Genomic DNA, 144,179 nt, shown 5'->3' on the forward strand with positions numbered 1-144,179 from the left:
TGTTAATTTTAATGTGTGACACTTTGAGTCAGTTACAGTAAGATCACACTTATAGTTTAGCCTGGCCATAAGATTTCCTTAGATGTAAGCTTCCAGCACAATTAGTCATTGACCATTTAAATAAATCAATTTCCATGGCAAGCAGCATACCGATGAGTTCTTCCTGAGTCCCCATGACCTCCTGTAGAATTATTGGCAAGTAGGGTGCTCTATCACTTTTGTAATATATTTACATACTCCATTTACACATACTTTATCATCTTCTATGCCAATTTCTAAGTGTGGTCAGTATTCTAGAAGAATAAACGCTCACTTCAATGTCCCAGAATAGGTTATTATTATTTTTTTATTATCTGAAGTGAGGCTTCAGGAAAACCAACTGTTCCGTGGGTCCAAAGTGCCATTTTGCACTCTGAAGTGGTTAAAATGGCATCTATTCAGCTTATATCAAATGCTGTTGCCACCAATACCTTTGGTTTGGGTGCAATTCAAGAAAATTGTAAACACATCCAAAAGTGTCTGTCCTCTGCTTATTTTAAGTTCAACATATTGAACTACTAAATACAGTTCATGAATATGACACAAGGCTTCCAATATACATATTTCTAGGTGTGAATCATAAGTGATATTAGCCCATTGTATCATGTCAATATTCACCTTCTTGGATTCTGATTACACATATTTCTGTATGCATGGTATTCTACCCACTTTTAAGTTTGGTGTAGTCACAACAGCAAAGTAGACTCTGACATACCGATGTGTCTCCTTTCATCCCAGGGGTGATCTTAGTACACAGCATCAGAACGATTCAGGCATTCATTGCTAACTACCAGTCACATACATACAAATTACCTAAGTAGAGTCCTCGTATAAATTTTAAAGTTTGTTCTTTCAGCATGATCCATAACTCAGAATCACAATAGTGAGAAAGAGCTAAAGGTTTCATTCTCTTACTGTGAGATAATGTCTTTTTTGGCATCTTTACTCATTTACTTGTTTTTTTTTTTTTTTTTTTTGGCTCCGTTGAATCATTGTTGCTGTGCACAGACTTTCTCTAGTTGCATCAAGCTGAGGTTACTCTTCGTTGTGGTATGCAGCCTTCTCATTGTGGTGGCTTCCCTTGTTGAGGAGCAGGGGCTCTAGTTATGTGGGGTTCAGTAGTTGTGGCACGTGGGCTCAGTAGTTGTGGCTCTCAGGCTCTAGAGTGCAGACTCAGTAGCTGTGGTGCACGGGCTTAGTTGCTCCACGACATGTGGGATCTTCCTGGACCAGGGCTCGAATCCATGTTCCATGCATTGGCAGGTGGATTCTTAACCACTGTGCCACCAGGGAAGTCCCTACTCATTTGCTTTAATCATTGTTTTAACATGGACATTAACAAAGAAATACATGGGCACATTGATAGACATTTGTTGCATTAATGAACAACTTGAAGATTGAATAATATAGAAAATTTAATTTCCCAGTCTGATGTTTAAATCAAGAATGTTTTTGCTATAAACGCTAAGTAAATTTTGAGAGTTTATACACTCACACACAAATGTAATTTTAAGTAGATAAGTGAATTTTTTTGGAAGTTTTATAGATATTCTTATTTTATAAACTGTACTACATCTAAATTACTGTGCCAAAGACCTGTAGACGTTTATTTTTTATTGAATATTCAGTTCATATATTTCATTTATATTTTATTGAATATTCAGTTGTTCAGTCTAAATGTGCGTGTGTATGTGTGTGTGTGTGTGCATATGCACTGTCTCAATAAAAATGAATATGGAGTCTTTATTGAGTTGGCTGACTCAGTAAAAGGCAATTACCTATCACACTTGGTAATGGCAAACACAAAACCTTTAGTAATGAATTCTATTACTATTTTAAAGCATATTTTTGAGAACAGTTAATTTTAAAAGTTAATCATCATGACTTTGAGAAAAGATTACACTGTTTTGTCTAACTCTAAATAAATCATACTAAAAACAATCCATACAAATTTTATGCTCTAGCCATCTTCTCCTTAACTGAACAATAGTTTTTAAAATTTAATTTATTTAGATCTATATCTGATATTTTAACTATAATCATATGATAAAATGAATATATATATCAATTTTTAAAAATATAAATGCCAGGCTTTTTATATTCCTTAGGAAGTATTAACCTAAAATTTTATTATAACTAGTAAGTGTATTAATATTAGAAAACATTTTTGAAAATGTATTTAGCAACTAAAAAACTAAATAATTTATTGCAAATCAATGCATGTATTTTAAATGTTCAACAGAACACTGATCCAACCTTTAGAAGTACAGGAATTCAAAACTGTTAATTATACTAGTTTCATACATTTGTAAATACTCATTTTATCTTTATTTAGCTAATAAATATAACCTGTATTTGACATGTTCCTGACATAGCAATAAGATCCATATAAAACACTATTCTGATTCTTTTCTGTCAGTAAGAAGTTAGTATTTATTTTATAATAATTTATGAATAACTCATGCTAACATTTATTATAATATACCTGCATTTTCTCACATTTATTCCCAGATCTCTTCCTTTAATCATGTCAATGACTAACAGCAGTAATAAAGAGAATGCATTTAAACATATTAGGGGGAATGGATTTCTTATAGAAATATTTATATGACCTTACAACCATTTTATAGTTAAGGCTATATAACATTAGAGAAAAATATTCAAAATATCTTAGAATAAAATACATTTTTAAAACTACAAATAAATCATGAACAAGATAAATAAGGTTTTAATATGTGCAAGACATTTAAAGTAAGAACAGTAAATTTAATGTAAATTTATATGATATTATACCCTGGCCTTTTCATCATTTATAATATACTTTAAATTGACATACACTTTAGTTAATATAAAATGCAAAGTTGAATCAGAAAACAAGATACCCAACACATACACAGGATAAAAGTTAAACAGTTGTTAGGCTGTAGAAATTAAAATTGATTCTTATGTCCAATTAGCCCACAACTTGATGAATTCACATCTTGAGGAAATATTCAGCATATTAATTTGTTCTCATTTCCTTTTATTAATGAAACAGTTTCTAGATATAAAACAAATATCTGGAACTGATTAAAGTACTGATTAAATAAGAACATGGTACAGTTTTGTTTTGTTGTAGGTTTCAGGTGGAATGCAATGAACAAAATGATGAAATCAAGTAATCTAATTTATTTTAGTATTTAACTGGGACAAAATAAATATTGTCTACCTTTAGTCATTTTATAGATTTGATCATGTTTAATTTTACTTACAAGGATAATAGTTAAATGCATTGATAGAAACTTTAAAATTAGAATACAATTTAAACATCAGGGAATATAAAAGAGAATAAACTGTTTTTTAAAGATGTTAATAACTAAAATAAATTTCATAGCATATTTTGACATATTAAATTTTAATATTTGAAATTCAAAGAGGAAAATTATCTTGCAGGTCTGAACTCATGAATTACTCATGGAGCACATTAGAATATGTAGTCATATATTCTATACAACATATTACAAATATTTTGAGGAAAAAAATTTCCATTCAAATCAAAATATCCCTAGACTCTTCATTTTAATGTAAATTTTTTTAGAGTGGAATTTTAAAGAAAAAATATTAAAAAAAAAATTCCTATTAATCTTTATGTTTTGAAGTCCAAAGACAGTTTAGAATAATAATTAATATATAAATATTGGTACTTAAAACCTGATTTATGACTCTTTACAAAATATTTTTATTTGATATTGCTAAATATTGTTTAATTTTTATACTCACAATAGACTGGAAAAAACTCTACTATGTTTAACCGCACAAAAGATGTAAATTCTAAGAAATAATGACAAGTATATAATTTATTAAATGTTCGTTAGTGTGAATAAAACTTTGTAAAATTACTGGAAAATTTCTCATTTTTGGTGTTTTCAATAGATTTATAATAAAGAGAGAATAGGCCTATCTACTGGGATCATAATGAGTTGAACTAATATTGCAATTTTTTTATTACAACATTCATCCCAAATTTCCTCCAAATTCCTTTCTCTTGGTCTATTTTTCTTCTTAACTCCCTATGTTATCTTTCATATTATGTCATAAAGTTGAGGTTTTCTTGTAATTTGGAGTCTACAGAGAAGTTGTTTTCTAAAAGTATCCTGTGAACTCTGTAATAAATCATGTTCAGAAATGTGTTCCTACGATGATTCAAGTTCTTGCCAATATTGCCGTATTTTGCATATGTTATAGGTATTCTGCTGTTTGTTTTCTCTCCTAATTATTTTTTTGAATGGGTAACAGTCTTCCCAGGGCAGGTCTTTACCCAGAGAATTAATGGTGCCATAACCACCACAAGAGAGTTGTATGTTGGCTAAGGTTTGAGTTCTGATTCCTAAAAATTAACTTGGAGTAAGTCCAATTAAATAAGTAAGTTTCTTCTGTTTTCACTGCTTATGACTCTGATAATTTTTCAAGAATCAGGTTTATTATGTAACTCTTCTTTGCCAAAAGATTGTTTACATCAGGTCAGGGCTTTCTTTAGTATCATGCATGGAATGTGAAGCTTTTGGATCAGTTATTTCCCAAGTGTCATTATACAGGTAAATAAAATGAGAATCCACACATTTTAAAATGGCTCTTGAGACTTTATTGATAATGCATTATGTCACAGAGTTAAGCCAGTGTTCTTTGATACCACAAGCCCCCAATTTTTATATAATATCTTCTTCTTGACTTAGTATTTTTCTCTCTCAACATCCCATACTATTTTACTGTGACTTTTGAAATTACCTCTCCATATACAATAAAATGCCTCATCCCAGTCTCTTTAAGTATTCTCCTCCTATATATCATAACTAAACAAGGGCACCACTTACTCTGAATCTATTGTAATAAGTGTTTGCTTTATCACAGTCCCTGTGAATTAAAAAAAAAATTACCTAACTACCTACTTATCTATCTATCTTATTTATCTATCTACTTACCTATCTATAAAGATTGACATATAGATAGAAAAATATACAGATGGTATATATATATATATGATATAGATATGTATATAGATATGTAATTATTTTTTCTAGAATCTCATACCAATTTATCAGTGAAAAATACAGAATACTACTTCTTGGTTATCTTTCTTCTTTAAATATAAAAACTGTCCTTTTTGCTAGCTAATATATATGTCTGGACCCCATTTCCACACATCTCAAGTGCATTCAACATCTCTTTGGCAACTGCATCTTCCCACTTATTTGTAAAGATACAGAAATCTCAATTAAAATTATATAGACCCATCCAAATACAATAAATATTTTTCTTCTTCTAAATATCCACATTTGGGACTTCCCTGGTGGCCCAGTTGTTAAGAATCCATCTTCCAATGCAGGGGACGTGGGTTAACTCTCTGGTCAGGGAACTAAGATCCCACATGCCACAGGGCAACTAAGCCTGTGCACTGCAACTACTGAGCCCTCATGCTGTAGAGCCCACATGCCACAGCTAGAGAGAAGCCTGTGTGCCGCAATGAAAGATCTCGTGTGCCACAACTAAGACATGATGCAGCCAAATAAATACATAAATAAAGCAGAACCAAAATATCTGCTATAAAAATAAATATCCACATTATCAAAATATTTTATTTAATAATCATCTCCTTTCCTTACTCCCTACTAACTCCTATATCACTTATCTGAAGCTACTGTAGTTTCACCTCATGTCAATACTATTATAGAGATTTTTAGTTTCTATGATACTTAACTTCTCAGTAGATTTTAGACTTGTAAACTACTCTGTCCTTTTGGTAACACTCTCTGCCTTAGTTTCTATGACCCAGTTTTCTCTTGGTTTTCCTTTTCTGACCTTTTTGCTGTCTAATCTGGATATTAAAATTTGGAAATCCTCAAGGCTCATTACAAGCTATCTACTCTCCAAAAATTATAAACTTTCCCTAGAGAATCTTATGTACACATACAGGACTATATTTTCCAATTACACAAATGAATCACAAATGTATTTCTGAGTTACCTCTCTGCCCATCGAAACCTTATATCTAACCAGCTGTTGAGCCACCTATTTTCTTGAGATTTTTAAAGTTGTCTCAAGCAAATTCAACATGCCCAACTGGAAATTAATGAACTTCTTCATATAAATCAGTCTGCTCTCTGTCCCATTGAATAGCATGCCTTTCCATATAGCTTCTACATGCCAGAAATATTATAGTACATCGTCATCCCTAACATCATACCTTCATTTGTCTATTTCACTCTGATCACGATGTCCTGTGAATTGTACCTGCTAAGTATCTCTGATTTTTAACCTTCTCTGCCTGCCCATTTTAGTCTAAATTGTCATTCTGTCTCTTGCCTGAATACTTCTATAACATCTAACTAGCCAAATGACATCTAAAATAGTTTTTGTCCAACATGTTCTTCATATTGTGGCCAGGGTTCAAGCTGACCCTCGGCATAAATCCTTTCAATGTATTCCTATCTCACTTAAGATATCCCTAAATTTGGCCAGAAAAGTTCTATATTGTCTGGTAGCCTTCCTGCTTCTCTCCCTAAATAGCATAGCATTACCCACACACTCCTGCCCTAAGGATCTCCTTAATTTCTCACTAGCAAGATATCTCCACTCACCAGGGCCTTTGACATTTCCTTTCTTCCATTTTCCCTAATTAATACCCATACATTTTTCATATCTCAATTCAAATTTTACTTTTTCCAAAGAAACAATTTTCTGATTTTTCTGACTACATTAAATATCTCTATTAATAACTCATTATTTGTAACACTTTTTGCTATTTAAATGTTAACTTTCTTTAATTGATTATGTGAGTCATAATTGTCACCATGACTATACCATAAGCAAAATAAAGGCCAAGGGTCCTGTCTGCTGTGTTTCATCATAATTTCCTAATCCCCTGCTCAGTGTCTCACACATTAGTGGAACTTGATAAACAATATTCCGATTAGTGACTGACTGACTGAATGAATGAATCATTGAACTGAAAGTACTTTTTAAGATTATCACTGTTTTACTTAACATATCCACAAGTTTTCCTGACATCCCTTAATATTCTTGGAAAAAGTACACCTCAACAAGTCTTTCACTTTTCTCTGGCCATGTGACACCTTGAAGATGGATTTCCTCAATGTATGTAAATAGAAGCTGCTGGAGTGCATAGTTTGCTGTTAGACATACAAGTATGAGGATGCACTAAATTTTTAGTCTATTCCTTTGTGTCCTGATGTTAGAGGGAATCAGTCTTAGACGCTTAACTGAGCTTCTTGAAGTCATCTTTATATTCTGATTTAAATTCCTTGTAAATATCTATTGAAATAAATAGGATCCTCATGTTATTGATTCAACACATAGTGAGTCTATGGGGATTATGTTTTTGTCACTCTTCTAGGCCCTGTGAAAAGATTTGTTTAAACTATTAATTAAAAAAGACCACTGATTTCGTGGAGGTACTGTCTTATTGGAGAGGAAGAAAATAAACACATAAGTGAAATGGTGAAAAGTGCTACTAAAATTTTTTAAAGTATTAATAATTGCAAGAAAAAAGTGTCATAGGAAAAGATGTAGTTTAAAAGATTATCTAGAATGTCTTTTCTAAAAAGAAGACACTGGAGAAGAGCACCCCAAGAAGGGATATAATAAGCCTATGGATTCTCATGGAAAACTGGTTATAGAAGGACAATGGGTCTGGGGTAGAGTGGACAGTAGAGTGAGTGGTAACAGATAAGGTCAGAGTAGTTGCCAAAACCAAGATTATTTAGACATGTGTAAGCCATGAGAAGAACTTTCAATTTTCTTCTGAGTAAAATGGAAAAAAACTGGAGAATTTTGGAAAATCAGTTATGTATGAGTTCTATTTTAAAAAGATAATTTTGACTCTTGCATGGAATGGAAATTAAGAATTAAGTGGGGAAATTGAGGGAGTCCATTTTGGAGCTATTTTAAGAGTCAAAGAAAGAGCTTGGAATAGGATGGTAGTTATGAGTTAATGACAAGTGGTTGAATACAGGGAATATCTTGAGGATAGAGACAATAGGATTCACTGATGAGTTGGATTATGGGTATGAAAATGAGAGTACAAAAATGACTTCACAAATTTTTAAAAATTCCATATATCCTTTTATATTATTTTTCTCTATATGATGTTTTTGCTTATTTCATCATACTTGGATTTTTTTCTTTTCTCAAATGATCAAATCTTACATCTATTGATTTAATCTACTGCTGTTATCTGATTATCACATTATTATTATTTTTTTCAAGATACTATTTTGATTCTGATACTGTTGTTATTCCTTTCCAAATTTCTGGTTATTTTAAATAAAATATTTTATCTGTCTTGATTAGCCATATGCCAAAACATTAATAATGAGTAGAATATCTTAGCTTGAATATAGCATCATTAAATATAGTCTGCAACCAAAAAAGTATTTGTTGTCTAGTTTCACCATTTCAAATAGAAGGCAATTCTGAATATTACCTAAGTATCATCACAGCTGTCTATAAATTGATGGACTCCTCACACTGGAAGCCAGGCCGGAAATGGTTGGACAGTTAGCGATGAATTGATGTTCAGTTCCTTGATTTACCATATTTGAGACTAAGTAAATCCCTATTTTAAACCAGTCTCTCCATGATGATACTGCCTGCCATTTCAGTACACCCATTTCTACTATTATTACCTCAGTGGAATAACTGTCTTTACCTGCAGTGGTATTTTCCTAAATACTCCTAAAATGTATAGGTGCTGGGTTTTGGTAGCATGTACTGAAAATTAAGTATAATTCTAGTTCTGACTTAGAATATATCGTGTAGCAAAGTCATGAGAAAGATCACATGGAAAACTGGAACCAAAACACATTAAATATGGTCATAAATAGGAATAGCCAATTATGGCTTTGCAAAAACCATTGCAAAGTGGAAAAGATTGTTGGTATAAAAAGCTAATCTGTTTCTATTACTGACTAAGGTATATGATAATTATATTTATGTTATCAAGGGTGAGCAGGCAATGGATATAAAAGAGGTAAGAACAGATGAACCAACCTCAGTGTTATCTAATATATATCTGCCTTCCACAGAAGGGCATTAAGAGAAAGAGCAATGTTGTTATTCTACTGTGAAAAGGAAATTATGAAATTTTAAAGTTGTGCCAATAGAAGCAAGAAAAGTGGAGAGATGGGTGAAACTGATCACTCTAAGCAGCTGGTTTCAGTAATTCATCCTGCTCAAAATAAATGTTTATGATAGAAAGTCAGTAGCACATGCAAGGTGCTAATTTATGAATGTGGGAATGAAATCCTCCAAAATTCTTTATCGGATTTTTTTTTGAGCTGGTATACTATGGAAGAAATGCCTGCATTTTCTAGATGAATGATTACTAACAATAGGTCAGATGTAGTTCTCACTAGGCTTATGTAAGCATAAAATATAGAGGGAATAACATAGTTAATATAAAACGATGCATTATGGGAAAGCACAATTTGACAATAATAAATGATTTTATTCCCATATTAGAAATGGAAAGCTAATTTGTTACATTTTACATTTATAAAAGGTTTAATACAAAGGTATGTGTTTTAATAACCACTGTTTTTTTTTAATGGTTGTATAAAACCATATTTGAATTCCCAACTATTTTCACTACTAAACAAAGCATCATGACTGGCTATAGCTATAAGAATGATGGAGAAATCAATATCCATTACTATAAGTGTGAAGAAAATGTAGTTTTACCCTTTAAAATTGTACATTTACTATTAAAAATTTCAAAAACAGTAATAGTGTAGTGTGCTGTAAAAATGCAGCATCATAATATCATAATATGTTAAAATCTTGGACAATGTTAAAAAGCTTCTAAACCATCTCCTTAAGAATTTAATTAACATGTCATGCAATTGAAATTCAGTTCTAGAAGTGTACTGTCCAATATGGTAGCCAGTAGTAGTAGTACTAGTAGTGTAGTACTTCTACTAGCATAGTGTAGTACATATTGAAGAGCGTAGATGTTGAACATTTTTGTCATCACAAAAGTTCTATAGGACAGTGCTATTCTAGAAAGTTTTAAATACTAAAAACATCTTCATGACTTATTCATATTATTTTATTCTCTTTGTTCTTTATTAAACATGTGAACTATATGGAAATGTAAAATTAGCTCATAATTTGCTGTTAAAACATAAAGTCCATAGCTATTTTGAGTGCAAAGTCTCATAGCAATGACATTTCTTTTCTTTAGCTCTTTTCTAAGTCAATTCAGAAAAAAAAGGTAAAAATTAAATCACTATTGATTAAACATCTCCTAGCAATATGACTCTCATTTCACCTTGTCTCTCATCTACATTAAAACTCAGGCCAGCTGATCTTTGTTCAATGACAAAGAGAATATAATATAAAGCTAAGGAAGAGGAGGACTTGAACATTTCAGGGTGCAATTTTTATAGGGAAATATACCCTTTTTTAACTTTAGTAGAACTCTGAAATGATTATACATGGCAAGGTTTTCTGAAATGAAGAGCTTCTATATATCTACGAATATATACATAGACTTCATTTTCAAACTACTACTTCTAATGTCAAAATTATTTCAATTAGATGTAAGCAGCCATTGTTACATGATTTAATTTTTTAATAATTATATGTTATTTCTTGAATTATGAACTGTCAATACCTGCATTCATCCAGGTTTTTCTGACCCAATGTGATAACTACTGTTTAAAATATAATGGCAAAATGTCTGGTCAGTATGCAAATATATTCTGTGTTCCAAAATAAGTGGTCAGGAGTTTAATCTTTGCTCTGAGACTATTTATTTCTTAAATATTAAAATATTTAGGGTATTTAAAAAATGTATTGTGAGTAGATGGCATTAGACATTCTCTAACATTGTTTCAGAGACTATAATTCAGTTTTAACCTCCTTGAGGTTAGGTTTCTTGTTTGTCCGCTTATCAACTATATTATATTTACCTTGTAGGACACCAATATACACAGCAGATGCACAATAAGTATGTGTTCAACTAAATTAATAAATAGTCTTCTACATTTGTCACAGGGCTGGTTTCTAATTGTTGGTCAATAAATATTCGTTGAGTGAACTAAAATATACCTAAAGAGCCTAGAAGAAGAATGGCATACTCACATATGGTCACTCACAGCATAAAGTGTAATTTTCTCGATTGAATCCATTTATGTTAATCAAAACAGTAAATTTCCCCAGAATTCTGTTTTTTATCTATTACTACTATAAAGACTTACACAAAAAACTGTTGAGTTGGCAAATACCAACTCAATATTGGTATTTATATTTGAGTTCTTTATATCAATATTTGAGTTCTTTCCATTTCTTTCTTGATTAGTGCACAAAATGGTAGCCTGGGAGATAGAAATTGTCCATTTGGGCATCAAATTGTTTTATTGCAAAGAACAGTTGGGTAAGTATTTAGATTTCACCTTCAACTTATATTTTTCCTATATATTAAACTACAAAAAGTGGAGCAATAGAAATGAATGTTTTATGACATTAAAGAAAAAGTCAAACTGTCCAGACATCAGTTTAATCAGCTGAAAATAATCAATATTTAATCAGCTGAAAATAATCAATATCTGTCTTCTGAATCCAACACTTTTTATAAGTATTAATTTATAAGTATAATTTTTAGAAGTATTAAATCAGTGTTGTGGACATTCTTTGAAAGTGAGAACTTAAGCATCATATTTTATACACATGACTGTATATAAAATAGATAAGCAACAAGGATCTACTGTATAGCACAAAAAACTCTACTCAATATTCTGTAATAACTTATATGGGAAAAGAATCTTAAAAATAATGGGTATATGTATATGTATAATGGAATCACTTTTCTGTACACCTGAAACTAACACAACATTGAAAATAAACTATATTCCAATATAAAATAAAAATTAAATTAAATTGAAAAAAAAGTACTCAGTAAGTGCATCTGATAACATTATTAGTCATTGATTAAGAACTTAATTTAGAAATTATTTAGACAAAAAAGATCCATTTTTTAAGCCATAGATCAACTTTATCACTTGATGCTTTTCCAAATATTGTTTATTGAGCAATACTAAATGAATGATGGTTCACAGCTGAATTGTGACCAGCAGTGGATACAGTATTTTGGATAATAGATATTTATGTTTATCATGACCACTGGATATCAGTGTATATGTTAGGGATCTGACTGGTATATACGATCCTTCATTTTATCCACAGTTTAATTTAATTTTGTATTAATATCATTTTTAAAATGTTACCTGTATATCAGTTTCTAAATTAGTTACTATGAAAAAACTGTCAGTAACTTCACAGGCCTTTTTTTCCTTGATAATTAAAAAGATTTTTTGAAGTATAATTGACATATAACATTATATTAGTTTCAGGTATATAATTTAATGATTCAATATTTGTATATATTGTGAAATAATCACCATAATTAATCTAGTTTATATCCATCACTAAAAGTTATAATTTTTTTTTATTGTGATAAGAGCTTTTAAGGTCTCTCTCTTAGCAACTTTTAAATATGCAATATGGTATTGTTAACTGTAGTCACCACACTATACATTACATCTTCATGAATTATTTTATAACTGGAAATTTGTATCAATACCTTTTGACACCCTTCACCCATTTTGCTTACCTTCCACCCCCCCCACTTCTGCCAACCACCAATCTGTTCTATCTATGCCCTTGTTTTTGTTTTTAGATGTCACATATAAATGAGATTATTAGGTATTTGTCTTTCTCTGACTTATTTCACTTAGCATAATGCCCTCAAAATCTGTCCATGTTGTCTCAAATGGAAAAATTTCATTCTTTTATTATGTCTGAATAATATACCATTGTGTGTGTGTGCATGTGTGTATCACATTTTTTTAATCCATCTATTCATCAGTGGACACAATTTATTATGTCTTAGTCAATTGTAAATAATGCTACAATGAACATGAGAGTGCATATATATTTTCAAATTAGTGTTTTCGTATTCTTCAGATAAATACCCAGAAGTAGAATTGCTGTATCCAAATGGTAATTCTATTTCTAACTTTTTGAGGAGTCTTCAAACTGCTTTCCATAGAGGTTGCACCAATTTCCACCAACAGTGTATAAGGTTTCCCTTTTCTCCACATCCTTGGCAACACTTTGCATTTCTTGTCTTTTTGATAATACACAGGACTTGATTGATTGATTTATTGAATAACTTGTTCAATTAATAAGTATAGGAAATTAGAAAATTTGGCTCTAAAATAATGAGTATGTTAGCTAACATCTAAGGCATATAGAGTTTACCCTTGAACAACACGAGGGTTAGGGGTGCCAACCCTTGCACAGTCAAAAATCTATTTATAACTTTGACTCCCTGAAAACTTAGTAGCAAATAGCCTACTTTTGACCAGAAGCCTTGCCAATAATATAAACAGTCAGTTAACATTTTGTATCTTATATGTATTATATACTCTATTTCTACATTAAAGTAAGCTAGAGAAAAGAAAATGTTATTAAGAAAATCATAAGGAAAAGAAAATACATTTACAATACGGTACTGTATTTATCATTACCATAAGTTTACATCTGTTTTCAAGATGAATCGTCTGTCAGGACCTGCATCAATGTTGTCTTATATGATACAAAACACTGTATATATTATACTTATTACTAACACTAAACTTCAAAAATAAAAAGATAATGTGAAAAAAATTAATATTTATCGGTGTAATGATTCATGCTTTGATAATGAAGCAACAGGAATATGATTGCCTTATGGTAGCCTAGCCTATATACTAATAAATAATTCATTGTAAAATCTTTATGGCATACGCTATTACAGCCATATACATAATACAGTATTGGAAACATTGTTACTTTAAAAAACACGTGATAATAGGCTGATACTCAGTTTCTCCAATTATAAGAAAGAGAGGTGTACTGTAAGGTAATGTAACTTCGGGAGCAAAGTTATAAAACAGTAAGAAAACTAACACATTGTTAATTTTATATTAAATATCACTCACCTTATGCCTAAGAATAGGCTAGTATCTACATATTTTATATATTCATGATATATCTTTTTCTTAATATTTTCAATATTTCTAATCTACATGCTTCACCTGTGAGTTTTCACAAATTCCCATAAGTCTCTAAAATCATTTCAGTATATTTATTTGAAAAAAGTCTGCATGTAAGTGGACCTGCACCATTGAAACCTATGCTGTTCAAGGGTCAGCTGTTACTTTTCTAGTGATAATGATTTTAGAATTAAAATTTTTAATTCTTTAAAAAGTTTTAAAAGAATTACAGCTTTTTCAAGTACTAAATTACTCTTTGGTAGTCTCAAACTGCATAGTAAAAACTTCCAAGCTGTTCCTTTTGAACTGATATAGTTCATGCAAGTTACCAAGTTTGACTTAGGATCAGACCATCATTTTCATTGGTTATATGGATAATAACTGAAGTTTCAGTGTATCTTATATTTATAAGTGCTGTGTTGCAGGAAATTTGATTACTTTTCCTGCATTTCATCTTACAGGCAAGAGCCACATTTTAAAATCCAATGCTCTCATCATATTCAACCACTAGAACAGTGTTTTGTCAGTTTTTCCTCCAGGACATGGATTGATGCTTTAATCCTTCATGAAAGCCAGCATGATCACTCAGCAAGGATTATACCTTATTTTGTATAAATAGAATATGATATTAATATTGGAGCTCTTGGAAATTATTTAAAACGTGTCATGTTTTCTGCCTTCATTTAGTGATGATTGATGAGGCAATATTTGCAATGTGTAATATGTTACATGAGTGAAAGCTGTTGAATAACGAATAGAGTACAAGCTCTTCTTATTAAATAATAATTAATTTGAGATTTCCCCATTTTCTCTTCTTCCTAAGATACTTGGAAAACCAAGTAATAAATTATTTGACATTTAAGAAACCAAATTAAGAATATTTCTTTGTTTCATCACAGAACACTTGATAGCTCTTGGTTTCTAGGTTGGTAGATTTCTCCTCAGGCAAGTACAAGATCTTAACTTAAAAACAGTAGCAAAAGCAAGAGCAGCCAGCAACAACAGGAAAAACAACAAAAGCAAATTTATTTGAATGGCAAAAGTAGTTTTTTGTTCTTTTTACTCTCACTTCTTTAAAAAATAGTAACTGTTGATTATGTTATTTTTTCACATAATCTTACCAAGTAGTTTCTGTTTTCTATTGTTCTATGCAATCCCTTTTCCAGTAGAATATACAGTATTAAAAGGTGATTTATATTTAAATATATTTTAATTATATTAAGTATATTAATTAAATAAGGCCAGATTGAATGTGTTCAGCTAAACCAAGTTTTGTACAAATAACGTGTGATTACTGTTTTTAAAGATAAATGCTAGAATTTTCACTGAGATCATCAAACCATGTTCAGTCACTCACAAAGTTTGAGAATGGATTTCAAAAATTAATTAAAATTAAATATCAGGCCAACATTAGTTAAAACAAATACTATATAATAGTATGAAATGCTAATTGTACTTTTATTTATTTTTATAACTAATATTAAGTTATAGCTAGTGTTGCTATCATGATTACCATATTTACTATTAAGTAGAACTGTCTTTTCAATGCAGAATTATTAGTTATTTTGAACATATTGTAAAAAATCCATTGTCATGCTAAAAATAACCTTATCAATGGATGTTTTAATTAAATATATTTTTTAATGCATGTGGCTGTCATTTTGAAATCAAAAGTAGATAACTCTCCAATTAATTTAATTTTTGATTATAAGTTTAATATTGAAATACACAATTTTCATAATAATTATATTGTAATAATTACATTGTAATACATTGTAACATAATTACATTGTAATTACATTGTAACATAATAATTACATGTAACATACATTACATTGTAACATACTTATTGTAACATACATTGTAACATACTTTGTAACATACTTTCATAATAATTACATTGTAACATACATTGTAACATAATATTAAAATACACAATTTTCATAATAATTACATTATAACATACTTAACATAATAATTACATTGTAACATACTTATAATTACATTGTAACATGTTACAATAATTACATTGTAACATACATACTTATGTAACATAGTTATGTAACATAACTCTCCAATTAATTTAATTTTTGAATATAAGTTTAATATTAAAATACACAATTTTCATAATAATTACATTGTAACATACAATAATTACATTGTAACATACAATGTAATAATTACATTGTAACATGTAATTACAATGTAACATACATTGTAACATACTTAAATACATTGTAACATACATTGTAATTCAAATCAATTCAAAATAGTTCAAATCATTCCCAAGTACATTAGACATTCAATCAACTTAAAAAATTATCACTGTAAATATTTGCCTAATAATTGTTAAGATGAGGAAGGATTTTTATATTTAAACAAATTTTAAATGCTTTTTTTAAAATCAGAGTTTCCATATAGGTATGTATTTTCTCTATGAGAGAATTTGTTGTAATCTAGAGATAGATAAATTGGAGAACTGCTAATCAGATTCTAAATTTAGAAGTAAAATAGAATTTTACTAGCTTAGAATATGTGCTAAATAATGTAATGAAAGTGTTAATTTTAAAATTATTATTTAAACCCTATCAATCCTGAGATCACTTGTTAAGACTGATAAATAATTCTTATATCATAAAGGATAACAATAGATAAAAAGATTTCCAATGCTTTTATCCCTTAATTAATTAATATTTTAAAGGAATTGTTAAGGCTACATAGTAGTATTTTCTTTACCCTATTAGGCTTCTTTCATAGAATGCATTCTCCTCCCGGCAGCACTGGAATACAGTGATGCTCACTAATACTCAGTGTCGGTGGTGGTGGTGTGGGTTGTTTTTAAAATTGACTCATTTTAAAAAAATCACTTCTGAAATCACCCTATTTTTTTCCCTGAAGTCTGTATTTGGGAGCTGTTTTCTTGCCACTTTTTTTTTCCCTTGTATAATAATCTTAAATTAAAACTAACTTATAAAAAGAGGGTATATTCTTTCTCCAAACCCTAATAAAAGTATGGATGTTTAACCTCTTGAGAAAATGAAAAGAAATATTTTCGATTGTAGGAACACCTGTCCCCCGAGAATCAGGGTACCCCCCCACCCCCACAAAAAGTAGTTGTATTGAGCAAACATCTACCCGCTTCTACCACATTGACTCTCACATCCATGGTACCCAGGCTACACCATTAGGCAGGACTTTGTAAGATTCCACTCTGGGAAGTATGACCTGTTGAAGAAAAGGAACTAAAGATAATGGCTGTGGGCCTATTGTGCTTCTTTTTTTTTTTTTTTTCTCCTTAATTTAAGCAATCAGCATTCTTTTTCAGCCCTGTATCTCCTTTCCCCTTATACATCCCGGCTGGAAGCTACTTAACACAGTTCTAAGCATCCCTTGTCTTTAGAGTTCTGAAGCTGACTTTTCTAACCAGCCATGCCTTTCCTCCAGATTTGGAATATGGAGGGGAAGCAGGAGGCATATTCTTCCTCCTCCAGCAGTGGGTACCTAACTGAATGGTGAGCTTCAGGAAGAAGCTGTAGAAACCTCTGTGTTCTCTTGGCATCCAATCACATCCAGGCTGCAGAAAACTATAAACTCGTTATCCTGCTTCTATGTGGCAGCACTTGTATTCTGACTGAACCACTGCTGCGTCTTAATCTTTTATTTGAATTACGTTAGTTATAGAAATATAACTTACAATAATATCTGGTAAAAAGTGTCTAGAAGATAATTTTGCCTGATATAGGCATTCAAAAGACATTTTGAAAACAATCTCAGCAATTAAGGAAGAGAGGGTTAGATGATCTTAACATGTCACTAGTCACAGAAATACTATGTAAATGACAGGAAGAAAAAGGGACAAAAGCTAGACTTGTGCAGCAAAATCTTGATATGATCAGAACGTCTCTATTTAAAATCCATGTAAATTGTCTCCCAAGAATACAAATAACAGTATGTTGTGCAGTTTATAACTTCCATAAATCTTTTAAAGCACTGAAATTACAAGAAATATTATTTTCTTGGTCATATAACACGTTCTATAGGAAATAAAAACTGATCATTTACCTATAAATTATTTCACACAACTTGTATTAATTAATCTAGATACATATACAATATAATGTGTGAATTCCTTGCTCATAATTCATTTTGAATGCATATTTTCATGAATGATGATGATGATCGAAATCATGATAATAATCATTGCATCTAAACATATCCAAATATAAAGTTTTATTTCCTCCAAAATTCATACCTGGGAAACAAGAAAACTAGAAGCAAGAGCTTATACCACCTCCTTGATATTGTTATTTTTTAAAGTCACTAATCTCTAGCATGGAGGTCAATAAATGAATTTAAGCTTTGAATAAATTTAAGATTACCCCAAATCCCATCAGAATGTGTGTATGCTTCCTAATTCTGATACACAACAGAGGAATAACTAGCAGGCTTTGTACCCAAGCCTTTAGTTTGAGCAAACTAGATAAGAAAATTGTAAATATAAGTGAACAAACATAAAATAGAAATGAAAGGGGAGGGATATGTTCAGCTTCATTGAAAAGAATGAAAGCAATCAGTGTCATTCAATTTCAAAAGAAGGAAGTTGGTAAAGAAGAAAATTCTATTTACAGGCATCAAGGATGACAGTATAAGCAAAAATAATTAAAAATGAAAATTAAAGTTATAGAGTGCTTGTTATTGTTCCTCAAATATACACTTGTTAATGATATTAGATCAGTGAGGAATTCTTGTGATGTATTTTAATTTAATTTTCTTCACACATTTCAGACAAATCACAGATTCAAAATGGGTATAAAAGTTTAAAACCTCCAGAGCAGTCATAAAGCAATTAAATTTTCATAAAATAGCATGAAGTACCAGGTGAGTGGTAAACAAATAAATGTTCTATGTCAAAATACTGTGTATTAATGCACCAAATTACCTAATTGTCTGCAAGTACTTAAAATAAGAAATATATCAAATATCCTTGAATTGGAACCAGATAGTCTTAGGTTGACTTTAAAAAACATTAATTCAACAGTTAAATGTATTATTTTCTTGAGTATAGTTTAAAATTTGTACATCAAATTGAATTGTCATACAGTGATCTCACTCTGACAGACACACAGTACTTGTAATAGATAACTTGGAAACTATTCCTGATAGTTTATAATCTTACTTTTAAGAAGCTTCATGAATAATAGTAAAGACGGTGTCTTGAGTTTGGCACTGGCAAAGAATTAGATTTATGGCGTTCAAATGTAAATAAAGAACTGAATCACTTGGAGCATAGGAAGATTAATAACATGAGTCCACAAAGTTTACATAGAAATCTTCAAATACTGTGCTTGATTATTTGTGTTTATGTTAGCAAACAATAAAAAGTGCTTTCAGAGAATTCCAGCATAGTCAGCTGTTATAATAATCTATTCCTATGTTAATATGCAATAATATTTTTCAGGAATAGAACATATTTTAACTGGATAAATATTCAAAATATTTTAACTACATTTTCTATGGGTCAAGTATAGATTTTTAGAGGAAAGCATACACAAATACATTTAATAAAACCTACTATATTTTGCTTGATGAATTGACATCTTTATTAACTGAAAGATGATTTAGTAATTATCTATTTCTTCCACTTGGGGGAGTCTGCCTCAAAGCTGCTCCCTGAAATTTGAAAAGAAAGCATGTGTTTTATACACATCCTGGCAAGGAAACTTCTATTTTGTTAACCTATTTTGTACTTAGCAATTTTGATATAGAGGTGCTCAAATTTAGGTTCCTCACTTGATTTTTAATCGTCACAGGAGTTAATTTTCTTATTCAACAGATATCTGGGCACATTTTTTGGGAAGAGTGTGTGTATGTCACAAAGGGGGATACATTAGGAGGTAAAGCAACCTCTGCCTCAAAGGGGTTAGGGAGACTTACTTAAATTTCAATTTCAGTACATTATGGTGATGTTAGAAGATACAAACATGTAAAATACATGTATTTTAATATTTTTAAAAGTATAATTATATAGGCTATTAGTTATTCAGTGATTACTACAGGTTCAAGCCCCATGTTAAGCACTTTGCATTGACTGTCCTCATTGACATTGCATTGACATGGTCCTCATAAACCTTTTGTGAGTTTATTACAACCCCCATTTTGAAGATGACGAAGGTAAAGTTTAAAAAGATTGTGTAATTTGCCCAGGATCTTGCCAGTTTTAAGTTCATAGCCAGAATTTAATCGAAGCAGTCTGACCACTGACCCTACAACATCTTGTACTATCATACATTTTGTTTATCAGAAAAGTCCTATTGAAAAATCATTTTTTCTTACTCTTTTAATCACCTTCTATCGGTTAAGAGAATCAGTTGATAATAAATATCAAAAAGAAGTATTTTAAAAGAAAAAATTTGAGAAAGAATATGATACCATTATTTCCAGATTTTTTAGACATATATGAAAATATTTATTACAAGGAATTGGCTTACATGATTGTGAGGGCTGGAAAGGCAAGTCTGAAGTCCAAAGGGCAGGTCATCATTTTAGATGGATTTATTCAGTCATTCACAGTGTCACCAACATAAAGTCTGTAGACATAATATTAATCAAAATTAAACTGAATTCTTGATCTCATAATATATTGTTAGAGATAGAACATATCTCTAAAAGTAACAACATAATATGTTTTTTATATTGGACATTTAAAAAATCTGATGTGTACAACTTCATATGGAAGAGATGCTAGGAAAGGAGACACATGATTCTTGAAGAGATGGAGATTGAGGAAAATATCCTGAGAAATGTTACTGAGATGAAATTGGAAGGATGGCTCAAAAGTAAAAATGATAAAAATGGAAAAAAAAAAAAAAAAAGGAAAGCACTTCAGGCACTAAGATCCCATAGGGTAAAAAGCTTGGCACATATAAGAACCTGATGTTGGCACATATGACAACCTCATATATTCTTTTCAATGTGCCTGAATAGGGAGATTAGAGACAGTGTTCAATACTAAGAGACCACATGGACCACGGTGACAACTTATACCTCTTGCTAAAGAGCAGTGAGAATCAAGTATCAACGAATTTTAGTCAAAGCACAGAGACAGTGGTGGTGGTCAAAGAACACTTATTTGAATGGTGAATTTAAATTTTTAATGTCACTTTGGAATATTCGAGGTTTATATCATCAAAGATATATTGAATTAGAAGGTATTCTGCTTTGCTATTTATGAAATCCCAGATGGAAGAACTGGCACTACTGAATGAAAGAAGTCAGATGGTTCATTTTTCAGATAGAGAAGACATAGCTCATATTTTTTAAACATACTCAAACAGACATTGGATGAACTGTGCCTATTAAAGTTTTCAAAAGATGCTTTCATGAGTTGGTAGCATATGAAAGGGGTGATGGTTGTGTTTTAGTATTTAACTACAAAACTCTCCTCCAGTATTTCAAATTGAAATTCTTATAACCTGCTAGTGTGTTTTATCTACAAGTAATTCAAACTAATAACCTTACACTTATTTTATTCTCTTTTGTTATGATTCCAACTGAGATGTTGAGGTAGTTATTTGATTTTCTGTTAGACTGGAGGCTATCCTGTAAATTGAGAACACTTTGGAGTCAGATGACCAAGGATAGGATCTCACCGCTACAGTTTGCAACTCTAATGAGTATTCCATTAAGTATTCCTCATAAAGGATTAGTACAGTGACTGTTATCATTGCTCAGTAAATGTTAGTTGTGATTCATATAATTATTAGACAATTTCCCATTTAGCTAGAGAGGGTAGTGACTTTGTCCTTCGAAATGAATATTAGATCAGTGGATCTCAACCTAGGAACTTCAGATCAGGAGCATCACCTGGAAACTTGTTAAAAACACAAATTCCTGGGTCCCACTAAATAAGAACTTCTGGAGCAATTTGGGTTTTAACAAGTTCTACAGGTGATTCTGATGCATGTAAATATTTGAGAGCCACTGAATCAGAAAGTTGGTATATAATATTTCCAACCTGCACAATTAAAATATTTTGAATTTGATTATGTTTACAATCCTTGAAGTGTACCAATTATGGCATTTTTCAAATAGGTGTATTAATTGCACACACAATATTCTTAGCATTCTGAAATTTACATGTGGTTTTCTAAATCTTCTCGTCATTTAAATAAGAACCATATTATAAAAATAACAGTAATATAATCATTCAAATACCATAGGTATATATATAATAGATAGATCAGATAGATAGACAGATAGATAAATAGATAAGGGAAGTAGAGATGTTACATGATTTTTAACCTCAATAATCACATAGTTTTTGTCATAGGTGACAAAACATTAACATGTGAAAAACATTGTAATACTGTATACCAAGATAAGAATATTAAATAGTTTAAAATACTTAAATTGAGCATTTATAATGTATGGCTTTCCCAAAAGTAATGACTTCAGCTTGAAATATGTTTAACTTAACTTCAGCAACTATATATGTACTTGGATACTTTATCTCAATCAATGAGGAAAAAAAATAGGTGAGTCCTAGGAACATATAAGGCAGTATAAAATTATCAGGCAAGTGTTCTTCCATAAATATTTGATTACTTGAAAAAAATGTGTGCCTTATATCTCTGTAGGTTTATGTGTGTAAACACCCATACATAAATACCAACAGATCTATTCTCCAAAGAGTATAATACTGTTTGGTTAGAAACTGTGTTTCTTTAAACACAATGTTATTTCATGTCTTTCTCAAAGAAACAGCATCCAAATATATTGTTTGCAGATTGTTTCTATTTTTCCTGCATAAATAATTGGATATTTAAATTTTTGTCTAACAAGTGGAAAACATTATAATTTTGACCAGAAAATTATAAAATTCTAAACCTGGTTCCAAACTTAAAAAGTGTTAAATATTGTAACATTTACTCAGTAACTTGCAAATATACCATTATCACAAGACTACACTCCATTATTCTACATTTTGGGTAACAGATCTATGCAATAATATTATCTCTAGAAAAATATTATTTGGACATACTACTTCAAACATAGTTAATGAATGTCAAAGAAAATTTCTAAATTAACATCCCAGGTTATAAAATATGAAACAGTCAAGATGATGGTTCTCCAACAGAAACACATTAGGTATCATAGGAGTATTACTGAGGTAATGTAGAGAGAATGACAAAAATCCCTGTCACAGTCACTAAGGATGCACTAGGCTATTCATAAGATATGCTGTTGGTACATGTCATGATTAATTTTATATTTCAACTTGACTGGGTCACAGGATGCTCAGATATTTGGCTAAACGTTATTTCCAGATATGTCTATGAGAGTTTTTCTGGATAAGATTAGAATTTGAATTGGTGGACCAGTAAATTGCCCTCCCCAGTGTGGGTGGGCCTTATCCAATCCTTAGAGAGGCTGAACAGGGAAATTTGTTTCTCCTCTGCCTGACTGCTGAGCTGGGACTGTGGTGTTCTGCAGTCAGACTGGAACTTACCCCAAAGTTTTCTCTGGTTTTCAGTCCTTCAGACTCAGGCTGACTCTGACTAAACTACACCATCAGCTGTCCTGGTCTTCAGCTTGTAGATAGAGAGAGGGGAAGGGAGAGTGAGGGGGGGGAGAGAGAGAGAGAGAGAAATATATATATGCCAATATATACCAGTAGGGTATATATTTGTTCTATTTCTCTGGAGAACCCTGACTAATATAGTGCATTTTATTGGTTCTACTTAAAATAAATTCTGTGTTCTTGAAAGAGCCTCATACTGACAGTCTTAGGGACTATTTCACTAATCATGTAATTTAGCAACTTGGCCAAAGATAGTTCATTCTTTCCTGACCTTCCCTACACAGTATATAAAACTTAACCTGTAGGGAACAGCTTTGAAGTCAGAAGGCAGTTATATATCTGTCTGTGTCTGATCCTCAGTTTCTCTATTGGGATTGCAGACACTCACTTGATATATAACGTAATATATTCTTTTATATATACTCATGAGCAGTAGAAATGACATATTGCCAAAGTCATTTGTCAGTTATAGTACTTCTTTCTTTTAAAAGAAACATTGATTGTTTTACTTCCATGAGTTGTGCAATATTTTATGATATTTTACTAAGGACAAAGAAGCACATATTGACATGCTGTACCATGCATGTTTTCATAGAGGTGATTTGTTAGTTCCTTTAAGTATGCACAAAAATGATAGTATAGCTACTGTTTGTTCAGTTGGAATCACAAAAAAATATGTTAAATTATATCTCTATATTCAAAAGGTCAAAATAAACTTGTTCATTTTTTTAAATCTTGTGCCATGTTATGGATTAGGTTAGCCTCTGTATTGTAAATGTACATAAGAGTGTTCTTTTTTTTGTCTTCTTACTTCCTTATAGTTAATTAAATTATATTTATATGAAATTATTTTTTACTTGTCAACTAATATGAACATTTAAAATATCTAATAAGTCAGTAATTTATAGATGGAAATATATCTAAAATTTTTTGTTCATAGATGTAAAAGAATATTAGAAAATCACATATAATATGTGTAGTAAGTAAATGAAAAAGGAAGAAAAATTAGAATGAAAATTCTGTATTCTCCACTATAAGTGCCTATATGATATAAAATTTAAGTAAAGATGTTTTCTATTTACGTATCTTATTATTTTCCTCAGTAAATTTTTAATCACTATGAATAAATCAAGATGCAGTCATAATAAATTGTAATGAGTTACATGTTTAATTTATTCACTGCACTAACGATGAAAAAAATTTTTGCACTGTCTAAAATAGGGTCTTCAGGAGAAACCATATTGTAAAATTACTATTATAAAATTCCAAGAGCACAGTACTAGAACTGCAATTCCTGAATTACTTAATACAAATCAAGGTATCTGACTCAAAGTAAAAGTGCTTGTTTGACAATCTGTTCACCTGAGCATTATCAGCAAATTTTATCTAGTTTGCAAGAAGACTGACAGGGATCTTTTTTTGGTATGGGACTGCCAAGATGACCTTTTAGTTCTCTCCTTAATTCTGAAGAAGGAAAAAAAAGAAAAGAAGATGGACATGTTTGATCAATTCTGATAATCAAGGGGCCATTTGACATTTTCAGTAAAAGAAACAGAATTTCTAATGAGAATGTTTGGATAATACCCACTAAAAGTGAGCTTGGTGGTATGAAAGTTATCAAAACCTGTTAAGAGCTACAAAGATGAGTCAAAATAAACTTAGAAGGAAACAGTGGATAGATAATGAGAAGATAGTAAAGAAAATTGGAACCGAGAAAGTAGAGTGGTAAATAGACTCCAAAATGACTAAATTTTCAAAGTCTAAATTCTTAAACCTTGATTGAATTAAATTCAGGTGATAACAGTTAACTCAGCAAGAAAAGATGTTTAAATAGTCATAGAGCAACTTAATACTATTTTAGTGGGAAACAAAATCATAACTATAAAACAGCAGCTTTCTAACGTTAAACTGGTGGATATCCTAATGATGACTTTTTAAAAAACTTTTATGAAGGAAAATGAAGCTTCTAAAACTGACACAAACAATAGTGCTGGCTAAATGGAACTAGCCTCATCCAATTTGAGAAAAAGGAGCTAGAAACTGTATTGCCATTGGCTTTCAAAGTTGGAACCATAATTATTGCTGCTTTGTCTATAGCATACTGAACAGGAGACTGAGGAAATCTACTTGAAATAGTTTTATCATTATCCTAATAAATTGATATACATTAAAAAATGACTTTTAAAACAGTAATTCATGGGCTTCCCTGGTGGCACAGTGGTTGAGAGTCTGCCTGCCGATGCAGGGGACACAGTTTCGTGCCCCGGTTCGGGAGGATCCCACGTGCCATGGAGCGGCTGGGCCCGTGAGCCATGGCTGCTGAGCCTGCACGTCCGGCGCCTGTGCTCCGCAGCAGGAGAGGCCACAGCAGTGAGAGGCCTGCGTATCGCAAAAAAATAAAGTCATTCATGTACTGCCCTCTCATGCCCACGCACTCCCTATTTGAGACACATGAGAATAATCTATTGTAGAGTGAACGTTAGTGAGGAAATGCCCATAGAAGCTTTATGATGCTATGTAGTAAAATTAACTTGGCTGCAGAGCAGGATCTTCAAGATGGCGGATGAGTAAGACCTGGAGATCACCTTCCTCCCCACAGGTACATCAGAAATACATCTACATGTGGAACAACTCCTACAGAACACCTACTGAACGCTGGCAGAAGACCTCAGACCTCTCAAAAGACAGAAACTCCCCATGTACCTGGGTAGGGCAAAAGAAAAAAGGAAAAGCAGAGACAAAAGAATAGGGACAGGACCTGCACCAGTGGGAGGGAGCTGTGAAGGAGGAAAGGTTTCCACACACCAGGTAGGCCCATCTTGGGTGGAGACTGTGGGTGGCGGAGGGGGGAAGCTTCGGAGCCACGGAGGAGAGTGCAGCCACAGGGGTGCAGAGGGCAAAGCAGAGAGATTCCCTCACAGAGAATCGGTGCCTACTGGCATTCACCAGCCCGAGACGCTTGTCTGCTCACCCACTGGAGTGGGCAGGGCTGGGAGCTGAGGCTCCCGCTTCGGTCGGAGCGCAGGGAGAGGACTGGGGTTGGCTGCATGAACACAGCCTGCAGGGGGTTAGTGCACCACGGCTAGCCGGGAGAGAGTCCGGGGAAAAGTCTGGACCTGTCTAAGAAGCAAGAGACCATTGTTTCGGGATGCACAAGGAGAGGAGAGTCAGAGCACCACCTAAACGAGCTCCAGAAACAGGAGCGAGCTGCAGCTATCAGCGTGGACACCAGAGACAGGCATGAGACTCTAAGGCTGCTGCTGCAGCCACCAAGAAGCCTGTGTGCAAGCACAGGTCACTATCCACACCTCCATTCCAGGGAGCCTGTGCAGCCCGCCACTGCCAGGGTCCCATGATCCAGGGACAAATTCCTCGGAAGAACACACAGCGCGTCTCAGGCTGGTGCAACGTCGCGCTGGCCTCTACCGCCTGCAGGCTTGCCCTGCACTCCGTACCCCTCCCTCCCCACGGCCTGAGTGAGCCAGAGCCCCCGAATCAGCTGCTCCTCCTGTCTAGGCGAAGAATAGACACCAGAGGGTGACCTACATGCAGAGGCAGGGCCAAATCCAAAGCTGAACCCTGGGAGCTGTGTGAACAAAGAAGAGAAAGGGAAATCTCTCCCAGCAGCCTCAAGAGCAGCGGATTAAATCTCCACAATCAACTTGATGTACCCTGCATCTGTGGAATACCTGAATAGACAATGAATCATCCCAAAATTGAGGTGGTGGACTTCGGGAGCAACTGTAGATTTGGGGTTTGCTGTATGCAACTGACAGTTTTCTGATTTTTATGTTTATCTTAGTATAGTTTTTAGGGCTTGTTATCATTGGTGGATTTTTTTATTGGTTTGGTTGCTCTCTTCTTTTTTTTATTACTTAAACTTTTTTTTATTATAATAATTTGGTTTATTTTAATACATTTATCTTATTTTATTTATTTATTTTCTTTCTTTCTTTTTCTCCATTTTCTTCTGAGCCGTGTGGCTGACAGGGTCTTGGTGCTCCGACCAGAGGTCAGGCCTGTGCCTCTGAGGTGGAAAAGCCGAGTTCAGGACATTGGTCCACCAGAGTTCTCCAGGTCCCACATAATATCAAACTGCAAAAGCTCTCCCAGAGATCCCCATCTCAATGCTAAGACTCAGATCTACTCAACGACCAGCAAACTCCAGCGCTGGGCACCCTATGCCAAACAACTAGCAAGACAGGAACACAGCCCCACCCATTAGCAGAGAGGCTACCTAAAATCATAATAAGTTCACAGACACCCCAAAACACACCACCGGACGTGGTCCTGCCCACCAGAAAGAAAGATCCAGCCTCATCCACCAGAACACAGAAACCAGTCCCCTCCACCAGGAAGCCAGCCCGACCCACTGAACCAATCTCAGCCACTGGGGGCAGACACCAAAAAAAAAAAAAAAAACGGGAACTACGAACCTGCAGCCTGCGAAAAGGAGACTTCAAGCACAGTAAGTTAAGCAAAATGAGAGGACAGAGAAATACACAGCAGATGAAGTAGCAAGGTAAAAACCCACCAGACCAAATGAATGAAGAGGAAATAGACAGTCTACCTGAAAAAGAATTCAGAGTACAGGAGTCTGAGAACTGGGGCAGTTGGTCCAAGGACACCTAAGCTGGAGTAAATGGAGTCTCAGTCTCTGGCTCTGCACCAGGCAGGGATGGGGTGAAAGGGAAGGGGCTCCCGCCGTCCACAACCCTCAGCCTACAAGTCCAGTCTCAGAGCCTCAGGGAGACCTACACAGGACTCGGGGCTCCCCAGGCTGAGGTTGAACCATCACGGTTGATGGCAAGGCCAGTGTAGGCCAGGCTTGCTCTCTTCCTGCTGGAAACAACCCAAAGCAGGGTGGTGAGAGGGGCATCCCCACCACCCAGACACCCCTGGGCTGTGTCCCAGGCCACCTCCAGGCTCCCACTACCCCCCAGCCCTGCCAGCTCTCACCAGGTGACAGAAAGAGTGACCTCCTGCCCTGAGCCAATGGGGACCCAACTCTGCAGGTAGTGGAGCTGGCCCAGGTACTTCCGGAGGACACTGCAGCCCTCAAAGTCCCATGGGATATGGACAGCATTCTGGGGGACAGATTGGAGAAGCAGGCTTACTGTCATTTGGAGGAGAAGACAGGCAGATCTGTCCAACCACAAATACCCCAGAAATAATCAGAGCTGGGGGACTGCACAGTCCAAGGGACCCAAAGAAAGCCCCCAGCTACCTGTAGGCATTCAACAACCATCCTACAAGCCAGGACCATTGGACTGAATCAGTCCCACTTTTACAGGAGGCAGTTTAAAACATGCAATAAAAATTTAAATATACTTAATGTTTGACCCACAGTTCTGTATCTAAAAATATACAGTATGAGATCCGGAAAAGCAAATGCTTGGGTGAGCATGCAAGGATATTTATCACAACATTAACAGGGCCAAATACTGGATGGCAGTAAAACTTCCATTAAAGAGGATTATACAAATTATGTCAAGGCTACCCACAAAAGAGAATACTCTGCAGCCATGAAAACTGAAGACAAGGGTCTCTACTGATATGTTGAGAGGTCCATAACACATTTATTGGTAGGGGGAGGGGAAGTATGTAACAGATGAGCTACATAATTTCATTTTTATAATATCATATGGAAATTGAGATAAACTAAGTATGTAAACAGAGAGAAAAAAATCTAGACAGTTAAGTGGTTATCCCTGGATAGTAGGGTTTAAGTATTTTATCTTATTCTATACATACATATGGAGACATATTTGATTCTTTATATTGCTTATGTATTCTTTTTTTTGGCATCTTTTTTGGAGTGTGATTACTTTACAATGGTGTGTTAGTTCCCGCTTTATAACAAAGTAAATCAGCTATACATATACATATATCCCATATCTCCTCCCCTTATGTATTCTTTTATACAAAAAATTATCAATTTTTACACTAAGCAATAAAGCTAGTCCCATTTGGGGAAAAAATGATAAAAACAACAAAAACAAACTCAGAGTAATGATAGTAAAATTATCAAAAATCTTGGAAATAGAATGGAGAAAATACAAGAAACGTTTAACAAGGACCTAGAAGAACTAAAGGGCAAACAAACAATGATGAACAACAAAATAATGAAATAAAAAATTCTCTATAAGGAATCAATAGCAGAATAACTGAGGCAGAAGAACAGATAAGTGACCTGGAAGATAAAATAGTGAAAATAACTACCGCAGAGCACAATAAAGAAAAAAGAATGAAAAGAATTGAGGACAGTCTCAGAGACCTCTAGAACAACATTAAACACACCAACGTTCGAATTATAGGGGTCCCAGAAGAAGGAGAGAAAAATAAACGGACTGAGACAATGTTTGAAGAGATTATAGTTGAAAACTTCCCTAATATGGGAAAGAAAATAGCTAATTAAGTCCAGGAAGCACAGAGAGTCCCATACAGGATAAATCCAAGGAGAAACATGCCAAGACACATATTAACCAAACTATCAAAAATTAAATACAAAGAAAAAGTATTAAAAGCAGCAAGGGAAAAGCAACAAATAACATACAAGGGAATCCCCATAACGTTAACAGCTGATCTTTCAGCAGAAACTGCAAGCCAGAAGGGAGTGGCAGGACATATTTAAAGTGATGAAAGGGAAAAACCTACAACCAAGATTACTCTACCCAGGAAGGATCTCATTCAGATTTGACGGAGAAATTAAATCCTTTACAGATAAGCAAGAGCAAAGAGAATTCAGCATCACCAAACCAGCTTTACAACAAATGCTAAAGAAACTTCTCTAGGCAGGAGAACAAGAGAAGGAAAACACGTACAATAACAAACCCAAAACACTTAAGAAAATGGTAATAGGAGCATACATATTGATAATTACCTTAAATGTAAATGGATTAAATGCTCCAATCAAAAGACATAGATTGGCTGAATGGATACAAAAATAAGACCCGTACATATGTTGTCTACAAGAAACCCACTTCAGACCTAGGGACACAAACAGACTGAAAGTGAGAGGGTGGAAAATGATATTCCATCCAAATGGAAATGAAAACAAAGCTGGGATAGCAATTCTCATATTAGACAAAATAGACTTTAAAACAAAGACTATTACAAGAGACAAAGAAGGACACTCCATAATGATCAAGGGATCAATCCAAGAAGAGATATAACAATTGTAAATATTTAAGCACCCAATATAGGAGCACCTCAATACATAAGGAAGTTGCTAAAGCCATGAAAGGGGAAATTGACAGTGACACAATAATAGTAGGGGACTTTAACATGCCCCATTCACCAATGCACAGATCATCCAAAATGAAAATAAATAAGGAAACACAAGCTTTAAATGACACAGTAAATAGCATGGGCTTAATTGATATTTATAGGGCATTCCATCCAAAAACAATAGAATACACTTGTTCTCAAGTACTTATGGAACATTCTCCAGGATAGATCATATCTTGGGTCACAAATCAAGCCTCAGTAAATTTAAGAAAATTGAAATCATGTCAAGTATATTTTCTGACCACAATACTATGAGACCAGATATCAATTACAGGAAAAAAAAATCTGTAAAACATACAAACACATGGAATCTAAACAATACACTACTAAATAACCAAGAGATCACTGAAGAAATAAAGAGGGAATCAAAATATACTCAGAAACAACTGACAGTGAAAACACGATGACACAAAACCTATGGGATGCAGCAAAAGCAGTTCTAAGAGGGAAGTTTATAGCAATACAATCCTACCTCAAGAAACAAGAAACATCTCAAATAAAAAACCTAACCTTACACCTAAAGCAATTAGAGAGGGAAGAACAAAATCCCAAGGTTAGCAGAATGAAAGAAATCATAAAGATCAGATCAGAAATAAATGAAAAAGAAATGAAGGAAATAATAGCAAAGATCAATAAACCTAAAAGCTGGTTCTTTGAGAAGATAAACAAAATTGATAAACCATTAGCTGGACTCATCAAGAAAAAAGGGAGAAGACTCAAATCAATAGAATTAGAAATGAAGCAGGAGAAGTAACAACTGACACTTCAGAAACACAAAGGATCATGACAGATTACTACAAGCAACCATATACCAATAAAATGGACAACGTGAAAGAAATGGACAAATTCTTAGAAAAGCACAACCTTCTGAGACTGATCCAGGAAGAAATAGAAAATATAAACAGACCAATCATAAGCACTGAAATTGAAACTGTGATTAAAAGTCTTCCAACAAACAGAAGTCCAGAACCAGATGGCTTCACAGGCAAATTCTATCAACCATTTAGAGAAGAGCTAACACCTATCCTTCTCAAACTCTTCCAAAATAAGCAGAGGGAGGAACACTCCCAAAATCATTCTATGAGGCCACTATCACCCTGATACCAAAACCAGACAAATGTGTCACAAAAAAAGAAAATTACAGGCCAATATCACTGCTGAACATAGTTGCAAAAATCCTCAACAAAATACTAGCGAACAGAATACAGCAACACATTAAAAGGATCATACACCATGATCAAGTGAGGTGTATCCCAAGAATGCAAGGATTCTTCAGTATACGCAAATCAATCAGTGTGATACACCATATTAACAAATTGAAGGATAAAAACGATATGATTATCTCAACAGATGCAGAAAAAACTTTCAACAAAATTCAACACCCATTTATGATAAAACTCTCCAGAAAGTAGGCATAGAGGGAACTTACCTCAACGTAATAAAGGACATATATGACAAACCCACAGCCAACATTGTTCTCAGTGGTGAAAAACTGAAACCATTTCCACTAAGATCAGGAAGAAGTCAAGGTTGCCCACTCTCACCACTATTATTCTACATAGTTTTGGAAGTTTTAACCACAGCAATCAGAGAAGAATAAGAATTAAAAGAATCCAAATTGGAAAAGAAGAAGTAAAACTGTCACTGTTTGCAGATGACATTATACTATACACAGAGAATCCTAAAAATGCTACCAGAAAATTATTAGAGTTAATCGATGAATTTGGCCAAGTAGCAGAATCCAAAATTAATCCACAGAAATCTCTTTCATTCCTATTCACTAATGATGATAAATCAGAAAGAGAAATTAATGAAACTCTCCCATTTACCATTGCAACAAAAAGAATAAAATACCTAAGAATAAATCTACCTAAGGAGACAAAAGATCTCTATGCAGAAAACTCTAAGACAGTGATGAAAAAATTAAAGGTGATACAAACAGATGGAGAGATATACCATGCTTTTGGACTGGTAGAATCAACATTGTGAAAATTGACTATACTGCCCAAAGGAATCTAGAGATTCAATGCAATCCCTATCAAGCTACCAATGGCATATTTCACGGAACTAGCACAAAAAATTTCACAATTTGTATGGAAACACAAAAGACTGAATAGCCAAAGCGATCTTGAGAAAGAAAAATGGAGCTGGAGGAATCAGGCTCCCTGACTTTGGACTATACTACAAAGCTACAGTAATCAAGACTGTATGGCACTGCACAAAACAGAAATATAGATCTGTGGAACAGGATAGAAAGCCCAGAGATAAACCCATGCATATATGGTCACCTTATCTTTGATAAAGGAGGTAAGAATATACGATGGATAAAAGACAGCCTCTTCAATAAGTGGTGCTGGGAAAACTGCACAGCTACATGAAAAAGGATCAAATTAGAACACTCTCTACACAATACACAAAAATAAACTCAAAATGGATTAAAGGCCTAAATGTAAGGCCAGACACTATAAAACTCTTTGAGCAAAAGATAGGCAGAACACTCCATGACATAAATCACAGCAAGTTCATTTTTGACCCACCTCCTAGAGAAATGGAAATAAAAACAAAAATAAACAAACATGACCTAATTACAAAAGCTTTTGCACAGCAAAGGAAAACATAAACAAGACAAAAAGACAACACTCAGAATGGGAGAAAATATTTGCAAACGAAGCAATTGACAAAGGATTAATCTCCAAAATATACAAGCATCTCATGCAACTCAATATCAAAAAAACAAACAACCCAATCCAAAAATGGACAGAAGACCTAAATAGACATTTCTCCAAAGAAGACATACAGATTGCCAACAAACACATGAAAGAATGTTCAACATCTCTAATCATGAGAGAAATGCAAATCAAAACTATAATGAGGTATCAACTCACACCTGTCAGAATGGCCATCATCAAAAAATCTAGAAACAGTAAATGCTGGAGAGTGTGTGGAGAAAAGGGAACTCTCTTGCACTGCTGGTGGGAATGTGAATTGGTACAGCCACTATGGAGAACAGTATGGAGGTTCCTTACAAAACTAAAAATACAACCACCATATGACCCAGTATTCCCACTACCGGGCATATACCCTGAGAAAACCATAATTTAAAAAGAGTCATGTGCCACAATGTTCATTGCAGCACTTTTTCAATAGCCAGGACATGGAAGCAACCTAAGTGTCCAAGGACAGATGAATGGATAAAGAAGATGTGACACATATATACAATGGAATATTACTCAGCCATAAAAAGAAACGAAATTGAGTCATTTGTAGTGAGGTGGATGGAACTATAGTCTGTCATACAGTAAGACAGAAGTAAGTCAGAAAGAGAAAAACAAATACCATATGCTAGTACATATATATGGAATCTGAAAGAAAAAAAAACAGTTCTGAAGAACCTAGGGGCGGGACAGGAATAAAGATACAGACGTAGAGAATGGACTTGAGGACACGGGACTTGGGAAGGGTCAGCTGGGATGAAGTGAGAGAGTGGCATGGACATGTATACACTACCAAATAAAATAGATAGCTAGTGGGAAGCAGCCACATAGCACAGGGATATCAGCTGGGTGCTTTGTGCCCACCTAGAAGGGTGGGATAGGGAGGGTGGGAGGGAGACGCAAGAGGGAGGAGATACGGGGATATATGTATATGTATAGCTGATTCACTTTGTTATAAAGCAGAAAGTGATACACCATTGTAAATCTATTATACTCCAACAGAGATGTTAAAAAAAATAATAAAGATAAAACTTCAGTGTTATTGCAAGCAAGTGTATTCTCCTAAGGAAAGAAATTGAAAGATTTATCTCTGGTGAACCAATCTAGCCAAAGGCATAAAACTTACACCTACTATAGTTGTAGTTCCCTTCTAATGGTTGACAATGCCCAGCCTAATTAAGCTCCCCTGAGACTAATTACCCGGCGAATTTCTTGCATGTGGAAGAAGATTACAGTGTAGTGTTGGCTCATTCAAAAATATGATTAGACACTCAGAATTCACTATACATTTGAAGAAAGGCCCAAATTTGAAAGGCAGTAAAATTTTTTCAATAGAATAAAAGAAATTTAAAATTTTCTTGTCCCTGAATTCTTAAAGTATTCTCCTTTTTAAAGTCTAGGGAGATAATTTCATCCATGAAACAAAGATAAAAAAGAATATTTAGAGGATAAAGAGAACCATGGAAATTAAAATAAGAATTCAATAAAGAAAAATTCAATAGGATCAGAATATCAAGGATTTTTCTAATAAAGAAATCATCTGTAAAAGATGGAGAATTTGATACACAATATAGAACAACTAAAAAGTCAATGATTCAGTTCACAAAGTCCACTACCCTATAATAGTTTAATCTTGAACTCCTTTGGTGAAAATGAGTGGAGGAATATTGTCAAACAATTCAGGAGAATTTCTGAAAGATACACCAAGGTATGTCTTTATGAAAGCTCAGAATAGAGTGGGTAAAGGAAGACCTCATACCTTTACAGAGAGAATCCAAAACAGTGGAGGATTAGTAAATATGATAACAATGAGCTTCTCAATGGGGAGTCTAAAGTTTCAAGATGATAAAACAATTTCCTCCAAATTCTGAGGAAAATCACTTCCAAGGGGAAGAAAAAAGGAAATTAAACTGACATTCAGTGTGATCTTAAACTGTAGGATTGTCTTACAGAATCTGGAGATGGATTCATAAAACATACATAGAAAAAGAAAAAATTAAGTGAGGAATTTGTTTACTCCAGGAAAATAACAGAAATTGTGTAGGAAAAGACATATATATTACCATAGCATTGCTGTAGAAAAACAAAACCAAAACTTCCATTCTCATGAAAGTGTACCCATAATGATGTAAACCTTGAACAATAATTGCTTGGACTGAAGCAGTAACAGAGCCATACTGTAGTATTGACAGAGAAAGAGAAGTGTTTATGAAGGTGAGGGGTTTGTCGGATATAAGGAATGTCAATGTTTGTTTTAGGAAACAGATAATATGAAAAGCTGAAAAATTAAGGAAGCAAATTATAAGTATGACATTGCCAAATATAAAGGTAAACTGGGGAAAAAAGGATGGAGGGAAGCTTAAGTTTAAATTGATTGCTTCTTGGAACTGTGAATTAAGGATTTTTCTACTGCAGTTACCTAGGGACTGCTTTTTTGTTGTAAGCCTTTAGGAACGATTAGATTACTTATTATGTAGTGTAAAACTTTGAAAAATAATGGGAACATTTTATAATCAATTTTACTCTTTATCTTTTGTTGAAAAACAATGTTTATTGCCTCTTATTTTAAGGACTTTCACTTTACAGGATTCTTTCCTTCTCTAACTCTACTGCTCAGTTTCTGCCATAGACTCTTGAGGTTTAATGTAATATCATTACTGTTGTTTTGTCATTTGTTTTCTGAGAGGCACAGTGTTCTCACTCCACAGCTGTACCACTTGTAAAAGCCTATGATCCAATCCTTAAATGCCAGGTAAACTAAAAGTGTTGAAAGACAGTCGATCCACAAAAATATTTTAATTATTTCCTCTCTCTGGTGACTGAGGTGCTTGACTAAGCCTTTTAGATCATTCTTAATAACCACATTTATTATTCATATAGTGACTCAGTATGATACTGAGAAACCTAGCAATAAAAAGAAGGGGAATTGGACATAGAAAGAATTTTTTATGGAGTTTGTGTACAACCGAACTTTGACATATATAACACAGATGGAAACGTCCTGCTGCTTACAGTATAGGGTATATTTTGAAGATATATAGGCAGGAAGAATGTCCATTTGACTGATTAGAACAAGACTGACAAAAGCAAGAATGGTATCTCTTCATACAAAACATGATAAATTACATTGTATCAAAGACCCCAGTTCTTCACCCCTTCCTGTAACTAAGCCCTTTGCTTTGTTTCTTTGTAGTGCCCTTCCCTTCTGACTCAAGGTTTGGTTATATACTTGGTTGGTCAATGCAATAAGGAAGAAACGGCAGCATGTCTCTTCCAAACCTAGACCTAAAGAGACCTTGAGTTCTTATGTTTGCTCTTATGCTTCTGTGATTGCCCTGAAAACATGATACGGGAAACCTATTGGAGGACGTGGGACATGTGGAATCCCAGACAAGGCTAGCCTAAATCATGGCAAACCAGTTGACCCCCAGACATGTCTGTGCATGTGAATCCAGACAAGATAGAGATCGCTAACAATCTCAGATGACTCCATATGCATAAGAAACACATACTGATTATAGCATGCCACTAAGTTTGCATGTTTGTTTTGTATGTAGGTTTATGTGGCAATAGATAATACACTAATACATGCACTAAAATATTTAAATTTATTTTAAAATATTGCAAGAACAATTCTTTGACATAGACCCTTGAATTATACAGCTCATCATTCCAAAATTAAAATAAATTGTTACAATGAAACATGTTATAGAACTGTGGTTTATTATTTGATTTTTAAAATTGAATGTTTTCCACAAATATCTTTAATCAAAATTTTATCAGTTAATTTCATCTTTCCCACAAAGCAGTATAATAGACAGCATAAAATATTGCTCTGATAAATTACATGAAGAAAATTCTCAGTTATATTTAAAAATAACCCGAAATTAAGACTTTATTTTTTCCTATCATAAACATATGTATCAATTTCCTAGGTCTGCCATAACAACATACCAAAAAATGGCTGGTGTTAAACAACAGAAATTTATTCTCTTACAGTTCTGGAGTACAGGAGTCTGAAATCAAGGTGTCAGCAGAGTTGATTACTTCTAGAGACTGAGAGAGAATCTGCTCCCTGCCTCTCTCATAGCTTCTGCCGGTGCTGTGGGCAATGGCTCTGACATTCCTTGGCTTATAGACTCATCCTTCCAATCTCTGCCTTGATCTTCACAGGACCTTCACCTCTGTGTCTCCCCAGTATAAACACACCAGTTACTGGAGGTAGGTCCATCCCAAATCCAGTGTGACGTCTTCTTGATATCCTTAACTTGATTATATCTGCAAAGACATTATTTTCGAAAAAATAGGTCACATTCACAGGTAATGGAATTAGGACTTGGACTTTTTTTTTTTTTTTTTTTTTTTTGGCAAAGAGGCACAATTCAAACAACTACAGTGCATAAACTAATTAAAAAATCAAATTTATATCAAGGACTTTGGGAACTTTTATCCTCTACTGTTAATTTGACCTTTGTTAAGCCTCATAGTCATTCCAATTTACGTTAAATGGGGACCTGAGGGCTTCCCCGCTGGCACAGTGGTTGAGAGTCCGCCTGCCGATGCAGGGGACACAGGTTTGTGACCCGGTCCGGGAAGATCCCACATGCCACGGAGCGGCTGGGCCCGTGAGCCATGGCCGCTGAGCCTGTGTGTCCGGAGCCTGTGCTCCGCAACGGGAGAGGCCCGTACCGCAAAAAAAAAAAAAAAAAAAAAAAAGAAAAGAAAAGAAAAAAAAGGGAACCTGAGAAAGTATCTACTGTAACCTCTTTTATATGTGAGGAAATAGAGAACATAATTTTGTTTGGAAGTCAGAAATAATAATGTGTAGGTGCCTAACATTTCAGTAAAGGCAACCAAAACTTCAATCTCATTGTCACATATGACCTGCTTGCTGCAGAGGGTGATACTTAAGTTTTCTGAGTACCAATTTTGTCATCTTGAAATTGTGTCTCATAACTCTTATGGTGTTATTAAAATAATAAAATATCTCCTATAATGTTCATCTGGGATATTATAGATATTTTGAATAAGAAGATTATCAGAGTCAGACATAGATAACGGCAGAACTTCTTGATGCCTCATTCTTGGTCCTGTTACCCCTTTTATGTTAAATGATTGAACCCTGGGTTGTTATTTGTGTTCTAGAAACCAGTATTCCCATAGAGCCTTATTAGTTTGACACTTCATAGAAATCTCGATGTGAATGTTGTGAAAGTTTACAAAACAAAATGAACATGCATACACAAAGGGAAAAGAATGAAAAGATACAGTAAGAATTGGAAAATTACCAATTTCTCTGAAAGAAGTAAACATAATATTTGGTTATTTATATACTTATTCATTCATTGGTTATTTTCAATAAGTGTATAATAGGCTTCTAATTTGTGCCTGGAATCATGCTAGATTAAAAAAATAATAATTTGTTTTCTTTTATCACCACGTGAACTCTAGAGTCTTTTTTCTCCTTGCTCTTGAGCTCACTTATCATATTGTTTCATTTAGTTTTCATAGAATTTCCTTTTTCTCAGTTTCAATTTTACTACTCATATTTTCCAAATGTTCAATCATTGTGACTAGTTCAATCATTGTGGCTAGATTTTGCTTCAGACCTTGAATATATTTATAATTGCTGCTTTAAATTTCTTCTGATAATTTCACCTTTTATGTCTTCTTGGGAATCAATTCTGTTGACTGCTTTGTTTGAGTATGTCATACTTTGCTGATTCTTCACGTGTCTAGTAAGTTTTTATTGCATGTTGGGCAATAAAAGTAACTTGTAGGGTTCTGATTCTACTTATGTTCCTCTGAAGGACTGATATTTGTTCAAGCTGAGTTTAAAATGGTCAAATTCAAACTCTAAAATCTATTTCCTTCAGGAGAGGCAGCAACTGAATATCTGCATCCTTCCAACTTCTAGTGACTTTATTTGCCAGTCTCTTTAGTATCTCATAAATGCTTGACTAGATCAGTGTTTAATCATGAATTTTACATAATTTTTATATATAGAATTTGGCTCTCATTCCATATTCAACTCCTTCCTTCCCAGGATTTTCACCTTAATTTCCCAACCAATATGTCAGCCTCAAATCTGCATGCTAATCTCATGCCCCCTGCACCATAGAGATCAGGGAGTACCCTTCAGCAAAATCCTGAAAGCATGTAAGTCTCACCTTGTGTACTTCCTATCTTTCAGGGGTTATCCTTCTCAAGATTGTTTCTGTTTGAGGTCAATATTTAAAAAATGTTCTATACAGATTTTATAGATATTACCTACAGGAATGTTTGTCTATACACATTTTTCTGTTATTGCTGAAATGTGGAACCTCAAATTTATTCCATTTGAAGATATTTTTTAAATTAAAAATTATACCATCACAAAAGGACAGCTCTGGTTGAATAAAGAAATGGGAACAGAATCCTACCCTTTCTCCATACAAGCACATACAACATAAAATTATTCAGGTAGCACTCAATCCAATTTCTAGGTTTCCATAGAAAGTTTGAAAATAACTCACCCATACCAAATAGTGAATATATCTGAGAGGAAGCATATACCATTAAAGATGTGTTCACATATGTGGCCAGAAAATTGACCACCAAGTTTCATTACAATCTTCAACAAAACTTCAAAGGATATCTTTTAAAATGCACGACATTTTATATACATTTGCGGGTGCTTTCAAACATATAATTTGCTATTCACAACACTCCTGTAAGTACAGCACACACACTTCTTGTCATTTTAGTATTGCTCTTACTTTATAATTCTATGAAACACCATGAAAGCATATAATTTAGTCATGATGTATGCCAGACACGATGTTCAAAGTTTTGCAAATATCTTACTTCATTTTCACCAAGGGTTTTAACCCACTTATATAAGTGTGAAAACTGAGCTATCAAGGGATCTTAAGCCTTACTCAGAGAGGAATGTAGTAAAAATGTGATCCACAAATCAAACCCTAGTTTATATGCCTGTGAAAGCACTTTCAAATATTGTATCATCCTGCATTTCCCAGAGAATTGAAATGTCTTTCAAATGAACTAAATATTTTGACAAGGTATACAGTTATTCTACTAGAGAAACTAGAGTCAAATCAGTTCTTGTAAAAGTTGGACTCGGCTCTTTTTGTACTATTCCTTATTGTTTGAAAGAAAGGGAGGAGAGAGACAATATTAGAATATATAGGACATTTAGTTCAACCCTGAACTTTCAATGGCTTAACTAAATTTCTCCAAAGGTTGTCATTCTGTAGTGACAATTCAAAAAATAACTATATAAGACCTTGAGAATTAAATGGTCCGCTTTTTTCTAGAATTATTTTACTTCAGTAAGGAAAGTCATAATGATACAAACACCTATAGATTAAGTAAATTAGGAAGAGGAAGTTGTTGATATTTATTCTGAAACTGAATAACGTTACATAATTAGTAGATTAAGACTATAATCCAGATATTTGATATGTTTGGAACATCTTAAATATATTATAGTAACAATGTTGAATTAATGTTGCAAAAAAATAATCCCTAATACTACATCTGTTTTGTTAAAGTAAATGCACTTTAGATAGTCATTTTAAAAGCAATTTCCGTGGGTAAACCTTAGTAAAAGAAACAGGTAACAAACTGCTGCAAAATATATTATAGATATGGATGCATTAGATTTCAATTCACATCAACTTGAACAGCTTTCAAAAGCTGATATATATTTCTCTAAATATATATCAGTACAAATAAATTAAAATTTATTATAGTATGTTGCATATTTTTTCTAAGCCAGCGTTTATAAAAAGGTAACAGTTTCAGTGAATTTTTTTCTTAAAATCTATTTATTACTACATGGTACCCATTTTTTTTAAGTCTGTATTGCTCCTGAAACTGGTAGATATTAAAGTTTATGCGAGAAAAGATAGAAATATTTTCTTCTTCTCAACCTGCTTATCCAGAAATACATCTAGGTTTTCTTTTGCAGATGAATAAACTAATCCCCTAACAATTCATTCTGTTGTATTTTTAAAATATACTTCTCTGTGTTGCCTCCTTGAGAAAGTATATGTTGCTGAGCAAAATATATCTCACACTTCCCAGGGCAGCTGTATACAAAGATTCAGGTATCGTTGAATCCCTAAAGATTTTCGTGGAGTAGGCCAGCATATAGAATATTAGGAAAGATGGGAAAAAAACTCTCTATTCTTAAGGTTCATATTTACTTTTTCCTAAGCTACTATGTCTGAGAATGTGCCTGACTCAAAACATGATGCCTGTCTTTCTTTTGATCCATCCTTTCATAATCATTCTCTACTTAGAAAAGAAATTCATACTTATCTCTTACCCATTCTGATACTTGACTTTACTTCACTCTGAGATAAAAAACCTCATGGGTGTCAAGTGTATTAGGGTTCTCCAGAGTATCAGAACCAATGGAATGAACTCTGTGTGTGTGTGTGTGTGTGTATGTAAAGGAGACATTATGAGGAATTGGCTTATATGATTGTGGAGACTAAAAATGCCCACAATGTACAGTCTGTCCTTTACAAGGTAGAGACCCAGGAAAACCAGAGGTGTAGTTCATGTCAAGTCCAAAGACCTGAGAACCAGGGTAGCAAATGCATAAGTCCCAGTCCAAGGGCAGGAGAAGATGAGATGAGCTTTTCCAGCTCAAATAGTGATGCAGGAAAAAAGGGGGCAAATTCCTCCTCCTTCCACCTTTTGTTGTATTCAGGCTCTCAAGGGATTGGATCATACCCACCTACATTGGGGAGGGCAATCTACTTTACTGAGTCCACCAATTCAAATGCAAATCTATTCCAGAGACACCCTCACAGACACAACCAGAAAAAATGTTTGTCTGGGCACCCCATCGCCAGTCAAGTTGACACAAAAAATTAACCATCACATCAAGCAAAGGGGATATTCAAAATATTATTTGTAAACACTCCTTTATTTAAGACATCAAAACTCCATATAGGACTTTAGGCATTACCCTGCGCCACCCCCCACACATTCTATTAAGGTGAAAAGGTGGCATTAGATAAAGGGTATTCTAGCCTATTCCACAATGCCTGAATTAAAAGTGTATTCTAGAATAAATCTGTGAGAATGATGTCAATTTCTCTTAATGACTTTGCCTCTTTCATCTCTAACTATTGTCAATCAGTGCATTTCACTGTTCCCGTGAAAGAGAATCAAGACTTGGATGGGGGCGGAGGGGGGCAATCAGACCATTCATAAGAACTATTGAAGGGAGTGACATTTTATTCAGTAAGCTTTCATGGTAAAGTAGTTTTATTAGTCTATAGAAACTTTAGAAGATACACAATTTGTAAAATGATTCTGGTAAACACTAAGCTAATACAAACCTGACCCCTCTGACTCTGCATTTTCATTATTATTGCTCAGAAGGAGGAACCTGGCCAAATTTCTTGTTAACAGGTCTCACAGGTAGACAGCCTTCCATAGGTTGCCTGATTTCAAGAAAGATATAGATAGATTTGTGCTCTTATTTTCTTGGATATTTATTTAGAAACACAAGAGAATCATCTGGTGTCCCCACCTTCACTACTACCATTTTATTTTGGCTGAGCCACCATCATCTCTCAGATGGAATATTGCAGTTGTCTCCTGAACATGTTCTAAAGTTGTCTATTTGAAAGTTATAGCATCCAGAATGATCCCTATGAAACATAAAATTCAGTATGCCACTCCTCTGTTCTAAGAATCCACAGTTAAACCTAAGTCCTTACTATAACCAAAGTTGATATACCTTCCTTACCTCTTTGACAAGTGCTCTTACACTCCACCACCTACTCACTCTTCTCAAGCCACATCAGCTTCCTTGCTGTCCTCAAACATGCTTCAATATTTTCACTTCAAGATGTTTGCAAGGTGTTACTTAAACCCTTTTGTAATAGATGCTAGGGTAAAAAATTTTAATCAAGCATTTCAAGTTCTTGTATTTTTTTAAAAGAAATGTATTAGTAATGGTTTAAAACAGAGTTATGAACCAAACGTGGAATAGGGCAGAAATATCATTTAGGTGATTATTGCAGTTATTTTTAAAAAGTGATAAGAATATGAACTAAGGCAAAAATAATAGTAATAGAAAAAAATCAACTTTGACATTTTTAGTATCTGGCTAGTTCTATGAGGGAAATTTAAAAAATCAGATGATTCAGAGGTTTGTTTGATTCAGGCAACTGAGGGAATGATCATGACATTAAATGAAATTGAGGATAAATAAGAAAGAGCTTAGAAAGGTACAACTGCTCTTTATGTACATATCTGCTCTCCCTTAGGCTGTCTGGCTTGAGAAAGTACAGGTAGTTCATGGAGCTGAGGACGGACAAATCTGGAATACCTGGAGGCTCATTTCTATGCCTTTATATTAGCTTAGCCGCTGCCTCAGAAAATCCAAGTTAGCTCAATTAAAAAAACACAAAAAGCAAAAAACCCCAAAAATCTGAAGCCTGCTTAGATGAAGCTGCATAGATGTTTCCAATCCTCCTGACTCTAAAAACATTTTGAGCATTATGGGGATGAAGCCATGTTCTAACAAAAGATTAGCCATGATGAACTCAGACCAGCCATGCCCAGTCCAAGATAATGTGGTTCTTGGGGGTTGCCATCACTCTGTAATTCCCTTATTTAAGGCTCTCTCTCCAATAAACCTTCATCCTTTCTGTGTCTTTTCCACTTTTATGCACATTTTTAGCTTTACTTTATATATGGCTAATTTTACCATCTTTTTTTGCACCAAGCTTTCCAGTTTGTATATAGTATTCTGACTCCCTGATTTTGATTGCAGGCATTAAAAACAAATCTTGAGTTTTGGACAACCTGACTCCACATTTTCAAGTAGGGAAACTGAATAGTCATTGAGATTTGCTGAGGAGAATTTCAAGTAAGAATATACAGTACATAAAAACCCTAGCTCAGAACACTAGGCTGTTCTGTGAATTATCATGCTTCTCTAGAGAGATATTCTGAAGAGACTAAGGCTCTCCAATTATACATCCCAGCTCTATAGATTACCAACCTGCAACAAGGAAAGAATCTTACCTGAAAACTGAATATATTGGTGGCATCTCCTTAAAGGGCTACTTTAAGAGCTAATTAAAATAATTTATGCAATATGTCTATGTATTTTCTAGCATTCAAAAATCTCAGCTTACGTTGTTTTTATTACTCTAGACTGAGCTTTTTGAAGCCCGGGAGTTTAATCATAGCTATATGTCCCATGCCTAATACAAAGATTGGGTTTTCAATATATATATTTTCTAAGGAATTAACCATTTATCTATATCACTTGATTTCATTGTTTTTTCACTTTAAAAGACCAGAGAAAACTGACATTGAAAATTTCAATTAAATTTGAATCAATACAATCCTGAATATACAGTAATATTTAACAAAGAATGAAGAAAATAGTGCCATGTTTGAATATTTACACCTTTTAATCTTACCAAATCTAAGTCAAATCTACTCTATTTGTGCTCATTCAATCATTTTTTTCCTTAAATTATCCCCTGCATCTGACTTCAAAATTATGAAAATTATCTTTTAGCATATGATGAATATTAAAAGCCTCGTTTTATTTTTTGTGTCCTCACTAAATATCATGAAAACTACCATGTATACAAAGCTAAATAGAAATATACAGTTCTGAAAGACATTTATCTTTCTCTTCATGACAGAAATAATTTTAAGATAAGTATTTTCACCTAATAGAGTATACCTTTACTATTAACCAATTATATTGAAATTCTTCAATAAGAATTTTATTTTGTGTGTATAACATTTATGTTAGAAATATTGACTTCTATTAGCCGTAAGTCAAGTTTTACATTTTATCATGTCTTTAATTTTATTTAATATGTCCTCATTCCTGGCCCCCCAAATTATAGGAATCATATTTATAGTAAAACAAGATGGTAAAACCAGAATATTCAATTTTAAAATTTACAAATATTTAAAGCACATTAATTATAGACTGCCATATGGTTGTGACCAGCATAACATTCCTCTTATTTCAGGCTGATCATTCACTCATCTCATTGTCCTTGTTAGAGCTCTTGATGTGAAAAGAGTAGGTTGTAGTTTGCATCTGGGGTATTTCTTTTTCTTTTTCTTTTTTTTTTGCGGTACGCGGACCTCTCACTGTTGTGGCCTCTCCCGTTGCGGAGCACAGGCTCCGGATGCGCAGGCTCAGCGGCCATGGCTCACTGGCCCAGCCGCTCCGCGGCATGTGGGATCCTCCCAGACCGGGGCACGAACCCGCATCCCCTGCATCGACAGGCGGACTCTCAACCACTGCGCCACCAGGGAAGACCTGGGGTATTTCTTAGATACAAAAGTGTCCTAAATTTTTGCTGCTTCAGATGAAATCTAAAGCTAAATAATGGAAAGATAGAGTTCTAATTCTTACTGTCTAATTCTATCGCAGTTATAAGAGTAAACGTGAATACAAGTAAAACTCATTTAAAAATGTGCAGAAAATACAGAGGATTAGAAAATTAAAAATAGTTACAATGCCCTCCTGTTCCAGCCCTCTAAATTTTAATTGGATGCTCAAATTATTGCCATTTTATTGTGTTCACACATTTTTTTTTTAATTCCAAAACGGTTCATTTTATAAATCAGAATATTTTCTTTATTTTGGACTGGAGACTACATAATACAATTGATTTTAAACGTTAGGGGGGCGAAAGGAAAGAAGTATATAGAATATGCATATTGCTTTGATTTCATGTGAATTCTAGGAGGAATAATCTATAAAAACAATCCAAATTGTTAGCTAAATTAGAAGCCATTCAAATTAACCAGGCATTTCCCTCTACCTCCAAAAAGAATAAAAGAAGTTCAAATACTGCCATAAAAATTGATCCGGTCACACACATGGTTTTATCAGAACATATTCTCTTTTTAAAGTGAAAATAACCTCCTTCTGAGAATAAAAATCTGAACAGAAATCCCATTCTTGTTTATCTGCAAAAGCTACAAAAGCACTATGGGCCATTCAACCATCAGTTGGCAGAGTTATAAGGAAGTCCATTCCTGAAATGTATCTTTATTTCCTGATGTGCTTATTGCCAACGTTATTTTAACTGTTAGAGTTTCTTAAAGACATAAAAGTATTTGGCTAGATGTTCTAAAGATGACGGCAGTAGCCTGCAGCTTACATAAACACTGTAGGTCCATGGACATAGTTGAAATAAAGCAGAACATCAAACACACAGCTTATATAAAACTTAATACACTCAGCCTGGAAGATACTTTTAAACATTTGCTAAAATTACTTTACAAGCAGGCATGTTCACTATAAAATCATCGTAATGGAGAAATGAAGCACGGGTACAGCATAAAAAGAAAATTCTCCAAAACAATTCAGTTTAAGCACCTAACTAACAACTAGAGTTATCTTGATGCAACTTACAAAGTTTCCTCATATGAAGATCTCATTTTTAGCTGTCTGGTGTAGATAATTATCTTATTAAATTTAATGTTGTTCCTGAAAGCTGTCATGTTTTTAATAATCTCTAAAAGAGTCCCTGACCTATTTACCTTCCAGATATATGTGCTCGTGCTTTTAAGTAAGATTAGTTCATATGCTATACTTAAAAGCATATGTGCATATATATATTTGTTAGCATAGGATACAATGCTTATTAATGACTGTGCATTACTTTTTACTGGAAGGAGAATCAGCAGTATTAGAAGAAGAAAAGTTGTCAAAGTTAATAAGCAGAAATTTGTGATTGGTGAATTCAGGTAAGATACCACATCCAAATTTTCCTGGATATTCTTTTATTGAATTTCTGCTTTCTCATCACCTTCTATAAAAGAAGGAAAACTGAGGGGGAACAATATCCCGGAAGAACGTGAATCCACATTCCATACCCAGTAGAGCACCTTAGCCAGTGAAAAATTTCTGGGGGACAATGGGAAGATGAAGTCCCAATAAAGTCTTTTGCTGAATCTGTTCTTTGCAAACTCTCACTTTCCTCAACGCAGCCTATTTCCTGTTGTGTTTAGCATAAAATTGTGGAACTGACCTTGAACTTGATACTTGACAGGTGCTAACCATGAAGGGGACAATCTTGTCCTCTAAGATGAAAATATAAAAATGAATATATATACACATTTAATTTAAAGAATGTTTTACTATCCTTTGGAAGTAAAGTGGTAGCTATAAAAGGAGGAAGGGGATAGCTATAAAAGGACAACGCTAGGGTATTAGAATTATTCTGCATCTCAACTGCATCAACGTCATTATATTATTGTAGAGTTTTGTAAAATGGTACTATTGGGGGAAATTGGGTAAAAGGTCGAGAAATCTATTTCTTATCACTGTATATGAATCTATAATCTCATATTTGCTTACACATCAACTTTCTAAGACTGAACATTTTAAAATAATGGCTGTCCCATCTCAAAATTTTCTAGAGTTTATTACATATTCAGAATTTGTTTTCAAAATTTTAGGGTGCTTATTCCCCAAATCATGCGTTCCTTCTAAATGACTATAGTTGTGATAACATTGTGTAATCCTTCAATATATAGATTTTGTTGCTCATACCACATAGTTTAATATGGTAAGTATAGGTCAGATTGACTTCATTAAGTTATCCTTATTAGATGTGTTACAATCTCATATATATTTCAATATTACTATCAAATTAAATGCAATATTGTGGAAAGAGATATTGCATCTTCATATTTATTTAGCATATCCTTGATCTAAATTCTCATTTAAATGAAACAAGTTAGCAAGTGATCAGCCTTTCAAAATGTATGTTTGTGTGAGCTAAAACTGTGAGCCTTCTGGCCCCAAATTTAATTTTTTTTACTATTATTATTTTTACATCTTTATTGGAGTATAATTGCCTTACAATCGTGTGTTAGTTTCTGCTTTATAACAAAGTGAATCAGTTATACATATACATATGTTCCCATATCTCTTCCCTCTTGTGTTTCCCTCCCTCCCACCCTCCCTATCCCAACCCTCTAGATGGTCACAAAGTACCAAGCTGATCTCCCTGTGCTATGTGTCTGCTTCCCACTAGCTGTCTATTTTACATTTGGTAGTGTATATATGTCCATTGCCACTCTCTCGCTTTGTCACAGCTTACCCTTCCCCCTCCCTATATCCTCAAGTCCATTCTCTAGTAGGTCTGTGTCTTTATTCCTGTCTTACCCCTAGGTTCTTCATGACATTTTTTTTCTTAAATTCCATATATATGTGTTAGCATACGGTATTTGTCTTTCTCTTTCTGACTTACTTCACTCTGTATGACAGACTCTAGATCTATCCACCTCATTACAAATAGCTCAATTTCGTTTCTTTTTATGGCTGAGTAATATTCCATTGTATATATGTGCCACATCTTCTTTATCCATTCATCCGATGATGGGCACTTAGGTTGTTTCCATCTCTGGGCTATTGTAAATAGAGCTGCAATGAACATTTTGGTACATGACTCTTTGAATTATGGTTTTCTCAGGGTATATGCCCAGTAGTGGGATTGCTGGGTCATATGGTAGTTCTATTTGTAGTTTTTTAAGGAGCTTCCATACTGTTCTCCATAGTGGCTGTACCAATTCACATTCCCACCAACAGTGCAAGAGGACTCCCTTTTCTCCACACCCTCTCCAGCATTTATTGTTTCTAGATTTTTTGATGATGGCCATTCTGACTGGTGTGAGATGATATCTATTTGTAGTTTTGATTTGCATTTCTCTAATGATTAATGATGTTGAACATTCTTTCAAGTGTTTGTTGGCAGTCTGTATATCTTCTCTGGAGAAATGTCTATTTAGGTCTCCTGCCCATTTTTGGATTGTGTTGATTTGTTTTTTTGTTATTGAGCTGCATGAGCTGCCTATAAATCCTCTGTCAGTTGCTTCATTTGCAAATATTTTCTCCCAATCTGAGGGTTGTCTTTTGGTCTTGTTTATGGTTTCCTTTGCTGTGCAAAAGCTTTGAAGTTTCATTAGGTCCCATTTGTTTATTTTTGTTTTTATTTCCATTTCTCTAGGAGGTGGGTCGAAAAGGATCTTGCTGTGGTTTATGTCATAGGGTGTTCTACCTATGTTTTCCTCTAAGAGTTTGATAGTGTCTGGCCTTACATTTAGGTCTTTATTCTATTTTGAGCTTATTTTTGTGTATGGTATTAGGGAGTGATCTAAACTCATACTTTTACATGCACCACTTATTGAAGAGGCTGTACTTTCTCCACTGTACATTCCTACCTCCTTTATCAAAGATAAGGTGACCATATGTGCGTGGGTATATCTCTGGGCTTTCTATCCTGTCCATTGATCTATATTTCTGTTTTTGTGCCAGTAGCATACTGTCTTGAATACTTGAATAGTATGGTCTGAAGTCAGGGAACCTGATTCCTCTAGCTCCATTTTTCATTCTCAAGATGGCTTGGCTATTCGGAGTCTTTTGTGTTTCCATACAAATTGCGAAATTTTTTGTTCTAGTTCTGTGAAAAATGTCAATGTTAGTTGGATTGGGATTGCATTGAATCTGTAGATTGCTTTGGGTTGTAGAGTCATTTTCACAATGTTGATTCTTCCAATCTAAGAACATGGTATATCTCTCCATCTATTTGTATCATCTTTAATTTCTTTCATCAGTGTCTTATAATTTTCTGCATACAAGACTTTTATCTCCTTAGGTAGGTTTATTCCTAGATATTTTATTCTTTGTGTTGCAATGGTAAATGGGAGTGTTTTCTTGATTTCACTTTCAGATTTTTCATCATTAGTGTATAGGAATGCCAGAGATTTCTGTGCATTACTTTTGTATCCTGCTACTTTACCAAATTCATTGATTAGCTCTAGTAGTTTTCTGGTAGCATCTTTAGGATTTTCTATGTATAATATCATGTCATCTGCAAACAGTGACAGCTTTACTTCTTCTTTTCCAATTTGGATTCCTTTTATTTCCTTTTCTTCTCTGATTGCTGTGGCTAAAACTTCCAAAACTATGTTGAATAAGAGTGGTGAGAGTGGGCAACCTTGTCTTGTTCCTGGTCTTAGTGGAAATGCTTTCAGTTTTTCACCATTAAGGACGATGTTGGCTGTGGGTTTGTCTTATATGGCCTTTATGATGTTGAGGAAAGTACCCTCTATGCCTACTTTCTGCAGGGTTTTTATCATAAATGGTGTTGAATTTTGTTGAAAGCTTTCTCTGCATCTATTGAGATGATCATATGGTTTTTCTCCTTCAATTTGTTAATATGGTGTATCACGTTGATTGATTTGCGCATATTGAAGAATCCTTGCATTCCTGGAATAAACCCCACTTGATCATGGTGTATGATCCTTTTAATGTGCTGTTGGATTCTGTTTACTAGTATTTTGTTGAGGATTTTTGCATCTATGTTCATCAGTGATATTGGCCTGTAGTTTTCTTTCTTTGTGACATCCTTGTCCGATTTTGGTATCAAGGTGATGGTGGCCTCGTAGAATGAGTTTGGGAGTGTTACTCCCTCTGCTATACTTTTCAGGAGTTTGAGAAGGATAGGTGTTAGCTCTTCTCTATATGTTTGATAGAATTTGCCTGTGAAGCCATCTGGTCCTGGGCTTTTGTTTGTTGGAAGATTTTTAATCACAGTTTCAATTTCAGTGCTTGTGATTGGTCTGCTCATATTTTCTATTTCTTCCTGATTCAGTCTTGGCAGGTTGTGCATTTCTAAGAATTTGTCCGTTTATTCCAGGTTGTCCATTTTATTGGCATAGAGTTGCTTGTAGTAATCTCTCATGATCTTTTGTATTTCTGCAGTGTCAGTTTTTACTTCTCCTTTTTCATTTCTAATTCTATTGATTTGAGTCTTCTCCCTTTTTTTCTTGATGAGTCCAGCTAATGGTTTATCAATTTTATTTATCTTCTCAAGGAACCAGCTTTTAGTTTTATTGATCTTTGCTATCATTTCCTTCATTTCTTTTTCATTTATTTCTGATCTGATTTTTATGATTTCTTTCCTTCTGCTAACTTTGGGTTTTTTTTTTGTTGTTGTTCTTCTTTCTCTAATTGCTTGAGGTGCAAGGTTAGGTTGTTTATTCGAGATATTTCCTGTTTCTTAAGGTAGGATTGTATTGCTATAAACTTCCCTCTTACAACTGCTTTTGCTGCATCCCATAGGTTTTGGGTCATCATGTCTCCACTGTCATTTGTTTCTAGGTATTTTTTTGATTTCCTCTTTGATTTCTTCAGTATCACTTCGTTATTAAGTAGTGTATTATTTAGCCTCCATGTGTTTTTATTTTTTACAGATCTTTTCCTATAATTGATATCTAGTCTCATAGCATTGTGGTCGGAAAAGATACTTGATGCAATTTCAATTTTCTTAAATTTACCCAGGCTTGATTTGTGACCCAAGATATGATCTATCCTGGAGAATGTTCAATGAGCACTTGAGAAAAGTGTGTATTCTGTTGTTTTTGGATGGAATATCCTATAAATATCAATTAAATCCATCTTGTTTAATGTATCATTTAAAGCTTCTGTTTCCTTATTTATTTTCATTTTGGTTGATCTGTCCAGTGGTGAAAGTGGGGTGTTAAAGTCCCCTATTATGAATGTGTTACCATTGATTTCCCCTATTATCGCTGTTAGTATTTGCCTTATGTATTGAGGTGCTCCTATGTTGGGTGCATAAATATTTACAATTGTTATATGTTGTTCTTGGATCAATCCCTTGATCATTATGTAGTGTCCTTCTTTGCCTCTTCTAATAGTCTTTATTTTAAAGTCTATTTTGTCTGATATGAGAATTACTACTCCAGCTTTCTTTTGGTTTCCATTTGCATGGAATATCTTTTTCCATCCCGCCACTTTCAGTCTGTATGTGTCTCTAGGTCTGAAGTGGGTCTCTTGTAGACAGCATATATAAGGGTCTTGTTTTTGTATCCATTCAGCCAATCTGTGTCTTTTGGTGGGAGCATTTAGTCCCTTTACAGTTAAGGTAATTATCGATATGTATGTTCCTATTCCCATTTTCTAAATTGCTTTGGGTTCGTTATTGTAAGTATATTACTTCTCTTGTGTTTCTTGCCTAGAGAAGTTCCTTTAGCCTTTGTTGTAAACCTGGTATGGTGTTGCTGAACTCTCTCAGCTTTTGCTTGTCTGTAAAGGTTTTAATTTCTCCATCAAATCTGAATGAGATCCTTGCTGGGTAGAATAATCTTGGTTGCAGGTTTTTCTCCTTCATCACTTTAAATATGTCCTGCCAGTCCCTTCTAGCTTGCAGAGTTTCTGCTGATAGATCAGCTGTTAACCTTATGGGGATTCCCTTGTGTGTTATTTGTTGTTTTCCCCTTGCTGATTTTAATGTTTTCTTTGTGTTTAATTTTTGACAGTTTGATTAATATGCATCTTGGCATATTTCTCCTTGGATTTATCCTGTATGGGACTCTCTGTGCTTCCTGGACTTGATTAACTATTTCCTTTCCCATATTAGGGATGTTTTCAACTATAATCTCTTCAAATATTTTCTCAGTCCCTTTCTTTTTCTCTTCTTCTTCTGGAACCCCTATAATTTGAATGTTGGTGTGTTTAATGTTGTCCCAGAGGTCTCTGAGACTGTCCTCAGTTCTTTTCATTCTTTCTTCCTTATTCTGCTCTGCGGTAGTTATTTCCACTATTTTATCTTTCAGGTCACTTATCCGTTCTTCTGCCTCAGTTATTCTGCTATTGATCCCATCTAGAATACTTTTAATTTCATTTATTGTGTTGTTCATCATTGCTTGTTTCATCTTTATTTCTTCTAGGTCCTTGTTAAATGTTTCTTGCATTTTCTATATTCTATTTCCAAGATTTTGGATCATCTTTACTATCATTATTCTGAAATCTTTTTCAGGTAGACTGCCTATTTCCTCTTCAATTGTTAGGTCTGGTGGGTTTTTACCTTGCTCCTTCATCTGCTGTGTGTTTTTCTGTCTTCTCATTTTGCTTATCTTACTGTGTTTGGCGTCTCCTTTTTGCAGGCTGCAGGTTCGTAGTTCCCGTTGTTTTTGGTGTCTGTCCCCAGTGGCTAAAGTTGTTTCAGTGGGTTGTGTAGGTTTCCTGGTGGAGGGGACTAGTGCCTGTGTTCTGGTGGATGAGTCTGGATCTTGTCTTTCTGGTGGGCAGGTCCACGTCTGGTGGTGTGTTTTGGGGTGTCTCTGGACTTTTTATGATTTTAGGCAGCCTCTCTGCTAATGGGTGGGGTTGTGTTCCTGTCTTGCTAGTTGTTTGGCATAGGGTGTCCAGCACTGTAGCTTGCTGGTCATTGAGTGAAGCTGGGGGCTGGTGTTGAGATGGAGATCTCTGGGAGATTTTCACCATTTGATATTATGTGGAGCTGGGAGGTCTCTTGTTGACCAGTGTCCTGAAGTTGGCTCTCCGACCTCAGAGGCACAGCACTGACTCCTGGATGCAGCACCAAGAGCGTTTCATCCACACAGCTCAGAATAAAAGGGAGCAAAAGTAGAAAGAAAGAAAGAAAGGAAGGAAGGAAGAAAGAAAAGAAAGAAAGAAAGAAAGAAAGAAAGAAAGGAGGGAGGGAGGGAGGGAGGGAGGAAGGAAGGAGGGAAGGAAGGAAGGAAAGAAAGAAGATAAAATAAAATAAAGTAAGAGAAAATAAAGTTATTAAAATAAAAAATAATTATTAAGAAAAAAATTTTTTTTAAAAAAGAAAGAAAAAAAAAAAAAAAAACGGATGGATAGAACCCTAGGACAAATGGTGGAAGCAAAGCTATACAGACAAAATCTCACACAGAAGCATACACATACACACTCACAAAAAGAGGAAAAGGGGAAAAAATAATAAATCTTGCTTTCAAAGTCCATCTCCTCAATTTGGGATGATTCGTTGTCTATTCATGTATTCCACAGATGGAGGGTACATGAAGTTGATTGTGAAGCTTTATTCTGCTGCTTCTGAGGCTGCTGGGAGTGAGCTGTTCTCACAGCTCCTAGATTTGGCCCCGCCTCTGCGTGTAGGTTGCTGGAGGGCGTCTGTTCTTCGCTCAGACAGGACGGGGTTAAAGGAGCAGCTGCTTCGGGGACTCTGGCTCACCCAGGCCGTGGGGAGGGAGGGGTATGGAGTGCGGGGCGAGTCTGCGGGCGCGGCAGAGGCCAATGTGACATTGCAGCAGCCTGAGGCACACCGTGTGTTCTCCCGGGGAAGTTGTCGCTGGATCCTGGGACCCTGGCATTGGCAGGCTGCACAGGCTCCCCGGAAGCGGGGTGTGGATAGTGACCTGTGCTTGCACACAGGCTTCTTGGTGGCGGCAGCCGCAGCCTTCATGTCTCAGGCCCGTCTCTGGGCTCCACGCTTTTAGCCGCGGCTCCCACCCGTCTCTGGAGCTCCTTTAAGCAGCGCTCTTAATCCCCTCTCCTCGCGCACCAGGAAACAAAGAGGGAAGAAAAAGTCTCTTGCCTCTTCGGCAGGTCCAGACTTTTCCCCGGACTCCCTCCCGGCTAGCCGTGGTGCACTAACCCCCTGTAGGCTGTGTTCACGCCGCCAACCCCAGTCCTCTCCCTGCGCTCCGACCAAAGCCCGAGCCTCAGCTCCCAGCCCCGCCCTCCCCGGGGGGTGAGCTGACAAGCATCTCGGGTTGGTGAGTTCTGGTCGGCACTGATCCTCTGTGCGGGAATCTCTCCGCTTTGCCCTCTGCACCCCTGTTGCTGTGCTCTCCTCCGCGGCTCCGAAGCTTCCCCCCTCCGCCACCTGCAGTCTCCTCCAGCGAAGGGGCTTCCTAGTGTACTTGCCTTTTGGGAGGTCTGAGGTCTTCTGCCAGCGTTCAGTAGGTGTTCTGTAGGAGCTGTTCCACGTGTAGATGTATTTCTGGTGTATCTGTGAGGAGGAAGGTGATCTCCGCGTCATACTCTTCCGCCATCTTCCCCTCGTCTTTCTGCCCCCAAATTTTAGAAATTTAAATATATGTCTTACCTTTGACCAAGAAGAATGTATTTGCTCACATTAAGAGTCTTCCAGTGTCTACTGGTATGAATATTAAATAGGTGCCTTCAGCTACTGGAAACACAGAAACACTATTGAAATGGAGCAAAATAAACAGTTTCGTTAAATAAGTTTGTGTAAACAAATTAGTTATTCAGAACTGTATGTATTTCTTGTTCACACCATCAAATATGAAACAGTAAGTGGGATCATTTTTCTTTGGTGATGTAACCTACAATGTGTCCCTTGAAGTTACTTTCGAGATTTTTTTTCAGATCTACATCATTAGAACGTGTGTGTGTCCTAGAGATTCATTAAATTATAAAAATATTTGTTTAGTGACAATAGTCAGTGTCAGTTACTTTAACAGTGTATAAATATACATATATACACAACACAGCCATATATATATACACACATATATACATGTTTACTGAAAATGTAAATTAGTCAAACTATTCTGAAAATAACTGATAATACTTTAGAGAATTTCTCCTTAGGTCTGGTCCAAAGCAGTCACCTACATGTGCTTGAAGCTTACTTGAAATGGATATGGTATGGAAAATGAAGAAGCTTTCCAGACTTTTCCCCAGTCTCATAAACTACTATTCTGCAATGCCAACTTTGTTGAAAAAGAAAAGGGTTGATACTAGGTCTTTTTCAAGTGCCCACTGAATGGGAAAACAAAGAGAAAATTCTAAGAAATACTTATTTTACTTTTATGAATATCCTTCCCCAATTTAGCACCATTAACAGTGCTGTTTGAAGAAGAGGATCCTAGGACCCCATTATGTTTCTGCTTTTAAATGCTGTGTAATTTTGGTAGGTTACTTAAAAGCTATAAAATGATGATAATGGTCATGTCTCATAGCAGTTACAGTGATTGAAAGGCAAACTGTGGTAAATTACCTACCACAGTTTGTGGGAACAGAGGCTGTGAGTAAATAGACATGTTGGTCTCTTACTTTTCATCATTTTTCCCATAAATATTCAGAAGTATTTGAGGAAATAAAGTTCTTTGCTCTACATAAATATTATATTGAAAAAAATTTAATATACATTTTAGTCAGATATGCTACTGAAATTCTGCTTAACTATTTAACATGTAAAGGATATAATATATGCACTATTTATAGGATATGAGAGAATTTTAAGTTTCTCTCCTTTGGGAAAATAAGTGTGAGTAGAAGTAAAGTGTATAACTTGTGGGAAGAAACTTTATCTAGTATCCAGTTTAGCACTTTCCACTTCTACTACCACAGAGACTGATATATTCCAAATAGTGGGGCTCTGGTAGCCTGTATTCCTGAATAAGGCTGACGGGAAACAGCCACCAGCTAAAATGTGAATGAAAATTTAGCATGAAAATAAAAATAACCTTTGCTGTGTAATCCACTGAGATTTAAAGGTTGTTTGCTACTGCAACATTTTCTAGGTTAGCTTGGGGGATTCTACTTAATGTTCCATGTTGAGCTATAAAAGGGAAATTAAGGAAGATTATGACATTGGCCCTATTTTCCTTTGGGGCTATACTTCTCTCTTGGGGCAAAATACTAACTAATCTCATTTTACATTTATAAAATAATGTTTATACCTATTTCTTTAAACATTTATAGATTTTAACTACCTGTACTGAGAAGTTGGACACATTCTTTGGAAACGAAGAAGATAATTCTAATAAAAAAAATTCTATTCTACATGAGCCTATACTTTTGCAAGTAACACACACACACACACACACACACACACACACACACGCACGCACCCACATTCATCCCATCACTAATTAATTCCAAAGAGTAAGAGGAATAAAAAAACACTGATAGTTGTAAGAAGTCCATCTAAGCCCTATATGTCTCTGAACCTTCACGTACTAACTAGTATCTTGCAAAGGAAATAGCCTCACAGGTCCCGTCTTTGTTAGAAACAATTACACGTGACCCTTTGGACTGAGTATTACCACAATTATCGCTGGAGACTTGCCCACTACTTAGCCATGGAAGTTAAAAGGTAAATCTTTGAAGCTGAGACTTTCAATTTCAGTTCCAACATGTAAAGAGATTGGCAGGGCTCACTCTCATTCTTACAACAAGAAAAAGCTGGACAAACTGAAAACCAACAACTCTTCTTACATCCATGTGTCTCAGGTTGTAGGGCAAAGTATTTCTCCAAAATCTAGAGAGATAGGTAACCATGGTCTGCTCATTGGAGCAAAAGCTGCTGGAGGCATGAACCAGGAGAAGCCCTTAAATGGCAGTTTTGATGAATTGCTGGAGGCTGAGTGCGAAACACCTCATGCCCCCTAACTTCCATGAGCTTTCCTCCAAGAACCCAGCCAGATTCTCATAGAGAGGATTCTAGATCTCTGTGGTAGCAGGGGAAGGGAAGAGTAATTATTGTGAAACATGCCCAGAGCCTTAGCTCTTGCCAGGGAAAATGATTTTACCAGAGCACAATTCTAAAACTTTGTCCCAGTTGAATTTCTCTCTTAGAGGTAATTTTATTCCAGGGGTGCTCCTTCCTGCAAGGTCTTTGTCAGGATCATGAGGTTCCATCTTAGGCAGCCTCCATAAATTTGAGCCTCAGTCAGCAGGCATCTTTGTCCATTCCCTCACAGAAGCCTCCTGGCTCCTGCTGAGCAAGGAGGAAGCTTTACTTAGCAACCTTCTCCCTCACCACTACCATCGCCTATACACAAAGTGCACAGACACAGACACGCTGGCCGAAGTACCTGTTATTGACTTATTTTAGGGCTGGGTCATATAAAGAAGAGCATTTTACATGACCAGGACAGGACAAGGCTGTTCCTACAGGTAAATGTCATGTAAACTTTTAAAGAAAAATTAGGAGCTTATTTTGGATTTCTGAGAAAAAAACTATGCCTCATCAAGCCACTCATGAAAATTGGCTGAATTTGTTTAGGCTTAATGATTGGTGCTAAATTAACTTTTTAATATTCTGCATTTATGACCAAGTGGTTTGGCCCTGTATTTTATAGAATCTAAGACAATAAAATAATTGTTTCTCAAAGATCATTTATGTGTGGAACAATAGAGATTTAGGGGAATTGTACAGGTAATGAAAATAGTGATAGTACCTAAGAGAAGTATGTTTAAAAAAAATCAGTTAAAAAAAAATCAGTGGTTCAGTGTTGAAAATGGAGGACATTATTGCTTAAAAGATACACATAAGAAAAGGAATCCATAATGGAGACAAACAATGACCTATGGAGAATTATGAGACCAATGGAGGGGTATGGATATTTTGATAAATTTAGTGAAGGGGGAGTCATTGGAGTTATGGGGATAGAATGTTGATTGTGATGGACTGCTGAGGAAATAGCACATGAAAAATTTCAAAAATGTTGATAAACTGTGATTTTGAGAAGATTGAACTTAAAGCAAGAGAAATTAAATAATGTCCTATAACAACACTGAGAAAGAAGAAAAAAACAGTAGGTTTGATCTAAGTTTAGTAATTTATAAGATAGTTGTATTTGAAGGGCAAAGTTGCAGAGGGCAAAACACAGATTTAGTCAGAGGGGGTGAAGAATTTCTTTCAGTGGCACTTGAAAATCTAGAGATGCATAAATGGAGGATATGGAAAAAAGTAATAGATTTGAGCTTGCAATTTGGGAATAGTTCTTGGCTGAGGCTGTTAATAGTTACCCACAAATTTCCATTTATCTTTCTCTTTCTCAAACTCTCTCTGGCCACATGGTTTTTAGCCTGACATTCCATTCCTTAGTCATCCTTGTTATTTGTGGCCACGTAAGCAAGTTTTGGGCAAAGATACGTGGATAGTACGACAATGTGCCATTTTGGTCCATGATCTTAAAAGCACTACATGCCTACTCTCTCAGCCTTTTCTCCCTTCCTATCTCTGGGAGATGTTGAAACTTTTGCAACTTTCTTGGACCTTGAGGGGGAAGGTGCTCTCTCAACTCTGAATCATGTCTGACACAACAACAGTAAACATGTTTCTTGTTTAAGCCACTGTTATGGCGGCTACTTTGTTACAATTGTACAACTCCTACCTTTTGATAAGGTTCCCATAATAGCAGGCCATTTAGATAATTCCATTAAGGTATTATTAAAATATACAGAAATATAACATCTAGACTAGATTAAAATGATCAAATATACAGTTATATTATCAACACTAACACTCACAATCCAACGCTGTTCTCTAATATACATCAAAATACCCATAGCTAACCTTGAGTTGCAAAGGACACAGAGGTTTTAAATTAAAAAATAAAATTGCCATCAACTCTGGGTCAGTGAATATTCCATGAAATGCTAAAGTAAAATTATTGTTTGAACTGCTTTGGTTGAGTGTCATTTAACTTCAGCGACCACCTGAACAAAGAAATTTAAGTAATCCCCAATTCCTTTTGGTTTATGTATGTCCCCAATTATCCAAAGGAATTACTAATTTTGACTAGGTTCTTCTGAGTTGATTTGCCTCCTACCCCCAAAACCAAACCAAACAAAACACTATCACTCAGTTCTTAGCTCTTTTATATAAAATAAAAGGAATTACATATTTTCAGAAAACAAAAGTTTTGACTGTCACTGATGTTGTTACTTTTTTTTATTATATTTCAGGACTTACAAAAGCTTTCATTATAAAAATCTTTTTCAAGATAGACTTGTCTCTAGCTGTGACAGTAATAATAAGGAGAGGCTTGAGTTTTTAAAATAGTCAGTGGACTAAATGGATTGCAGCCTTTATGTAACAGCATTTGTACGAGTCAAGACTTTGTTAAGCATTTCTCAGTTTATTCTCCAGAGTGTACTGACCAGACTTTATAATCTCATGGAAAGGTAAATATAACTCAAGTGTTTGGAGAGGCGATGGGAAATCAGTGCCCAGAAAGAGAACTTAGCTATGTTTTTAACTGTAAATGTCAAAGAGCAGGGCCATAAGTGTTTCTCTCTGTTTCTTGCAAGTGTTCTGAATATGAACACCTTTCTTTGTGTTTTTTCTTAGGCTGTGGAATGAGAAGGGATGGGTAGTGAACTGACCTTCCAGCCAGGATTTATTGTCTTAACACATTTCCTTCTTTGAATAGTAACACTTTGTATGTATATAGTTTTCCATTTTATTCACATGCAATTATCTCCTATTTTTTTAGAGGTCTTTTATTCAATAAAATAAGGTTGCTCCAAATTTGTCCATGCTCAAGGAGTTCCTAACTGAAATATACTTCCAGGTGTGGGAGACTTCATGTCACAGGTCTTCTTGATTAATTCTGTTCTAGTACTTTCTGTAACACAGGGCAGTTGTTCTGGCCTTTCAGATCTTATATAGAAATGGCAAATCATGCCTTTCAACAGTATGTCCTTAAAAATGTTATCTGATACGTGGCTACAATACATCATTGTTAAGTTTCAGTATCATATTTCTAGGTTCATCTGTTAATTCAATAAATATTGTCTAAGAACATCTATTAGATATGCTACCATTTTAGGTTTTAGAGTTATAAAAGTAATTAATATGACCCACTACCCTCAGGAGTTACAAATATATATTTGTATATATTTGCTGACTTAACTGATTATCAGGAAATCAGGAAATTGCCGGGGTATGGAACCAATATTTGGACCCCATCAAGTGTTGGGCACATCACCCCTGTTCTTATGAAGCTAAAGGAAGAAGTTGAGAATAAGCAAATACACTTTTCACACAGAAATGTACAACAAGTCTTTAGTTTGAGGGTTCTTATTCCAGTTTCTAATTCCTCATTAATTAAATGGTGACTGTGTTTGCCTAGTGTGTTAATGGGGTAAGTTGATTTCTCACAAGAACCTAGTCCAGGGCTCCTGAAGTGCACACTAACATGCACACACAAACACAACTTAATTCTTACTTTACTTATAATTTCTAAAACGGTGTAAGAACTATTTCCACTGAGACTGTGCAGATACACAAATATTCTCTCAGAAGTAGATCACTATAGATTGTAGGTAACAGTCCCCAGCTCTTTACAAAATGAGATAGCTAGGATTAATTCTGTTAGAATCCCTCTGAGTAGATTGATCTGTCATGCTATGTATTTCTGTTAAACCAGGTCATCACTCAAGAAATAAGGCTTTCTGTTTACTTATTATCTTCCTATGTTCTCATCTTCATGACTGCTTTGTGCTTTTCCTCCCATAAACCGACCCTCTCTTCCCTTTAAAAGCTATGTCCTGCATTTTTTTACATTTTCTTAAAAGACTTTATTTTTTTAGAGCGTGTTAGGTTTACAGCGAAACTGAGGAAAGTACAGATTTCCCATAAACAGCCCAACCCATGCATAGCCTCCCCCATTATCAACATCACTCACCACAATGGTACTTTTTTTTTTCTTTTTTAACCAAGATGAACCTACATTGACACATCATAATCACCTGAAGTTCATAGTTTACCTTAGTATTCACTCTTGGTGTTGTATAGTTTGGACAAATATATAATGACATATATCCATCATTATCCAAATATATATATATGATGATATACCCATCATCATCCATCAGAGTATTTACATTGCCCTAAAAACCTTCTGTTCTCTGCCTATTCATTCATTTCCTCCAACCCCAGGCAACCACTAACCTTATTGTCTCTCCATAGTTTTGCCTTTTCCAGGGTGCTGATTGAATGGAGTGGTGAGAGGTTCATCCTTGACTTGTTTCTGACCTTAGTGGGAAAACTTTGAGTTTCTCTCTTTTAACTATGATGTTAGCCATAGTTTTTGCAGATATCTTTTATCAAGTTGAGAAAGTTCCCTTCTATTCCTAGTTTACTAAGAGCTTTTATCATGAATGGGTGCTGGATTTTGTCAAATGCTTTTTCTCAATCTATTGGTATGATCCTGCGATTTTTTTCTTTTCTAGTCTGTTGATATGATGGATTACATTATTTGATTTTTGAATGTTGAACCAGTCTTGCATAGCTGGGCTAAATCCCATTTGGTCATGGTGTATAATTTTTCCTATTATTTTGGGGGATTTGAAATGCTAATATTTACATTTATGTTCATTAGAGATATTGGTCTGCAGTTTTCTTCTCTTGCAATCTCTTTATCTGGTTTTCATATTAGAGTAATGCTCACCTCATAAAATGAGTTAGGAAGTATTCCCTCTGTTTCTATACTCTGACAGAGATTATAGAGATTGGTATAATTTATTTCTTAAATGTTTGATAGAATTCTCTGGGAACCTATCTGGGCCTGGTGCTTTCTGTTTTAGAATATTATTAATTATCGATTCAAGTTAATAGATATAGGCCTGTTCAGATTGTTCATATCTTCTTGTGTGAGTTTTGACTAATTGTGTTTCAAGGAATTGATCCATTTCACCTAGGTTATCAAATTTGTATACATAGAGTTATTCATACTATTCTTTTATTTTACTTTTAGTGTCCACAGGATTTTTAGTGATGTCCCCAGTTTCATTTCTGATATTAGTAATTTGTATTCTCTTTTATTCTTTATCCTGGCAGAGGCCTACCAACTTTGTTGGTCTTTGCAAAGAACCAACTTTTTGTTTTATTGATTTTTCTCTATTGATTTCCTGTTTCAATTTCATTGATTTCTGCTCTAATTCTTATTATTTCTTTACTTCTTACTTTGAATTTAATTTTCTCTTTTTCTAATTTCCTAAAGTAGAAAGAAAGGTTATTGATTTTAGATCCTTCTTTTCTCTTACTAGCATTCTATTCAATATTATAAATTTCCCTGTAAGCACTGCTTTCACTACTTCCTACAGTTTTTGTGTTTTCATTCTCATTTAGCTCAAAATGTTTTTGTCTTGTGATTTCTTCTTTGACTCATGTTAGAACTTTCTTTTAAACTTTCTTTTCTGAGAAAGTTTATTTCTCCTTACTTTTGAAGGGTTATTTCACAGGATACAGGATCCAACTAATCCAAGAAGTGTAATGTTTAACCTGCATGTAGTTTATTTTTCCAGTTATCTTTCTGTTATTGATTTCTAGTTTAATTCCACTGTGGTCTGAAAACAGACATTTTGATTTGTATTCTTTTAAATTTGTTAAGGTGAGTTTTATGGCAGTGGTGTATCTTGGTGAATGATCCATAGGAGCTTGAGAAAAATATGTACTCTGCTGTTGTTGGTTGAAATTGTCTATAGATATTAATATATCCTGTTAATTGACAGTGTTGTTGAGTTCAACCCCATCTTCACTGATTTTCTACCTACTGAATCTGTCCATTTCTGAGAGTGAGGTATTGAAGTCTGCACCTATGGTAGTGGATTCATCTGTTTCTCCTTGCAGTTCTATCTGTTTTGCCTCATGTAGTTTGACACTCTGTTGTTAGGCACATACAAGTTAAGAATTATTATGTCTTCTTAAAGAGTTGACCCTTTGTCATTACATAATGACCTTCATTATTCCTGTTAACTTTCCTTACATTGAAGTTAGCTCTGTTTGAAATTAATATAGCTAATCCTGCTTTCTCGTGATTAGTGTTAGCATGGTATGTTTTTCTCCAACCATTCACTTTTAATGTACATGTGTCTCTCTATTTAAAGTGGGTTTCTTATAGACAACTGTAGTTGAGTCTTGGTTTGTTTGATCTGACAATTTCTGTCTTTTAATTGATGCATTTAAACTATTGGCATTTGAAGTGATGGTTGATATAGAAGGAATAGCATTTACCATATTTGTTACTTTTTCTATTTTGTTGCCCTTGTTCTTCTTATTTTTGTCTTCCACCCTTGCTCTGCCTTTTGTGGTTTTAATTGAGCATTTTATATCATTCCATTTCCTCTCCTTTTCAGCATATTAGTTATATATTTAATTTTTCTTTTTTACTGGTTACTTTAGAGTTTGCAATATACATTTACAACTAATCCAAGTCCTCTTTCAAGTAACACTATACTACTTCATGAGTACTCTAAATACCTTATAATAACAAAATAATCCTAATTCCTTCCTCACATCACTTTTACTATTGCTGTCATTCATTTCACTTATGTATAAACATATATATACATAAGATATATCCATAAGCATGCATACATTGTTGCTATTATCATTTTGAACAAATTGTTACCTGTTAGATCAATTAAGAACAAGAAAGTTTTTATTTTACCTTCACATATTCCTTCTTTAATGGTCTTTTTTTCTTTATGTAGATATCAGCTTCTGATCTATATTATGTCCCTTCTCTGTAAAGGACTCCTAACATTTCTTGTCTCCTAGGCCTACTGGCAACAATTTCCCTCAATTTTTCGGAGAAAGTTTATTTCTCCTTACTTTTGAAGGGTTATTTCACAGGATACAGAATTTTAGTTTGATGGTATTTTGGGGTTTTTTTTTGTTTTGCTTTGTTTTGTTTTTGTTTGTTTTTTCTGTCTCAATCCTTTAACTATTTAATTCCACTCTCTTCTTCCTTGTATGGTTTCTAAAAATGATGTAATTCTTATATTTGCTCCTCTATAGTTAAGGTGTTTTTTTGCCCTTCTGGCTTCTTACAAGCTTTTTTTATCTTTGAGTTTTTTGAAGTTTGAAGATTATGTTTAATTTTAATTCTAGGTGTAATTTTTTGGCATTTAGCTGGCTTGATGTTCCCCAAGGTTCCTGCATCTGTGCTTTGGTGTCTGACATGAATTCTGTTATTATTATTTCAAATATTTACTGTGTTCCTTTCTCTTTCTTCTCCTTCTTGTGTTCCCATTATGTGTATATTACCTTTTGTCATTGTCCCACAATCCTTGGATATTCCTTTTTTTTTTTTTTCTTTAGTTTTTGAGGATTCTATTGATATATCTCCTAGCTTTCTAGCTCAGAGATTCTTCCCTCAGCTATGTTCAATCTACTTATAAGTCCATTAGAGGAATTCTTCATTTCTGTTAGTGTTTTATTTGTCTGTTTTGTTTTATTTGTTTGTTTGTTATCTCTAGTATTTCTTTTTGGTTCTTTCTTAGAACCTCCATCTCCCTGCTTACACTGCCCATCTGTTCTTGCATGCTATTTACTTTAACCATTAAATCCTTTAGCATATTAATCACAGTTGATTTAAGTCACATCTTTTGCTTTTGGTATGTGTTCTAATTTTTTCTTGATAGAAGTACAGGATGTACCCTGTAAAAGGAACTGATGTAAATAGGCATTTAGTAATGTGGTGATGAGGTGTGTGGGTAGAGGAAGTGTTTTATATATAGTCCTGTGATTAGGTCTCAGTCTTTTAGACAGCCCATGCCTTTTGACTATTGTCTTTACAACAATTTCTCAGTTGTTTTTCTCCTCACTTATGTGCGAGTGAATCATTTGCTGGGGCTGGAGTTGGGTGTTTCCCTTTCCAAGGGCAATTAGGCTCTGACAAAACTCCAGAATGTTAGTTTATGGCTAACTAGTTTCCCCTGAGGACAGGCCTTGTTAAGAAGAACAGAGTGCTTGTGTGTCCTTCAAAATAGTTGTCTTCCCCTCCCCACTGCTGGAGGCCTGAGGGGATTTTTCTCTGATATTTACTTTGGGACCATGGTCGATTTCCTGGAGATAAATCATACAATATTGTGCCCCCACCAACTTCCAAGACTGGATTACCCTGGAGTTTTTAACTCTCACAGTTGTCGAAACTGAACCTCTAGCAATCCACCAATTACCGTTCAGGTTTTCTAGGCCAGCACTGGCTTCCACATCAGCCTGTGCATAAAAGTCCTTGCTCTGGTAAACCACATCTACTTCTAGTTGCCTGTCTGTCTACCCCCCTATCCTGAGGGTAGTGATTTGCCCTGTGTCCTCCCTTCTCTTATAGATCCAAGAAGAGTTGTTGATTTCTTAGTCTTTTCAGACTACTTTTTCAGTCTATTCTACTTATTTACTCGTTGTTACAATAGAGTGGTAACCACCAAGCTCCTTATATGCAAAATCAGAAACCAGAGTCCTTATCCTTTCACTTTTAATAAAATGTTTTCATCTTCTTACCTGAAGTATAACATAGCTTTCTCCTGAAATCACAGCTCCCATTACAGCTTGCTCAAGTGCAAATTATAAAATAACCCATATGCAGCATGGGAGATGGCATTACTGTCACCTTCAATTTTCCTTCTACTAAAAAAAAAAAAAAAACTACCACCTTCTGAGGATCACATCTGTTGCTTTACCAATATTTATTTTTCCTCATTTCTTTTAACTTCTAAGAATCTTAAAGATGTTATCAATTTTGAGAGATTCTTCTATCTAAAATAGCTATGCACAATTTTGTCTGGAAAAAACCAAACACTAGGTGAACAGAGAAAACTTCACCCAGCTGGACCAAGCCATGTAGGAATATACAAAACACATCTACACTCAAACCTCAAACATCTACCTAATACCTCAGTTCACCACATGTGTTATGCTACACACCCTTCCGTGTCTGGCTTTTAACTTTCATTCGATTTCATATAACCCTCCATCTGTGATTTCACAATAAATCATAAACTGCAATCATTTCAATACCCACTTCTACAGGCAAAACACCACTCCAGGTCTTTTCCAAGGTAAGGTGGCATATTTATTGTAGCATTTATGTATTTATTTACCATATGATACATGCAAACCTATGCTACTGCCTTTATCAGGTGTTTGGTTTTGTTTTTTAATATGTCACTGTTAAAGTTTTGGAGTGTTGTGCCTTTAACTTCATTTTATCCATAAGCCCTGTGTTTTTTATTGTGTGATTTTGCATAGCAAACTGATTTTTAAGAATTCACATATCACATTATAGCAGAACTGAATGCATCTCCTTTGGTATTTTTTTTTTTTTAATGGAGCTACTAAGATATTTATGGGGAAAAAGTTCTACTGCTACTTGTTTCTGGCTTTTAGATTCAAGTTGGACGAATATTCATTAAAAATTCAAATTCTTTTCCCCTGCATCAGTTATCTTTTCCATTCTCAGAGGATATATTTCAGTGTTTCTCTATAGTTTCAGATTTCATATAGGAAAGTAAGTAATTTAAAAAAAATAAACTTTCAGGGTAGTGAAAACAAGAAACCATGCAAGATATTTGTGGGATTAGTTTATATTAAAAACAAACAATCATGGGATTTGGCTATGGAAAATGATTAATGAGGATAAGTAGGAAAACCCTTAACTCTGGCTTGGATGATTAGGTGAATGGTATTAGAATTAATCAACATATGCAAAATAAGAGGAGAGGTTACTTTTTGAAAATTTTGATGAACGTAGTAATTTTTTTTTAACATCTTTATTGGGGTATAATTGCTTTACAAAGGTGTGTTAGTTTCTGCTTTATAACAAAGTGAATCAGTTATACATATACATATGCTCCCATATCTCTTCCCTCTTGCATCTCCCTCCCTCCCACCCTCCCTATCCCTCCAGGCGGTCACAAAGCACCGAGACGATATCCCTGTGCCATGCGGCTGCTTCCCTTAGCTATCTACCTTACGTTTGTTAGTGTGTATATGTCCATGACTCTCTCTCGCCCTGTCACAGCTCACCCTTCCCCCTCCCCATATCCTCAAGTCCATTCTCCAGTAGGTCTGTGTCTTTATTCCTGTCTTACCCCTAGGTTCTTCATGACATTTTTTTTTCTTCTTAAATTCCATATATATGTGTTAGCATATGGTATTTGTCTTTTTCTTTCTGACTTACTTCACTCTGTATGACAGACTCTAGGTCCATCCACCTCATTACAAATAGCTCAATTTCGTTTCTTTTTATGGCTGAGTAATATTCCATTGTATATATGTGCCACATCTTCTTTATCCATTCATCCGATGATGGGCACTTAGGTTGTTTCCATGTCCTGGCTATTGTAAATAGAGCTGCAATGAACATTTTGGTACATGACTCTTTTTGAATTTTGGTTTTCTCAGGGTATATGCCCAGTAGTGGGATTGCTGGGTCATATGGTAGTTCTATTTGTAGTTTTTTAAGGAACCTCCAAGTGGCTGAACAAATTCACATTCCCACCAGCAGTACAAGAGTGTTCCCTTTTCTCCACACCCTCTCCAGCATTTATTGTTTCTAGATTTTTTGATGATGACCATTCTGACTGGTGTGAGATGATATCTCATTGTAGTTTTGATTTGCATTTCTCTAATGATTAATGACGTTGAGCATTCTTTCATGTGTTTGTTGCCAATCTGTATATCTTCTTTGGAGAAATGTCTATTTAGGTCTCTGCCCATTTTTGGATTGGGTTCTTTGTTATTTTGTTATTGAGCTGCATGAGCTGCTTGTAAATTTTGGAGATTAATCCTTTGTCAGTTGTTTCATTTGCAAATATTTTCTCCCATTTTGAGGGTTGTCTTTTGGTCTTGTTTATGGTTTCCTTTGCTGTGCAAAAGTTTTGAAGTTTCATTAGGTCCCATTTGTTTATTTTTGTTTTTATTTCCATTACTCTAGGAGGTGGGTCAGAAAGGATCTTGCTGTGATTTATGTCATAGAGTGTTCTGCCTATGTTTTCCTCTAAGAGTTTGATAGTTTCTGGCCTTATATTTAGGTCTTTATTCCATTTTGAGCTTATTTTTGTGTATGGTATTAGGGAGTGATCTAAACTCATACTTTTACATGTATCTGTCCAGTTATCCCAGCACCATGTATTGAAGAGGCTGTCCTCTCTCCACTGTACATTCCTGCCACCTTTATCAAAGATAAGGTGTCCATATGTGCATGGGTTTATCTCTGGGCTTTCTATCCTGTTCCATTGATCTATCTTTCTGTTTTTGTGCCAGTAGCATACTGTCTTGATTACTATAGCTTTGTAGTATAGTCTGAAGTCAGGGAGCCTGATTCCTCCAGCTCCTTTTTTCGTTCTCAAGATTGCTTTGGCTATTCGGAGTCTTTTGTGTTTCCATACAAATTGCGAAATCTTTTGTTCTAGTTCTGTGAAAAATGCCAGTGTTAGTTGGATAGGGATTGCATTGAATCTATAGATTGCTTTGGGTAGTAGAGTCATTTTTACAATGTTGATTCTTCCAATCCAAGAACATGGTGTATCTTTCCATCTATTTGTATCATCTTTAATTTCTTTCATCAGTGTCTTATAATTTTCTGCATACAGGTCTTTTGTCTCCTTAGGTAGGTTTATTCCTAGATATTTTATTCGTTTTGTTGCAATGGTAAATGGGAGTGTTTTCTTGATTTCACTTTCAGAATTTTCATCATTAGTATATAGGAATGCCAGAGATTTCTGTGCATTAATTTTTACCAAATTCATTGATTAGCTCTAGTAGTTTTCTGGTAGCATCTTTAGGATTTTCTATGTATAATATCATGTCATCTGCAAACAGTGACAGCTTTACTTCTTCTTTTCCAATTTGGATTCCTTTTATTTCCTTTTCTTCTCTGATTGCTGTGGCTAAAACTTCCAAGACTATGTTGAATAGGAGTGGTGAGAGTGGGCAACCTTGTCTTGTTCCTGATCTTAGTGGAAATGCTTTCAGTTTTTCACCATTGAGGATGATGTTGGCTGTCGGTTTGTCATATATGGCCTTTATTATGTTGAGGAAAGTTCCCTCTATGCCTACTTTCTGCAGAGTTTTTATCATAAATGGTGTTGAATTTTGTCAAAAGCTTTCTCTGCGTCTATTGAGATGATCATATGTTTTTTCTCCTTCAATTTGTTAATATGGTGTATCACATTGATAGATTTGTGTATATTGAAGAATCCTTGCATTCCTGGAACAAACCCCACTTGATCATGGTGTATGATCCTTTCAATGTGCTGTTGGATTCTGTTTGCCAGTATTTTGTTGAGGATTTTTGCATCTATGTTCATCAGTGATATTGGCCTGTAATTTTCTTTCTTTGTGACATCCTTGTCCGATTTTGGAATCAAGGTGATGGTGGCCTCGTAGAAGGAATTTGGGAGTGTTCCTCCCTCTGCTATATTTTGGAAGAGTTTGAGAAGGATAGGTGTTAGCTCTACTCTAAATATTTGATAGAATTCGCCTGTGAAGCCATCTGGTCCTGGGCTTTTCTTTGTTGGAAGATTTTTAATCACAGTTTCAATTTCAGTGCTTGTGATTGGTCTGTTCATATTTTCTATTTCTTCCTGATTCAGTCTTGGCAGGTTGTGCATTTCTAAGAATTTGCCCATTTCTTCCAGATTGTCCATTTTATTGGCATAGAGTTGCTTGTAGTAATCACTCATGATCTTTTTTATTTCTGCAGTGTCAGTTTTTACTTCTCCTTTTTCATTTCTAATTCTATTGATTTGAGTCTTCTCCCTTTTTTTCTTGATGAGTCTGACTAGTGGTTTACCTATTTTGTTTATCTTCTCAAAGAACCAGCTTTTAGTTTTATTGATCTTTGCTATTGTTTCCTTCATTTCTTTTTCATTTATTTCTGATCAGATTTTTATGATTTCTTTCCTTCTGCTAGCTTTGGGTTTTTTTTTGTTCTTCTTTCTCTAATTGCTTGAGGTGCAAGTTTAGGTTGTTTATTTGAGATGTTTCCTGCTTCTTAAGGTGGGCTTGTATTGCTATAAACTTCTCCCTTAGAACGGCTTTTGCTGCATCCCATAGGTTTTGGGTCGTTGTGTCTCCATTGTCATTTGTTTCTAGGTATTTTTTTATTTCCTCTTTAATTTCTTCAGTGATCACTCCATTATTAAGTAGTGTATTGTTTAGCCTCCATGTGTTTGTATTTTTTACAGATCTTTTCCTGTAGTTGATATCTAGTCTCATGGCGTTGTAGTCGGAAAAGATACTTGATACAATTTCAATTTTCTTAAATTTCCCCAGGCTTGATTTGTGACCCAAGATATGATCTATCCTGGAGAATGTTCCATGAGTACTTGAGAAAAATGCGTATTCTGTTGTTTTTGGATGGAGTGTCCTATAAATATCAATTAAGTCCATCTTGTTTAATGTATCATTTAAAGCTTCTGTTTCCTTATTTATTTTCATTTTTGATGATCTGTCCATGGGTGAAAATGGGGTGTTAAAGTCCCCTACTATGAAAGTGTTACTGTCAATTTCCCCTTTTATGGCTGTTAGTATTTGCCTTATGTATTGAGGTGCTCCTATGTTGGGCACATAAATATTTACAATTGTTATACCTTCTTCTTGGATTGATCCCTTGATCATTATGTAGTGTCCTTCTTTGTCTCTTCTAATAGTCCTTATTTTAAAGTATATTTTGTCTGATATGAGAATTGCTACTCCAGCTTTCTTTTGGTTTCCATTTGCATGGAATATCTTTTTCCATCCCCTTACTTTCAGTCTGTATGTGTCTCTAGGTCTGAAGTGGGTCTCTTGTAGACAGCATATATAAGGGTCTTGTTTTTGTATCCATTCAGCCAATCTGTGTCTTTTGGTGGGAGCATTTAGTCCATTTACATTTAAGGTAATTATCGATATGTATGTTCCTATTCCGATTTTCTAAATTGTTTTGAGTTTGTTATTATAGGTCTTTCCCTTCTCTTGTGTTTTTTGTCTAGAGAAGTTCCTTTAGCATTTGTTGTAAAGCTGGTTTAGTGGTGCTGAACTCTCTTAGCTTTTGCTTGTCTGTAAAGGTTTTAATTTCTCCATCAAATCTGAATGAGATCCTTGCTGGGTAGAGTAGTCTTGGTTGCAGCTTTTTCCCCTTCATCACTTTCAGGATGTCCTGCCACTCCCTTCTGACTTGTAGGGTTTCTGTTGCGAGATCAGCTGTTAACCTTATGGGGATTCCCTTGTGTGTTATTTGTTGTTTTTCCCTTGCTGATTTTAATATGCTTTCTTTGTATTTAATTTTTGACAGTTTGATTAATATGTGTCTTGGCGTATTTCTCCTTGGATTTATCCTGTATGGGACTCTCTGTGCATCCTGGACTTGATTAACTATTTCCTGTCCCATATTAGGGATGTTTTCAACTATAATCTCTTCAAATATTTTCTCAGTCCTTTTCTTTTTCTCTTCTTCTTCTGGAACCCCTATAATTCGAATGTTGGTGCATTTAATGTTGTCCCAGAGGTCTCTGAGACTGTCCTCAGTTCTTTTCATTCTTTTTTCTTTATTCTGCTCTGCAGTAGTTATTTCCACTATTTTATCTTCCAGGTCACTTATCCGTTCTTCTGCCTCAGTTATTCTGCTATTGATCCCATCTAGGGTACTTTTAATTTCATTTATTGTGTTGTTCATCATTGCTTGTTTCATCTTTATTTCTTCTAGGTCCTTGTTAACTGTTTCTTGCATTTTGTCCATTCTATTTCCAAGATTTTGGATCATCCTTACTATCATTCTGAATTCTTTTTCAGGTAGACTGCCTATTTCCTCTTCATTTGTTAGGTCTGGTGCATTTTTATCTTGCTCCTTTATCTGCTGTGTGTTTTTCTGTCTTCTCATTTTGCTTATCTTACTGTGTTTGGGGTCTCCTTTTTGTAGGCTGCAGGTTCATAGTTACTGCTGTTTTTGATGTCTGTCTCCAGTGGGTAAGGTTGGTTCAGTAGGTTGTGTAGGGTTCCCGGTGGAGGGGACTAGTGCCTGTGTTGTGGTGGATGAGGCTGGATCTTGTCTCTCTAGTGGGCAGGTTCACGTCTGGTGGTGTGTTTTGGGGTGTCTGTGGCCTTAAGATTTTAGGCAGCCTCTCTGCTAATGGGTGGGGCTGTGTTCCTGTTTTGCTAGTTGTTTGGCACAGGTTGTCCAGCACTGTAGCTTGCTCATCGTTGAGTGAAGCTGGGTGCTGGTGTTAAGATGGAGGTCTCTGGGAGATTTTCGCCGTTTGATATTATGTGGAGCTTGGAGGTCTCTTGTGGACCAGTGTGCTGAAGTTGGCTCCCCCACCTCAGAGGCAGAGCCCTGACTTCTGGCTGGAGCACCAAGAGCCTTTCACTCACACGGCTCAGAATAAAAGGGAGAAAAAGTAGAGAGAATTAGTAGAAGTATGAAGAAAGAAAGAAAGAAAGGGAGGAAGGAAAGAAGGGAGGAAGGAAGAAAGAAAGAAAGAAAGAAGGCAAGAAGGAAAGGAGGGAGGGAGGGAGGAAGGAAGGAAGGAGGGAAGGAAGGAAAAAAGACAGAAGGAAAGAAGATACAGTAAAATAAAATAAAGTATAATAAAGTTATTGAATTAAAAATTATTATTTAGAAAAAAAAAGGGACGGATAGAACCTTAGGACAAATGTTGGAAGCAAAGCTATACAGACAAAATCTTACACAGAAGTATACACATACACCCTCACAAAAAGAGGTAAAGGGGAAAAAAATCATAAATCTTGCTCTCTGAGACCACCTCCTTAATTTGGGATGATTCGTTGTCTAAAGGAGGGAAGGAAGGAAGGAAAGAAAGAAAGAAAGAAAGAAAGAGCGAAGGTAAAGTATAATAAAGTTATTAAAATTAAAATTAATTATTAAGAAAAAAAATAAAAAATAAAAACCATGGATGGATAGAACCCTAGGACAAATGGTGGAAGCAAAACTATATAGACAAGATCTCACACAGAAGCATACACATACACATTCACAAAAAGAGGAAAAGGGGAAAAAAATCATAGATCTTGCTCTCGAAGCCCACCTGCTCAATTTGGGATGACTCGTTGTCTACTCATGTATTCCACAGAAGCAGGGTACATCAAGTTGATTGTGGAGCTTTAATCCGCTGCTCCTGAGGCTGCTGGGAGAGCTTTCCCTTTCTCTTCTTTGTTCGCACAGCTCCAGGGGCTCAGCTTTAGATTTGGCCCTGCCTCTGCGTGTAGGTCGCCGGAGGGTGTCTGTTCTTCGCTCAGACAGGACAGGGTTAAAGGAGCCGCTGATTCAGGGCTCTGGCTCACTCAGGCCGGGGGTGGGGGAGGGAGGGGCACCGCTTGCGGGGCGGGCCTGCGGCGGCAGAGGCCAGCGTGACGTTGCACCAGCCTGAGGCCCGCCTTGCGTTCTGCCGGGGAAGTTGTCCCTGGATCCCGGGAACCTGGCAGTGGCAGGCTGCACAGGCTCCGCGGAAGAGGGGTGTGGATAGTGACCTGTGCTCGCACACAGGCCCCTTGGTGGCAGCAGCAGCAGCCTTAGCATCTCCGGCCCGTCCCTGGGGTCCGTGCTTTTAGCCGCGGCTCGCGCCTGTCTCTGGGGTCCACGCTTTTAGCCGCGGCTCGCGCCTGTCTCTGGAGTTCCTTTAAGCAGCGCTCTTAAAACCCTCTCCTTGTGCACCAGGAAACAAAGAGGGAAGCAAAAGTCTCTTGCCTCTTCGGCAGGTGCAGACTTTCTCCCGGACTCCCTCCCGGCTAGCCGTGGTGCACTAACCCCTTCAGGCTATGTTCAAGCCGCCAATCCCAGTCCTCTCCCTGCGCTCTGACCGAAACCCGAGCCCCAGCTCGCAGCCCCGCCCGCCCCGGCGGGTGAGCAGACAAGCCTCTCGGGCTGGTGAGTGCCGGTCGGCACCGATCCTCTGTGCGGTAATCTCCCCGCTTTGCCCTCCGCACCCCTGTTGCTGTGCACTCCTCCGCGGCTCCGAAGCTCCCCCCTCTGCCTCCCAAAGTCTCCGCCCGCAAAGGGGCTTCCTAGTGTGTGGAAACTTTTCCTCCTTCACAGCTCCCTCCCACGGGTGCAGGTGCCGTCCCTATTCTTTTGTCTCTGTTTTTTCTTTTGCCCTACCCAGGTATGTGGGGAGTTTCTGGCCTTTTAGGAGGTCTGAGGTCTTCTGCCAGCCTTCAGTAGGTGTTCTGTAGGAGTTGTTCCACGTGTAGATGTATTTCTGGTGTATCTGTGGGGAGGAAGGTGATCTCTGCATCTTACTCTTCCGCCATCTTCCCCCCTCCTCCCGATGAACATAGTTTTGAGTTTGAATGGCATGTGCATCAGTATATAGGAAAAGATGGAGACTGAGAATAGAGCTAAAAGAAAGTTAGTTTGGTAACCTGTCTGTTGATATTTGGTTTTAATATTGGAGAAATATAAATACTGAGAAAGGACCCAGTATGAAAGACCAATTTTAGGAATTGAGAAGAAAACAAATCTACAAAGAAGGAAGTTCTTTTGACAGTCAAAAGTGAGTAGAATCCAGAGGGATTACTATACTTGTTTGTGGGGTAGGATGAGAGGCATTCTCCACCTGGGATGTGGGGCAGTGAAGGTGCAGGCACAATTGCAATAGCAGAGGAAGAACCCAAAGCAGTGCTTACTTGATGCATTCTTTTTCTCCAAACTTTATTGATTACAACCCAGAAGCAATAGTCTATTATTCTCTTCTTTGGACCCAAAATAAAGAAAACATCATGGAGCTCTTACTTATTTCTAATCACAACTTGTGCAAGTCAGTCAACCAGCACTTGCACTGATGAAAAATGCTTCATGCGTATATATCTATATATATGTACATATACATATATATTGATATCTATATATACAGTTGACCCTTGAACAAAATGGGCACTAGGGGCTATGACCCCCTGCAGTTGAAAATCCACATATAATTTCACAGTAGACCCTCTGTATCTGTGTTTCCACATCCACAGATTCAATCAATCATGGCTTCAAAATATATATATACACACACATATATAATTCCGTCTACTTCCTTAAAATTCCTGAATCATTCAACATGAGAAAAATCATGTGGTTAAAATAAAAACTAACTTTGAAGATTAATTTTATATGACCAACCATTTCTTTCAATAATTTTTAAAATTATTCCATGTTTATAGCGACAACAAAAAATGCACAACCTTCTTATAGAATGAAGACATGTAGTACTGCCGCATGGCCATGGTTTCTTTCTTTTCCTCCATAATCTCCACAATCTCCATTTCTGTAATGTGAAAGAACAGCTAAATTATTTGGGAGAGAAATGAGATCTCCATATATATAGATCCGTTTATTAAAAAATAAAATTATATTACCAATGCAGACATTTATGCATGGACTGGGGCATAGTTCTTTTGATGGGGAATATTATTGTGGTCTTAAACAGTTATGTTGTGAAAATAATTGCTTCAGTCAAGGTAGAAAATATCTATTTTTCATCCCAACTGGTATAAAATTTAAAAGAAAACTCTTCAAAACTATAACATTATCATTTATTAAAGCAAAATACTTATAGATATCTATAATGTATTTATTTCTTTAGGAAGGATTTTAATTAGGGTAATTAATTTAATATAACAAATGCCACTGGCACTTATAAATAGTATTATTGTTTCCTGATAAGAAAGAATTACATAAGAATCTGTGTGTAATATCTTAGCTAGCCCAGAACAGAATTGTCCTTCTAAGAAAACTTACATTGCCCATCCTTGACATAATTATAAAACTCTGCCATATGTTTCTTACGTATGGCAAGCATTTATGGGGAGCAGATAATGTAACTTGCTATACAATGATGAAAGAAAAAAAAAAAAAAGAAATCTTAGTCTCCTGAACAAGCCTGCCAATAGCAAGTGATTTTCTTATAAAAGGGTACTCTAGTTGAAATTTTACATTAAGGATACAGAGTGACTATGAAAAACAAAATTATATAGCTGGTGCATATGATAAATATAATTAAGGCCTGGATTCCACTGAGAAAAAAATGTACAGAATAATTGTGAATTAAGTTTATTTGAATCACTGCTTTTCCCACTTTAGTAGCTATTTGTTCTGAAATGAAATCAGATGAGAGAAGTAAAATCTAAACTGATGAAAAATGCTTTCATGTTTTTATAACTACAAAATCATAACTTTATAAGAAGGCTGTGCATAAGTCATGACACCATTTCACAGCAGGAAAATCCCACCTGAATATAAAGACAGGAAGTACCATGCTGTGACCTAACAAAAACAGAACAAAAGAATATAGGAAGAAGAATGAAGACACAGGTTGATTTGTTAATTATTCTAGCTACTAAATAGAGCTGAACAATACATATTTTATATCATCATACCTGATTGATCTTGACATGAGTAGTTAAAGGTTATATGGTTTGTAGACTCAATATTAATGGAGACTTGGAAAGTATTCTTACTAAAATTTTGTGACATACATACTTAAAATTACAAAAAAGTAAGACTATGATATTATATATCCTATACACACATATATACATAAACATAAAATATGCATTTAAAATAACATATGGTATGATATTAATTTCATTGAAGTATTATCAATTATGCATGTAAACTATTCAGCTTCAATTTTTACAACTTTGTTAATCACTGTATGTAAACAGAAACAGAAATTCAAATATTATGTAGTATATATAAATTACATTATATTATATATTATATAAATACATATTATATATGATTAAATATTATATAGTATATGTATGGCACAGGATGTGGCAGTTTGAAAGTGTTAGGTATAATTTGAATATCTAAGGAACACATATATAATTATTAATTTTCTCTAATAATTTAAACAGTAACTGGTGTTTAATCAGCACCTACAAACTTATTATCATTATCATGGAGTACAAGGAAAGCTTAAGATGTACTCCCACCTACAATTTTTACAACCTAATTATGTAGACATAACTAATACACATAAAATAGTTGAAGAAAAAGGGCAGCATTATATACTGATTCAGGCAATTAGAGAAGAGTCTAATATATAAACATGATAGAGACTGGAACTAACAATTTTTTTAAAAGATACAGAACAATGTGGGGCATTTTGAGTAGCGACTTTAAGAGGTACTGGAGGGCTTCCCTGGTGGCACAGTGGTTGAGAGTCTGCCTGCCGATGCAGGGGACACGGGTTTGTGCCCCGGTCCAGGAAGATCCCACATGCCGCGGAGCGGCTGGGCCAGTGAGCCATGGCCGCTGAGCCTGCGTGTCCGGAGCCTGTGCTCCGCAACGGGAGAGGCCACAACAGTGAGAGGCCCGCATACCAAAAAACAAACAAACAAACAAACAAAAAAAGAGGTACTGGAGCAAGGCCATGGCCCAAGTGATGTATGACAAGAATGAGAGCAGGAAGAGTAGGACCAAGTACAGACAACATCATTTAATTGACAGACTGATCTGTATACTATGTCAGAAGTTACAACTAAAAATCACTACATGAAAGCTGATTCTTTAAAGTGCATTAAACAAAACAGAAGATTATTTCTCTGATATGTATAATGTTTGAGCTGATAGGCATTTCATGGCTGGGATGGAAGGCGCTCTGTAGATGTCAGTAGGCCTTAGTTTCTAGCTACCCTTCTAAATGCCTCAGCACACTGCTTCCTTTCCAAGTCACCCTATCATCCAACATGCCTGCTGGACCTCTACCTTTAAGTTTGTATTCCAGGTTATATGCATGAGATATATAGGAAATATTGTCCCCTCCCTTTAGGAAATGCTTCTTGGAATTGTAGTGCAATGTTTCACTTAAATTATATTAGTAGAATTTATAATATAACCCAGCTAGCTTCGAGAGAGTTTAGAACATAGAGCTTTTTAGCTGAGCACACTTGATAGTGTTTTATTACTAAGTACAGTCGATTCTCATTACCTGCTGTAGCTATATTCTCTCAAGTCGCCACAAATCCTGAATTAGCAAAGGCAGAACCACTGTTCCTAGGGAAAAAAACAGGTCTAGGTTCCTAGAAGCCTCCAGTTGCACTTTCAACAACCTATTAATATGTTTATTTGGGTTTCCACATATTGTTGATTCATTAACACTGAACTCATAGATAGGCTTATATAACTCATGCCTGAAGAAAACATTCAAACAAACCTATTTTCTCTGAAAGGCATGTCACAAACTTCTTGCACTAGGAATTCTAGATACCACTTTAGCAGTATACTTGAGGGCCATTTTAAACAGTAAAATCACCACAAAACCACAAAAACACAAAAAAACATGGCACTACATAGACCACAATAAACCTCTTGTTTTCAGCACGAACAATGAAACAAGAAAGCAGAGTTACCTTGTTCAGTCTCATCTGGGAAGGAGGACATCTGGCTGTTCAAATTTTCTCCACTCTCTGTAAGTCTGCAGGTGACCGGGATAGCACTGCAGGTATTGATTTTGGGGTTAGAAAAACGTGTTAGTGAGTAGGTGAATTGGCAAATACAAAATCTGTGAATAGTGAGGATCAACTGTAATTAGTAAAAAATGCATATTGAAATACAAAGAAAAAAATGTTAACAGTTAATGTATTATCTTTATAATTTGATGAAAAAGCAATGTTTGTTAGATACTTCATGTGCTTTCTTCACTGAAAAATTCTCAATTCTTGTCACTTAAACCTGTAAGCAACTAAGCAGCTTCTGTCAGTAATTGTTTATCTTACTCTGTGTGTATTGGACAGTCCTTGATTTTCATTAGTGGGAAAGCAGCAAACTTTTTGTTGTCTAGCTTCAAATATGTCTTTTCTAAAAGAAGCAATTTTTGCTGTGGAAGTTCAGATCCACTTGCTCTGCCCTGCAAAAGTAGCCTAAAGCCGCCTCAGCGGTGGAACTAGGAGTTGCAAACAGATTTTAGCAATTCTTCTCTGATACCAAGGCATTTCAGCAAATGTATAACACCAAATACCCATAAGATGAATTGAAGTAGCACATTTAGAACAACAATAGAATAAGCTAATACATCTTTAGAAGTTATCCTGTTCCAGGGACTTTACATTATCAGAGGTAGAATTTTTTTTCTTTTTCTTAGTGACGATAAAACTGAGACTCAAATAGTTGAAGTAATTTACCCAGAGTCACATAGATAATTAATGCTAGAGGTAGTAATGCAAAACACATATCTTTTTGATCTTTTGGTTACTCTTCTGTTACAGAAACGCTTCCAAGGGCCCAGTGCAAAAGCACAAAGAAACAGATCCAATTCAACAAAAGAGTACAATAATTATCACCATTTTGCAAGGATAGCCTAATTATCTTAAGCAACAGTGAAACTCAACCTCCATATTCATGGAAAATAAGAATGAAGTTTTGATAAACTTGGATGTGAAAGAAAAATCAAAATGGAGTTGGTGTTGCTAAGAGAGCTCTAAAATGGCACTGGGAGGCCATTAAGGAAGTGTGACACAGGCCTGTCTCAGCCTGGATGGAATCTGGCTTTCTGATTTCTGAAAGAATACTCTTTCGGGTTCCAGAACCTGTGACTCCCAAGCTGCAGTTCTTAAGACTTTTATTTGAAGCCTCTTGCATTACTTTTTTTATCGACATAGGAATCATCCTGTACAAGAAAGGGGAATTTGTAGAAAGCAGACAACAGAGTATGATATGAATTGATAAAGGAACCTGGATAAATCAGAGATAATTCCTGTTGTAAGAAATACCATATTCAGAAACTACACATGCAACCACAAAAACTGAAATTTAGTGGCTGTCCTTGCTGATATACACATATTCATGTACATGTTTCATTTCTGTGAGTTTATAGAAATCAATTTTCTGCCCAACAGGAGAAATTAATTAGTATAAAAGTCTTCTCACCACTTTATTAAAGTATATAAATCCCTTTAAGGTAGAAAAGTCAATTATTATGTGTACACTTTGTTAAATTCTTATTTTCTTTATTTTTTTCCAAAGAATCTTAATTCACTGAGAGGGATAAAGCCAACCAAGGAACATTACTAGAGATTAAACTAGAGATTAAACCTTCATTGTTCAGTTGAGGAAACTAAGATCCAGAGATATAAGAGACTTTTCTATTCAGAATCCAGCTAATGGCATAGAAAAGTTCTAATATAAGTGCAGGTCCACTTTTGTCCTGATAAAAAGTACACAGGAGGGTTTCCAGTTCACAGTATGTGCATTCTTTTTCACACTTGTCTCCCTCCTCCTCTGTAGCCTCCCAATCATGTATTTGGAAAATAAAATCCATATAACCAGACATGATCCACAGCCTGTGAAAGACCTACATCTTCCTGTTCCTCCATCTCTCATGATTTCTTAGGCCCAGGAGTGTGAACACCAAAGATGCTCTAAGGGGAGAAGATAGAGGGCAAGGAGAAGTCTTGACCCATTGAGTGGGGGATTCCAAGGTCCAAGTTATGGTTTGGAAGAGGAGGCCAAGCCCTGTGTGGGTGCATCACCTCAGTGCAATGGCTGCTAAGACAGATGGGTCATGGCTGGAATCTCTAAGGACCTGGCCCAAGAATCCAGGCTCTTTCATTTGGATCACAAGGTAGTACTGCCTAAGTGTCTTACTTCACAACCAGTACACTTTCAGATTCTTTCTAACCTCACTACTCAAAACAGTTTACTACATGTTTTAAATCTGCATCCTTTCCATTTGGATCTAGGAGATGAAAATTTATTTTGTAGATTCACTTCTTCTTACATTTTTCTAAGTAGGTATTTCATGTTGTATTGAATGTCTGTTTTATTTCAATATTTATTTTTCTTTAAGATGATGAAATATTACATTATCACTGAATATGTAATATTTCCAGTATTAAAGGAAACAATCAATATTGTTGACAGTATGAAAATTAAACATTTTGCATAAATATACATGAAAAAGTTAAAAGACAAAATGAGTTGTAAAAAAATAAGTACAATAAGCAATGATTTCACATATTTTAGATATAGAAGGCTTTTAAATAAATAATAAAATATTTAAAAAATTGAACACTGAGAAAATAATAATACAGAATAGCATACGCAAATGTCTGAAAATGTTATGATAATATATTTGGTTTCTAATCTTTAAAAAATGATATAAGGGTGGAAGAAAGGATATCTTTATATCTTTCAAACTGATAAATTTCTAAAATATGGCAATACACAACAATGCTACTTAGCTGAAATGGGCGTGGATAGGTTGCTAGAAATGGAAACTTAATATTTCTGGAAGTCAACTTGCAAATAGGAGTTAAAGCCATTCTACCCATTCCACATCTAGAAATCTAACCTAAGCAATTTAATGTAAGTTTTTTAAAAATACAATGTGTAATCAAGAAAAAAATGAAAACTCCCTAAAGATTCCACATTAGGAAGGATAATGAATTGAATGTGGATTCTACAAAAAATCAGTGCATCTCCAAAAGAATGTACATTGTAGACAAATTTATTTGTTCAGAGAACCCTCCAATTTTTTTCAGCTTGAAAGGAGGTTGATCTTTTGTCAGACTTTCTGGGGGATCATTAAACATTGAAATTTTAAACTTAAATTTTAATATTCAGAAAAAGGGAGGGAGGTGCAATGTTTCCTGTACTCCTTTTTCCAAGCAGACTCCAGTGCAGATGACATTTTCCCATCCAGCCTAATTTAAACTAATATTTTTTAAAAAATGCACCGTGTGTGTGTGTGTGTGTGTGTGTGTGTGTGTGTGTGTGTGTGTGAACTATTATCCTACCGGGGTCATTGCTCACAGCACTCTCTGACACATGCCTCATGAATCCTCATGCCCCTGGTATTTTGACTGTCCTTTCACAGCTATTCTCTGGGATGGAGCCTTTTTACTCTTGCAGTCAATTCTGGAAAGAAGTGTTTTGAAATACAACCCCTGGCAGGCTCTCTTTTGTAGATAACATTTAGCATCTTTGCCCTGACCTAGATGTCACTGAAGCTTGCTTCAGGGCAACTCTCATTCCCTGCCACTTTAAGCCCAAAACACAAGTGTCACATCTTTGAAGAGCATCTCTGCCCTCGGGAGATGTTAGGTAGTGTCAACACACAGCACATAAAATAAATCTTTACTCCATCTTCAAATAAATCTTTACTCCATCTCTTTGAAGTTAGTGATAGATTATTACTGGCTGATTCAGTTTTAAAATCTGCTAGCATGTCCTGCATATGTGGTTCAGAACCTCTTTAGTACATGGGGACATGTGACTCAATATGATATTATTTTTAGTCTCTTGGGACTTAGCAGAATCAGGGCACCTCAAAGTGAGTGATTAATTATTGCTTCTGATCCAGTTTTAAGACCTTCGGATGTGTCATATATGTGTGATCCCATGTCTTCATTATGTAGAGATACTTTGAAAGGTTATATTATTCTTCCCCTTTGAAGTCTCTGCTGAAACCAAGACACCTAAAAATTTGCAATGGATTATTGCTGATTGATCCAGATTTTACATCTCTTAGGATGTTCTAAAATCTTAAAAATCTTAGGGTATCCTTCATATGTTTTCAATCACCACTTTAAGATACTGGGATACTTATCATAATGTTCTATGATTTTAGGCCTCTGGATCCTCAACTGAAACCAAGACAAAATTAGTCTAATTTTAACATCATTTTATATACTATATATTTGCAATTATAGGTTCTGATATGTACATATATCATGGATATATATATATATGTACATATATATGGATATGTATATGGCTATATATATATATATCTCCATATATGTTTAGGCTGAACAGCATAGGGGAGTGCATGTTTACATGTTCTGGGAGAGCTATTATTATCCAGACCAAGCAGATTGCAGAACTTCATCCGTGCCAGCATTCACCCGGCAGATTGAAGCATGTTTTATCCAGAGGTACTATATCCATCCAAGTCAAAAACATGATTGAGACAAAAATCCATTGGTCCCATGCCTGTCATCTTTGTTTAAGAGATACAAGAAACCACCCCATGACCCCAAGAGTTCTCTAACATGTTATTTTTCGCCACAGTGAGTTCTACTTCATTATTACTGTCGCAGTCTTCAGCCTTCTCTCTCATGGAAGTCCTCTACCACAGAGCAACACAACTGCAGAATTCTCTGTATTTTTTTTTTTTTTTTTTTGCTTTTGAAAGTGAGCTTTTTTCTCCACCTATGTCAGCCTCTTTAAGTGCTTCCAGAAGGAAATGTCTGAATCAAGGAATATTAAAGTGGTGTTAGCAATGTAATAAGACCTGACACAACAGAGCTTTAACGTAACATCATAGACCAGATATCTCTCTGGGGACATAGAATTCTTTTTATCCCCAAACTCTCTTGAACCATCGTTTATTCTCTACTTCCCTCTGATCTCAGGATCCAGAGGTGGAGGTTGGTATTTTCTCCTTTGAGGGCATTTTTTTCCTCTTCAGATATTCTGTTTCTCTTTCACTATCACTTCCATTTTTCCTTGAACCCTTTGACACCTGATTCACAATTGTTATTTCCACCCCTAGATTTCATTGCCATTGGGTGTAAACACCCACACAAACCTGAAAACAACCAAATTCTTAGCTTTACGATTATTTTATGTTCAGTGACCTTTTTGACTCATTCAGCAATCCACTTCCACAATTTCAATTTTGACCTTGTTGTTACCCATAATACAATTATTCCAACTCTACGTAACACTAACTCAGTGATTCCCTGCTGTGACCACAGGCTCTTTTTTTTTTTTTTTTTTTTGCGATACGCGGGCCTCTCACTGTTGTGGCCTGTCCCGTTGCGGAGCATAGGCTCCGGACGCGCAGGCTCAGCGGCCATGGCTCATGGGCCTAGCCGCTCCGCGGCATGTGGGATCTTCCCGGACCGGGGCACGAACCCATGTCCCCTGCATCAGCAGGCGGACTCTCAACCACTGCGCCACCAGGGAAGCCCAGGAGATCATTCTTGACCTTAAAACTATAATAAAGACAAAATGGAAACTGCCAAATAAGATGAATATATATGGAACTTATTTACTCACAGGCACGTGTATCTGATATATGATATTTTTCTTTTACATAAATATAACTATGTAGGTAAAAAAAATAATACAAGGTTTCTTACTCAGTGTAATCTAGTCTGGTTTAGAAATATTTCAAACATGGTAAGCAATTTCTAATAGCAGTGCAAGAAACAAAACTTAGCCTTTATAAATTAGTTTCCACATGACTTACAGTTTTTTTCTAGCTTTATTGAGGAATAATACATAATAAAATCATATATATTTAAAGTGTGCAATGTGAGGATTTAATATACATATACAATATGAAATGATTACTACAATTAAGTTAATTAACACATCTGTTACCTCACATACTTAACTCTTCTGTATGTGTGGTGAGAACATTTAAATCTACTCTCAAAATTTCAAGTATGCAATAGTGTATTATTAACTACAGTTACCATGTTCTGCATTAGCTCCTCAGAACCTGTTCAATTTATAACTGAAATCATGTACCCTTTGAAATATACTTCCCCGTTTCACCTACCACCCCCCCCCCCATTCCAGGATGCCACAATTTTACTTTTTGTAAGACTGGCTTTTTATTTCTTGTAGGTGCCACAGATAATTAATACTAAACCATCTTGTCTTTCTCTTTCTGATTTATTTCAAGTAGCAAAATGTCTTCCAGTTTCATACATGTTGTCACAAGTAGCAGAATTTCCTTCTGTTTTATTCCTGAATAATATCCCATTATATGTGTGTGTGTGTGTGTGTGTGTGTGTTTGATACAAACTGAATTCCTCCTAATATTTAAAATGGTTTCAACTATCAAAGTGATGACAGACTCCCCTTGGTTTTTACTTTTGTAGTTACTGTACATAAAATTTCAGGTGTGTGTAACTGTTTGTCATAATTGAGACTCCTTAAAAGGAGTGATGTGCTATATTGAGAGGGAACAAAATATCTATAATTTTCAAACATTCTTATCTAAATATTATACAATGCAATATGTTCAACTTAATTTTCTGAGATATATTAAAAATATTTAATTTTTTTTAGAAAAATGGATTCAGTACAAAAATTAAAATACCAGAACAATCACAACAAATTATATATATATGTGTATATATATGTATATATATATATAAACACATTTTCTTTATCCATTCATCCATCAATGGACACTTAGGTTGTTTCCATATCTTGGCTATTATGAATGATATTACAATGAACGTAGGAGTGCAGATATCTCTTTGAAATACTGATTTCATTTTCTTCCAATATATACCCAGAATTGGAATTGCTGGATCATATGGTAGTTCTATTTATAATTTTTTGAGGAACTTCCATAGTGTTTTCCATAATGATTGTACCAATGTGCATTCAAACTAACAGTGCACAAGGATTCCCTTTTCTCAACATTCCCACCAAAAATTACCTGTTGTGTTTTTGACTCAGGACCCAGGGTCAGGACACAGAGCAGTGGCAGCACAGCCCTGGTGATGGTGAGTCAAAACCCTAACTCAGGACTCAGCAGCAAGGCACAGTACAGCAGTGTGGCTTGGGTGATGGCAGATCAAAGCTGGATTTAGAACCACGAAGACTGGATTAAGTGTACTGGCAGCATGGCCCCAGGCATGGCAAATTAAAGCTATACCTTAGGACTCCTTGGGTCGGGCACAGTGCAGTGGCAGTTCTGGACCACTAAATGGCGAGCCAATGTGGCGTCTCATCATGGAAAACAAGGCACATGCGCAACTTGAGCGCACAGGGGCAAGTCTCCATGCCACAGCTCCAGCCCTGGGGAGGAGAGACAGGCACAGGGACTCCAGGCAGCTTGTCAGCTGGAATTAGCCGCAGTGACGGCTGTGGAGCCCTCAGTAGCAAAGGCTGCAGATGTCCCCAGTGGTGATGAGGATGACTGAAGTCCTCCTGTTCTTTTCTCAGTGGAGTGAAAGCCCTCTGAGGGAATCCCTCTTAGCACCTAGTGGCTCCAGGCTGGAGATGGCGTGGCACAGCAGAGGTAAGATGTTTCCTATGCTTTTCTATGTGCCAGTCATTGGTTTCTAGGCTCCATGGAGTTTCTGCTGCATCTTCATTGTAGTTCAAAGCTTTCCCAGAACTATTTTCTTCTATTTGTAGTTGCTTCTTCATTGTTTTCTTGGGGAGAGGAGTCTTGGGATCTTCTGGCCTGCCTGCTTGCTGACATCACCTCCTGCATTACAAATTTTAAGGACATATGATGTTATACACATATCCTTATTATGAAGACGACACTAAAATGTATATGGTATGATTTTTTAATTTTAATTTTTAATAGGCCAATAGTGTCAACGGAAAAACTGGCTTTCCTAAATAATCTCTTAAATACAGAGACTGTTAGAGGAGGTATTATTAGCTCATCTAATCCATTCTAAATTGCTTTGCTTTTATGAGCTCATATTCAAATATTAGCTAAATCAAAGGCTATTAGTTAATAGACAATGGAAGCAAACACCTAAATCTTAGTGTAATTGAAGTGACATCACTCATGTGTAGTTTATTCTTCATTTGCCTCCATACTCATCAATATACCTCCCTCCTTTTACTTTCTTTGTGCTCTAGGGTAAAATATGGTCTCATTCTCTCACTTGCTCCTGGTTGGGCTCAGCAAATGGGAGACTCAGGGAAAAACCCAGTTGTCTTCCTTTTTCCATATGTTCCAGTGCTGGTTCAATGTCTCAGTCATGGTAGTGTCCTACTCTGCCCAAAGCACATCATCCATAGTTCCCGTGCAAGTCCTGGTGAATGTTTGGGTCTGGGTTTGATAATGATTTCCTGCCTTTGATAGTGTCTAGGTACCTCAACATCCTTTACTTTCCATACACATATGTAAGTAGTCCCTTCATTAAAACTTCTTATAGAAACTCTATTTGTTAAAAAAAAATTAACAATAGTATTAACAGTCTCTACCTTGTTGATCAAAGACCACATCTGGTTCTTTAAATTTTTTCACACTGGTGGTATTATTTTAGTAATAAGAATAACTGAGGTAGTCAAGTTGAATAAATAAAAGCTGCATACATCAATTTAGTTTTTGAAGAATAAAGAGAATTTCCTTTTCTTTATACTTCATGAATTGAATAGACTTTCCATCTAAAATATACTTTTTCATTCAATAATATTCAAAGTTGGATAGTATGAACATCTAAGCTCAAATGATACATATCATTTTTTAAAGTAGTTTACTCAATCTTTAAACAGAATTTGAATTCTCAAATAATGGGGAGCTGATACTCAAAAGAAGTAAATTTGGTACTACAATAATGGTTTATACTGATAAAATTTGAATACTACCAAGTTAAGGAGAATATCTGTCTTATTTCTTTTTGTGTCCCAGCACCAGCATTGGGTCCAGTAGGTGCTTACTGATGTTCTAAATAAACACTAATTAAATTAGTAAGTATGTGAAAAGTTGGAATCATATAACATTTCATAATAAAAGGCTTTCACATACATAAGCTCTTTGGCTTTTTACAACTCCACAGGTAAAGTTTTATCATCAATTTCTCAAATGAAGAAAGAGGCATGGAGATTTAAAAAACTTTTCTAAAACCACATGGTAAACTATGTGTTAGAGTCATGAATCCATTCCTCTTGTTTTGTAACCTTTTCCAGTGATAAACTACTCCAACAAGTGTCCCCTTCATGTATTCTTCCAAAGTTTTTCAGCATATATGAATATATTTTCAGATAGGCCACTATTTAGTGCTTATTATATGTAATGTGCTCACTTATTGACTTATATCATTGCTCTTAATTCTTAAGAAAACTAATGGGATATACTATTATTTTCATAGTCATCATCATTGTATTCATTATTATCATCATTTTACATAAGGTGAAACTGAGGCAGAAAAGGCTAAACTTTAATACTGTACTCTGCAAAAGACACCTAGACATTAAACATACTAGTCAGTTTTAAGAAGATATTTGTTTGCTGTTAGCAATAATGAAAAATAAAATTTTGCTAAAAAACAAAACAGAGAGCAATGAGATAATATCCAATACATTTATCTCCATAATAATAAATAATCATTGTGAGTAATTTTTCAAGTGCATTGACATTGTTATTATATTATGGAAAACCAACAGTTAAAATATGAAATCATTTTTCATATAGACATAAAAAGTCAGTGGTGCATGTTTCTTAAGACTTGGCTCAGATGATGACACATGATAGAGATCAACTCAACATCTGTTTAAATACCAGTATTCAGAATTGTGAAAACCTGTTTGCACATTATGGAGATAGTATATTATAATTTCATTCATTGGAATATACATTTTTGGTTTTTTTTCTATTGAAATAATTCCATCTTTATCTATTTCTTGAAGCCATTTCATCAGACTTGGATTTTCTCTACTGGTGCTCCAGGAATTAATCTTGTATGAAGCACCATATTCACTGTTGGCAAACTCCTGTAGGGAATTTTTCCTTCAGAATTGGATTTTTAAAATTTCCTGTTTTAAAAAACCATACAAACAAGACTAGATTCAATGTATAAGCATAACATTTTCCCTCTAACTCTATCAATATAAATAACAAGTATCTGACTAAATGTGATGTTCAGGAAGGCACATTGATTGAACATCAATATCTGAAAATACCCTTAAAAAAATAACCTGCTTTTAGCATTGAGGCAGACCCATTCTTATAAAAAGTTTGGTTATGTTTTCCATTTTGCTGTCAATATTTGTATGTTGTTTCCTGCTTGAATTCCTTCTTTATTTCTTGGTATTTGGGGCCATCTGTTTCTCACTTGTTACTGTCCAAATAGAGAAACTTATTTGATATGACTTATATGAGATAAAGATGAAATACATTTATAATAGTAATGGACTCATAAGAAGAAGATTTTACTTTCATCATAGCTAAATAGACATCTGAAAATAGCAATCAAAAACTTGAAAAAATCCCTAGTGAGGAATAGGAATTTCTGAGTTAAGCATCTGATAAGATAATGGTTGAAAATCATTTGCATATCTTAGCAATCACTTGCAGTAAAATTATGGTTTTCTGGAACATAAGTTCCTGCTTTTATTCATAGCTTAGCTCTTATTCAGAGAGTCTTAAAATACTTGACGTTATGTAAATGAAATAAAACCAAAAAAAATAAAAAGAAAAGAAATGTGTGTATGTGTGTGCATGCACTTGTGCATATATATTGATATATCTTGGTCTTTGCAAAGTTCAAATAGAAATTCAAAATTGAGTGGTAGTTACTTCCTCCTATATTTACTTGTGAATGTTCTCTTTTAATAAATGTTGTTAAGGAAATGACAAGAGAAATGTTGCTAAGGAATTGACATAAAATAGGGTTGCAAAACAATATATTGCTATTCTTATGCCAGATTTCAAGACTGAGAAATAACAACAAATAGGACACAAAAAACAGAGCAAGAGATAGAACTTTTACTTAAGAGCTGCTATCATAAAAAGAGGATAAGTAGATATTAAGATGTTGAAAATTTCACAGGATGGCATGCCCTTTCTGTTTAACAGTGTGGTAGAATTTAATGAATTTTTATATACATATATATTTTTTAATATGCACTATATATAAAGTTGAATCATATGAAACTGCCAATATTTAACTACTTTTAGCTTATATAACCAGTGATTCAAATTAATTTTATACATATTAATAGTTCATATATCACACAAATGTGAGGATTTGCCTCACTGGAGGCAAAACTGTGGTATACATTGCCATGATTTAAAAAAAAGATAACCATTGATGATAATTATGTCACTTTACATGACTACACCCATAATAAATTTTTTTATCTCTAAATTGCAAGGAGCATATACTTGGTCTGTAGATAAATTCACTGATTATTAAAATTGCATAAGTATAAATGCATACATAATTTGAGTGCCTTTCTTACAACTACCTGATTCAAGTAAACACTTCAATTTTTTTTTAAAAGATAGAGACCCAATGTTAATTTCAACAAATTCACCTTCTTAATAAGTTAAATACAGAAAAAAACTTCACTGATGAATACTCCCTTGTACATAATTTTTAAGATATATACATATCTTATATCATATATACATATATATGTATATATGAAATTAATAATTTTCTGGGCTAATAATTTTACTAATGTTAAGGAAAAGAATGCCAAAAGATATTCTTCCTTGAATTTGGAATCTCTTTACAGTATTGCAGACTTCTGATACTTGTCAAGCAGTTTTACTTACAAAAAACAGAGATTCATTACTTTATCTCTGTAAAGGGGAGTATATGAATAGTGAGAAAGGACAAGGGTTAAAGAAGGTCATCTTTCTACATCATGACTTAAATCATGGACATTTGAATCAGATAGGCCTAGATTTATTTCAAGTTTCTCTGGCTATTATTTAAAAGTAAGTTTATTCTTGGGAAATTTTTTTTTTTTTTTTTTTTTTTTTTTTCGGTACGCGGGCCTCTCACTGCCGTGGCCTCTCCCGTTGCGGAGCACAGGCTCTGGACGCGCAGGCTCAGCGGCCATGGCTCACGGGCTCAGCCGCTCCGCGGCATGTGGGATCTTCCCGGACCGGGGCACTAACCCGTGTCCCCTGCATCAGCAGGCGGACTCTCAACCACTGCGCCACCAGGGAAGCCCATATTCTTGGGAAATTTTATCATGCCAATTTTCAATTTCTTTATTTGTAAAATGGTAAAATTAACTGGGCTAATTCAAGAAGTACACTGAGCCATTTCATTAAAAGCGCTTGCCAAAGAACATGTCAAATCTTCAATAAACAGAAGCTCCCATTAGTTGTTAGGATAGGGCAAATATTTTGCAAGGCCCAGTGCAAAATGTAAACACAGAGCCCCTTATTCAAAAAGCGGGGGGAGGGGCTTCCCTGGTGGCGCAGTGGTTGAGAGTCCGCCTGCTGATGCAGGGGACACGGGTTCGTGCCCCAGTCCGGGAAGATCCCACATGCCGCGGAGCGGCTGGGCCCGGCCACGACAGTGAGAGGCCCGCGTACTGCAAAAAAAAAAAAAAAGCAGGGGGAAAAGTACTGTTACAGGCACTAAAGTATTTCATTTTAAAGGCAATAAAATATATCATCTTTCATGGCATTTCTGCTTTTCTCTGAATATCACAGATTCCTTCCCCTTGAATGCCTATGCATGATTCCTCTTTCCTCATAAGTTCAGTTTACACACAATTTCAAAGAATTTTGACCCTGAATATATATTTCAAGGAAACTTTGATACCCATACCCACTATTAATAGCTAGGTCTTCATCATTTGAAATCTAAATACACCAAAAAGGAATCTGATTTTTCCATTCCATGTTTTTAGAACAGGTCAGCAGTCTTTTGCCTCTACCCAGCGACTTCCTTTGATTAAGTTACCACCATTGTTCCAATTAGCTGTGTCTATGGCATAGGCAGAGATGAGAGTCACAGGGCATCAAATGAGGAAGGGGTTATGCTGAGGCACTTTTCATCAAAACAAAGGTAAACAAGTCACCTTTGGTGATTAACACATACACAATATAGAAGAAGTCCTTTTACTCAAACAATTTACCGTGTGAGAAAACCTCAAAATAATTAAAGGTGGTCTATAATTTATATGTTTTATTTTAACTTTGAAAGTATAAATGTGAATTTATTTTAAAATTTTATCATTTGAGGCCAAGGGCTTTGCTTGTAAGTCAGCTAATAGATGGTCCTATGCACTTTTCTTTTCCTTTTACTTCTTTTTTTTCTTTTTACATAAAGTATACTCATAACTCATCCTCTGCAATTTTCTATTTCCATCTCTTTAAAGCACGTCAAGCAATTACAACCACTTGTAAGCAATTTGTGTGCAGAATCCTTTTAGACATCTGTAATATCTTCCCCAGATTTTATGGTTGTCCAGCCCACACTTACTTTGAAAGCATATTTCAAGCAACTCACCTTTACAAACTTGTTTTCAAGGCATACAACTTAGTTTTTATAGAAACAACTCTGTTTTCACACTCCTATTTTCATGAGTTTAAGTGATATTTAGATAAGTTATGTAAGTGAAAAAAAAAACAAAAACAAAAACAAAAGCAACTGTTACAAACAGATTTAGGTATAAGCACATCTGATACTTGGTACACGTCCTTCCGAAACAGAGGGAACAGGAGTGTGTGAGACAGAGTTATGTGAGCCAAAAGCATTCAGCAAGCCAGAGACTTCAGCACGTGTGTTTAACAGAACGGGAAAACACTGGTTTATGCAGTGAGTTGGTAAAATGGAGGTCATTTAAAAGAATTTTTGTTATATTTTTATTCCTTATCTCTTTAAATTTAGAGGTTTTTTTTTTTCCAGTTTTATCAAGTTTGTTTCCAATGGGGAGAGAAAGTAGAAACAAATGTGTTTGTATTTACACCTACTCCATAGGTAATTAAGCACTTTTACCCTATTTAACCCACATAATGAGATGATATGCTCATCACTGAGCTGATGAGCTTGAAATCAATATTTTTAAAATATGCTACAGTGCAGGTCTTTAAGATAGAGCCCGGAAAAAAACCCATGTAATGAATCCTGAGTATTTACAGTTTGGGAAATATGACAGGAAAGATAAATTTGTTAAGAATACTGTGGATCTGTTCTGGAAACTTTTCAGAAAAGGACATGGTCAATGAATAGGGTTTACACATAGAGAAAGGAACGAAGGGAGATTGCAAAGATTGATTTTTTTTTTCCCCCATGGCAAGAAATCTGTTTAGCGATTTTAAATTCAGATCATACAAAGGGGACTAATTTTAGACAAAATACCTAAGGAATATTAACAATAACCAGGACCAGAATAGGTATAATTCTGGCCAAACATGCTTTCAATCTATTTGGGTTAATATTTATATTTTAATATCTTAAAGATAAAACATTTTAAGAATATCTCAAGCCTTTGTCTTTATCTGGAAATAATTGAGACTTCCCTCCTGACTTGTCTGTAGTCAACACTTCCTTCCTCCCTAACCATTTCTCTGGAATGACGGCTAATTCATGATTCAAGATCCTTAACCTGAAGAAACAATTCCATTTTTATATCACCAAAAGCAAAAAAATATGGATTTTATAATCTTCTGTCTTCATATTAAGAATATGGAGTGTATAATTTCCTGTTTCCCACAGTGATTTTTTTCTTAGTGCTGTATCACTAAAATGTATACTCTAAAAGAGCTAGATATTTTTTATCTGTTTGAGTTTTTATCTCTACAGCTCTAAAAGCTAGAAAAGTACCTGGCACAAGCATGATGCTAGATTGAATGTGTGAATGAATGCCACGGACATTTTTCCTGTCATTAACTGATTGGTAGTGAAATTAACAATGGCTGTGTAGCATTTTCTAATATGGATGTGCCTGTCCCATAAATGAGGATACACATTTGTTTCAATCTCTGATCTTTAATGAATTCCCAGAACTGGAGATACAGCTCAAAGTACGTGAGCAAATCCAGGGATTTTTCTACAATGTCTAATTGTCTTGTGGAAAGCATATTACTGCCAACATTATAAAAGAGTGCTTTAACTATAGTAGTTAGTCTCAGTTTTAAAAAATATCTTGAAATGCATAGAGTTTTTTTATAACAGATTTTCCTTTTTTCACATTTAACTCCATTAACCATCTGCATTTAGTTTTGCTGCATTATGAAATAAGCTACAATATGTTTTATAAAATATTTAATAATTTTTATGGATAAAATATTGGATAATTTTTATCTGATGATTTCAAATGTTTTATATCAATATGTTATATATCTCTTTTTTGCATACATTTGAACACTTCTGGACATGTATATAATCTAATAAACTTTAATTCTATTGTGTTAATATCACATAGTTTTAATATTGCTTTTTCATTGTAACATTAATAGGTCTTAATATCAGAGGGATAAGGGTTAACTGGGTTGGCAACCCTTAATTGATGTTATTCGTCCTCAAAAGTTATAGTAAACTGTAGTCAAACACTTTTGTAAATGAAATCTAAAATAACGATATACTCATACTACACTGCAGAATTTTATGTAATTTTTTTACATGGTATTGATCATCTGAAAATTAAGTCTCTTTTATTTGGTCCATTGTTTATTTTTACATTTTCAACTTCATGAAACTGTTCTTTCTCTCCCTCTCCCTGTATGTTTTTTCTCCTTATTAGAGTAGTTTAACTGTTATCTTTCTTGTTTATATTTTTTCTAAAAAAAATAATTATTGAGTTTAATCATCAGTGCTACATTTCTCTTCATTGTCACTTCTCCCTTTACCTTTATTTATTCTAGAAGCTTTTTGATAATCATCTGCTAATTGATAAATTTGATTTAACTCAGTACCATTTCATTTGGGTTCCAGTTTTCTTGGCCAAATTCCCTTTAAATTCTAAAAAAAATTGTAAACCTATGATTTGGCTTTATATGATCATGAAGTAACTCAGTAGAGTGAGGACTTTGTTAAAGATTTTTTTCTTTCTTTCTTTCTTTTTTTCTTTTTGGCTGCATGCAGGATCTTAGTTCCCCGACTGTGCCCCCTGCAGTGGAAATGTGTAGTCCTAACCACTGGACCACCAGGGAATTCCCCAAGGATTTTTCTTTTTTATTTCTGCAATTTTGAAATACCATTAGAAAATGGTGCCTGTAAAATTTCTCTTTTGATGACTATTTTTAAAGGTGTGTATGTGTGTTTGAGTGTGTGTGTGTGTGTGTGTGTGTGTTTTAATATTTATTTATTTATTTGTCTGTGCCAGGTCTTAGTTGCTGTGTGCTGGATCTCCACTGCGGCATGTGGGATCTTTAGTTGCGGCATGCGGGATCCCCACAGCTAATGATCCCGCATGTGTGTGTTTTAATTCCTTACCAATGATTCCTATGTTGGAACTATCTCATAGACACTTAAAAGTGACATATGTTTTCTGTATGATTTATAGTTCTAATTATTTAGTAATTTTATGGCATTAATCATATTGCATTTTTTTCATGTCATTTATTTTTGCCCCTTTGACTGCTCAAGGTTAAAGGGATTTTTGAAACAGCTGTTCCAATGCATTTTTGTTGTGTTCATATGATTTTTTTTTTTTTTTTTGCAGTACACGGGCCTCTCACTGTTGTGGCCTCTCCCGTTGCGGAGCACAGGCTCCGGACGCGCAGGCTCAGCGGCCATGGCTCATGGGCCCAGCCGCTCCGAGGCATGTGGGATTTTCCCAGACCGGGGCATGAACCCGTGTTCCCTGCATCGGCAGGCAGACTCTCAACCACGGCGCCACCAGGGGAACCCTCATATGATATTTTAAAACATATATTTATGCTATTTTTCCATTTGTGTTAAAGTCCATGACTGTTTAGCTAGTCTTTTTTAATAACTTTGTTTATTTAATACTTTTCTTGATTTCTACATTTTGTTGTAAACATATTAATCTCTAGTTATTTGATGTTGTTGTTGTTCATTAGTCTGAGAAGTATTTTACTGTCAAGATATTTGGCTCACTTTGTTTTAGCTTTGTAGTTCAGTCTTTAGAAAATACACCATTGTGGGAGTATTACTTTTTAAAATTTTTTCTTTGTGGTTTTGTTTTGTTTTGTTGTTTCTTTCTTTGTAACCCAACATGAAAGTTCTATTTTTAACAATAGAGGTATTAAGCTCAATTACATTACTTTCAGAATTGACATATCTTGTCCTTTGTTTACTTTGGTATATTTTTTATTTTGTTGTCTTCTTAATACCATGCATGTTCTATGAGCTGCTTTTTCTCTGAATTTTTTCTCTCGAACTGATTTTAGGGGAAAATATATCACATTAATTATTAGCTTTCTACACTTGAGATAGGTATTATTATCTATATTTTTAAATATAGACAGTAAATAAGAAACAAAAAGTTTAAAAGCCTAACATGTCTCTAGGTAGTTAATAAGTGGTGAAACCAGGATTTTAATATGGTTCTGATATTAATGCCCGTATTGTATCCACCTCAAAAAAAAAGAAAAATCCATTTGTATATTTTACTGAGGCTAACAGTTCACACACTGAGCCATAAAATGATACTTGGGACTGTAGTAGAACATAGATGAAATGGAATGAGCTCATCCCAGTAAAGTATATCTATGTGTTTCAGGGTCTCTCTGTGTTAATTGGTGTAATATTTTAAAAGACATGGTCAGTAATTTTCATTTGATATAAGTGGCTATTTGGCAACATGATAGTACTATAAGAAGCTGAATAATGGGATCAAAAGGACACTTGCCTTAGCTGACTATTACTTCTTATTTAATATACATTAAATAGACTGTTAGTTAGGAAACCTTGTAAAGAGGCTATGGCACCATTAAGAGCTTTGTGGTGGGATGATTAAAAGAAAGTGTAATACATAAGAAAATATACGAAAAAAGAGTTAGAAGGATTTGGTCATGTCTTAAAAGAGAAGATGAAAAGTCACCCGGAAATGATGAAGCACCTAGTCTTTATGATTTCTAAGGTCAACTTAATACATGACTAGAGTTTGCTAAGAGCAAAATGGCCTTGGTTTTACATATATTTAGTTTGGATTACAGTATGCATACAAATGAAAATTATTAGGTTGAGAATGTAAGAATTATGGTTATAAACATAGTCTGTATCTAAAAATCACATACAAATAAATATCCTATTGTAGGTTGTGGAAATTACCTCCCTAATCTGTGTAGGAGAGGCAGAACTTTACCTCTACCTGTCTTAGGTTTTGAACTGGAACTCTTTGACAAAAAGACAGATTAACAAGAGGAAAACAGTTTATTAATGTGTGTAGCACATACCACATGGGAGAAACCTAAAGGCAGAGTAACTCAAAGTAGCTGCTTAGAACTGGGCTTAAATTGAATTTTCAACAAAGGAATAAATTTATAGAGCAATGGTAGGACAAGGGGAGGAAGCAGTGTTAGGATTCCACGGGCAGCAAACTGTGGGAAGGTAAATGTATGGGAGTAAACTAATGGAGTAAGGTTTGCAGATTCCTCTGCTGTCCTTTCTAGACTTGGAAAGAGCTTGTCTCCAGTAAAAGGAGATATTATATCCTGCCTTTAGGCAGAAAAAGAGGGAGCCTTTTTATGTGTTTGCTGCTTCTTAATTGCCTTCAGCTCAAAATAATTTTCATGTCAGAGAGGCATACTTTGGAGTGACATATTCTGGTTGTTTTCAACTTCCTTATTCACCTAAATCTTTTTAGAGAAAAGTGCTAGTAATTAGAAGCAACATATAATGAAGGTGGTATTCCCATAACAGGAATCCTTTTTAGATTTTTCAGAATTGTTAGAAATATTTATAAATAACTTACAAATATGATGATATTAGTAAATTTAGTACTTGAGTGTAGGAATATATTGTACATCAGATGTCCTTTGAATTTCTGAGAATGTCAGTGAATACCAGACTATCCAGTTTTTGTATGATGCAATGTTGTGTGAAAACAGCATAGTTTCTGAAGAAACAAACAGATCAGTTTGTAACCTAAAATAAATCAAGCTAGAGGTTGACTTGTGTAGAAAACATGTAAGTGGTAGATAATCTGTGAGAGAAAAAAGTTTGTACTGTTTATACATGTGGGCAAATTTCATACTCTGAGTAAAGAGTTCTTGCTGTTATGTCTACTTTATGTCTAGACTTTATGTCTAAACTCTAATCAGAAAGACAGACCATTGACATATGGACAAATAACTGCGTAAAAAAATTTCAGGAAGAAATAATTGTTCTGAAAGAATAAAATACAATGATGTGATAAAAGATGCCCAGGATATTAGGGCCATTATGTTGAATGATTTGTGTGAGGGGGTATTGAATTAACATAAGTACACAAAAAAGAAATATTAGACCCAAAATTCCGTGTAGGCAGGAACTTGTAATGAATTCTGTTATATCCATCTTGTTCCCATTCTATCATATGGGAAAAATTGAAAGAATAATGCCAACATTTAGAGTGAAGCAGAGACAAATGATGGATTCATGGATTAAGTTCACCAAGTCTATCAAATGCCCAATTCCAGTCCTTAAAATTCTGGGAAGTCTTTGCATTCTCTCCTTGGACTCTATTAGAATATGTACAGACTGTGTATAATGCATCAATAATTAGTACACAATATTAGGGATTACAGATAATAAATTCTGTAAGGGGAGAGAGGATCCTCCATTTTGTGCTTATGTAGCAAGCAACATGAGCAACCCCCAGTTAAATTTAAATTTCTGATATACAATCATTTTTTAGTTTATGTCCAGATATTTCATGGAACACACGCATACTAAAAATTATTTTTTGTTTATCTGAAATTCAAGTTTAACTGGGCATCCTGTATTTTACCTAGCAACCCTAAGCTTGTGAGAAATAACCTTATTATATTGAAGCTAACCGGTTGGTTAAAATACAGACTTTTGTTGCTTAGAATTCACAGTCAAGGCTCTGGAAGAACATGGGACATTTTAGAAAAAAATAGGACTCTCCAAAAAAATATCAAGCTATTGGTGTGTGGCAATGACTTATGTTCACTCCTCAGTAAGGTGCTAAAAGAGATAAATGTCAGTGCTGCTAAAGAGAGAATTTTCGATTTAAGCTGACCGGTCTGAAGGAAGAACGGATACATACATACTGTTGTGAGAAAAGAGATCCTTTCTCCTTTCTGCCAGAGATCCAACACTGCTAAGTGTCCATAATTAGAAACTGCCAAAAGTGACTTTGCCTCACGCTGTAGTTACGGCAGGCCAGAAAATGAAAGTCAGAAATGTCAGCAGTTAGCTTGGCATCCAATGGGAAATTAAAACAACAACAACAAAACAAACATAAAATATCAGGGAGCCGAATTCTTTATCTCCTCCCCTAAAACTCCAATGGCTGCTATGCTCTGCAAAGGTAATATCAATAGTACTCTCACCTGTTAGCACAATTTATCAGATGGCAGGCAGGGAACAGAGGTGACTAGTTTTGCCTGCTGTTTCTCATTAGTCAGAGTCAAATACTGAGAACTGACAACACAGACTGAAGCTGTATACATCTATGGCTACAAGAGAGTTCGAGAGTGGGCTTCACATTAAAATTTCATGGTTTAAAAGATTTCTGCTGCTGGACATATATAAGATGGTTCCCTGCCCCCAGTTAAATCTTTGGGTAGTAGTCTAAAATTTTAAGGAAGTCAGAGCTCTGGCATCAAGCTGGATGGGGATGTGTGGCTATTCCCTCCACAGGCCTTTATAGCCACATTGGCAATGAATGAGCAGACTGCAGATTTTCAGACTTGAGTATGTCAATAATGAATTTACTTTATTGTTCTTGTCTAGTGGTATGAGGTATAGGACCTATACCAATGATCACTGTGTATTCCTTCAACTTGTAGCCTCTACTAAATTAGAATGTTTATTGTAGAAGACTTATTTTTCCATTCACTATTATATTTTGTATGTGAAATCATATTTATTTTTTATTTTTTTTAATTTTTTAATTTTTTATTTTTTTGCGGTACGCGGGCCTCTCACTGTTGTGGCCTCTCCCGTTGCGGAGCACAGGCTCCAGACGCTCAGGCTCAGCGGCCACGGCTCACGGGCCCAGCCGCTCCGCGGCATGTGGGATCTTCCCGGACCGGGGCACGAACCCGCGTCCCCTGCATCGGCAGGTGGACTCTCAACCACTGCGCCACCAGGGAAGCCCTATTTTTTATTTTTATTGAAGTATAACCAACGTACAATATTATATTAGTTTCAGGTCCACAACATAGTGATTCAATATTTTTATAAATTACACTTCATTTAAAGATATTATAAAATAATGGCTATATTTACTTCTGCTGTATACTGTCTCTTTGTAGTTTATTTATTTTATTCATAGTGGTTTGTACCTCTCATCCCCTACCCCTATCTCGCCCCTTCCCATTTCCCTCTCCCCACTGGTAGCTACTAATTTGTTCTCCACATCTGTGAGTCTGTTTCTGTTTTGTTATATTCATTCATTTGTTTATGGAGTCATTTTAAATGATCAGATAGCTCAAAGGTTACAGGTTTTTAAAAAGAAACATCTGGGCATTTAAATGTTACATATACTTCAGGTTCAGATTCTGGAATAAGATAGGATAGTACATATAACTATAGTCATAATAGCTACAACTTCATTTACATAATAGGTATACGGGACAGTTGCTTTGGATGAGACATTCTTTGCTGCTATGTAACTGAAGATAGTTGTCTATATACCTCAAGCATGTGTGTGAGATCTGGGCTTTCAAGGGATAGACTTGTTGCAGCCATTGTTTATGTGTGTTCAGTATCTAATTTCCCTATGTGATTTTAGTAACCAGAGAGGGGCACCTTTTTCACCAGGGATTGGGTTAGAAACTGCCAGTTGACTTCTTGGTTCACACCAGAACCATCAGCCTTTTTCTTTGAAGGTGGTGGAGAAGTGTCACTCCTGTGTGACCCTGAAAGCTGAAAGTATGTGTGTCCCAGTCGTTTCTCAGATAGCACACACCCTGCGACACGGAGATAAGAGAGAGGAAGAGGGAAGTAAGGGAGAGGAGGGTAAAGAACAAAAGAGAAAGTGCCCTGGAAGCAGTTAATATATTTAAGGACCAATAGACTATTGTTTTTAATCTAGACCTTGAAACACTTTTGTGGGTTATAAAATTAATCTAGTGGAGGATGACCAGGAATTTATTTTTCAACACAACAGAATAAAGCAGAATAGAATAGAATAATTAAAAACATTAATAAAATAAAAAATATTGTTTTGGCATTTTGTGTGTATACATGTACACACATGGTTTCCTAGGATTGTGATGTAAAATACATTTCTTTTTTTTTTTTGCGGTACACGGGCCTCTCACTATTGGGGCCTCTCCCGTCACGGAGCACAGGCTCCGGAAGCGCAGGCTCAGCGGCCATGGCTCATGGGCCCAGCCGCTCCGCAGCATGTGGGACCCTCCCGGACCGGGGCACGAACCCGTGTCCCCTGCATCGGCAGGCGGACTCTCAACCACTGCGCCACCAGGGAAGCCCTAAAATACATTTCTTACTTTGAGTAGCTGTCAAAGAAGTCCAGTGATGAAGACATTCTAGTTCTTAAATACTAATCCTTTTACTAGGATTTTAATAGTGTAGGCTACCCCAGGTTCTCTCTGCTATCCACCTTCCATTTTTATTGTACTTAATTTAGTGTTATAAAAACTTTATACACAATAACTCATTTAATCCTCCCAACATCTCCATGTGGAAGGTACTATTATTGTCTCAACTATAGCAGTGAGAAAATTGAAGCACACAGAATTTAAGTTAATTTTGCCTCAGATCATTCAGTTGTAAATGGCAGAGTCAGGATTACACTGGTACCCTGGAAAACTATCTAGTAGGAGAAGCAATGGAATGCAAAATAAAATCTATATTTTGTAGAAATGTGTAATGTTTTATAGAAAGAAGAGAATATTGCTGAAACTGGAAACTGTCCTATTAACTGTGGTGTACTAGAGTGGAGGTCATGACTTCTTGTGGCTGAGATCCCTGGGGCCAACTTGGACCAGTTCCAATTCTTATGGGAAATTTTGTGTTATGCTAATTGCTATTTTTAAATTAGTGAGCAATCCTTAAATCCCTAAATGCCTCACATAGATGTTTAAAGTGCTCATTATTTACAATGACATTAGTAACTCTCTTCTTGAAACCAAATTTAACCAAAGTTGTTAAATTTTTTTCAGTTTCAAAATTGTATTTATAGTGTCTGTTCAGAGACCCAAATAACGTTTTTATTGCAAAGAAAAATGCTATCTATATTTTTAAATGGATTATTGAATTTAAGGTGGTATTATCTTTATGTGATAATATCTAATTAGTTCATAAATACTTAAGGTTATTTGTAATAGGGTGTGTGGATGAATCAGACTTCCAATTGAAGATGTAGGGAGTATATCTAATTATTATCCAATGCTTTTGATCCACACATATAATAGGAGCAGTTCATGGGTAATTTAGTTACAATGCATAGCTTCAGAAGAAATGAAGAATATAAATGTTCGTATTGATTCTTGTACCTGTATATGACACCTTCTCTATGTTAGATATATATATATATATACTACATTTCAGAACAATAATAAAACATGATAAACAGATTTAGTGTGATTAACAAAACTGCCCAAGACTATGCAGTCAGTACGTTAACTGAGGCATTAACGTGTAACCCTAGATATGCCTGAGTCCAAAATATATACTTTTTCAACTACAGTCTGCTGCATTTTTGGATACAGGTTGGAGGCCTGAACAAAAGGAGTAGAATGAAAAGTGTAGAAAGCATTATTTATATTCATAAAATGTAAAAACAGACCTATCCACAAATAATTAACTAAGAAGAGGTCAGACCCACAAAATGTCTTCATCCTTTCTTTGCAACATTTTTCTCTCTTTTACTGTGATCTTAATTTTTATTCATATTAGGTATACTACCCTTAATTCTCCTCTTTAAATGTCCTAGTTGCTCTTAGCAACATCAAATTTTGATGACTCCCTTAGTGACTTCACGGCTTTAAGTATATTTTACTGCTCTGTGACTTGCAGGGCATAATTTAAGGCTAAAATTTAACTTTTTAATCTCTTTTTGGTTCAGTAAATTTATTGCCTATGAGAAGTAAGAGAATAATAGGAGAAATAATTCTCCAATGAATTAATCTTATAGTACCACCTTACCAGATTTTTTAATCTGTAGGGCTCAGCTAAGCAGGAAGGGCCAAGGGGAATGTAAAAGGTGTGTGTGTGGAGTGGAGGCAGAGTTCTCCAATGACTGAAAAAACATGGCGTAAGTGCTTGTGATGATGCTCATTGACATCATAATGGGATTGCAAGATCAACTGGAAAATGTTTAAACATGGTCACACAGATAAGCTTCTAAAATAAAGGTTTAGAGTTAAAATACTATATCCTGCTAACTGTAGTAAAAATCTACCTCCCTGTACAAAACCCAAACTTAGTTCAAGGACAGAGGTTATGTGCCAGTCAAAAATCATTTGCTCTCCCCACAGTGGAATAAAAGTCATTTTAAAATCTATTTCAAGACAGCAATCCACTGCTAGAAAGTAAGGTGAGTTAGGCAAAGTATGAGTAAATACTGAATGTAAAGACTTGAGGTCAGCATATTCTGGAGATATTAGTATTTATTGTTCAAGCTTATATGGGTATTTGCATATCTCTTCACACACTAGAGATGTGCTAGATGAATTTCAACCATGTGAATTTGAACTGACTATTGTGAATAAGATTCTGTCTTCTAGCATTAAATCTGAGAGGGAGAAGCTAGCAGTAAACAAGTGTCTAAACAAGTGTCTAATGGGAAAATAATTGACTTTGTGTGACTATACACTCATTGTTCCAAAAAAAATAGATAATAAACTGAAAAAGATATATTATAGCATAAGAATAGGAAGACTTGCCCTAAATATTTCATGATTAAAAAATAGATATCTGAAAATTTAGTATAGGAAAGAGAATACTTAGAAAATATATGCTTTATGATCAACTATAAAGAGATAACAGCATGTGTATGAATGTACATGAACACACATACCAGAGGTGGCAAGAAAGTGAGAAAAATACTCAAAAGATAAAAAGTTAGAGCCTGTATGGGTTTAGAGACATAATTTGGCAATACCAAAGCCCAGCTCCTAGGGCATACACATTCCTTTATGACTTAGAACTTGGACACAGGAGACAATCCTGAGGTACTGTTTATTAGAAAATATATATCTCACAGGGATAAAGGCTGAGAAAATTGTCTATCTCAGCTTTAGCTCTGAATAAAGAAAGGGAAAAGAAAAGAACTAAAAATTTCTCATTGCCTTACTCTTCTCAAATAGTTCTGGGACTAGAATTTATTAACAATGATTAACAATGTTGTGTTAGTTTCAGGTGTACAGCAGAGTGATTCAGTTATACATATCCATGTATCTATTCTTTTTCAAATTCTTTTCCCGTTTAGGTTATTACAGAATATTGAGCAGAGTTCCCTGTGCTGTACAGTAGGTCCTTGTTGGTTACCTATTTTGAATATAGCAGAGTGAACATGTTAATCCCTAACTCCCAATCTCTCCCTCCCACCATCCTTTTGAGATTAACCATTTATCAAATATATGTCTTGCAAATATTTTCTCCCATTCTGTACATTGTCTTCTCACTCTGTTGATTGTTTTCTTTGCTGCGCTGAAACTTTTTGTTTTGATGTATTCCCGCTTGTTCATTTTTGTTGTTGTTGTTGTTGTTGTTTTTGCCTGTGCTTTTGCTGTCATATATATGAAATCATGAAAAGACAAATGTCCTGAAGATTTTCCTCTATGTTTTCTGCTAGGAGCTTTTCAGTTTCAAGTATGACATTTAAGCCTTTAATCCATGTAAAGTTGATTTTGTGTATTGTGTAAGTTAAGGGTCCAGTTTCATTCTTTAGCATGTGAATATCCAGTTTTCCCAACAACATTTGACTGTTCTTTCCCTATGGTGTATTCTTGACTCCCTTTCAAAAATCAATTGACTGTGTATGAGTGGATTTATTTCTGGGTTCTCCATTCTGTTCCAGTGGTCTGTACTGTATGTCTGTCTTTATGCCAGCACCATGCTAGATTGATTGCTGTAGCTTTGTAGTAGATTTTGAAATCAGAAAGTGTGATACCTCCAGCTTTGTTCTCCTTTCTCAGGATTGATTTGCCTATTTGTGGTTCCTTATAATTCCTAGAATTGTTTTTTCCGTTTCTGTAAAAAATACCACTGTGGCTTTTAGCACTTCCATGTTCATTGTAGTACTATTCCCAATAGCCAAGATGTGGAAACAACCTAAACATCCATCGGCAGATGGAAAGATAAAGAAAATGTGGTATATAAATACAATGAAATACTAGTCAACCTTAAAAAAGAAGGAAATTCTGGTAATATGCAACAACATGGCTGAATTTTGTGGACAATATGCTAAGTGAAATAAGCTAGTTACAGAAAGACAAGTACTTTATAATTCCACTTATATAAGGTATCTAAAATAGCCATTGAATCAAAGAATAGAATGATGATTTCCAAGGTGTGTGGGGAGGGGGAAATGGGGAGTTACTAATCAATGTGCATGAAGTTCCAGTTTTGTAGAATGAATAAGTTCTAGAGATCTGCTCTACCACATTGTACCTATAGTCAACAGTAATGTATTATACGTTTAAAAATTTGCTAAGGTGATAGATCATCTATTAAGTGTTCTTACCACAATGAAAGTAAAGAAAAAGAAAACCAGAAGAAGTATATTACAACAATAACAATGAAAGAAAATGGGTAATCAATATTCTTTTCCAACATTCTGATGTAAGAGAAAACAAGAGCAGAAGCTAGAATGTTGGCCAAAAAATTAATATAAGAATCATATATATTTATGAGAGATGCAATTTGCAATTTAATTGTCTGAACTTAGTCACAGATTATGTATGTCTGGGCAAATGGTGCCTGAGAAGATGGGAGCATCATTTAATAAATGGTGATACACTGTCAGTGAATAGGAGGATAATAATTGCTGATAATTTTTATACCACAACACTTTTCATAAGTATCCTGGAAAATTATGAAAAGAGCTTATTTCCAGTTTGATGTACAAGTTGATTATCAATGAACTATACATGTAAGACTTGAACTCAAGATTTCAAAGCCAGAAATGAAGATTTAGGGACAATCTGCATACAGGTGATTTCTGAAATCATAGGAATGGCTGCCTATTCTAAGAATATGTATAGAAAATTTGAAAAACAGAACCTCTAGATTTTTTTAGATGGTGTTTAGTTTCACCAAGATTAAAGGAAAATAAGTTCATACATTAAGTCACATTTATTCATTACTACTATATATGTTACTGGGGATGTATTAAAATATAGAGATTAAAACAAGTTACTCCCATGTAATTTATAATCTAATAAATAAAACATAATTTGGTAGCTGGAATGCAACCTATAAATTATTGCATGTCCAAATGTGTTTGGTATTTTGGGTGATTTTTCATAATTTTTTCAGTCAAACAGCAGCCTTGCAAATTACTTTATCTAAATTCTGTGTATACGTGGGAAAATTACATTTAAAATAACACAGTTAGAAACAAAATTTGGATTGAAATACCTGTATGAATCATTCAAGGACCTATGCTTTTTCCACTTCATCAAACAAGAGAAGTTAAGCAAAATAGTGGTAAAGGAAATGTCTTTATGTTTAAGATGTCATTAGAAGCCTTAGAGGACCTGGTTGTGTAGAATGTTGGAAGAGGTAGACATAACCCTCAGTGATTAATGAATTAGCCTGAGGAAGAGGAAGCCACAAATGACAATATTCTGAGAAATATGACTTGGGGAATACAGCCAAGAACATGATCTGCAGGGAAGAAGCATGCTCATTGGAAGATTATCAAAGAATAAGTATAGGTAACATGTTTGCAGGCAAACTGAGAGTGGAAGGAAAGAAAAAAAAATGATTTGGAGGGAATTTCATCATTGATATCCTAAGATCCCTGAGAAGGAATGTGGGCACCAAATCAAGGAAGTGGTTCAGGAGACACCATTTCAAATGATGGAAAAAATGAGAATACATGGAATTCCTGGTTATATGAACAGAACAAAATGATTAGCAAGCAGAAATTCTGATAAAATTATATCAACAGGAAATGATAACAATCCTTTAGAAAAATATCATTAAAATGCAGATTCTGGGCTTCTGACCTTTAAAAGTCAGAAGACCTTTAACAAACATAGGCTGTTTGGATATTTAAATGATTTTCTCTTTAAAGCTGGTATTGCATTTGTTGTTGTCCTAAAACTACACTGCAGTCCCTCTAACAATTATATATATACGTACAGATCTACAATGCTATGTAAGGTATAGTCATATAAATATTTAAAAAGTAGATAAATATATAATTGTATGCGTGTGATTTTGTTAGGTGTATGTTGCTTTTGGAGAAAGAGGGAATTAAATATTAAGAGGTTACATGTGTTTAATAAACCTAGGAGATTAGATCCAGACTCTGAAAATAAATGTCTTCAGCATCAGTAATTATCACTATTCCAGGAATATAACATTTAAGTTCATATATTTGTATGATCCTTAGCTTATTCTGTACCCATTTTCTAGAATTCTCCAGAAATTCTACTTACAACTGTAGAATACTTGCTTTATCATGGAAGCTATCTGGTTCATGAAAACTTCCTTTATTTATATTTTTATATATGTATACACATACATTAATACTTTATTCTGATAAAAATACATACCTATCTTAAGTCAGTTTTATTTTACCTAACTTGTATTATTATTTTTTTAATCTCCCAGACTTAGCTTCTTTAGTAATTTGTGCCTTGAGTATGTATGAGATTCAACGGAAATGGTAGTTTATATTGGAAAGAACACAAACTTCACAGCCTGACACAATTATTACACCCAGTTTGAGGTGTGGCAGATTGTTTTAGCTTTCTGATTTCAGCTTCCTCTCATACAAAATAAGAATATTAACTGTATCTTATAACTTAACATGTAGTATGTTCTAATAGAACTTTGACGTTATTAATAAAACTTGTTGCAATTACAACATAATTGTATACTGTTAATTTTAGTGTTTCAGAGTTGGAGAATAAAGTCTTTCTAGATTTTTAGGTATTTTTTTTTGTCAGTGTTAACTGGCCATCTGTTATCAAAGTCAAGGAATGTTGATTTTTTTTCCCAAGTCAATATAATCATAATATTAATATGCCAGAACTATAAATGATTTTATGTTTGGAAGTATATACTTATTTCTTTCATATAGAGACAAATAGAATTTTATTTTACAAAATATTTGATGTCAAAATATGACTGAAAGTCTAGTATTAAACTTGACCATTCCATATTACTGTTATTTATACACATGAATATATAGAGGTGCCAAATATATGATATAAAATCCAATTTAAATTTCACAGACACATTTATTCATCTGATTTAATCACCACAAAGTCCTTTGTTTTCAAAGTTCTAGAAATTCCATTAAATGTATCTCTATAAGAGTGGATCCAAACACTCAGAAATGGATGTTTATCTCATTTACGATTTTCTATCAAGACTGATACCAGTCCACTATCTTATTTTCTCTAACCTTCTAACTTTGTAACATTACCTTAATTCCCATCTTTGCTATCCCTTGATCTTATGGTTACCTTAGCTGTCTACTGTTGAGTTTGCCTGTGCTCTCTCCAAATCTTCCACTTTATATTTGAATATTCAAGTCCAGCTATGACTCTGTAAAACCAATTTTTTTCCCAAATTCTCATAGGTGATAAAACTAGTTTAGCTCCACTTCCTCTGTTTCTGTTTTCATTTTTGAAAGTTAGGGTTTGAGGGTGTAATTAACACAATAGCTGGTACAATTATCAGCAAAAATAGATGAGGAATCTCTCAATTCATGTTGCAGATAATATCTATTCATTTTCCAGCTAAGAAGAATCTATAGTGCCCCTAATCCTGAAGCTGAAACCCAGTGTTAAAATCAGAGGGTGATCATGCAAGTTATTAATAATAACTAAAGCAATATTTGCCCTAACTCTTCCTCATTTTAACACTTTCAACCCTACCCTTTTCCCAAATAGTAACATAGAGTGAAAGGAAAAATTGCTTAGAGACATCTGACCCATCAAGGACATAGTTATTCACTCTGGAACATTATTACACAAGCTTTGGAATCAAGGTAGACTGACTTCTAGTTCATGTTCTGCTACCCAATCATCAACATAACCTAGGACAAGCAACACAAACTTTCTGAGCATATTTTATCTTTGCAACTTGGAGTATAGAAGTATTTGCTTCCACGACTGCCTAAACATTAAACAATGTCTAAAAATAATCTAGAATGCAACCTTGTATGTAGTAATCACTGGATAAATATAATCTCCTTTAAATTAAAAATATATTGTTTTTCTGAGATGCTGAAAACTTGAAATATTTCAAAACCCAATTCTTATTGACCAGAATCTTACTGTTTTTGAGAAAACAGAGGCATGTACACATCTAATGTTTTGACAAATAATCTTTAATGATCTCTCTTTTTAAATGGAATTCTGCTTGGAAACATATCCTAAGGAACTAATACTCATTAAAAGTAGAAATTATTCTCTTTATACTATATTATTAGATTGAACTACAAGAAATTGTCATTTCAGAAGGTCAGAATGGTTGAATATCATCAATTTCAAATGGTTCAACCTAATTATTTAGCACTCAGTCTCTTAAGTCTCAATATTGAATAAATGTCAAACAAGTCAAAACATGAGTTACATTTTTAACTGTACTGCTTGCAGTTGAAAAAGTTAATAAAGTTCTTTAAAATGTTTTCTACCTTATAAAATTTTGTTATGCAATAAACAGAAGCCCATTTGATCTTATTCACAATGTTAAATTGTTCTATAAAGGTTTTTTTCAGTCAAATTTTTAAAATTCTTTTTTTTGTGTGTGCTGACAACATTCACTTATGAATTGGAATTATTGTATACTTTAACAGGTTAATTATTTTGCTTGTAAATGCCTGTTTCACTAGATTTAATCCAAAAGATGTAAAATTTCCTGCTATATAAAATAATTAAAATTGCATAAAGAAATAATGAAAGTCACTAAGAATAAAATTCACCATGAAAGTCACTTTTAATTTTTTTGGTTTGGTTCAGTCTACCTCCCATTCCTCAGCAGTTGTCCCCTAACAGAACTAGTAGTAGTAGTAGTAGTACTCATAGTATCAGTGTGGTCATTAATAAGTAATATGTTAAAGGTTTACAGTGTGTTAGACACCCTTACCTGTGTTACCAATTTACATTCACATAATGCTCATAATAATTTTTTGCATCTACACATATTTTGTTTTCCACTATTTATCATGGATGAGCTATCCTTGTTCCTCACCAAGGCAAGTACTTCCATTGTGCACTAGATCCAAACATAGATCACCTAACCAAGGATTTTGCAGAAGTAATCTTCCTCTCTCCAGTATTTCTTTAGAATATAAATGAGCTGAAATTTCTACCCCATAAATTACCAGACCATTTATTGATATTTTCTCCACTTTCTAAGTGAAACTCCTTGGAAGAGTTGTCTTGAACACATTGTCACCAATTCCTCTCTTAGAATTCTCTTTTATGTTTGACAATTTTACTCGATTATTTATTAAAGTATAATTGATACAGAACAGGAAGTAATCATAGGTACTATAGCTTGGTAAATTATCACAAATGGAGATAAAAAATAAAATTAGAAGCTTTCAAGAAGTCCCCATGGTGCCTTCTCTTGGATTATTTCCAATTTTTGTTTATAAAAAAATGCTACTATTGATATATTTGAATGGATGTATTTATATCAGATTTATTGAGTTGTAATTTAAGTTCAAAGTGCATGCATTTTAAGTGCACAGTTCAGTGAGTTTTGAGAAACATATGCACCTTTTTAACCACTACCATAATCAAGATATAGAAGCATTTCATAATTCCAGAGTGTTCCATCATGACCATTTGCTATTAATCTCCTTCCCTAACCCTGGCCCAAACCATTTTACTGCTATGTGTCACTATAGATTAGTTTTGGCCATTCAAGAAATTAGGTTGGTAGGTAGGTTAGAGATGAGAGAGAGAAGAAGAAAGAGAGGGAGATAGGCATAGAGATCTATACATAGGCATAGATATATAGATATATGAAATCATACTGCATATACTCTCTGTGTTTGTATTTTGTCACTCAGCATAAGGTTTCCTATATTTACTCATGTGATTCTGAGTATCAGTATTACATAAATGTTATTATTGAGTAGTGTATCCATCCATTCACCTATTGAAAAATACTTCATTTGTTTCCCTTTGGAGCTATTATGAATAAAGCTGCTATAAGTATTGGTATATAAGTCTTTGGGTGGACATTTATTTACATTTTCATTGGCTAATATATAGGAGAGGAGTTCAATTGCTAGGCCATATAGGAATGTTAGAAAAAACTTCTAGATAATTTTCCAAAGTGATTGTGACAGTAAACGTTATCATCATCAATTTATGAGAGTTGCAGATGCTCCAGGTCTTTGACAATGCTTAGAATTGTCAGTCTTATAAAAATTGTAGTGTGGCCACATTGGTATCTCATTTTGATTTTATTTGCATTTTCCTAATGATGTTGAGAGCTTTTTTATGTGCTTATGGGCCATTTGTATAACTTCTATGTAAAGTGTGTCAAATCATTTTCAATTTTTTTAAAACCAATGGCTTATTTATCTTCATAGTGTTGAGTTCTAAAGATTTTTTATATATTCAAATGAAAGTTCTTTGTATTGCGAATTAGTACTGTGAACATATTGTTCCAACCTATGGCTTTATTTTCCTACTTTCTTAATAGTATCTTTAGTTGGACAATAGTTTAACATTTTAATTAATTTGAATTCACCAGTATTTTCTTTCATGTTGTATGCTGTTTGTTCCTATCTAAGAAACCTTAGCCTAGTTCCAGGCTGTGAATATTTTCCCCCCAGATGTTTTTTTCTAGTCATCTAATTTTAGTTTTTGTATTAGATCCATGATCATTTTCAACTTAATTTTTGTGTACCATGTAAATCAAAAGTTTTTATCTTTATATGGGTATTCAGTTCAAGGAAAATTTATTGAAAATATTATTTTGCTTTACCGATTTATCTAGGCAATTTTGCTTAATATAAATGAATATCTATGTGTGATCTATTTCTAGACTCCCTATTCTATTCCAATGATCCATATGTCTATATCTTTACCAGTGCCACACTGAATTATTTATCATAGCTTCATAAGTCCATGTTAAAATCAGATAATTATGTATTCCAAATTTGTTCTGATTTTGCAAGATTTTTTGACCATTCATAGTATTTGCATTGCCGTAATTGGGGGACACAAGGATTCAGTATGTCAATTTCTACCAAAAAAAAGTTTGTAGATAAATGATTGGAAATGCTTTGGAAGTTAGAGATCAATTTTAGTACAATAGACAGTCCAACAGTCAGGTTGTGTTCTACTTAAGACATCTTTACTGATTATTTATTTACTTTCAAACCTGTATGCCTTTTATTTCATTTCCTTTTCTTATTGCATTAGATAAGCTCTCTACCACAATACTGAAGAGAGTTGGTGAGACAGCTCTATTGCCTTGTTCTTGATCATAGGGGAGCAGCATTCAAGTTTTTTGAAGTGTGATATTAGCTGTGGGGATTTTTTTTTTTTTTTACAGCTGCTCTTTATCAGGCTGAGGCTACTTCCTTCTAGTTTGTTGCATTGAAAATTGTTAAAATTTGTTCAAATGATCTTCTGTATTTATAGAGGTACTCAGATGTTTTTCCTTCGTTATTCTATTGATGATTTACATTGATGTACTTTTAATACTAAATAAGCCCTGCATTCCATGGATAAACATCATTTGTTAACATTTATTGTTTCCATATACTGATATATTTGGTTTGATATTTTTGCATCTATGTTCATGTGGGATACTCATTTTCAGGTTTCTTTTACTTTTCTTGGTTTTGGTATCAGAGTAATGGTCCTCAAAAAATGAGTTGGGGATGCATTCTGCCTCTTTCATTTAAAAATATATATATATAAAATTGGGAACATTACTTCTTTGAATGTGTGCTATAATTCATTAGTGAAAATATCCAGGTTTGGAGTATCCTCTGTGGAAATATATTCAATCATGTATTTCTCTAACAGACACAAACTCGTTCATGGTTTCTGTTTCCTTCTAGGGACAATATTTAAACTTAAAAGAAATAATTGTTACATTTTACATATATTTGCAGTTTGTTCTGCCATAAACTTGTATGCAATATCACCTTATTTTTTAAAAATGTTGATAAACTTACTCCTTCTTTCTGTCCTGATATTGGCAATTTCTGTCTTCTCTTTTTGCTACTGTGTTTTGTTTTGTTTCTTTTTGAACTGTCTAGCTAAAGACTTAGCAATCTTATCTCTTCATTGAGTTTTTAAATTGTTTTTCAATTCTCTATTTTATTTATTTCCATTCTTATCTTTATTATTTCATAACATCTACTGATACTGAGTTTAACTTGCTCTTCTTTTTCTGCCTCCTTAAATAATTTATTTTAGATCATTTTTTTTAATATAGGAATTTGAAGCTATAATGTTTCCTCCAGCACTGCTTAGCAGAATTATACATATATTGATTTGCTTTGTTTTCATCATCATTCAATTCAACTTAATTTTTCATTTTCTTTTTGTTTTTATTTTTCCATGGGAGTTAGAACTTGAACATATGTCTTTGGGTGGCAGTATTCAACTCATGGCACACATACAATTGGATACAGTTGAATTTTGTTGTTTTTCCTGTCTACAGTCTCTGCCTTTTTATTGGAGATTTTATACCATTTGCATTAAATGAAATGACCAATTATATTAATAATTTTATATTACTGTTTGAATTCTATTCGTTCTGTTCTTTTTCCCTCATTTACTGCTTTATTTTACATTGAATAGTTTTAATATCCTATTTTATCTTTCCTAATGAACTTTTAGCTTTTTCTTTACATATTTTATTTTCAGAAGTTTCTCTAGGGTTTGCAATATGAATCTTTAACTTATGGCAAGTTGCCATGAAATAATACTATACCACCTTGGACATAAGAACCTTCTAATATTAATACTTCTATTTTCTTCTCCCATTGTGTTACTTTTGTCACACATTTCTTATTACACATTTACTAAATTACATACACTTTTTTAGGGGCTGTTCCTGGAACAGTATAAAAAGCAGATATGTCCCTGGCTCAGGGAACTGTAGTATAGAGCAATGAAAACTTATAAACTTAATGCTATACTGAAGTCAAAATTTACAACCTATAAAGCAGATGAATCAAATGTAGAAATCCTTTATTTCCTGTAATGTGTCTTCCTACATCCAAGCAAAATACAATGAAATTGCCCATCTTAGACTCTTCTAATTTAAAATTACTTTTTTCTCTCTGCCTTTGTTTCTTTCAGATAATCATTTCAAGGCTTTCATTCAGTCATATCTGGGTTCCCCTCTACTCTTTCTCTTGAGGAAATTATGGATCTTGTTGGTGTAAGAGAAAAGGAGAGATGGCTGTTCATCTTATCGTTCTTGTGCAGGACTCCAAACAGGTGTACTTCACCTTGTCTGGTGACCGGACATTACATGCTGGAATGAGCTGACAACTGTCTAGTCCTGCCTCTGTGTGTGTGCGTGTGTATGTGTATGTGTTTGACATTGAACTGCATCTAATACTAAATGATTACTAATACTAATACTAATACTAAAGAGACCTCTACTTTAGATGCCATTCCTGAGATCTTCATTTTCCACAGTTCTAATTATTTCATACACCAGGCACCCACTGATATACCTGTTCTCTGAGAACATTTTAAAACAGTGGGACTCCTAGCACTTACAGGCTGCTTTTGCTCCCTCAGGCTGGTGTGGGTAATACTTTATGTGTTGTACTCTGGACCACCTGCCTAAATACTCTCATTGCTGCCTTTATTTTTCTAATCTAGAGCTTTAGGACAGTAATTGGCATGCTAGATACCAAATATATCTAAGAACCTGAACATTTTCAAAGACCATGGTCTTGGAATCAGGGAACAAGATCCCCTTCTGTGGCATTTACACAGCCTCCCCTGGATGTGTCTAAAACATACTCCCATCACCCAAAAGTAGAGTTTTGATAGAAATCTGTGTGTGTGTTTGGGAGGGGAATGATATGGAGCATTCAAGATATTTATCCCTTGCCTTCTATTCCTTTTTCCCCTCTGTTCTACCCAGTACCAGAGGGTCCTTCTGCTGATTTCTGTCTGATGGGAATCTATTATTTTCTCTCCCACTGTAGCTTCATAACTTTATCTGCATGGTGAATGGTGGCAGGGGTAAAAGTGCATATTATCCAGGAAGTAAAATACAGTGGAAATATTTTTAAAATTCCCTTGTACATCTTTAATAAGGGGTAGTAAGTGTTTATATGGAGGAAGTAAAAATGCTGTAAGAATTTCTAAGATAGTGACTTATCTTGAACTTAATATAGTCAACAAAATACAATAAATATGTGTGAAGCTAAAGTAAGAAAACAGAAAAAAAAAGAAAAAGAAAAAGAAACAAATCTGACCAAACTACTGGAAAAATAGTTTAGTTAGTTACCTGTATAAAAAGTAGAAGAATAATTTTTTTATCCAAATGAATTCAGCTGCCACTGATTCAATTTTATTAATGAAATCTTATACAATTTTAGAATTATACATTACTAAGTAAATTGGAACTATATACATTTCATGACTGTTGAACTTTATGCAAAATAGAATTTATAAATTTCCTCTTAAACATGCACACAATTATTTCTGCTATTTTAGACAGGTAGAAAAACTGAATCAGATGTACATTGATTTTAAAATTTTCATTTTTATCCTCAAAGAGCAAGCAATTGAAATTAAATGTCCCCTGACAACTTATTTGATATTGTTGTTATATAGCAGTAATAATAACTTCGTTGACAAACATTAATCAAATGTCAGGTATTTATTATATGTAAGGATTTTATTATAATATTTATCGGTCAGCATATCTTAAATGGAATTTTGTTAGCTCTTTTATACTTATTCAAAGATAAGAGCAAAAATAAGCCAACATGCTTTACAAAATGGTATGCCTCTCTCTCAACTATAAATACTTGAGCACTGTTATTGGTCAAATTCAAACAAGTAAATAAAAATTGAAAGTAGAAATAATTCACTTTACTTCTTACACTATCCCTGTGTAAAACAAAGCTATTTTACAACTGGACAGGAACAGTTCTTGGTTTATTTATCTCCTGGTAAGCCTGGATATTTGGTCCTGACTTCTGGCTAGGGTAAGAATAAGTCTGGTAACTAATGATTTATATTAAGCTGTAATATTGAAAACTTCCCTTGTGGCACCCAGGGCAATCTTGCTTATTGGTAGCTCACACCTTGTATAACTGTTTAGAGGGTCTGGTTTGACCACATGAATAAGGATGCAAGAGTCTCAATGGGAAACTTGGGTGGGATATCTCCCCAAACCACGAGTCTTTACACATATATCAGTGGTCCTCTCCAGAGACAAAGTGAATTCTACATAACTGAAGAAAGGACTTTGAGAGCTGTTCTTGGAAGTCCTTCTGGCCCCCAGTGCTTGGCTGTGTTTTCTTTCTTCTGCTGTACTGTACCCTTTGCCTGAACAAAGTCCTACATAAATATGCTCAGTGAGATGCATGCTCATATTGCTGTCTCTTCTTAATTCTGTTGGCAGTCACCTGTGCAATCTTAACAATATGCTTATATCTCAGTTTATCAAACTTAAACAACACCCACTAAAATACTTTTATGGGAAATGGTCTTACTTAACCTATCCCCCCCAGTAACTTACATATTTTTGTTGGTTTTATACTTCTTAATCCATCAATTTTAGATAATATCTCATTATCACTATGTAAAATTAGTGCTTCCACACTCTCATCTATTTCCAAATAGTTTTATCTTCCAGCTTACAACAAGAATGATTTTATTTTCTGTGGGTTATCAAAGTCTATAACACATATTTTGAAATTATAAGTTCTGATAAGTTGTGTAAGTGTAAGTAAAATGAAATTTTCTTTGTCTAATAAAGGAGGGGCAGCTATTCCTCCCTTACTAGAATGTTCCTTGAAAATATAATAGGCTCAATAATAGGTTCAATTTTTAAATTTTATACTCTAAGATCTCAGTTGGAACTGGAAACACATACTCTGAAATTCATTAGGAATTTCTCACCAGTTTTATGAGACACTATCAAAAGTTGTAACTATTTGTCTCTCAAGGAGATAAGAAAAGTTTTAATTGATCTTTCCTTCTACATTAGTATATAAACTTGTGAAGAAGTTTGTTTATACTTTGTAGTCTCTCAGTGTAATTTGATTATATATGCAATAATAAATTGTGTTCTCTCCCTTCTCTACTGGTATGGAGGACTCTTTCTGTTGGTAGGATATTTTACTTCCCTCACAGTTGTCTACAAGTTGATTCTAAAAATTAAAATCCAATGCAAAGTGCTTGCAAATTTATGATTATATAAATCTTATCCTCTAGAAAGATTGATGGGAAAAGATGGATGATATATATTGAAGTCATTAAAACTGTCCAATTTGAATAAGAATGTGAGAGGTATCAAGTTGAAATGAATTATCTTTACATAGTACACACTGCTTTTGAAAATTTATGGCCCAAATTGCATCATAATTGAAACGTGACTTCGTTTGATATTGTTTTATCTAGAGTATGCAATAGTCTTTTTCACTTGTAAAATATATATATGACTCTGTTTTATTAATAAACACACTGAGTTTCTTATTTCATACCACATGTATAGGTGAATCCTATTATATGTTGTAGAATGTTGGATCCTGAAGGGATACGGAGTATGGCACCCGAATATATGCCACTTTAGCTTGGGGGATTATTTTAAGCTGGAGGCAAATGAGAATCAACATATGCAGAAAGAAACCTTCCTGGAGCTTCTCTTCTCCTACGAGAAGAAACTTCTAAGAAATGAGGAATGTCATAAATCTACTCTATTGGGGAAGTTTTATGGCCATGAAGAAGACAAAGTAGGTGTGAAATGGACCTGTACAAACAAACCTCTCTCCATTAGTGTCCCCATATATTTATATTCCCACAACTTGCCACCCTTAAAAGCTTAAACCCCTTTTACGTTGCCTTTCCACTTCTCGACAAATATATTGTTCTTTTTTTTTAAGATGCTATATAAATTTAAGCTCTAACCACCCCTCTCAGTTACTCATCACTGAGGTTTCTCCTGTGTAATGTGTGCTGTATACATTTACAAACTCTGTTCTTCTCTTACTGATCTTTTCATCAATCTAATTTGCAAAGCCAGGCCAGAGAACCTAGGAGAATAGAAGAAAGGAGTTAAGTTTTTCCCCCTCTATGATCTTCAAATATCAACAGCATAAGCTCTTCATAAGAGAAAATTGACTTTGTTACTCACAGGATAAAGGAGAATAATGTTTCTGTAGAGCTTGGACAGTGTCTTGGAATGAGGAGGCAAGATGAGAATTTATTGACAATTTGAAGTTTGGTTTAAAGCAAGACTTTCAATACTGGTAGGCTTGATTAGGATTGGGTAAAAATCATGTTATAATAGTCTCAGATTGGTGGAAAACACAAGGTAAAGGTTTTGAGGCAGGGAATTCAAGGAATCTTATGACACAATCTGTCTATTGATGCTTTCCATTAAAGACTTGATGGGTCTTTCAGGAAGTTCCATAATGAACAATCAAAACATCTGCCTGGACTAGAGACTTCTAGAAAAGTACAATGACATTAATAGACAGTGGAATAGCTAAGTCACGTTATTGTGGTGTTATGGACTGAATCCCACCAAAATTTGTATGTTGAAGTCCTTGCCCCTGGTTTCTCAGAATATAACAGTATTTGAAGGTAGAGCCTTTAAAGAGGTAATTAAGGTAAAATGAAGTCATATGGGTGGGTCCTAATCTAATCTAAGTAGTGTCCTCTTAAGAATAGGAAATTTGGACATAGACATGTTCACACATAGGAGAAAGACCACATGAAGACAAAAGGAGAGAGGCCTGGGAATGAAATCCTGCTGACACCTTTATCTCCAACTTCTAGCATCCAGAACTTCTCAGTAAATTCTACCCTTGCCTTACCACTCTGAGTTTCTGCTGTTTAAGCTACCTCATCAGTGGCATTTGTTATGGTAGTCCTAGCAGACTGATAAATGTAGGTAAATGAGGGTAGGTAGCTTCAATCTTCTGTGTTCAGGCCAAAAGTATGGGAAGAGTTTCACTTTTCAAGGTATGTGTGCTCCCAATTTTGGCCCACTATTTATAGTCTCTATTCATTGGATTTAATTTGCATGTTGGTAACGTATACCCACAGATAATATTTTTCAAAATTTCTGAGTGAAGTATTTGCTTATCTTGATGTTTATTTTGTCTAATCTTATATTTGATTTGGGTCTCAAATCTATGTTCTATTTTATTTTCTCTTATAATATGGTTCCATTGTTTTCTAACACATTATCAATAAGGAAAATTTGATGTCAGTTTAATGAAAAGCACATATATATAGACACATGCATATTCCTTGTGCTTTATATTCTAAAAATCTTTCACTGTACCTGGTGATTATTAGTTATGTGTTCATAATTATAGAATCAGGGGAGTTTTTAATGGATGATAGGATCCTATGCCAGACAAATTAAATTGGAATTTCTGGGGCAGGGCCTCTTAACCACATCCTAAGTATTCTCTAAATGATTACAGGTTTACTGGGAAAATGCAAATATATATATATATATATATATATATATATATATATATATATTTAATTATTTGTAATAGTTATTTCTTCTAAACTTGAGAGGCAATTGGATGTTTTGTGTTTTTAGGAATGGTGTTTCCAGTAGCAAACTTAATAATTATTAGCACGGTGTTCACAATGATGACTACTGCAATCAACCTAAAATTAGTAAAATGCAGATGATGGATTTGTTTTGGCCTGATTAAAACTATACTAGAATTTCTAGTACTTTCTAAGGAGATCATTCCACTTTTTTTAAAGCACTGCTCTAGAAGTCAATGCTGAACCTCTGATGATTCTATACAACATGTGGGTGAAGTTAAAAGGTGGGGAAGGGGCTTCCCTGGTGGCGCAATGGTTGAGAGTCCGCCTGCCGATGCAGGGGACATGGGTTCGTGCCCCTGTCCGGGAAGATCCCACATGCCGTGCAGTGGCTGGGCCCGTGAGCCATGGCCGCTGAGCATGCGCGTCCGGAGCCTGTGCTCCGCAACGGGAGAGGCCACAACAGTGAGAGGCCCGCGTACCAAAAAAAAAAAAAAAAAAAAAAAAGGTGGGGAAGAATAATTGGCAAAAATTCCAGCCATTGTCATAACCCTCAGTTAATACCCTTCTCTGTTATGCTTTCCATCTTTTCCTCCTATGCCAAGCTTTGAGCTTCTCTAGGCTGCTACTGGAGCCAAATGTGCTACTGCAGCCTTCTTCCATGTGTGCATTGGACCAGGACTCCCTCCACTGTCTTTGATGTAGCACTAAGTTCCCATCTGCTTCTCATTTTCTAAACATGTGTCAAAGTCCCTGTAACAACAATTATTTCCTTTACTTCTATCTCTGTGTACTATTTACTTTTTTTTTTTTAAGGAATCATCAGAGCAAGAGAAGAGACATATATTTGATATATAGATACAAATATTGATGCCATTCACATTATGCCTTCTTTTCAATTGTCTAATAAGAGTGTAAGGCTATAGATAAAACTATTAGGACAGAATAAAATAAAGCTGTACTTACACTGTGTCTATTCAAGTATCTGTATGGATTTATTCATATGCATGCTTTTGAAATTCAGGATTAAAGTTTCTTCATTAAGAATTAAAAAAGGAAGTTTAAACATTGTAATCTATTGTCCTGCAATTTACAACTTTAGTGTTTCTCTTTTCCACTTATTTTAATGAAAATATACCATATAACTGAGTTGGATTCACTTTGTCACTATATCCTTACTGATGAGGGATTTCTTCTCTCATGACTTCATCTCCTATCTGTTCATGAATAATTTTCAAAAACTGAGTTCTCATATTTAGATAGATTTCTTGCATCCTACTCTGCAGGATGCCCTGTCTGCCTTGCATGCCAGGTTGTGTATATCAAAGACAGAATATTACATTCATCTCAAATGCCTCAATATTCTGTATACTCGGAATCATTACAAACATGTAGAGAGTTTCCATGCCTGGGCTTTTATTAAATTAAAACAGCTCTTTTTTCCTAGTTTTTTTTTTTTTTGTATACCAACTTTAGTGGGACTAAATTTAGTGCACAGTGTGCCATGGGACACTATGACTAAGAGAACTACAATGTTTGACAAGAAATAGTTTAGGTTATTCCTTTTAAGTACAGAATAAAGAGCATCTGTTTACTTCTAAATGGCTTAAACATGCTTTCAGAATGTTAACTCCTGAGTTATTGGAGAATATTTGGAATAAGTATCTGGGATGCTGTGAACATCTTTACTGTCCCAGTGAGAGCACCTTCCTGGCTTCCAAGGTAGGAGCAGAAGATGCAGTCTTTATGTTCAGGCACTAGAAGGTATACTGAGATGCTACTTCAGTGGAAATTCTATGATTTAAAAACAAATGAGTGAGTGAGGTCAGTGAAAATGATATAACAGGTAGTTTCAAGGGCTCAACACACCACAGAAACATTGAAAACTCCAGCAAAAACTGTCAGAATCAATTTTGTCAGAATTCTGGAAAACAGTGAAAGGTTTATAGCAAACAAGCAAATGCTGAATCAAGAAAGGACAAATGTGAAAATGATAAGGATATTTTTTGGCATTTTCATTTGCCCTTGTCACATTCTCTTTCCCAGCTCAGCAGCAGTCTTGATGATAGCAGTCCATGTCTTAGACTGGGACCCAGGTCCCTGGTTCCAGAGGAGCAGAGCAGAACTTATTCTCAAAAAATTGTATATGCCTGGTCTAACCTCTCTGGGGCTGCCTGAATATTGAGGCAAGGAACTTGTCTTTGTCTAACCTAACTTAGAACTCAGTCATGTCTGAAAATCTGTGGGATTGCCTCAGAAACATGGTAAGGTGAATGAAAAACCCATAGCCACCTGGGGCAGAAGATTACAATTGAAGCAAACAATAGAGTGCTAAAGGCCTGGGAGAGAAACTGGGGAGAGAGTTTCTTTGGGAAATTAGGGCACTCAAAAGTGCGTATGTATACTGGGGGATTTTGAAAATCATATGCATGCCCTAGGTAGGACACATGCTCAGAGAAGACCTGCAGATACACTAAACTTTCCACTCGGGCTAATCTCTAGGCACAGGGTAAGCAGATAATGAAGACTGAGGCAGAATTGGCCTGGCTAAGTGTTGCAGGAGGGCCCCACTATTTAGCCAATACACAAAGATTGGGAGACATTTTTTTTTCTTTTTTTCCCCTTCATTTCCCTCCTGCCCGCCTCCACCCAATCTCTCTCTCTCCCAGCATTCAAGGAAATGACTGTCAAAACACTAGCTAAACACAGCTTAAAGAAAACTGACTTCAGAGACCATACATGATAAAGAATATAAGCTTATGTCTCAAAAGCAAAAGACAAACAACCCAATATAAAAATGGACAAAGGTCATATACAGACATTTCTCCAAAGAAAGTATACAAATGGCTTATAAGTACATTGTCAAAAACCAAATGCTGCACACTGAATAAAAATTTCAAAGGCAGAAAGATGAATTTATTGCAAGGCTTTTAACCTGCAAGCTGGGCAAAGCTATAGGAGCAATGAGTCCAAATTGCCCACAGACTAAGGGTGATATGGGATAAATACAGAAGTTATTGGCTTTTTCAGCTGATTGATTACCTGGTGGTTTTCTTTCTTATTTGGATTAGGGTACCTGAGTCAAAGGAACAAGGAAGCACAGAGATAGTGTGGACATACTTACTTGGCATTTGGGGACTGGCTGGTATGCTCTGCTGATTTCTGAGAAGAGCTGTAAATTCCTGTAACATTATGTTGTTTCATTTGTGCACCTGTGTTGACCATTTCCATTTCATCCATGACAGAAGTGGCTCCATTTTAGATTGGTTCTACAATGAAAAGATGTTCAGCATCAGTCATTAGGGACATGCAAATTAAAACCACAAGATACCACTTTTTCATTGACTAGGATGGTTTTAACCAAAAAGAAAAGAAGGGAGGAAGGAAGGAGGGAGTAAGGAACAAATGTAGGTAGGCAAGGGAAGGAAGGGAAGGAGGAGGGAGGCAACAAGAAAAGGAAAAGGAAAAAAAGTGTTTATGACTGTGGAGAAATGGAAACCCTCATACATTGCTGGTAGGAATGTAAAATGGTTCAGCTGCTATGAAAAACAGGTTGGTAATTTCTCAAAACATAGTTAAACATAGAAGTACTGTATGACCCCACAATTCTACTCCTAGATATATACCCAAAGAATTGAAAACAGGTACCCAAATGAGTCGATGTACATGTATGTTCATAGCAGCACTATTCACAATAGCCAAAAGATAGAAACAATTCACATGTCCACCAACAGGTCAATAGGTAGCAAGTTTACAGGAATATCATTGAACTGTATAAAAGAATGAAGTATTGATACATGCAGTAGAGTGGATGAACTCAAAACATTATGCCACGTGAAAGAAGCCACAAGCAAAAAGGTCATATATTGTATGATTCTACTTATATGAAATATCCAGCATAGGTAGATCCATAGAAACAGAAAGCAGATTGGTTGCTAGGGTTGGGGGATGGGAGAATGGGAAGTAAGTGCTTAATAGATACAGTATTTCTTTTTGGGGCGTTGAATTAATATATTTTGGAGCTAGATAGAGGTGGTGATTGTACAACATGTGAATGTACTAAATGCCACGGACTCGCTCACTTTATAATGGACTTTTAAATCATTAGTCTAATGTTATATAAATTTTATCTCAATTATTTTTAAAAAATGTAGAGGCTACAGACCTCTGCTCTTGGAGTTTTGTTTTTGGAAGAAGATATATTTTATCCACTTTACATATGAAAAATCTTTCTCCACACCAGAAGAGATTCTGAAAATAATATATGCTGGAAGGTGATAAACCTTAATTGCAAATTCCAGTGGTCTTGAAAACATTCTGGAGGAAGTTAAGCAATAACAATATATGTTAATAAATAGATTTTTTCCTTCAAGTCCTAAATTTCTTTCACTAAATCACATAGCTCCCTTAAATGGAAATCTTGAGACACAGTTTCAGTTAATATCACTTGCATCTCCTTGTTTAGTTATGCAGCAGGTTATTTGATATTGGCATAATGTGTTTAATAACATTTATCTGGTAGTTCTCCCCATTTTAAATTAGTTTCTGGCATCAAAATCTCAAGAAAGCCTGCGTCCAAATAAAGAAGAAATAAGGAAAAAGGTATTCCATGAATGAATGTTTTCAGACTTACTCAGCATGAAACTTTAAAAAAAAACTTTATATATATGAAAAATAAACATCTAGTTTTTACTCCAAATGGATAATTCATTTGGAAACATAGTAATATATTTAATATCAAAATTCCAGATAATCGAAATGCTCATTTCAAATGTTTTTCTCAACAACGCAAATTAATATTAAAGTCAGTGGACTTTCATTCACTGGGATATCCTTAGCATATCACCAATTTTTTTGCAGTGACTATACAGAAGGTCCATGTTTTTTTCATCACTTTTTTTTTTTTTTTTTTTGTGGTACGCGGGCCTCTCACTATTGTGGCGTCTCCCGTTGCGGAGCACAGGCTCCGGACGCGCAGGCTCAGCGGCCATGGCTCACGGGCCCAGCCGCTCTGCGGCATGTGGGATCTTCCCGGACCGGGGCATGAACCCATGTCCTCTGCATCAGCAGGTGGACTCTCAACCACTGCGCCTCCAGGGAAGCCCCTTTTTCATCGCTTTTTTCAACTTTTTTCTTGCCAGATATTTTGAGGATCAGAATCTTCTAGGATTATTATAGTTAAATAGGAAATAATTTTATTCAAATTAATGAGGAAATTCAAATGAATGCTCTGAGTAAATATTTGAGATTTATTTAATCTATAGTTACATGTTTCTACAGCATTCTTCTTTTGTTTTGTCTTCTCTCCTCCCACCCTCTGGAGTTCATTTCACCATAACCTACTGAAAGTTCTGCAGGTGGCTCAGAAGTACTCTCATATTCATGGAAACAGAAGCAAAAAAACTAAAGAAGTTTTTGTTCTTAAGCAGTCAAAACAAGATATGCCAACAATGGTTACAAAGCAGTGGATTCAGTAGTAATTAGAGATTTCTAGTCTCTTTGTGAAACTGCTATTCTTCAAAGCCTTAATCCTTCCAATTTCTCCTTCATATATTCTATAGCTTTGACTTCTTCAATTCGCATGTAATATCAGTACCTAAATGAAGTTTCCAAGCTAAATATACACAACACAAGTTTCCTCTGTAAGACTCAATACCTATACTCTATACTTTGCAAACAAATCTCCTTTATATACTGCTTTATATAAGCACATAAAGGCATTGATTTAGTAAATTAATTTTTATTGAGATCCTGTTAGTACAAGATTCTACAATTAAATGGTACAGTGCATTAAAAGTATATGAAATGATTTTATACTCTTTTCTGTGAGAAGGTGTTGATATTGTAACTGTCCAAGGTTAATTACTGGCAATAAAAAAGACAGTATTTTTAGCAGGACAGTGTTTTGTTAAGTAAACTAAAATATGTTTGTGACCTCATTTTTTAATGTTAAACTTAAAGGTTACCTTACGGAATGTAATTACCAACTTCCAGAAATTGATTAAGGAAGTGTTATAATGTAACATCGTTGAATAAAATACTTAAAAACTTGTGTGATGATGAGCAAAATGCAGTGATACAGTAATAATAAGTCAACAATAAGAATAATGACCCTATTTTTATCACATCGAGCATCTAAGTGAGAAAGTCCTATGTCTAAGTAAAGATCTCTGTGGCAGAAGAGAACAGAGGGAAGATATTTTTTAAATCTTTCTAATATTTTTCTAATTTTTTGAAAGTACCTTAAAAGCCTTTCTTTCTCTTTTTGAATAATTTTGATAACTTGGAACTGTTTCTTGCTTTATCTAAAATTTAATCAAATTCTGTGAAAAAGTCCAGCCTGTGAAATTTGGCAGGGACGGTTATCTCTGAACTACTTGGATTAACCTCTGTGGTGTAATGGAGACTGTAAGACTCTTGGGAGTGACAGTAACTACAGTGACAGAAGAACACCTGGTTATTGGCATTTCATCCCTTATAATAGATGCCCAAAGAGCCCCCTAGATACCGACAGAAATTACAAGGGTGTGTTAGACCATGACAGTTGAGAAATTATTACCAGACACATCTTAAAATGGGTTTCTAAGCTTTACTATCATCCCTGAAGGAAAAAAATACCATTTGTCTGCCGGGAGGAAAACTTAGCTAAATATTCCAAAGAAAAAAACTAAAATATATACCTAAGATAAGCATGTATACATAAAACAAGAAATAGCAAAATTAGATAACAAAATAATGTAAAAAATAGGAATATTCAAAAGTAACATAGTAAAATTAATGTCATCAAATAATGAAACATTTTTATATACTTATACACTTTACACTCAAAGACATAATACAGCTAGAAGTTATTATATACAATTTAACACAAAATAAAAACAATGGTATAATATTAACATTTGGACCAATTCTACATTTTAATTGCATACAACAGCAAATATAAATTGTACTTTCATATATTCATGCTAAACTAGCTCTGAGATGATCTTCACAATGCCATTGGGAGTTTCCATAGAGTAGATTTTAATAATGATAAAGCTTATTTCTGTCCACTTAAGTTTTTGCTAGAAATTGGGATACATTACCAAATATTTTCAAAAATGTGCTAATTAATAATACAATGTAATTATATACAATAAAAACTACAGTATATATGTATACATATCTATACTATATATTATATATAATACATGTATGTATATATGTACACATAGTAGTTATTATATGTGTATATACATATACAAATATACATAGTGATTTTGATACTCATAGTTTTCTATTATGAAGAGACTATTTTATTTCCTAATACTATTCTCCAGTCTTTGAGTGATTACAAAGACATAAAAGCAAACAACATCACTTTTTTTCCAGGAATAATGTTAAATTATTTTGTTACTGGTCGTACATCAAACATTATATATTTTTTCTAGGGAAACTCTTGACTATGTGTGACTGTTTTGGTTTGGTTTGGTTTGGTTTTACCCTAAAAGCAGGTTAATAATTCCTCACTCAGTGACATATATCCATGAGATAATACCAACCATATAGAAAGCATACTTCCTTGGGGAGAATTTTAATACCTACTGCAGTCTCTTATTCCACTGGATTTTCTCACTTCTTTCTTCTCATCTTCTCATTCTTTCATCTTATTTACAGAAATTCCTTATTGTATGCTATTAGAATTTAACAGTAGACTCAAAGGTTTTGAGTCAATCATGTAAATGAGCCCCTCCACCCATATAATTCTGCTAATTAGCACTTACTCCCGCATTTAAACAGAAACCTTGTAAAGGAAAAAATATGCATCTGAGTGTATTCATATGGTACACAATTTTCATATGCAAAAACATAAGATGATCCAAATGACAATAAAAGAAATTATGAAGTACTCTTGCAGTATTTTTGGTTTACTTTTTTTTTAAGTAGACATGTTTAAATAGATTAATTTATTCACCCAGACAAAGATGATAATGGAAATATCTCCTTGATATTTTGGAATAAGTTTAATCACTTCCTTAGTACCTTCTTTGACACTGTCTCTGGATACCCCCTAATAAACATGTGATCACATATTTATGAGGTAGACTCTACTGATCAATAGAAATAAGTTATAAGCCAGATGTAATTTGACTATTTTGCTTTGATTTATTAATATTTATACAGGTTTCAGCTAAATAATAGAAATTACTTATTCATCCTAAGAAAGTTTTATAATGAAATTTTAATTGGATAGTTATGAATATACTGAGAATTTTATGAAAATACTGAGAATTTTAATAATCATTTTATTTTGGTAATTGATTTTAATATTTTACCTTATCTTAAATTTCATTAGATTCTAAAGCAGTGAAATCTAGTTTATATCTGATGTTTAGCTTCACATTATTTTAGTTACTTGATTTCTTGTATTTTTATCTTACTGAAAATATCCCCAAATTACTTTTTTAAAAAATTAATAAATAAATAAATTAATTTTTGGCTGCCTTGTGTCTTCGTTGCTGCACGTTGGCTTTTCCTAGTTGTGGTGCACGGGGGCTACTTTTTTTTGCAGTGCGTGTGCTTCTCATTGCAGTGGCTTCTCTTGTTGCGGAGCATGGGCTCTAGGCACATGAGATTCAGTAGTTGTGGCATGTGGGCTCAGTAGTTGTGGCTCACAGGCTCTAGAGAACAGGCTCAGTAGTTGTGGCGCACGGGCTTAGTTGCTCTGGGGCGTATGGGATCTTCCCAGACCAAGGCTTGAACCCATGTACCCTGCATTGGCAGGCAGATTCTTAACCACTGCGCCACAAGGGAAGTCCCTGGAATTACTCTTACTATTCCAGACTTTCCTGCTTATTTTCATAAATTTATGTTTCCTTGTTAATTTTTAAAAATGTACTCTTCCCACCAAGTAATGAAGAATAAAATGAGGATTATGGTGAATTAATAAACTTATAGAGAATTTTATAGGGTAGTTTGAAAAACCTGCAAATTTATATCTGAAGTAATAATCAATAAACAACATAAAGTAAAAATTAATACATATTATAATGTCAGAAAATGCATATATACATGTGAAAACACATATATATGAAATAGCTTCCTACATCATCTCCCAGTACATTAATCAGTAAAAATACAGACTTGGAAAGATTTGTTCATTAGCAAGAGGAGATCACTGAGAAATATTTTCATCCTGGAATAAGATGTTTCCCTTCTATAGGCCTTGTGAGATAGGGGTATAGGTTGAATTTTCAAAAACTGTGGTCCAGAAAAATCTCTAAGTGAGAAATTAGCCAGGGAGAAGCAAAGCACATATGCTTTGGAGTTCCTGAAATTGTTAATTCAAAATGTAGGAAAAGACATGCTCAAAGAGAGCCTAATATTCTTCCAAAACTAGCAGTATAAATAAAAAGAATCCCTTTGGAGATTTTGAAGTGACAATGTACAGTGTAGAACAACAACAACAAAGGGAAGAGATTAAAATTTGCATATCAGTGGGTACATATCCCTATAAATGTGTTTTTTTCTTTTGATCTCCTTGATGGAATCCTAAATTGCATCAGAAATTTGGCTACTCTGAATAAAGACTAAAATTCTGCAGATCACTTGAAATGTATAGTTATACTAAAGGCAATCAAATTAGATGCAAGCAGAAGAGGCATCTGCAATTTTTGGAAAGTATCATTAGAGAGACAGGTGATCTCTTTTTTCCTTCCACTTCCCATTCTGCCACCTGGAATGTGTAGACAGCCATTGTTAATCCTGAGGTTTAAGGCTCTGTACGGTAGAGAAACATGATGAGCATGAGTCTGATGATTTCTTAAATTAGAAGTTATACACTGGTCCTGCACTACTAGTTAGATTTGAATTTTGTACCAGAGAGTAAAAATCTATTTCATTAAACCACTATTATTTTTTTATTGGGGTATAGTTGTTTTACAATGTTGTGTTAGTTTCTACTGTACAGCAAAGTGGAGTTCCCTATGCTATACAGCAGGTTCTCATTTGTTACCTATTATATACATATTAGTGTATATATGTCAATCCCAATCTCCCAATTCTTCCCACCCCCCCTTCCCCTCTTGGTGTCCATATGTTTCTTCTCTACATCTGTGTCTCTGTTTCTGCCTTGCAAACCAGTTCATCTGTACCATTTTTCTAGATTCCACATGTATGTTAATATACAATATTTGTTTTTCTCTTTCTGACTTACTTTACTCTGTCATACAGAATGAAGCCACTATTATTTTGTTTTTGTTTTCTTTCACTGCCAAATCTAACACTATTTTTTTTTCTTTACTGAGATTGGATTGCTCAACAAAAGAAAACATAAAATAAAAGGTGGTGATCCCTATTATGTGTTGGCCAAACATTTGTTAAATAAACTGCCATTCAGTATGCTGACCAAGTTCAGAGCATTATCTGATATGGTAGAAGAGATTTGAATGCTTCACGTTAGATACTTGTTGTTACTTGTATCAGGAGCCAGTACAATAGACTACCTCAAGCTTCACCTAGACCACTGGTTCTCAAAGTATTGTCCGAGCACCCCTGCCAAGAAGCCATAAAATATTGAAAAACCCAAATGTTTTTTGACCCTGAATTTTTATCCCAGTAAAGGATCATGACTTCAAACTGTCAGTTCTAGAAAGATATAAATATAGTTAATCAAGTTCTGGTGCCATACTGGTAAAGATATTTAAGGATATTGCTTTTCCACTCAAATCCATTGTTAGAGATGTCCTCAAGGGAGCAACCATACATTGAGAGAGAGGGCCCTGGAAGACAAAGAAGCTAGGAGACAAAGACTGCAAGGTTTAGACTAAATTTTTAATCTAATTTTCATGTATTTTTTGAACATGGAGTTTACAAGAAGCAAAATGATAATTATCAAGTTTTTGAAAGAGTTGGGTTACCAAAGATACCACAAGTCTCTAATTCAAAAGCCTGTGTGAGCTGTTTATCTGCAAACTAAGTCCTATACCTTTAAAATGTCAATTTTGTGTTTGGTTCACAGTGATTTGCTGATAATTTAGAAAGTTTAATGCAATATCCAGTTTTCTAAAGAACTATTAATTTATCAAAATTTACTCCAGTAGTATTAGAAAACCTGAACTCATCTAAGATAATTAAAATTAATCAACACTAGATATCCACCCCCATCTCCATACCTCACATATACACAGAACTGTCTGGGCCTAGATGTTGTAGCACATTATTTAAAACAAACACAGATATTTTCAATTTAATACACATTTTTCCAGTGAAGAAAAAATTGGGGAATATTTCTTCAATTATATAACATGTTTAATCTTAATATGAAAAAAAAGAGCATGAGAAAGGTGCACTTGGGCAAATAACACAAATATTTTAAGTAAATTTTAACACATCAGACCCAGTATTGTATATGAAAAATGCACACAAACAATTTTAATTTAGCATAGGAAAGCAAAGGTAGCTTAACATTTGAAAGCCCTGATAGATTACATATTAATATGTTTAAGGATAAGTTTAAGAGCTCCAGAAACATATTTGATAATATTCAGTATTCTTCCATGACAAAATTTCTTGTCATTCTGAGATTAGAAAGGGACTTTCTTAATCTGCTGAATGGTGTCTACCAGAGAATCTACGGCTGTAATCATAAAGGTGAAAGGGTAGAAGCATTCCATTAAAAATGAGGGAAAACTCATATAAACGCCACTCTTTTTTTTTTTTTTTTTTTGCGGTACGCAGGCCTCTCGCTGTTGTGGCCTCTCCCGTTGTGGAGCACAGGCTCCGGACGCACAGGCTCAGCGGCCATGGCTCCCGGGCCCAGCTGCTCCGCGGCATGTGGGATCTTCCCGGACTGGGGCATGAACCTGTGTCCCCTGCATTGGCTGGCGGACTCTCAACCACTGCGCCACCAGGGAATCCCTAAACTGCACTCTTAAGTTTATAAACTGTGATTTATTTTGCACATGTGCACAAGGGCATGTTAGAATATTTATAGTAAAGTCTCTTATAATAGTGAACAATTGGGCAAAATCTAAATGTTTATCAATGGAATAGACTACTGCCGCCAAAATACAATAGTGCATTAATTCAATATATTGCCATACAAGAGTCTCACAAACATAATGCTGAGGAAAGATATCATTAAAGGTGAATACATATGCAATAAAGCTACATAAAAATGCATAGGAATAATTGAAACTAAACCTAATACAGTAGTTACTTCTGGGGAGGGAAGGGTAAGATAAATGCACTCAAGGATGTGGAGGGTGGTACCTAAACTCTGTGGGCAAAGTTCTATTGTTTACTGTGTTGTTGGTTCATAATTATTCATTATGCTATTCTTTGCTCCTTTTTGTATGTCCTAAATAAATATTGCATAATTTTAAAAATGAAGAGTGAACTCTGTTTTGATATACTTCAGTTTTATGTTTTATTTCAAAGTCTAGCAAGATAAAATGCATGAATTTTTATATATAATATATATGTGTATATATATATATATATATATACACATTATATATACATATACATGTATATATCACAGAGGTAATGCACAGAAACTGGAAATGTTCCACAACCAAGTAGGAGAAATCATAAAAAAGATGTAGAAAAAAATACATTATATGGAAAAATAAATGAATATATTTTGTGATTATATATGGATATATGGCTGAAAAGCATATGCTTTTTTAAATACATGAAAAACATTTCAATGTGTAACTTGCATGTTTAGAATTCATTTATTTCCAGATCATTTATAAAACTTTGAAGGACGGACTGTTGCTATGCAATTTTGCTTAATAATTGTCAACTAAAGGATTAAAAAGCTAAAAATTCGCATTCATAAGAACCCAATGCTTGTGTTCATATTTTGGAGCTCTATGGCATGAAGCACATGCTCAGTTACTTACTGCCAAATTTTGTAGCAAAAACTTCCACTCCCATTTAATCTAAAATTATTCTATTATGTTTAGGTTAATTTATGTTTTATTCACATTAACATTATCATATTGACAAGAGATAAGCATTTTATACTGTCATTATGGGTAGTAGCTGAAAAAGAAATAAAGAACCTTCCACGAATTATCTGATACTGTTAAGGAAGAACACATTCTGAATCCCGTAGTTTGGTTCAGAGCCATTGCAGAGGTCCCTGCATATAAAAAAGGAGTTTTCAATACAACAATTTTAATTTTTGTCTTCCTAACAGTTTTGGCTAGGGTTCATAACTTGCTTATAGGGATTCACAGATTTTTAAGCAACCAAATCTGCAAAATTACCACATTTCATGCATATTGCCCACTAAGAAAGTCTGTCCCTCTTCAATCTGGCTTGCTCATCTGTGGTTTGACAGATGGATTCTACCCACAGGCAGAGAAAACCTTATTTTAAAAGTAAAAATTAATTAATTTAAAATCTCACATCAAGTTGCAAGGAGTTTTTATTGAATAAAGTTGTATTAAATCACTGATCACACTGTTTTAATATCCATTTTCATCTGTCACTGAAGGTACTTATAAAATCTTTGTTTTCTATTTAGTGCAGGTATCATTTATCAAAACTTGGTAGGGCAGTCAGATTACAGTGGAATGATATGGTAGACATTGACTCCTTACAAATATCCATCTCCCCCATATTCCTGGCCAATAAGATACCCGATCTTGTTTGAAGCAACAATGAGCCCAGCTGCAAATAGTAGATGGTGATTGAACTAAACCAGCAATTAGAATTCTGCTCCCCCTATTATCTTGCTGACACTGGTGGCTGCAGTAACACTGCTCTCCTTCCACAGACATAAAGGGAAGTTTGCTGGGGGCTTATGGGGTTTTAGAAGAAGCTTCTGCGTTTCTGATAAAAGAGACAGATTAAACTTGTTAAATTTCCTTCTGCTTTTGTTTCTACTGCAATTGTAAATACGCTTAGAACTGGGGCAACCATTTTGCTATCATGATTTATATGCATGAAAATTAAAATCCAGCATTCTAAAGATGATAGAAGGGAAATGTAGAAGAATCTTGTGCCCTTGATGGCATGAGTGAATCCCTGAGCCAACGCTAGAAACAGCCTAGATTCACATATTGTCCTTTAATTGACACAGAACCATTCATGTTACTGGGTTTCTCTTGAAGGGATGTTTGTGGCTGGTTTCTTTCCAAGTAATATGACCATTTTATCTAAGTTGTCAAATTTATGGGCATAAAATTGTAGCATTTCCTTATTTTCATTTTAGTGTTTGTAAGCTTACAATGATATCCTCTTCTTCATTCCTTTATTGGTAATTTGTGCCTCTTGTTCATGATTATTATAGCTAGATGTTCATTAATTTTATTGATATTTCAAAGCAGTTTTATCATTGATCTCTTTTTCTTTCTCAATTTCATTGATTTATTCTCTTGTTTTTATTATTTATTTTCTTATTCTTGCTTTGATTTTTAATTTGCTCTTTATATTTCTAATTTTTTTAAGTAGAAGCTTAGATAATTAATTTGAGACATTTATATGATAATAGAAATATTTATTATTTATTTATTTATAAATATATAAATATAAATTTATATTTATTTATAATGCTATAAATTTTCATTTATGTATTGCTTTGGATGCATTGCACTCAAGTTGGTATGCATTTTCATTTAATTAAAAATCTTAAAAAATTTCCTGTGTGACACGAGTATGTATAAAATAGATAACTAATAAGAACCTGCTGTATAAAAAAATAAGTAAAATAAAATTCAAAAAAAAATTTCCTGTGTGGCTTCCTACTTGACTTTTGGGGTAGATAGAGTATATTTTTTAAATTTTTAAATATTTAGGGATTTTCCAGATATCTTTATATAATTAATTAATAGTTTAATTCAAATGTTGCCAGAGAACATATATTGTATGATTTCAATTCTTTTAAATTTGTCATGCTTTGTTTTGTCACCCAGAATCTGGTTTATATTGGCGAATATTCCATGTGAAGTTAAAAGAATATGTTTTCTGCTGAAGTTGAGTGGAATTCTGCAAATGTCAATTAGGTCAATTTAGTTGATAACATTGTTCATCTTTTCTATGCCCTTACTGATTTTCTGTCTACTTGTTATATCAGGAAGAGCAATGAGGATTTTTTTTTCTTATCTTTTTTCATTTCTATCAGTTTGTACTTCATGCATTTAGAACCTCTTTTTAAAGTAAGTTATATAGAGAAAGACAGATATCATATGATATTGTTTATATGTGGAATCTAAAACAAATGGTACAAATGATCCTATTTACAAAATAGAGTCTTGGAGGAGCCTGTCATTAGATTTCAGGTTACTTGTTTGACCTGTGACCTTAGCACACTGATGGGTTTGTAAAAGTTTAGTAGTTCCTGGTTTATTTAGTTTTTTGGTCAGTGAAGAAAGCATGGTCTTCTCAGATCTACTCCCACACACATTCATTCTCTCTGTGTGTATGTGTATGGCTGTACCTGGAGCAGTATTTGTTTTGCTATCCCTAATTTACAGGTAAAGAAACATACAAAGAAGGTAGGTAACTTACTAAAGCTCGCATAATTAATAACTGAACCAGGATTTGAACCTACTTCATTCTGACTTTAATACCTGTTTTTTCTACATTGTTGCACTTTCCTCATGAATTATTTTCCTAAAGAACTCCTATTCATCTTTAAAATCCAATGCTACAGTGTTACTTCTCATGTGAAGCCCTCCCTCATTCTCCCTCTCCATCTCACTCAGACAGGGTTATTCATTTATTAGAATTCTAAATGATGTTTTGTTTTAGTAAGTGGCATTTGACTGGAGGGCCCAGGAATACCTGCATTTTGGTCTGTCAATTCTCTTTTCTCCTAAGCTAAACACTCAAGGAATAACAGAAAAAATTTCCACTTATTATCAGCTGGGTCAGTATCTGATGCCCCCAGGGCCAAGCTCCTGCCCACAGCTCTAAATCTGTGTATAGATATAAGTAAATCTATTTATCTATGCATCTATCCATCTAGAGAGAGAGAAAAGAGAGATGCAGTGCTATAGAGTTGGTTTTAACTATAAAATCTGTAGTATTTATTTTAAACCATATAGTGGAAAATATAAAATATTCAAACATTTCAATTCAAAATATTCAAAAAGTGTATTCCGAATCTTCTACCAAAAAAAGCACAGTTTTTAAGTGGAGCAAAGTTCCCTAAGAAGTAGCCTGCATCCTGGAAAAGTTTACAAAATAGTGGGAGAGAAACTACTATGCACAGGAAATTTATATTTTTCAAAATTATTTAATTAAATGTCTACTATATTTTGATTAAATGTAGAAAATAACAAATTTTATACTATTTAAAAATTAGATAATGCTATTTATTTTTATTATAGCAGTCCCCTTATATTTCTATATAACTGTTCAAAATATTAAAAGTACAAATAAATATTTATACAGATAAATTAAATTATACTCTGAGTTTCCTCTCAGTCATAAACCTTAAACAACAATACCAGAAAGCATTTTTTACATTTGTTTAGTTTAAAGATCCCATTTAGTGGTACAGAATGTAAAAATGTATATATTTTAAGTTCCTGCCAATCTTGGTCTATTGGGGTTGCCATAACAAAATACTATAGACTTAGTAGTTTAAATGATATAAATTGATTTTTTCACAGTTCTGGAGTCTAGAAGTCAGAGATAAGGGTGCCGTCATGGTCAGTTTTTGATGGGAGCACTCTTCCTTGCTTGGAGGTGGTAACTTTCTCACTATGTCCTCACATGATGGAGAGAAAGAGCAAATTAGCTCATGTCTCTTCTTATAAGGACACTGATCCTATCATGAGAGTCCCAACCTAGTGATTTCATCCAACCCTAACTACATCCCAAAGGCCCCATCTCTAAATACCATCAGATTGGAGTTAGGGCTTCAACATGTGGACTTTGGGAGGATACACATGTCCCATCCACAATACTGCTTAATAATTTAAACAGAACTATTGATATTTAGGACTAATAGAAAGAATACTGTCACCTTTAAAGTGATATCTTATTCAATTTTAGCATTACTAATTACTCATTAATACATGCAAAACATTATAAGCATGATTCATGGAGTAGACTTGTCTATAGTTCATTAGGAAGGTGGCAGTTAACCATAGTGCACATCCATCCTGGGAAATCCATTTTATCATAGAGCTGTTCTGTTCAGTGTTTACACATAAGACACTGAAAGAACTACCAACTAAGCTGAGAGAATCATCTCAAAAACAGAATTGTCTCTTCTCTTTGTTTTGTTATTATTAGGTCTGTTACATTTTTCATTTGCTTTCTTTCATCTTTTTTTATATAAAGCATGTTATTATTTCTACAAAGAAGGACCCTATTGACAAGCAATATTAGCTAAATATTTTTGTGTGCCATAAAAGCTTGAATTTTATTGGTTAAATAACACTTTGATAAGTATTTTTTCCCCTTTCAGCTATGGTGATAATTATGAAAAGAAATTAAACACTAATAATCCTGTAGCTATCAGTTAGTTATTCCTGCTTTTGGCTAATACATTTAATTTTTTTAAAGAAGTCTTTGATATTATCAAAGATTATTAAAGAAAAAAGTTAAACTTGAGGTAGAAAAGAAAAAACTTTAAAAAGACTACTAAAAGAAAATTAAAAGGAGAGAAGACAAAATCTCAAGCTTACCTACTCCCTTAAATTATAGGAAATTTTCTTATCTAAACTTCTTTTTATTTCTCTTGAAGTCATGATGTGGGAGATAGAAAAGGACTAATAAGTGATTTCTGACTGAAGACTTTGCAAAGTTCAGGTATACAATACAAACTAATAACTGTAGAAAATTAAAGAAGGAGAGAGAATATACTAGGAATAATGTGAGTTTTGTATCTCATATATAGGAAATTTTTAAGGAAAATATAAATATTGAGCTTTTAAAGTTTTGAATTATATGTATTACTTACATAGAATACTTTATAGAATTAATGCTATTTAAATAAATGTGTTCTCAGTTATTTTGGCTTGGAGAATCTGTCATCTGGTGCATTATTAGTCTGATATAAGTATTGGTATTATATGTACTGTAACCTTTTAGATAACATTTTAATCTCTGAAGAATAGTTCCAAGTATTTTCAACAGGACATGCAAACTTTTCACATTTTTCTTGCATAGGTCATATTTTATTAAAGCCATGGATACCTTTTGTTCCCCTAAATTACAGGAAATTATTTCAGTATAATTCTACTGGATTTTTTTTTCATATTTTTTTAGATAATAGGAAATGGGTTTTTTGTTGTTTGTTTCTGGATGAGAGGAAAAGGTTTAAGTAAGATTCTGGTGGATAAGTCTGTTCTTGTCTGAATCTTGATTGTGGACTGAGATCAGTCTTTCAACCATAATACACTTTAGCCATATGAAAATTAAGGAATATAGCTAGATGTCTTAACATCTTGAAACACACTAAAGAGTTAATACACATTTATTTATAATATTTCATGACACCTAGGGAGTCATGAAATATCTTCATAAAATACACAGAGAACCTTAGAGAGGGCTATATTCTCTATCAAATACCAAAATTAAAACTTGCTGTTTGTCCTAGTAAAAAAGAAAGAACCTGTGTTAGTGGGAAATTCATTATATATATATAATGAATGTTCCATATATATATATATATGGAACAAAAGGCAAAGGGAACGTGAAGAGGAAATTCAAAAAGTATAAGAAAGGTGTTAAAAGCCAAATTTTCTCTCTTTCTCTCTCTCCACCCACGTACCCACACACTCCCACACACATACACACTCACATCTTTATCAGTATCTCCCCTTAGTGAGTTTGTGTTTGTGTGCATGTATTCTGCAGATAAACTTTCTTCTCCTTTTCCATGTACATGTTCAGTTTACAACTCATATGTTCAAAATCTTCTATTAAAGGAACCACCCAGAGCAAGGCTAGCATTTGTCATTATAAATTCCAAATTCCCATGAGAAAGGATCTGACTGTGTTTGACTCATGTGATCAACACAGACTGACTTTTGTAAATAGTGAGCACAGCTTCATAACTTATAAATATAGCTACTAGGGACTCAATTTTATGGGTTAGAGATTAATGTTATTAAAAAAAAGAGAGGTGGTATCATGACTTATAAAAATACTCTAAATATCTTTTCCGCAGTTAGGAAAGATCTCAGATAAACCCCTAAGCTTAGTCCCCTGGCCCTTCCTCCATCCAATTAATATGATCTTGATAATGTAGAGTTATTGATGGGTGAAGTATTTTAAATAAATCTGTATTTGCTTTAGGGACAGTAGAGAAACATGTTTGTCACAAGGATTTGAAGCCAGGCCCATCTCAACATAATTATTTGTCGTTTTATGTAATTGCTCCATGATGACGGTCAAATTATTTGTTGTTCATTTAAGTTTCCTAAATAGCAAGAATAAAGATAATAACATTTGTTACATCATAGATTTCTGAGTGGATAGCAAAGAAGATAAAAAATACAACTTGCTTTGCACGATGCTTGCACATAGAGAATGCCTGCCATATATTGATTTTTTGGTAGTATTGGCAGATGTAGAAGGTCTGGTAGAAAAGCAGCTGATAGAAATATTAATCCATTGGGCAAATGAAAGACACTGGCAGCTTTAAATAAGTAATTAGCACATGATTTAAACATTCAGCTCGTAGCAGAATGTGTGTTAACTATGTCGAGTGAGATACATAACACAAGGAGTAGAAAGAAGAATTAGGACAGTAGGAATATCAGAAAATAGGTGATGAATTAGTTTTCTATTGCTACCGTAATAAATTACCATTAACTTAGTGGCTAAAAACACAAATTTAGTATCTTAAAATATGGAAGTTATAAGTCTGAAATGGGCTAAAATCAAGCAGGGCTCTAGGGAAGAATCTGTTTCCTGCCATTTCATAGCTTCTAGGCTCTGCACATTCTTTGGCTCATGGAATGTCTTTCCAGACTTCCTGACTTCCTCTTTCACTTTTAAGGACTTCTGTGATTATATTGGTCCCACCTGGATAATCCAGCCTAATCTCTCCATCTCAAGGTCAACTGATTAGCAACCTTAATGCACCCTTACCATGTAACATAAGATATTCACAGGTTTCAGCAATAAGGATGTGAACGTCCTTAGGTAGCCATTACTCTGCCTACCACAGGTAAGTAAAAGAGTTTGAAAGTGTTTTAAGTTAAAATATACAGGCTTTGTGCTTAGGTCAAGACAGAGGACAAAAATATATATGAATAAGTAAATTACTCTGTTAGGCAAAATAACTGATTGGCTTTTCTTCTCAAGATATAAATTTATGACAGGCACATTCCTACCCATTAATAAGAAATTAACCATCTGCAACAGGATCCTTTCAAACACTTGTGTCATTTATAATCGTGTAATAATCGGGATATTGGACCATACTAAAAGACAGATTGAATGGATAACAAGATGGACTAGATGACTATAACAGAAGCAAGGTTAAACATTACTTTAAATTTTTAAATGATTAAGAACAAATGTGTGTCAGAAAGTTGTGAAGACTTCAAATAAATGTTTTTATCTAGAAAAGTAACTATCCCATTAAATATCTCACTATGAATTTTCAATAACAAGCTTGCCTTTTTTGTTTCTGAAAATGTAAAAGCTATTTAATTTTGCCATCTGTTCTCAGAACCATTAAGTATAAATTAATTGTGAACAATAATTTTTAGAATGCATTGAATGCCAAGATATTCTAAATGTTGATGATGATGTTTCTGGAATTTTATCTAAATCTCTGATAATGTTAATATGTTTTGTTTAAATAGAAGCTCACTTACAACTCTTGTCTACTCCCAAATTTGCCACCTTTTAGGAATACTTGTTAACATTGAAATGGTAAATCCTAGCTCTTCTAAAACTAGGCAGAAAAGAGAAAAATAGTGTTGCAATATTAAAATAGAAGGCAAATCATTCAGGTTTGCAGGTGGGTATTTTTAAAGAAATGTAAATAGCTGAAGGAGACAACTGAATTACTTCAAATGAAGAAACAAACCAAAAGTGAACAATAACAAAAAATTCAACTAAAATTTAAGTAATTTATTACATGCTAGGAATTCTGTGATTAAACAGAACAAATGAGGTTCTAGTTCTAATAAACATAAATTCCAGTGTGTGGAAATAGGCAATAAAAATAATATGATATTGATAGATGATATATAAAGAATTTTAATGCAATATATTTTAGTAGGTCAGGGAGTTCACTTTAGATTGGGTGGTTTAGTGTCAAGAACCAAACTTGGGTCTGGTCATCTGAGCACAGTACAGCCAATCTACTGACACCGGATTGTGGTGAAGGAAAATACAGCATTTATTGTGCCCAATGTGGGGCCAAGCAAGGAGAATGGGCATTTCATGCTCAAAAGACCCAAACTCCCTAACGGCTTTCAGGGAGGGGTTTTCAAAGACAGGGTGAGAGAAAGGGTCGCAGGGTACATGATCATCTCATCTACATCCTTCTGATTGGTTGGTAGTGAGGTAATCAGCAGTCAACATCATCCACCTTCTGGTTCCAGCCAGTCTGGAGTCTAGTGGTTGTGGTCAGCACTCAGTTAACTTCTTCCGCCTGGTGAGGGTTTTGGTATCTGCAAAACAACTCAAGGGTATGGTTCAGAATATTATCTATAGCCCTTGAGGTGGAACTAAAGGCCCTCGACTTTGATTTATGGCTAAATTATTATTATTTTCTCTTGCTTGACTGTTTTCCTTTGTTTCTGCATTTTCTCACTTCTCTGATTAAATTTGCTCTTTGGGCTTCAGGGAAGGCCTAGGAGGCTAAAGCTTTTCTACAAATAAGAGGAGGGGGTTATGTGGGTCTGTTCCCAGAAAGACCCTGCTGCGTCCTGCTTGGTTTCAATAGTAAAGTTGTTCTAGAGAGCTGATAAATCAGCTGATCTCTAAATGACAAGGAATCAAACAAAGAGATCCTGAAAAACTGGTAGTATCCTTCACACTATGTAATATTTACTCTCTTATAAGATTTCCCACTCTTTTCTTTTTTTTTTTGTAAAACTCATGAATTAATATCTTCTTTCCTTAATTCACCCCTAATGCTTATCTTTTTGTTAACACAGCATTGGACATCTAATTATCTTAATTTAAAAATTTATTATGAATGTTTAATTGTTTAATTATAAATTTTTCATCTTTTTGAAATTTTCTCATAAATATTATCTTCTGTTTCTTTGCTGAGTTTTAAAAATGTTTGCTCTTTTTCTTCCTAAATATCACAAACTCTTGCTTATTCTTTTTGTTTTTTTTTCATATTATCTGGTTCTTTTCTCAGTTTTGCACTATCTTAAATTTCAGAAAATATATACAATTTCTTTGAAGTATTATTTTTTTCAATACTATAATTCATATACACTCCTGTATGTATATATGTATATGTATATGTGTGTGTATAGATGGCTGTGTTTTCACTTCTATATTTTGAATTAGAGTCATTCCTCAAATTTATTATGATCATTGTATGAATACTAGTGAGAAACTGAAAATCTGGTTTAAAGATTTCTATTCAGTGGAAATATATATTGGTCCTGGTGGTCATCACTGCAGAATAATTAATTGGGCTTTTTAGTAGGGTTCCTCTAATGGTCTTTTCTATGAGTGAAGTCAAGTTCTAAAGTTCTTTATGATCCTCTTATGTTCTGTTTGAACAGTATAGATCTGACTTTAGGTGTTGTGGAGCTGGGCCAGAAAAGGAGGCTATGGATTTCAGTTTTCTCTGTTTAGACTTTCATAGGATCCCCCTGTTTTCAGTACAATCATGTGAACCACCCAGCCTTTCCTTGACTATTATTTCTGAGACCAGAACCCCTGGAATTCAATTTCTGAAAATAAATGAACTGTTGCCCTACGGAAGCTTTATGGAAGCGAGATGCCACATTGCAAGATTTTGAATGGGGTCTTAGGGAATGTGGAGAACCAGCTGTTTACACCCATTATTGAACTTTCACCTGTATTGAGCATCCCACCTTCTGCAGTATCATGTGCATGCCTTTGCAGGGAACACACTCTCTTCTTGGTTCTTTCATGCTTCTCACACTCTTCCCTATATCTGCCCATCCCCAGTGTCCACACCTCTTTTACTAGATAATTTATTCCAACTTCTGATGATAAATTATAAGTTACAGAACAAGAACTACCTAAATTTGCTAACATCAGATCTCCAAGTTTGCCCACATCTGCACTTGTTCTTTACTTTTTACTCTATTATAATGAAGCACTGTCCCTTCTCCTACCTGAGACCAATTCTTGCACTTGGGTCCCTTCCACCTTCTTAGAACCTCCCACCTTCATATTGTCTCTCCTTTTATTTTCAGAATTTTCCAGCCTACTCTCTATTTCACATCACAACACCTCAATGTCACTATATTTTAAAATTTAAAAATCCCTTGATCTTACAGCTGCTTCTAGGTATCATCTCATGTCTTTCATAAAAGTTTTTTTTTTTCTCCTAAAGTGTAATCTATATTTTGTCTTTGATTTTTTACCTCTCAGACTTTCATTGACCACAAAACTTCTCAACATGGGTGCAGTCTTCACCATTCTTCATCAGAGTCTTCCTGCAGCAGATATCTTTGGAGTACTTTCCTTTCTCATCTTCAAAAACTTGATGCAATTGAATATGTCCTTATCAGGAGCTCAGCTCAGCTGGAGAAGGCTGAGCTGCCAGATGCTAG

The sequence above is a fragment of the Pseudorca crassidens genome, chromosome 5 (genome assembly GCF_039906515.1).
Source record: "Pseudorca crassidens isolate mPseCra1 chromosome 5, mPseCra1.hap1, whole genome shotgun sequence".
In the NCBI taxonomy this organism is placed as follows: Eukaryota; Metazoa; Chordata; class Mammalia; order Artiodactyla; family Delphinidae; genus Pseudorca; species Pseudorca crassidens.